Source organism: Bubalus kerabau, chromosome 21 (genome assembly GCF_029407905.1).
Source record: "Bubalus kerabau isolate K-KA32 ecotype Philippines breed swamp buffalo chromosome 21, PCC_UOA_SB_1v2, whole genome shotgun sequence".
Classification (NCBI taxonomy): Eukaryota; Metazoa; Chordata; class Mammalia; order Artiodactyla; family Bovidae; genus Bubalus; species Bubalus kerabau.
The window spans coordinates 39588994-39733172 of record NC_073644.1 but is presented as its reverse complement, the minus strand read 5'-3'; positions in this window follow the sequence as shown (position 1 = coordinate 39733172).

Below are 144179 nucleotides of genomic sequence, written 5' to 3'. Positions count from 1 at the left end.
ATACTGGAATGGATTGCCATGCCTTTCTCCAGGGGATCTTCCTAACCCAGGGATCGAATCCACACCTCTTGTGTATCCTACATTGGCAGGTGGGTTCTTTACCACTAGTGCCACCTGGGAAGCCCCAATAAGAGGCAGGAGACCAAGCGCAGACAAGGAGCACTTTGTCATGTGGGGATACTGATGAGCAAAGGAGCTTCTGAGAAAAGCTTTAGTAAGATATGCATCATTTGCAGGGACCTTAGAAAGGGTCTCTTGCTCATTAATGCATCTTTTTAAAGTATTTTTTTGACTATTGGAGTATAATTTGTTTACAATGTTGTGTTTCTGCCGTACAACCAAGTGAATCTGCTCTAAGTATACATAATCCCATCTCTCTTGAGCCTCCCTCCCCCCGCCCCACCATCTCATCCCTTTAGGACATCACAGCATGACTGCATCTTTGCTGCATGCTGTCTACTTCTTATAATGTTAAAAATTATTTCATTTGATATTGCATATTTCCTTAAGAGTATATGTTCCTGTAAACCCAGACTATTTTATGGAACTTTATAAATCTGTGTCAAATCGTAAGCTAAAGTCCTTTCAGCTTTTTGTATTCTGAGCTACCAATTTCTAATTTAGAATCTGTAAATAGTGGGAGGTAGGAGGGAGGTTCAAGAGGGAGGGACATATGTATACCTGTGGCTGATTTATATTTGGTGTATGATAGAAACCAACATGATATTGTAAAGCAAATATCCCCCAATTAAAAATAAATACATAAATAAAAAGAATCTGTAAATGCTTTTGACTCTTTTCTTCAGAGCTGTTTTTAGACCAGTGAATACCTTCTTTCAAGCAACAAGCAGCTCTTTCTAAATATCCAGTTACAATATTGCCGTGTCTTTACCATTGTTCAGATGGGTGATTGAGGCCATTGGGGTGGATGTCGGGGCTTGTAGCCCATCAGTTAACTGTGCTTTTGTTCCTCCTTCACAGACTTATTTCTTGGCAGAATTCTCTCAGAGGCACTTCTGTGGGGGCTATCTCAGCCATGGTACTCCTGGCACTGGCGTATGTCTTTGAACTTCAGACATTTGAAAGCAAGAAAGTCCTTGTGATGCTCAACCAGTAGCTCAGGAATTCTCTTCTGTACTTGTCCAAAAAATTGGAAACTTCTTTTTTTTTGATAGTTAGCTTCCTCAAATGTCAGGGAACATCATTGCTCTTCTTGATGCTTTGCACTTTACAATGTATTAAAAAAAAAAGCTTAAGATGTGAGTTCTTAGGTACTTGATGTATTATTCACAACAAATTCGTTTGAAGGTGCATCTAGCCTTTACTATGGGAACCACTTTTTCATGTTGCCTTTGTTTCAGTTCACTTGACGTCTGGGTCTTAGTCTAGGATTCATGGTGATGTGCTCATCCTGATGGGGAAAATGCCTTTTGAAACATTTTGCAAAAAAGCTGAAAGCTTGCTCTACTTTTCTTGTCATGATTGTTGCTATTCAGTCTCTCAGTCGTGTCTGACTCTTTGTGACCCTGTGGACTGTAGCCCACCAGGCTCCTCTGTCCATGGGATTTTCCAAACAAGAATACTGGAGTGGATTGCCATTTCCTGCTCCAGGAGACCTTCCCCACCCAGGGATCAAATCTGCATCTCCTGCCTCTCCTGCATTGCCCTAATCACCCTTCAAAGGCCCTGCCTCCAAATACCAAGGCACTAGGAATTAGGGCTTTAACATATGATCTTGGGAGCTGGGACACAAACATTCAATCCATAGCAACTAGAACCTAAAATGAAATGAAACAAAATGTGATGGAGTGAGCATGTGGAAAGTTTCAGAAAAAGTTGAATTGGAGATAGTAGGAGGATGGAGCACAGCCTTCATGGATGTCAGCATTGAAGGCTTATGGAGTCAGACTCAGTCTTCAAAATGTATTTTGTTATGACCCAGCCCAGAGCCAAGGCTTTCAACTTTGACTGTTATTTGCAGAACAATGTACCCAGAGCAGTACAATAACCGCCCCCCACCCCCCAAAAAAAAGCCTTCATGATAGCCCTGTGCACAAGAGCACAACCCCAGAATCACATTGGCAAACTGAAACCATCAGGCTGACGTCAAAAAGCTTGTCTGCAAGCCTGTTCCCAGTCACCAGGATCGTGACACTTGGTGAAGCCGCTAAGAACTGACTTCCTGCGTGATAAAGAAAAGCTGGTGGAGGCTGGTTCTTCAACAGTGTGCCTGCCACCCCTCAGAGCACAGCCTCCTTACAATAGCATGCATTCAAGATGAGACTCTACCCCGACTCTTTGCACCTCTTTAAGCTCATCCTCACCTCTTCCAAGGAGTTTATAAAAAATTGTGCCAACTGTCTGACATTTCATCACAGTCCACTGAATAAATAAATGCAGTTTTTTTTTCTCTCCAAAAAATACACTGAATAAATAAATGCAGTTTTTTTTTCTCCAAAAAATACTCATCGAGGTACCATATGAGAAATTTTATAGCTGAGTTTTGAGTTTATGCACAAAATTTCAGCGGCATAAACTTGGCAGTAGCAGAGTTCAATTTTTCCCCAGTGTGTGTGTGTGTATGTGTATTTGTGTGTGAGAGAGACACACGCAGAGGGAGAGAGACAGGCAGGCTTGAGGCCTGGGAAACAGTGTGCTTTGGCTTGCTAATGTGTGCCTTTATGGTGGAATTTTACTGAAGGACACAGAACGATCATGTGGAGAGGATTCTAACCTTGGTTTTGCCCCTTCCTATTTTGTGAACGTGGATAAGTCACTTGGGTGTTCTGATCTGGAATTTAGTTTCCTCATCTATAGGAGGCAGCATGGACTAGATGAGGTCTCAGCTTCCTCCCAACCCCAAGCTTTAGCATGCTATGACTGTACCACTCATGTCACAGTCTTTAGAACTAACATGAATTGTGGAGTCAGATTAACTTGGGTTTTGATCCCTGCCCTGTTCCTTTGCTATGTGCCACCTTTCTGATAGCCCATTTCTTCATCTTTAAAGCTGGAATTCTAGCATCCCTTCAATTCTAGCTTGGTTGAGAGACCTAAAATTTGTCAGGTGGGTAGCATGGTACCTGGTACAGAGCAGGTGTTCAATGTTGAAGGTTAAGATTACTGGTGTTTATGAGAAGATGACTGTTCTTCAAGTTTGGTGATGAGAATTAGGTGGAACGGGGCTTGAAGCATGTGGTTGAATAAGGATGTTGAACTGTCAGACCATCCTGGTAACTTTGGTTTGTGATGACATTAGCGTTTATAGTGCATTTGGAATTGGAGACCCTGGGTGTTTTATTTTGTCCTTCTTGATTCCTTAAGGAGGTGTTTCAAGCAGAGCCCTCTATCTGCTCTTGTCTTCCTCAACTGCCACAAAAATGAACTCAGTCACTGTGCTCATACAACCAATCCCAGAAGCCACCTAAATCTTATTTATTCACCTCTCTGAGCAGTCCATTTCTCCAACACCTGAGCTACAAGTTTTGGATGCCCTGTTGTTCTGTGATTTCAATCCTCTATGAATAAACCTAATTTTCATTTGTTGGGCTGTAACTGTGCCCGACCTGGTACTTTTATATTATACAATGTTTTGTATGCTTCTGCTGCTTCCATCAAGGCCTCAGGGGCTTTTGTTATTATGTTTCCCAGATGAAGAAACCAAGGCTTTAAAAGGTTGAGTAGCTTCCAAATGTTATTCGGCTTCAAAATAGGAAGAAATCCACAACTGTTTCTAAAATTTGGGTTGTTTCTCTGTGTGTGTGCTCAGTCATGCCCAACTCTTTGTGACCCCATGGACTGTAGCCCGCCAGGCTCCTCTGTCCAAGGGATTCTCCAGGTAAGAATACTGGAATGCATAGCCATTTCCTTCTCCAGGGGATTTTCCTGACCCAGGGATTGAGCCTGGGTCTCCTGCATTGCAGGCAGATTGTTTACCGTCTGAGCCACCAGGGAAGCCCCTGCTAAGATTAACTGTATCACAGAGAATCAACCATTCAAAAATTTCCATGTTTTAATGCTTAAATCATAAATTAAATTGAACTAAAGATAGATTTGTTTTTCAATATTTTGAGAATTTTTCAACTACCTCTGAGATATCTAAAGACACCCTGAATAGGCTGACTCCAAAATAGCTTAAACATTGCTGACTGGAACGTTTTGCCAAATCAACTCATTGTAGAGATGAAAGAACAAAATTTTAGGTATCATACAGTAAATCAGAGGCTGAATAAGGATTCCAATTTTGGATTCTGAGTTCCCCATCTGTTGCTTAATTCCCAAGCTACCTGAGTCCTAATTTTATGTGGAATCTGAACCTATATTTGGAATAAAAATATGAAAGAAAAAAAAGCATCATTTTAATGATGTCAGGGATTAAGACCTTAAGCATTTTTTTTAACCTCAAAAATGCTTTCAGTCAATTTTATACCTTCTTTGTCTGAAAATGTGGGTATTTTTCCACATTCAATTCCTCACTGTATAGCATGTATTTTTAATGCTAATCATATTTGTTATGGCTCTTCACAAATCTTAAAAAGCTTTACTTGAACAGTGAAGATATAATGAATCTGAAGTTTATGGGTACCATTTGAGCTGAGCATCCACATAAAATAGGCTATAATCATGACTATGACTAAATGCATCCAGGAAAAGAAAGATGGCAGATAGGACCTGAGCCACGTAGATTAATAGCAGAGAATGATCAGTATGGACCCTGGTCAGTAGCAGCAACAATAACCAATACAAACCTTCATAAAACCCCAGTGAACTGTGAAATATGGGCCTCTCCTTTTTGAGATATTTCTAAAATCTTTATTAGATTGAACACACATGCCTTCAAAATAGGAGTCTGCCCTTATACTGTATGCCACTGACTAAGGCCCAGTGGTTTATAAGCCAGAGTGAACATACCTCAAGCATGATGTATCAGTCTGGTTTTTATAGAAGGAAAAGCAGCCTGACAACCAAACCCTAAATCTCATTGGCTTAAAATAACATTGATTAATTTCTGGGTCATTGCTCTGCTCATCAGCTAGCGTGGTTCTGTCTCCAGTTGTGCACTGAGTTCAGGTCGGCTCCAAAGGTCTTTCGTTCTGAGGTTAGTGGCTACCTGAGGCTTGTGCTTCTTGTGGAGGCTGCCAGAAATTCAAAGGGAAAAACAGAAACGTGTGATGCTTGTAGCTGAGAGTTGCCTTTCACTCACATTCTCTCTATGAAAGCAAACACATGGCCAAGCCCCACTGCACCAGGGCACTGAAGCCTTTGCCATGGTGTACCCAACCGTGAACCATGAAGAGGGTATGGAGGGATGAGAAGGTGAGCAAATATTACAGTCCAGTGCATGTAGGGACTGAGTGTAAAGCTTTCTGAAGACACAAAGAAAGTGAAGCCACAAAGCTTATACCTGTGAATCAGTGGGCTTCCCATGTGGCACTAGTGGTAAAGAAACTGCCTGCTAATGCAGGAGATGTGAAAGACTCAGGTTCCATCCCTGGGCTGGGAAGATCCTGTGGAGGAGGGCATGGCTACCCGTTCAGTATTCCTGTCTGGAGAATCCCATGGACAGAGGAGCCTGGTGGGCTATAGTCCATGGGGTTGCAAAGAGTCAGACACGACTGAATGACTTAGCACGCACACATGTGCATCAGTACTATGTCTAGTGACGCTGGGATTTGGCTGTTGTTTGCTAAGTTCGCTGGAAGTCCCAGGGAAAGGGGGACAGGAAGGGAGAAGAAGGAATAGATATTCAACCAGAGAGTTCTCACTGGTGCAGGGACTTGCGTTCATGGCAGCAGAGATGATTGACTGAGGTCAGCCAGGTCAGACTGTTGGAGCCTTTCTGTGAGCCTGGTGTTGCTTTGCTCCTTAGCATCTGTGCTTCCTGGGTGCCTCAAGTTCATGGCACCAAGCCAGGTACTTTGGAGAAGAGAGGATGCAGTGGAGAAAATTAGGAGAGGATTTGAATAAATCCAGGTAAGAAAATGTGATGTCTGTTAAGGGGAAGTGATGAGGGAGTGGATGGAGTGAAGAGGCTGGATATCCAGGTGCTCAAGTTTCTGGGGAAGGACAGAAGTTGGAGAATACCTGTGTGTATGTGGTGGTGGTGGTTTAGTCGCTAAGTCGTGTCCCACTCTTGCAGTTCCATGGACTGCAGCCTACCAGACTCCTCTGTCCATGGGGATTCTGTGTGTATGTGAGGAAATATTTTTTCTTTACCCTCTGAATTCTCGGCTGAAGACCCTGATTAACAAGAGAAAAAAATACACACGGATTCAATATAAGTTTCATGTGACCTAGGAACCTTCATGAGGAACCAAAGAGGTGCTTAAGTCTGTTTTTGTGTGAGCTTTGATGAGGAGTTGTGGGAAAATGTGATGGGCTGAGAAAGAGTACAAGCCAAATGCAGTGAATGGGGGAGACAGTGAGGCCTGTTCATTGTGATAGCTCTTGGGGGTCCCTCTGTCTTTGAAGGTAAGGGCACTCCTTTCCCCCAGGAGTAGGGAGGACACTTCTCACTTGAGAATCTTGTGACCTGTCTTGGGAGATCAGAGAATCTTTCTGCATCTGTCATTTCTCAGATTCTTTCAACTCTAAACCTTTAGTATGCCAATGTGTCATATTTTGGGGTAGCTTGTCCTGAATCCTGTCACCTGTGATGAGAATGGAAGACAGTGGTGCCCGATTCAGTGACTCATTCATTTAGCAAATATTTGAGTATCTTCAGCGCCCTAAGTTAGGAGATATATTACATGTCAAGAATACAAAGGAGAAGGATCTAGTCCTTACCTTCAAGTCATTGAGAGACTGAAGGAGGAGTTGTACAGGTGAATAGACAATGGTCAAGAGATCTTTTTAAGTGAAAAATAATCGTAAACATCAAGTCCTTCAAGAGTCCACTAAAGATTATCTAATTCAGACCTGGGAAGTAAGGAAAGACTTCTAGAATCCACTCATTAAGCCAGGGTACAGAGAACTTAAGATGACAATATAGGCTTCAAAAGAAGAAAAATAAAAGTAATTGCAGAGGATCAAACTCTAGAAGTAGTGATACTGGGGACTTCCCTGGAGGTCCAAGACTCTGCACTTCCAATGCAGGGGACTGGGGTTTGATCCCTAGTTGGGGAACTGAGATCCCATAGGCCATGTGGTACGGCCAAAAAAGTAATGATGGACTGTACCCCACCAGGCTCCTCTGTCCATGGGGTTCTCCAGGCAAGAATACTGGAGTGGGTTGCCATTTCCTTCTCCAGGGGATCTTCCTGACCCAGGGATTGAACTTGAACCTGCATCTCTTAAGTAATAGTTGTTTATTTTTAACCACTAGCACCACCTGGGTAGTCCCCAAAATAAATAAAAATAAAAGAAGTAGTGATGTGAACAAATCTAAACTGGGGAAAGCGGAAGCAGAGAGAGCAGGACATAAAAGTTGAGGTACCGGGGTGGCGCCCAAGCCCTCTGCTCCTCAGGGGGCAGCTGTGAGTGGGGAGTTCCCTCCCCGTCGTGGATTGCTGATCTAGGGGTGAGGTTGATGGCAAAGTTGTGTTTCAGCTTCTCCGACCATTTGGTGTGGGTTGCTGTATCCTTCCCCCAGTATGTAGATGTCACATCCTGTGTTTCTTGATTTCCTTTCAGAGGAAATTGTTCCATAAGCATCTGGAGATTTGCTAGGTCCCTGGGAGGGGGTAAGTTCTTAAATTTACATCACTGTCTTGAACCAGAGCTCCTGTCACATTCCTTTAAAAGGTTTTTGTTTATGACTTTTAAAGTTCAGTAACTATCTCATTAAGGTATGGCCATGCCTCTTCAAGAACTTTGTATATGCTTGAAGGACAGGGAGTTAGTTGCGTATCACTTTTACCATTCTGGTTTAACATAACACTTAGGGATATTGAAATACACTGGAGATAAATGTAAGTGAATGGAACTAGTGAAATAGGTGAAAATGTGTTTTATCATAGCCCCATTTGGGAAAATGTGGAAGAGTGGAGGGAGCAGAGATTTCTAAAGCAGAAAGAATTAAAAAGAAAGTTGAAAGAGACATTCATTTTTATGGGTGATGAATGGTGAGAACTATGTGAATGGAACTAAATAAAATAAATGCAATCAATGTATACTATAGTAATATCAGTTCTAATGCATCATGCTTATTTGAGTAGTGAGTCAATATATGGACATCTCTTTACTGTTAAAGTTTTCAGGGATTAAAACATTAAACATCCCATAGACTTGAATGAAATTGTTTTCAGGGATAACATGAATGTAAAATAAATTTATGGAATACTTTCATTACAGTCCATGAGTATTGAGTTTTGTGGGACACAATCACAAAGATATTCCAAGGAAAATAAGGTCTTACAAACTAAGTGAAACAAATATAGAAAACACTAGTACTTTAAGTCAATATCAATCACTGTATTGAAAACTGAATTGATTGAGAACACATTAAACATATTAAAGAACTGGGCATTAATTAAATGCTGACGTGCCAGGAGGAATTAAAGATCTCATCAAATGATAACCTTTTCTTTTATCTTGAGACCTCTATAAGAGAAAAATGATTCTGAAGGCGATGGCACCCCACTCCAGTACTCTTGCCTGGAAAATCCCCTGGATGGAGGAGCCTGGTAGGCTGCAGTCCATGGGGTCGCAAAGAGTTGGACATGACTGAGCAACTTCACTTTCACTTTTCACTTTCATACATTGGAGAAGGAAATGGCAACCCACTCCAGTGTTCTTGCCTGGAGAATCTCAGGGACGGGGGAGCCTGGTGGGTTGCCGTCTAGGGGGTCGCACAGAGTCGGACATGACTGAAGCAACTTAGCAGCAGCATAGGTGCAAACAACGCCAAATTTCTTACCCACCTGTCCACCCATCCAATTTAATAAATAAACAACAAAACAAACAAATAACACGGTTGACATTTTCTGTTTTGTTTTGCCATTGAGTTTTAAACATAGGAACTTAGCAGATATTTAGTGAATAATTGAAGGAAGGAAATGACTACCCACTCCAGTATTCTTGCCTGGGAAGTTCCATGGACAGAGGAGCCTACGGTCCATGGGATCACAAAAGAGTCAGACATGACGTAGCAATTAAACAACAATAGCAATAAATAGGAAAAGGAGGTAGTTAAAAAATATATTGAAGAAAGAATGTATGAAATTAGGGTTTGATAGAGATAATCTGTCTTAAATTGGATAACTTTCCTACAAATTGAGAAGAAGAATTTCTCAGGAGAATTTTCAGACCTGTAATTTAAACCTCACCATATTAATATTTAACCATTTTCCTTCACATTTGGGTTGTTTTACTTCCCTCTGACGGTGAATTGTTATGACTTTAAGTTTCAAGTATTGTAAATATTGCAGTTTCAGTGCTTTTAAGTTCCGTAGCTACAAGTATGTTCTGAGTGCTTTTTCATTACGGTTTAAGTTTGTTGAGAATCTTCTAAATGCTTAATCATGGCTCAGGCAATTTAGGGGATTTGGGGGAAAAAATACATAATAAGTATGGATAAAGAGGAAGCATGGAATTTAAAATTTTAGGAATCAACAACTTAATGAAAGGGGACATTTAATCTCAGATGATTTTGGAGTGACTCTAGAATCTTTATATTTGAAGCAACAGATATTTTGGTTACAATATTGTGAACTGGGATGATCTGACAACATGGCCCAAGATTTTTAGGGTGTTTCATGTCACCAACTTATTTTGTAAGTGAGGAAACATAAGAGCCTTTTCAAAGTCACAGAACTATCAGTGTCAGGGATCTCAGTTCTCAGCTCAGTGCTCCATTTTTTTCCTTTTTTTTTTTTTTTTTTTTGCATAGTAGTAATGTCCTTTGTCCTGTGGCCACTGCTGAGTTTTCCAAATTTGCTGGCATATTGAGTGCAGCACTTTCATGGCATCATCTTTCAGGATTTGAAATAGCTCAACTGGAATTGTATCACCTCCACTAGCTTTGTTCATAGTGATGCTTTCTAAGGCCCACTTGACTTCACATTCCAGGATGTCTGGCTCTAGGTCAGTGATCAAATCATCGTGATTATCTGGGTCGTGAAGATCTTTTTTGTACAGTTCTTCTGTGTATTCTTGCCACCTCTTCTTAATATCTTCTGCTTCTGTTAGGTCCATACCATTTCTGCCCTTTATCGAGCCCATCTTTGCATGAAGTGTTCACTTGGTATCTCTAATTTTCTTGAAGATATCTCTAGTCCTTCCCGTTCTGTTGTTTTCCTCTATTTCTTTGCATAGATCGCTGAGGAAGGCTTTCTTATCTCTTCTTGCTATTCTTTGGAACTCTGCATTCAGATGCATATATCTTTCCTTTTCTCCTTTGCTTTTTGCTTCTCTTCTTTTCACAGCTATTTGTAAGGCCTCCCCAGACAGTGATTTTTGCTTTTTTGCATTTCTTTTCCATGGAGATAGTCTTGATCCCTGTCTCCTGTACAATGTCACGAACCTCATTCCATAGTTCATCAGGCACTCTATCAGATCTAGTCCCTTAAATCTATTTCTCACTTCCACTGTATAATCATAAGGGATTTGATTTAGGTCATACCTGAATTGTCTAGTGGTCTTCCCTACTTTCTTCAATTCAAGTCTGAGTTTGGTAATAAGGAGTTCATGGTCTGAGCCACAGTCACTGGTTTTAGAAAAGGCAGAGGAACCAGAGATCAAATTGCCGACATCTGCTGGATCATGGAAAAAACAAGAGAGTTCCAGAAAAACATCTATTTCTGCTTTATTGACTCTGCCAAAGCCTTTGACTGTGTGGATCACAATAAACTGTGGGAAATTCTGAAAGAGATGGGAATACCAGACCACCTGACCTGCCTCTTGAGAAACCTGTATGCAGGTCAGGAAGCAACAATTAGAACTGGACATGGAACAACAGACTGGTTCCAAATAGGAAAAGGAGTACGTCAAGGCTGTATATTGTCACCCTGCTTATTTAACTTATATGCAGAGTACATCATGAGAAACGCTGGGCTGGAGGAAGCACAAGCTGGAATCAAGATTGCCGGGAGAAATATCAATAACCTCAGATATGCAGATGACACCACCCTTATGGCAGAAAGTGAAGAGGAACTCTAAAGCCTCTTGATGAAAGTGAAAGAGGAGAGTGAAAAAGTTGGCTTAAAGCTCAACATTCAGAAAACGAAGATCATGGCCTCTGGTCCCATCACTTCATGGGAAATAGATGGGGAAACGGTGGAAACAGTGTCAGACTTTATTTTTTGGGGCTCCAAAATCAGTGCAGATGGTGTCTGCAGCCATGAAATTAAAAGACGCTTACTCCTTGGAAGGAAAGTTATGACCAACCTAGATAGCGTATTCAAAAGCAGAGACATTACTTTGCCAACAAAGGTCCATCTAGTCAAGGCTATGGTTTTTCCAGTAGTAATGTATGGATGTGAGAGTTGGACTGTGAAGAAAGCTGAGCACAGAAGAATCGATGCTTTTGAACTGTGGTGTTGGGGAAGACTCTTGAGAGTTCCTTGGACTTCAAGGAGATCCAACCAGTCCATTCTGAAGATCAGCCCTGGGATTTCTTTGGAAGGAATGATGCTAAAGCTGAAACTCCAGTACTTTGGCCACCTCATGCAAAGAGTTGACTCATTGGAAAAGACTCTGATGCTGGGAGGGATTGGGGGCAGGAGGACAAGGGGACGACAGAGGATGAGATGGCTGGATGGCATCACTGACTCGATGGACGTGAGTCTGAGTGAATCCTGGGAGTTGGTGATGGACAGGGAGGCCTGGCGTGCTGCGATTCATGGGGTCACAAAGAGTTGGACATGTTATATGCTGGACACATTGAGATGCCAACTCTAGACCTTGACTTTGTTGATTCCTGGTCTTCTGGCCTGATTTTCTAACTTGATCTACTGCCTGCAAATAGATCATTTTTCTATGGACTTCCCTGGTGGCTCAGGTGATAAAGCGTCTGTCTACGATGAGGGAGACCCGGGTTTGATCCCTGGGTTGGGAAGATCCCTTGGAGAAGGAAATGGCAATCCACTCCAGTACTATTGCCTGGAAAATCTCATGGACTCCAGTACTATTGCCTGGAAAATCCCATGGACAGAGGAGCTTGGTAGGCTACAGTCCATGGGGTCGCAAAGAGTCAGACACGACTGAGCGACTTCACGTTCACATTCTATAGTATATCATCTGCCAGTTGTGCTTATAACCATCCTAGTATCAGTAATGTAGAAATAGTTGTACTGTATTTATTTGAAATGAGGTTTAGTGAAAATTACTTAGGAAATATTGACAGTAAGGTGAAATAATGTATTTGGCTCATGTAAATGGATGAAACAAATTTCGATAGGATGGATTTGCAACCATTCATGTGTTAGACATGGTGTAAATAAAACATTTACCTGTTCAGGTTGAATTTTTCACTTTTTATCCAAAAGTTTTGTGTCATATAGAAGGAGTAAAAGAACATTGGATTAAATTCCAGCAATGACCGTGATTGTCAATTCTCATATCTCTAATCTAAATTCATCCTAGGAATCTGCCCACTTGCTGAGGCAGATTGCTTTTTAGTTTGTTTGTGATCAACTTTTATTACTTCAAAAGATGTCTGCATCCAAACTTCATAGATAGCAAGTTCCACATAAAATATATAAAACTATAGTTCTTTTTTTTTAAATTTTATTTTATTTTTAAACTTTACATAATTGTATTAGTTTTGCCAAATATCAAAATGAATCCGCCACAGGTATACATGTGTTCCCCATCCTGAACCCTCCTCCCTCCTCCCTAATGCTCTTTTGTAGCTTCTTGTTTCCTTTCAAAAAGGAAACAAGAAAACAGGTTGTTTTTTTTGTATTGAAGAAAAATCAACCATTAGATTTTCATATTCAAGAGAAGTTAAAAAGTTGCTAAAAGGTACTTCTAATTCTCTCTCACTCATTACTGTTTGGGGGTTACTGCAGTCTAAGATTTTATCTTCCCTCCAGTCTATTTTTTAGGCATCATAGTTCAGTATATTTATAATTACATGTTTTTCATGGCCTCTAATTTATTGCCTTTAAATGGAAGTGTAGCAAGTCTCCTATTAATAAACTGAACTGAACTGAATGTCCTTTGTCTTGGGACAATTAGTTGAGTGAGACAGCTGACAAGATATCTATTCACATTTATCAAATATTTTTGTGGGGGCTTATGTATAGTAAGTTACTTCCTATACGCTTGCCTTGTCTTTGTAAGAATCAAAGTAATGTTTGCCTTCTTAACAGTCTCTAGAACAATTATAAAGATAATGGAGAAATGGGTCTCCCAAAATGCTGAATTTCTCTTTTGCAAAATGAAGAGGTTGGTTGAATCAGATCAGATCAGATCAGATCAGTCGCTCAGTCGTGTCCGACTCTTTGCGACCCCACGAATCGCAGCACGCCAGGCCTCCCTGTCCATCACCAACTCCTGGAGTTCACTGAGACTCACGTCCGTCGAGTCAGTGATGCCATCCAGCCATCTCATCCTCTGTCGTCCCCTTGTCCTCCTGCCCCCAATCCCTCCCAGCATCAGTCTTTTCCAATGAGTCAACTCTTCGAATGAGGTGGCCAAAGTACTGGAGTTTCAGCTTTAGCATCATTCCTTCCAAAGAAATCCCAGGGCTGATCTCCTTCAGAATGGACTGGTTGGATCTCCTTGAAGTCCAAGGAACTCTCAAGAGTCTTCTCCAACACCACAGTTCAAGAATCAGATGACATCAAATGTTATTTCCAACTCTAAGAGAGATCCACAGTTACCAGATAAGGTGAGATTCCCCCCACCCCCAACTTATCTTTACTGACTCAGGTTTATCCTTTCAAACTCAGTGGAGTCAGCTTCCTCTTCTTGTTCCTATTGTGGGTACAGCTACTCACTACCGCATCATCACCTATGCATACCACTATTATTTTCTTTACTAATAAAATGATTATTTATTTTCTTAGTAAAAATATTATAATAAAATATTATTTTCTTTACTAAGTGTATCAGTTTTGTCAAATCAAAGAAAACCCTGAGATGCTCTCGGCTTCTGAGGATGCTGGTGATGATGAGCTAGCACTAAGGCACAAATCATCAGTGTTTGTGAGGCTCTGAATTATGTAGGTGCTTTTTAAGCATAGAACAATCTCTCTAACCCTAGAATTATTGCCATTTCATTCCTTGGCCAACATGGTTTCTGTTTAAAATCACTTACCACACTAATCAATTGCTTCTATCTGGAGATAAATGGAGAATCATAAAAAGAATGGAAACATGATCAAAGATAATAGAAGAAGAAAGGAAAGTGAACTCAGGATATGACTTAATATGAACTGAATCTGTAATCATCATTGCAATGAATTTCACAGTAATCATTTTCCATTAGAATGTTACTCACGTTCTATATACCTGCTACTGAGATATTCTTTTCTGTGGGCACAAATCACACATATTTATTCTTGAAACTGGTTAATGAAAAACCTGAATAGTGCATATTATAATCAGCTCTCTTAAAACACGTGCTTGTTTGACTTAATTGCATTTCAAGATATTATGTTAAAGATGTTTAGAAAATAACCAAAAACTGATGTCCAGTGGAGAAGGGAGTTGAAGGAATTCAAAGTGAAAATTATGACATTTTGAAAGTACTGTTTTCTAGAGTTCAAATAAAACAAAGAGGATAAAGCCAATGCATAAAATTTAAGATCGGATATAAATTGTAATGACTCGGCTCTTCACTGACTATAAAAGTAATTTATTAGAAGACAGATCAGACTGACCACAGAGGAAGGAAAAATTTCGAGACATCAGGTGGTAGTTGGACACCATGACCTTTACTGCCCCTTCCAACCCACAGATTCGGTAAATGGATGAAAACCAATAATGAGGAACGTGCTAATGACACCATAGTGCCCTCTGTTTTTAAAAAAATGAATACTTTAAATGTCAATACCTTATTTGTTTTCAATGCCTCTAACTTATATCATTAAAAATATCTGTGTTACCATTTCTCATTCATGCTCCTAATGATAGACTGTGACCTTTTTCTGGGAAAAGAAGTCAGAGTCTGTCTGAATTCTTGTTACAAAGAAGCAATGCAAATGAAAGCGGTTCCGAGTCCCCAGAAGCTGCTAAATGACACCCTCCAACTCTAACCTGCCTTCTCCAGAGGGTAATTAAATTGAGGAAGGGAAATATATCTGTGATTTATTTTTAGGAGACCAGGTTGGAGAAAATAAAATACATCTGACCTTTAAGGTTTTGGGTTTGTGGAGGAATTGTTAGTGCAGTTGGTTGTGACTTTAGATTTTCAGTATGTGGTGCGAGATTTCAATTCGTGACAGTGCAGTTCATTCTCATGGATTCTTAATAGCAAATTAGAGAAATGGAGTAGAAGCCATAGTGAATTGCAACAACAGTTTGCTACACTAAGCGCAGATTTTTTGACTCATTTATGAAGTGTCCTTAAAATTTTTAGTTATGTGTGCCTGTTGGCCAATAGCAGTAGGAAGCTGATCAGGATAGAGGGAGTCATGCCAAACTTGGAAAATGGGCAGAGGAGAGTGATCCTTATGTGAACTAGTTTCTACTACTTTAAAAAAAAATTGGAGTCTAATATGCTTTACCATGCTGTGTTAGTTTCTGCTGTACAATGAAGTGAAGCTCCCTCTTGGACATCCCTTGCTTCCACCCCCCCACCCCATCCCATCCCTCTAGGTTATCACAGAACACCGAGGTGAGCTCCCTGTGCTACACTGCAGCTTCCCACTGGCTATCTATTTTATACACGGTAGTGTATATGTGTCTGAGGAGGCAATGGCAACCCATTCCAGTACTCTTGCCTGGAAAATCCCATGGATGGAGGAGCCTGGTAGGCTGCAGTCCATGGGGTCTCGAAGAGTTGGACACAACTGAGTGACTTCACTTTCACTTTTCACTTTCCTGCATTGGAGAAGGAAAGAGCAACCCTCTCCAGTGTTTTTGCCTGGAGAATCCCAGGGATGGCGGAGCCTGGTGGGCTGCCGTCTATGGGGTCGCACAGAGTTGGACACGACTGAAGTGACTTAGCAGCAGCAGCAGTGTATATGTGTGGAGATAGGGCATACATTGGTCAGTCTTTCAGAAGAGTTTAAAATGTTTAATATAAGAACTTGACATTTTGGCAATTTCTCTTCTGTAGAGTGTAGATGGGAAAGTGTTTGGTCAAAATGCCAGCTTCATCTCATCAAATATAAAACCTGGATAATATTTGGTCTTAGATGTGTGGGAAGATACGATGTACATTTGGAAGCAAGTGTCCGTTTTACTAAATTCATTAAAATTTTTTCCTTTAGAAGTTTCCTAGGGGATATGAGGAGGGGACTAAGAACACAGGTGACTACAATTTAAGGAAACACTTAAGGATAGCAGCTTGCAGAACTCTCAAGTGTGGGTGAGTGCTTTGCAAGCTACAGGCTACGGACTCAAATATTGGCTTTGGGAAAGGGAGTTGTGCTTTTCTTTCCAGCAAGTCTAAAAATTTAGTTCAGGATAGATTTTAAAACTGAGCATTCTTCCTTTTGGGTTTAAGAATAACAGAACTCGGCATGTGGGATTCTTTTTGTGGGAAACCTGAGTCAATTATGTGTGGAAGAAAGAAGAATGCTAGGAAGACCTTAGTTTGTTAGTCTTGTTTTTTTTTTTTTTTTTTTAATAAATAGATAATGGGAATGAATGAGAATTAAAATTTAATATTTAGTTACAGTCAGCACCAGACTATCCAGCTTAGCAGTTTTGCACATTTCTGACTTGAGGTTTAAATCAAGAGGAAAGGATATATTGTAGAAGGTGGTGGCCCTGGGATGCTCCTGGTTTAATGTAAAGTGATCCTGATGGGGGAAAATTGAAATTGTCAGATTTGTGATAGATATATGAAAAAATATACAAAATCACCCATGTAAACAGTGAATAGTAGATTGGTACAATCTACTCTGTGGAAGGGTAAAAATGACAAATTTTCCATTTAGCTAGCTGAGAAACTACCTCTATCACATGAAATGATTTCTTCCTTTTCTTTCTCTTGAAATTTTTTTCACGCTGCATCTGTGTTCCCCTAAGTGTGAATGCCCAAATAAGCCACTTCTGTTGTTACTGCTGCCATTGTTTCTGCTCCAGCTCCTACAAGGAGTTACCACTTCCTGTGGAAGAAGTGTGAACTAACGAACACCTTGACATGAATTAAGTTCTCTGATTCTCGCAGATACCTGTGAAGTCAGTAGTTTCATTAACCTCCTTTCATAAGTGAGGAAACTAAAGCTTAGAAGGATTTGAGGCAGGCAGTTCAACTGCTTAGCCTACATCTTAATTGCTGATCTATAACATTTCAGATATTAATGACCCATTTGCCTGGAGGGTTTTAGAAGTTTAGAAGCCCTTCTCTCACCACCATTGCCAAGGACCTCTTTTCGTACGATGTTTCTTGGCTGGTTCATATTAAACATCATCTGACACCACTCAAATATAGTGATAATAGAAAGTTTTTTGAGGATTATAATCTTGTCAAAGTTGGTGGGTATTGGTCGGGACACTCAAGATGGGTCTTCTCTTGCTCTCTGTACATCCCCTGCTGGACCAGTGCCTGCTTCACCCATATCCTACTCACAGGACTGATCTTCCTATGTATACTTGCCCCAGGCTCCAGCTAGTGATTATTCTAACATTTGGTGGTGGTTTAGTTGCTAAATCATGTCCGACTTGTGACCCCATGGACTGTAGACCACCAGGCTCCTCTGTCCATTTGATTTCCCAGGCAAGAATGCTGGAGTAGGTTGCGATTTCCTTCTCCAGGGGTATAATTGACAAAATTGTAAGATGCTTAAAATATACAATGTGATGACTTTGTATTCATGTTTGTTATAAAAGGATTTCCACCATCAAGTTAACTAGATGTGCACCAACTTACTTACTTATTTATTTATTAAGAACATTTAGGTTCTACTCTCAGTAAATTTCAGCTTACAGTACCACGTTATCAACTATAGTCACCATGTTATATGTTAGATCCGTAGACCTTATTCACCTTACAGCTGAGAGTTTGTACCTTTTTGCTAACCTGTCACCCCTGCCCAATCCCCTGGAAATCACTTTTCTACTCTCTGTTTCTGTGAGTTCAACTTTAAAAAAAAATTTATTTCACATATGAGTGATATACCAGGGCTTCTCAAGTGGTCAGTTGTAAAGAACCCACCTGCCAATGCAGGAGACACAGAAGATGTGGGTTTGATCCCTGGATAGGGAAGGTTCCCTGGAGGAACAAATGGCAACCCACTCCAGTATTCTTGCCTGGAAGAATCCCATGGACAGAGGAGCCTGGTGGGCTACAGTCCACAGGGTCACAAAGTCAGTCAGTATTGTGCATACATGCACACATGCATAAGTGATGCCATTTGGCATTTGTCTTTTCTGGCTTATTTTTACTTAGCGCAATGCCCTTTGGGTTCATTCATGTTGTCAAAAATGACAGAATTTCCTTCTTTTTAAAGACCAAATAATATTTCATTGTGTACATACATACCACATCTTCTTTATCCATTCATCTGTTGATGGACACCTGGGTTGTTTCCATATCTTGGCAGTTGTGCATGATCCTGCAGTGACTGTGCGAGTGCAGATATCTTTTCAAGATAACCATTTGTTTCCTTTGGGTGTACACCCAGAGGCAGGATTGCTGGATTGTGGGGTAGTTCAGTTTGTAATTGCTTGAGGAAGCGCTGTACTGTTTTCCATACATACCAGCTTGCATTCTAGGGAGGTTAGTTTTATAACACAGGTCTGAAAGCGTTAGCCTGTGTTGGAGGTAGCTTCCCAGGGGAGGTGACACTGGCTGACTCTTGAGGAAGGAGTAGCAGGTTGCCAGGGCAACAGCACTGGGGACAGTGCAAGCCCGTTCCAGCACAAGATTCACACACATACAGCTTCTAAGGCTCGATGTGTTTGGAGAAATGACAACTGTTTCGTAATCAGTGTGTAAACTCTCCAAGGTGAGATAACATGTCAGAAGATGACGCTGGATGGTAGATAAAATTGGCTGACTCTCTGTTTCCTGCATCTGTATTTGGGGACTTTCTATCTACCTCCTTGGAGCTCTGCCCATCAACCTAAAGTTGTGCTGCTTGGTGAGAGAAGCCCTTTGTTTTAAGTGTAGGTGGACTTCATGCTTTCTTTCTTCAATAATCTTAGCCTCACAGCCCTTGAGATTTCTTGTACTGATCATGTACTTTCAGGAAATTCTGATGCAATAATAAAAAAAACGGTTGAAAATATGAAGCAATTTCTAGGTTAGGAATATTAACTTTTTTCAACTTAGGCTCAGTTTCTATAATTTTATGGTAGGTTAGAAAATGCCATTATTTTGATGATCAACACTAGTCATAAGCCCTGGGTTCAGATGGCTGGCTGTTTACTGCCAATGCTGTGCTGATACGCCCACTACCTTGGTGGATGCTAATACTACACCCTTTCAGACGCCAAGCCAGGCTGGCTTCCGAGAGTAGGATAATAGCTTACTTCACCCCTTGAACATGCTCGTGGAATATCATCCTGCCTTTGGAGGGCTGCATCCATCATGGAGCCTGTCAGATGGCTTGGCGTGCTTTGTGTTTCAGCTTTATGTGAACGGAAAGCATTGAAAGGTTTGGAGGGCAGATCCACAATGCCTAGTTTTGCTTTGTGCATTAAAATCCTACGCCAGTAGCTAAAATCTGTGTTCACCACCTTTATTTAATATGCAGCATTTTTATAAGGAATTATTCTTCTTGATAGTCACTTGTATTTATACAGTGTGATAGTGTACAAAATGTAATAGTTTACAAAGCATTTTACAAAATGCTTTGCTATGCATGAGTTTATCTTGATGACACATCAGTGAGACAGGACAATAGTTATTTTCTTCTTTTTACAGGAACTGAAACCAAGGCTTAGAGAAGTTGGGTTGTGACTGTTAGACCAGTGCTCTCTCGTTGAAATGTAGTGCAACCCACATATATAATTTTAAATATCCTAGTTGCCACAGCCAACAAAGTAAAAAGAAACAGGTGGAATTAATTTTAATAATATATATCATTTAACCCAATATGTCAAAATGTTATTGGTTCTGCATGTAGTTAATTTAAAAATTATTAATGAGATATTTAACATTCTAATTTTCTTAGTAAGCCTTCAAAACCCACTGTGTAATTTACAACTCAGCCTATACACATTTCAGGTACTTACTAGGAGAAGGCAATGGCACCCCACTCCAGTACTTTTGCCTAGAAAATCCCATGGATGGAGGAGCCTGGTAGGCTGCAGTCCATGGGGTCACTAGAGTCAGACACGACTGAGCGACTTCACTTTCACGCATTGGAGAAGGAAATGGCAACCCATTCCAGTGTTCTTGCCTGGAGAATCCCAGGGACAGGGAAGCCTGGTGGGCTGCCGTCTATGGGGTCGCACAGAGTCGGACACTACTGAAGCAACTTAGCAGCAGCAGCAGCAGCAGCAATCTGTGGTTAGTAGCTACCATGCCTCCATGCTCAGTCACTCAGTCTCTCAGCCATGTCTGACTCTTCGCAACCCCATGGACTGTAGCCTGCCAGGCTCCTCTGTCCATGAAATTTTCCAGACAAGAATACTGTAGCGGGCTACCATTTTCTCCTCCAGAGGATCTTCCTGACCCAGGGATCGAGCCAACATCTCTTGCATCTCCTGCATTGGCAGGCAGATTCTTTACCACTGGGCCACCTGGAAAGCCTGTGGCTACTGTAATGGGTGGTACTGACTCAACATTGTCCTGGAACCTTTTCTACTGCACATGACCCATTATTAGTTTGGGTAATGGAGTGGGGTTGTATTCTCAAGCATTATGATGAATCTAAACAACTTCATATACACACTCTTTTCTTATTTTCCCTGAGAACAACGCCATATATCTTTGCCACACTTGATTATTCACACAGATGTGGTCTGTGATCCCTGGAGGAGCATTCCCTAATAGAGGGACTGAGTGTGAACCCACAAATAATGAACAAGGAGCTCTGATCAACACTCATTCCTTCAGTGGCCAGTTAGCAATGAATTCAGTTTTATATCTCAGAAATGAAAGGGCATAACCAGTAATCTCAATTTTGTCTGAAAATGCTTATACAAATGCTTTTGCATGAGGAAAACTTTCTAAACGAAATTAGGAGTTTAAAGCTAATCTTTCTCTAGTATCTTTCTTTGCTTTGCCCCTATTTTCGGTCTGTGTAGGCCACAATTTCATTCCTATCTATTCTTTAGTGTGGGTGGAATAGGTGGGTGGAAATTTTTATTGACTAAATGAAAGATATGCTTTCATGAACTTCATCATCTGTTTTCCTGAAATAGCATCTCTACATTTTCCAGGTAGCTAAAAGGAAAAATCTCAGCCTCTCTAGACAGTTATTGCAGGATTTTATTTCCATAGTGGTTCAAAGGTCTAAAAATCTTCCCTCCATAGTGGCAAAGAGTACGTATACATGTATGTTTGATCCCAGGAGGCTCCAGTCTTTCCCATCAAAAAATAAAACCCAAACCAAAATAAAACAAACCAACAAAACCCGTATACTTTTGTTGAAAAAACCTTCCAGAAAAAGCATTTGGAACTTCCAAATAACATAAGAACCTGCTATTTTCCAGACTAAGCTATGAACTCTACCATCTCTGAGCCTTTATTATCTATCTACTACCTCTGAGCTCGTCCTTTGTGCTACCATCAACCATCTATCTGCTGAAACTGACCCATCAAGGCAAGCTTTTAATTTTTCATAAATCTCCAATTCCCCTAATTAGAATTAACATTTTTGTCTCCTGGTTCCCATAATACTTTTTCATTCTGTTATAAAAAATAATTCTATTGTCCTCTAAGTTCTATTAGGTTGAACCACATGGGATTGCTGTTTTTTGTAGATTAAAAAATGTTCACTTTCATATGCTTCAATTTATGTAATTAACTTACAGAATTCTGAAGATACACACACTCAGGTACATCTGTGAGGCTGACTCTGTCTTGGGTTGACTTCTGAATCTCTCACATCTTGGCCATAGTAACTCTTCAGCAGGGTTTGTGGAACTGGACTGAATGACATAAACATGGAATGCACGTTGGGGAAATAGAATCATAGACGCCAACTTTCCTCCCCAGATAACTGGCAGATTGCCTGTGTCTTGCAGGTTTGAATTTCAAAGACTTTGAGAGACTTCAACCTGGTGCTCTGATATGTTAATTTAAGTAGAGGATGTCAAGGGAATTTGAAGTAATCAAATTCCAGATTTTAGATAATGCTGATTTTAAGCAAGGAAGCTATTGTATTGCCAATGAATGAGGTGTGTGTGTGTGTGTGCACACACACACTATTTTAATTTGTTTTCCTTTTCAGTAGATATAATTTGAGGTAAAATATTTTATAAACTGATAGGAAGACAAAGTCTTCTTAGTGTCAAAACAATTGTTCTGATTGGTTTGGCAGACTAAGCTGACAATGAACAATTTTTTGTTTATTTATTTATATGCAATAAGGACACAATAAAGAAACCATGTATTATCTTTATGTCCTATTTTTATATTGAGATGAAATTATGATAAAACCAGGCAGCTTCAAAAATCAATAAACTATTCTTTGAATTTGTTAATTTTTCAGTGTAGCCCTGTTCAGTAGATGCAACTGGATATATGTGTTGCATGTATACGCCAAGAACAATTGCATTAGGGATTCAGAGGAAGAAGGAAGGAGCATCTTATGGACTTGGTGTATCTGACATGAATTTTTGATATGAAACAACCTAGTCAGTTGGAAATTCAAGGCCTCTGAATTCTTAATTAGACCTTGGTCTCAAACTGTGGCTGAACAGAATATAAGTCAAATTGTAGAAGATAAAGTTCAAACTTTGTCTTGGGCTACTATGGATTACCTTGTGTGGCGATGGAAAGAATATTGCATTAAATATAGTAAGCTGTCCAAATTTTCCTTTAGGAATTTCCTCCAGCTGCTGGAAGGCAGATACCTCTTAGATTTCAGAGGAAATAAGCCTTGCCCCAGGTCACGTCCCTTCCTGGAGAAGCCTGCAGCCTGTGAATGTCAAGGCAGGGGTACATGGACCTGGCTTTCTCATTCTCTCTCAGGACCAGGGTCATTCCAGCTTCAAAGTTCCCTGGTGGATCAGCTGAGTTGACTTTTTGCCTTTGTTGAGGACAACTCTATCTTCACCAAATTCTGCTTTGTTCCCTCTCTTCCCTTGATCCCAATAATTTTCCCAACAAATTTCTTGTATGTTTATCTCTGTCTTAGAGTCTGTTTTCAAGGAGCCCAATTTATGACAGTATCAAATTAGGAGAGAGGTAATTTGCAAATTGACTCTGAGCTCAGCCATGTGACTTGCTGCAGCCAATGGCTCATTAGCAAACATGACCCAAGTAGAGGGTTGATGAGTGCTTGTATAGTGGAGCCTGCCCTCTGGGAATTCTCCATCTTGGAAGCAAGGTGTGCTGAAAAGAAGCTTGGGCTAGAAGACTCAATGATGACAGGCTCCTGGAGGGAGGCCAAACTCCCAGTTGATTAAGCCTCCTGAGAGGCTTACTAAAGAGAGTAGAGGAACTGCTTATGTGAGCTCAGAATCAGGAGAATAATATATTGTTGGTGTAAGCCACTGAATTTGAGGTGGTTTATTACATAATGGGATACTGAATGACATCATCTCTGGGATCCTCCCCAATCTTTTGTTCTCCAGTTTGGATGTGAGAATTGGACTATAAAGAAAGCTGAGCGCAGAAGAATTGATGCTTTTGAACTGTGGTGTTGGAGAAGACTCTTGAGAGTCCCTTGGACTGCGAGGAGATACAACCAGTCAATCCTAAAGGAGATCAGTCCTTGGTGTTCATTGGAAGGACTGATGTTGAAGTGAAACTCCAGGAGTTTAGCCACCTGATGTGAAGAGCTGACTCATTTGAAAAGACCCTGATGCTGGGAAAGATTGAGGGCAGGAGGGGAAGGGGACAACAGAGGATGAGATGGTTGGATGGCATCACTGACTCAATGGACATCGGTTTGGGTGGACTCCGGGAGTTGGTGATGGACAGGGAAGCCTGGTGTGCTGTGGTTCATGGGGTTGCGCAAAGAGTCAGACACGACTGAGCGACTGAATTGAATTGAATTGAATAATTGTAAACAATGGGGGAAAACTTGAATAGAGGAGAAAGCATATGGCGACAAACCACCCTCTGAAATAATTCTTTCACTTTGGGGAAATGCACATTTAAGCTGTCTCTATTTCATGACCAAGTGACAAGTATATAAATACCCTCCACAAAAGGAACACCTCATCCATCCTTCAGTGCTGACTAATCCCATCTGTCTGGCAGGTTGTGTGGACACCCTGGCTCCAAGTCGAGATGAGAATGAAGATACCAAAATCTCCCTCAAATCTTCACATTTCTGAATCTGCAACAGATGTTAAATGTAATTTAATCAAAGTTGATTGATTCAGCACACTGTTTTCTCATCTATTAAATGAGGTTTCCACAGTGAGTTGGAGGGAAAAAAGGGAAAAGTTAAACAGAACATAAATCAATGTGTCCACTTGAGAACAAATTTGACTGGATTTTATATTTGTCTTATTTATTTTTGAAATAGCTTTTGTTTGTTCTTCCTTTTCAAGAAATTCTTGCTAACGAAAGGTTGGGTTTTTTTTTTTTTTTTTTTCTGTCCTTCTCAGTAGAGTTACATACCCATCAGTAAAAGGGAGACACAGATCTTGTGTTTGGTTTATTTTCTGTGTTGGCAAATTAACAGATCAGAGCAACAGCTTTGATTTTATCTTAGTCTTTTCCTTTCCTCCAACCCCTTTCCAAATGACCAAGAACCTTTTTTACCAACTCACTCCTGGGGTTGAGAGTGAAAAAGCATGGGATTCAGTGTGTGTGTGTATAGGGGATGGGGAACTTGAGGGGGCAGAGCTATTGTTATTCATTGTAAAACTAGCCAAACTTTGTACATTTCCAAAAGAAATATCTGATGGCAGATTCTTTGCCATCATATACATTTAAAGTCCAGTGGATCTGTGTCTAAGGGGAAAATGCTATTTTATTCTATTTAAATTTAATTTAATTTTAGTTTTGGCTATGCTGGGTCTTTGTTGATGCGCCAGCTTTTCTCTAGTTTCGGCCAGCAGGGGTTACTCTTTAGTTGTGGTGCTTCTCATTGCGGTGGCTTCTCTTGTGGAGCACAGCCTCCAGGGCTTCAGTAGTTGCAGCTGCTGGGTTCTAGAGCACAGGTTCAGTAGTCGTGGCGCACAGGCTTAGCTGTCCTATGGCATGTGGGATCTTCCTGGATCAGGGATCAAACCCATGCTGCCTGCATTGGAAGGCAGATTCTTTACCACTGAGCCACCAGGGAAGCCCCCGGAAAATGCTATTTTAAATTCAGTGCTCATACTAAAAGAATATTAAAAATAGCTTGAAAACAATAAAACGATGAATACTTATTGAATGCTAGTTGTTTTCCAGACTCTCCACTTTTATTAACTAATTTTTCTCACAAAGCTAAGAGGTAGATTCAGTTATTGTCCATATTAACAGTTGAGGAATGGGGCTATGGAGAAATCATGGAGCTGGCCCAAGGACGCTCTGGCAGAGTAAAAATGTCCACAGGTTCTTTGATACTCTCTCATTGAGAGGAGTCACCTCCCAGTGCACCTGTCTGCCTTGGCTAATAGAATATGCCAGAAGTGATGCTTTGCCAATGTTTGGGTCCAATCCTGAAGAGTTTGGCAATTTTCACTTCTTGTCTCTTGACAAACAGTGTTTGCTCTTGGAGTTCTGAGATACCTTGAGATCATGCTGGGAGGAGGCTGATGGGGGCCAAGTGAGAGGACCTCGTGTAGAAGGAGTGATGCTCAGTGACCCCCAGTTGTCACAGCTTAGCCCCCAGCTTTTCAGGTCACCCAGGTGGGGCCCCAGACATTGCATATACAGATAAGCACTTTCTGCTGTACTGTCAGAATTCCCGACACATGGATTCATGAGTGAAATGATGATTATTGTTTTAAGCCACAGAGCATTGGGGTGGTTTATTATGCAGCATAAGTAGAACATTCACATGGCTATTACATTTACAACACAAGTGGATTTGACCCAAGTGGCCTGGCTCCGGAGTGGTGTGTTTAACAAGTATTCTCTACCATATTTATGTTACCCAGACGCTCTGCCTTCTTAGTTCAAATAGCAGCTCTCCCACATCTATCGGGCTTCCCAGGTGGCACTAGTGGTAAAGAATCTGTTTGCCAATGCAGGAGATGTAAGAAACACCATTTTGATCCTTGGGTCAGGAAGATGCCCTGGAGGAGGAAATGGCACCTCACTCTAGTATTCTTGCCTGGAAAATCCCACGGACAGAATCCATGGGGTAGCAAAGAGTTGGATGTGACTGAGCAGCCGAGCACACACACTCCCACACCTGCAACACCTTGCATGGACTTTTCCTTTACTCTGGTCGATTTTCCTTCCAAGCCCTATAACCACCTGATGTGTTGTGTGTTGTGTGCGTGCTTGTTTACTGTCTATCTCCTTCCTCCCCACTTACATGGAGTATGCGTAGGATCATACACACGTGCTCAGCTTGAGCCATTCACAGCTGCACCTATAATAGTGTTGGGCATGAAGCAGAGATGCAGTAGTTTTGAATGATAGAAATGTTTCATTTTAAAGCTCGTGAAATGGGAAAGGCTTTTGCTCCAGTCATTTGAGTCCTTCTGTGTAGCTATCTTGGTTTACTCTTCAGGGAGAAGAAGAAAGGTCAGAGAGGGAGGATTCTGTGAATAAAATGGATGATATACTAACCTCATAAGACAATTACGCAAGTTTAACCAGAACAGGAAAAGCTGGAATGGCAGATGATAAAAAAGCAATTGTGACAAGCTGCATGTTATTGAAGGATATTTTTCCTGGCTGCAAATGTGATAGTGAAATCTGCAGGTAGGCAGAGAAGCACCATCTTATAGGGGCAAGCTAGTCCCTGGGGGTGGCTTCTTTGTGATCCGATACAACTTAGAAGAATGTGAGTAATGACTGGATGGCCTCCAAGAGTTACATTGGTTGAAATAACTAAATAGGTAAAAATAAATCAAGCAAAAAAATTCTTTTGTTGGTTACAGAAGACAGGTATATAGATCTTTCTGGGCTTCCCTGGTGGCTCAGTGGTAAAGAATCCTCCTGCCAACGCAGGAGATGAAGGTTTGATCCCTGGGTCAGCAAGATCCTCTGCAGGAGGAAATGGTGACCTGATCCAGTATTCTTACCTGGAAAAATTCCATGGACAGAGGAGCCTGGCGGGCTATAGTCTATGAGGTCACAAAGCACAGGGCATGACTTAGTGACTAAACAAAAAAAAATCTAGACCTTTCTAGGAACCCTAGAGCAAAGATTGACCCCTTCAGATTCTGGTGAAGTATTAAGGAAAATAAATCTATACGATAGTTAATACAGATAAAATACATGAATCTAATATAAATAAAATAAATCTAATATAATAGATCGCTATAGTACATAGTGAGTTGGAAGCATGACATAAAATGAGGCCCTGTTACAGGGCTGTTACAGCGTGACACCCAGAGAGATTTGGGAAGTGACTTAGAGGAAATGAACCGTTCAACAGGGAGATGGTGATGAGTTGGGAGATGCCTCCAAATAGAGCCTCTGTCAGCCGAGTGTTTGATGTCTGTTTTGTGTAACATTAGTCATTCTGACTTCCAGAAGAGAGACTTCAGCCTGCATGATGTAACAGATTTAAACGCTGTAAGGAATGGTACCGAGACTGAAGAGTGATGTCACTGAGCAGTGGTCAGCCTTTAAATCAATTGAGGGGGCGGAAGTTAGACCCAAACTAAATCTATGGAGGGGGGTAGGTGTGCTGTGGGGGTAACGTGGGGACTGCTCTCCAGATGGCGGGGCTGAGTATTAAGCTCCCTCAGGAAACTGAAACAATTCTCCATGGGCTCATAACTCACGTTTCATGATGTGAGTTTTAGAATTGTTTTCAAAAATTGGCACATAAAACTCAAGCTGTAACATGAGCCTAAAATAAAGAGAAGAATCACTTCCTCTAAACACAAATAGACAGTTCAGTGTTTCTGAGGAAAGGGAGGGTTAGTGCTATTCATGTGGGGAACCAATGTCAAAAGGTTATGGTTAGTTTTACTTAATGACTTAAGTTAATGTTTCAAAAAAATTACATAAGTTATGTCAGTTATGAAGTGTAGTTCCTAAGAAGCAGCATGTGTGTGACTGCTTCTGCAGTCTGGGTAGGCATTCTGTGTGTGTGTGCTCAGTCATATCTGACTCTCTGCGACCCTGTGGGCTGTAATCTGCCAGGCTCCTCTGTCCACGGAATTTTCCAGGCAAGAATACTGGAGTAGTGTGCCATTTCCTCCTCCAGGGGATCTTCCAGACTCAGGGATCAAACCCACGTCTCTTGTGCCTCCTGCGTTGGCAGATGGATTCTTTACCACTGTTCCACTGGCGAAATGTAAATGTCAGTGAATTGGGCCAAGTTTGGGGAATTGATTTACCACATGGCCACTTTAGGCATATTTGTTTATTTACAGCCATTAGAGTGTCTTAAAACCTTGATCGTCCTCCATTCATTTCAGCTTTTTTATTTAACCTCCCAGAGAGAAAGCAAATACTTCAAAAATGAAGGTAGGAAAATACTGACATAGTTGTCATGCAAATATTTCCATAAACCTTTTAATATATTAGTGACTTGTGCTGCTTTCTATTATTATACCAGGAGAAAACTGGCGTGCAATTGAAATCATTTCACTATCTTATATTTTATATTCCTTACAGATTAGTAGTTTGCTACTGTCCAAAAGACCCTGATGCTGGGAAAGACTGAGGGCAGGAGAAGGGGGTGACAGAGGATGAGATGGTTAGATAGCGTCACCGACTCAATGGACAGGAATTTGAGCAAACTCTGGGAAATGGTGAAGGACAGGGAAGCCTGGCATGCTGTAGTCTGCTGCTGCTGCTGCTGCTGCTAAGTCGCTTCAGTCGTGTCCGACTCTGTGCGACCCCATAGACGGCGGCCCACCAGGCTCCCCCGTCCCTGGGATTCTCCAGGCAAGAACACTGGAGTGGGTTGCCATTTCCTTCTCCAATGCAGGAAAGTGAAAAGTGAAAGTGAAATCACTCAGTCGTGCCCGACTCTTAGCGACCCCATGGACTGCAGCCTACCAGGCTCCTCCGTCCATGGGATTTTCCAGGCAAGAGTACTGGAGTGGGGTGCCATTGCCACAGTCTATGGGGTAGCAAAAAGTCAGACACAACTGAAGGACTGAACAACAACTGCTGTCCAAAAAGGAAACAAAATGTCTATTTAAAAAAGAAATTTGATTCATCTGTATTTCTATGATTAGCAATTACAGCTCAATTCATTGCAGATGCTATTCATTAGTCTATTAAATTCTATAGCTTTTTTGACTGAGTGATAATGATAGTCAACATTGTATGCTTCTAGGTGTTAGGCCAGAGAAGGCAATGGCACCCCACTCCAGTACTCTTGCCTGGCAAATCCCATGGATGGAGGAGCCTGGTAGGCTGCAGTCCTTGGGGTCGCTAAGAGTCGGGCACGACTGAGTGATTTCACTTTCACTTTTCACTTTCCTGCATTGGAGAAGGAAATGGCAACCCACTCCAGTGTTCTTGCCTGGAGAACCCCAGGGATGGGGGAGCCTGGTGGGCCGCCGTCTATGGGGTCGCACAGAGTCGGACACGACTGAAGTGACTTAGCAGCAGCAGCAGTAGCAGGTGTTAGGCATCTTTCATTGCTTTACTTGTATTCATTCATTTGATTCTGTATCAGCTTACTTGCATTTCACGGATGAGAAAATAGAGGCACAGAGCTATTGGGTAACTTGCCTGAAGTCAGGACTAGAAAGTGGCCGAGCTGGGACTGGAATAGAGGCAGTCTTACACCACAGTAAACACCAGGTTACACTGCTTCTCAGTCACTGCCTGGAAGGTGGCGATTGTGCATTTTGTCTCAGTCTTTTCACTGAATTAGTATAGCAATATTGAAGTAGTATCAGTTCATCTATTAAAAAGTGAAAATGTTTTCCTTCTGTTATGCTCTTGATGCAAGAAAACCAGGATGAAAATTTTGTGGCTGGTTTGGAAGGTGACTGTAAGAAATAATTTATGTTGGTTAATATGAAATCAGGGCTCTGTGTGTGTGTGTATTGGGGTGGTGGTGGGGGGGGAGGATGGTAGCCTGTCAGAAAGGAAGTGATTCAAAGGGATATTCTAGAGCATTGCAGTACAATTCATGGGTGCTCCTGGTGCTGTAATTAGTGTTATGGAAAAGTAAGTAGGTCTGTTTTAGAGACCATGTTGTTTTATAAAGTTGTAAGGAATATGGATAAAATAAAATGTGACTGTGATTTCAAAGATGGAGAGGTTGAGGAGTAGAATCTGCCTCAGGGTCAGGGTGTTCAGAGAAATCAGTGGCTGAGTCAATTTGAGAAACCAGAATTTAGAATTACATGCTATTAGTACTGGGGAGATGAGGAGATTACAGTACCTAATCATCTTATTTCACAGATGAGGAAAGGAGGCCAGGTGGTTTCATAAGCTTTCTTCCTTTTGTATGTATGCACCTCAGTATTTGTGTAACTATATATATCTTACCTTGTTCCCTGAAACCCACAAACACAACTACAGTACCTCAGGACTTCTATGATGATTTAGTTACTAAGTCATGTCCTACTATTGCAACTCCATGGACTGTTGCCCGCTGAGCTCCTCTGTCCATGGAATTCTGCAGGTAAGAATACTGGAGTGGGTTGCTATTTCCTTCTCCAGGGGATCTTCCTGACCCAGGAATCGAACCCAGGTCTCCTGCATTGCAGGCAGATTCTTTACTGACTGAACTACAAGAGAAGCCCCCAGAGCTTCTAACAGTGAGGAAATTACGGTTAAGAGGAAATAAAGGATGGAATGATTGGCTGTGAAGACAGGAGGAAGTTAGAATGCACAATGCCTGTTGTTGAGTTCCCAAACGCTGTTAGAGGACTACAGACGAGGCTCTCAGATTCCTAGCAGCCCACACTAAGAGGGAAACATGAGCTGTTGTGCCCGTGAGACATAATATCTATTTCTAAAAACACGTACAATTATTTGTGGTCCTGATCCCTGAGAAAATTTATTCTAAACGACCTCATAGCAAAAGATCTGTTAGTAAAATAAACAACTTCTTCCACAAGAAATAGGACAGGCTTCATAGGACTGTTTCTTTACTGTCACTCTGTGTAGGCTGTTGGCAGCACACATCAGTACAGCTTAGCAGGAGAATTATATGAGCTCCTGAAGCAATGCAGGCCAGGTGCGAGGGTGTTCTGTGGTCCTCTTAACTTAGGGATGGATCAGCTTTTATAGGAGTGAATAGACAACATATAATGCAGGCAAAGTTAGCCAGGCTTCCCAGGTGGCGCCGCGGTAAATAATCAGTCTGCCAGTGTAGGAGATGTGGATTTGATCTCTGAGTCGAGAAGATACCCTGGAGAAGGAAATGACAGCCTCCTCCAGTATTCTTGCCTGGAGAATTCCATAGATAGATGAGCCTGGTGGGCTCCAGTCTATGCAAAGACTCAGACACAATGGAGCACACATGTACAATTCAGGCAATTCTGTAAAATGCATTTCTCTCTCAACCAAGCTATTAACTGAAAATGTTGAGTAGCTGTGTTTGACAGTATCCTCTCAAATCAGTGTTTGGGGATACAGGTGGTCCGTGCTCTGGTTAAATGCAGACCCGCATACCCTTAAGCACTGGAGTTTTCTGAACAAGGGACAGCTCTCTTGTATTCTCCTTTGCCCGTATTTCCCCCAGTCTAATGATTATACTTTGTCTTTTTGATAGTGTGTTTTTCCTTGCAGAATTATGTAGGAGGCCATTTCAACTCCACAGAGTGATGGACTGAACAAGTACTGAGGAGTAAGCCAAGATTATCCCTAAAAATAATTTCTAGTTTATTCCAGCACATGAACAGATGGGTGACCAACGCCCCTAAAGCATGGCCACAAGAATTTTAGTTTGGAACAATTTCAAAGTGGGTGTTGACAAATGCTCACCATCGTCATAAAAATAAACCTCAGGCAGGGACCCACAGAACATCTTAACTCTAAGCAATGTGATTTCCTACAGAATCCTCCAAGATAAAGTGATTACAAGATAGTTCCCTGATGACTGAATGAGGAGTGACGAAATATAACCACATGTAGATACGTAAGGGTTTCCCAGGTGGTTCAGTGGTAAAAGAATCTGCTTGCCAATGCAGGAGATGTGGGTTCAATCCCCAGGTCGAGAAGATCCCCTGGAGAGGAACTGGCGATCCACTCCAGTATTTTTGCCTGGAGAATCCCTCCCCACAGAGGAGCCTGGTGGGCTATAGTCCATGGGGTCGCAAAGAGTTGGATGCAATGTAGCAACTGAGCATACATAGCTCCTTGGGAATGTACCTATGATGACTGTTAAGTCCTGGTGGCCTGAAGGTCCCAGATGCTTAAGTGCCTGTTGTCCTGGCGTGATTGTTCATCAGATCAGATCAGTCGCTTAGTCGTGTCCGACTCTTTGCGACCCCATGAATCGCAGCACGCCAGGCCTCCCTGTCCATCACCAACTCCCGGAGTTCACTCAGACTCAAGTCCATTGAGTCAGTGATGCCATCCAGCCATCTCATCCTCTGTCGTCCCCTTGTCCTCCTGCCCCCAATCCCTCCCAGCATCAGAGTCTTTTCCAATGAGTCAACTCTTTGCATGAGGTGGCCAAAGTACTGGAGTTTCAGCTTTAGCATCATTCCTTCCAAAGAAGTCCCAGGGCTGATCTCCTTCAGAATGGACTGGTTGGATCTCCTTGCAGTCCAAGGGACTCTCAAGAGTCTTCTCCAACACCAATGTTCAAAAGCATCAATTCTTCGGCGCTCAGCCTTCTTCACAGTCCAACTCTCACATCCATACATGACCACAGGAAAAATCATAGCCTTGACTAGACGAACCTTTGTTGGCAAAGTAATGTCTCTGCTTTTGAATATGCTACCTAGGTTGGTCATAACTTTCATTCCAAGGAATAAGCATCTTTTAATTTCATGGCTGCAGTCACCATTTGTAGTGATTTTGGAGCCCAGAAAAATAAAGTCTGACACTGTTTCCACTGTTTCCCCATCTATTTCCCATGAAGTGGTGGGACCGGATGCCATGATCTTCATTTTCTGAATGTTGAGCTTTAAGCCAACTTTTTCACTCTCCACTTTCACTTTCTTTTTTTTGAGTAACAATTTGTCATTTACTCTAAAGGAGTGACAATGTGAAACATACCATCAACATTCAAAGGGTAATCTACCCCAAGTATTAAAGAGAACATGAGAACATGGTACAATAATTTAAAATGCAATATTAAATACACAATACTTTGTGAGTTCCGAACTTCAATATCAACCATTTTAGAGACACCATTTTAAATTTATTTATTTATTCATTTTTGGCTTCTCTAGTTGTGATGAGCAGGAGCTTCTCTGTAGGTGTGGTGCATGAGCATCTCTTGTTGCAGAACACTGGCTCAGTAGTTGCAGTGCACAGGCTTAGCTGCCCAGAAGCATGTGGAATCTACCTGCATCAGAGACTGAACCCATGTCCTCTGCATTGTTGCTGCTGCTGCTGCTAAGTTGCTTCAGTCGTGTCCGACTCTGTGCGACCCCATGGACGGCAGCCCACCAGGGTCCACCATCCCTAGGATTCTCCAGGCAAGAACACTGGAGTGGGTTGCCATTTCCTTCTCCAATGCATGAAAGTGAAAAGTGAAAGTGAAGTCGCTCAGTTGTGTCCGACTCTTAGCGGCCCCATGGACTGCAGCCTACCAGGCTCCTCCATCCATGGGATTTTCCAGGCAAAAGTACTGGAGTGGGTTGCCATTGCCTTCTCTGTCCACTTTCACTTTCCTCAAGAGGCTTTTGAGATCCTCTTCACTTTCTGCCATAAGGGTGGTGTCATCTGCATATCTGAGGTTATTGATATTTCTCCTGGCAATCTTGATTCCAGCTTGTGTTTCTTCCAGTCTAGCATTTCTCATGATGTACTCTGCATAGAAGTTAAATAAACAGGGTGACAATATACAGCCTTGATGAACTCCTTTTCCTATTTGGAACCAGTCTGTTGTTCCACGTCCAGTTCTAACTGTTGCTTCCTGACCTGCATACAGATTTCTCAAGAGGCAGATCAGGTGGTCTGGTATTCCCATCTCTTTCAGAATTTTCCACAGTTTCTTGTGATCCACACAGTCAAAGGCTTTGGCAGAGTCAATAAAGCAGAAATAGATGTTTTTCTGGAACTCTCTTGCTTTTCCCATGATCCAGCAGATGTTGGCAATTTGATCTCTGGTTCCTCTGCCTTTTCTAAAACCAGCTTGAACATCAGGAAATTCATGGTTCACATATTGCTGAAGCCTGGCTTGGAGAATTTTGAGCATTACTTTACTAGCGTGTGAGATGAGTGCAATTGTGCAGTAGTGTGAGCATTCTTTGGCATTGCCTTTCTTTGGGATTGGAATGAAAACTGACCTTTTCCAGTCCTGTGGCCACTGCTGAATTTTCCAAATGTGCTTGCATATTGAGTGCAGCACTTTCACAGCATCATCTTTCAGGATTTGAAATAGCTCAACTGGAATTCCATCACCTCCACTAGCTTTGTTCATAGTGATTCTTTCTAAGGCCCACTTGACTTCACATTCCAGGATGTCTGGCTCTAGGTGAGTGATCACACCATGGTGATTATCTGGGTCATGAAGATCTTTTTTGTACAGTTCTTCTGTGTATTCTTGCCATCTCTTCTTAATATCTTCTGCTTCTGTTAGGTCCATACCATTTCTGTCCTTTATCGAGCTCATCTTTGCACGAAATGTGCCTTTGGCATCTCTGATTTTCTTGAAGAGATCCCTAGTCTTTCCCATTCTGTTGTTTTCCTCTATTTCTTTGCATTGATGGCTGAAGAAGGCTTTGTTATCTCTTCTTGCTAGTCTTTGGAACTCTGCATTCAGATGTTTGTATCTTTCCTTTTCTCCTTTGCTTTTTGCTTCTCTTCTTTTCACAGCTATTTGTAAGGCCTCCCCAGACAGCCATTTTGTTTTTTTTGCATTTCTTTTCCATGGGAATGGTCTTGATCCCTGTCTCCTGTACAGTGTCATGAACCTCATTCCATAGTTCATCAGGCACTCTATCTATCAGATCTAGGGCCTTAAATCTATTTCTCACTTCCACTGTATAATCATAAGGGATTTGATTTAGGTCATACCTGAATGGTCTAGTGGTTTTCCCTACTTTCTTCAATTTAAGTCTGAATTTGGCAATAAGGAGTTCATGGTCTGAGCCACAGTCAGCTCCTGGTCTTGTTTTTGCTGACTGTATAGAGCTTCTCCATCTTTGGCTGGAAAGAATATAATCAATCTGATTTTGGTGTTGACCATCTGGTGATGTCCATGTGTAGAGTCTTCTCTTGTGTTGTTGGAAGAGGGTGTTTGTTATGACCAGTGCATTTTTTGGGCAAAACTCTATTAGTCTTTGCCCTGCTTCATTCCGTATTCCAAGGCCAAATTTGCCTGTTACTCCAGGTGTTTCTTGACTTCCTACTTTTGCATTCCAGTCACCTATAATGAAAAGGATTGTTCATTGCACTTCCTTTATTGTCATAAGTGTACAGCTCCTCTGATACCTTTTGGAAACATTCCTAATTGTAGAAGATGTTTACTGAAAATGTTATGCTAATGTCAAGTATTTTTTCCGGAAATTTTGCTTTCTTGCTTCTGGTTCTGCCTCCTGCATTTGACATGAAGAAACAAATATGAACATTAAAAACATCTTAAAGAACGATCCAAATTTTAATTTTAACATGATGTTGAACATTTTAATGTGTGTGTTGCTCCAGTTTTAAACATTTAAGGCATTTCAATATTGTGCAGATCCACAGCCATTATAAAAGTCCTGGAATTGCCCACTTGTCTCTGAAGGTGGAATTAAACCCAATAAAAATTACTTCCATGGGAAGGCTTATATTGATAACTGTATGTTAATCCTCTAAATTTTAAGTAAGAGTATAACTTCTGGCATATGCACAACAGTGTCCTGGCTTGAATGATAAATTATATCATCACGCTACTCTTACCTGATTTTCTGGAGTCAATGTCAAGAACTTGATACTAGCTGTGACCATATGCTATTTTTATAATGGCCATTGGTAAACACCAATGTGCTACGCGTGCATGCTTATTCGCTTCAGTTGTGTCCAACTCTTTGTGACCCCATGGACTGCAGCTTACAAGGTTCTTCTGTCCGTGAGATTCTCCTGCCAAGAATACTGGAGTGAGTTGCCATTTCTTCCTCCAGGGGATCTTCCCAACCTGGTGATTGAACCCACATTTCCTGCATCTCCTGCATTGCTGGAGGCATCTTTTCCGCTAAGCCACTGGGGAAGCCAGTAATGTGCAATGCCTTTTATCAAATACTAATCTGAGAAAATTGAGGTTCCCAATTTATTAATGAGGCTTGGCATACATTTGAAATAACCACCAAGTCCCTGAACTTGTAGACAGAAGAGGTGGTTCTTTAAAACAGTAAATGGATTATGTCCTCAGTACTGCTAGATTGCATAAATACATGGGGGAAAATTTGAGCCTGTAGCTTGGAGTGTTCCTTGAACAATTATGAAGGGGAGAAATCTTCCAGGAGCTTTGTATAGACTGAACTTCTAGGAAATAATCTGTTATACAGTGTGAGAAAGTAGTGTCCTGATAAAATTATAGAGTTGGCTGGGGTTCATAAAATCTGGAGCAGTTGACCTTGGTTTGTCCAGCTGGGACAAGTATGCAGCTTAAGGATCAACCTGAATCTGACTTTCCATGACCTCTTTCACCAAATTTACACTCAGGTAACTTGTTTAAGCCCTATTGTTGTATCTAGGGGCCAGAGTCTGGCCCTTCCACAATGATTTATTTATCTAAGTTCTTTCAAGGCACAGGGCTTTAAAATTATAGACGCAGGTCCTGACTTCAAGCATTGTGGCTGCTTCTTTGTCCAGATGTTGATCTAAGTGTAATTGTGGATGGAGTGAAATGTGAAGCAATGCACTTGAGTTGAATTCTTCCCGCTCATGGAGAAACAACTTGTAATCACATTTTCAAAGATCTTCGAACTTCTCTAACCTCAAGTAGAACTGATCATCCCTCCTTTGTGTACTTGCTGACTCTTCTCTGTATATCTATTATCTGTATCTCCCATTCAAGTATTTGTTTATGTATCCATTGCCCATCAATTTTGAATTCTGCAGTAGCAAGGGCACTGCCTTTTTTAACCTGTGCACAGTGTCTGTCTTGAATACAGGGAAAATGTGTTTTATCCACTTAACTAACTATTTTTTAGGGCTTCCCTGGTGACTCAGGCGGTAAAGAATCCATCTGCAGGGCAGAAGATCTGGGTTCAATCCCTGGCTTGGGAAGATCCCCTGGAGAAGGGAATGGCAATCCACTCCAGTTTTTTGCCTGGGAAATCCCATGGACAGAGGAGCCTGGTAGGCTATAGTCCATAGGGTTGCAAAGAGTTGGACATGACTGAGCAACTAAGCAAGTGCACAATTTTTAACTAGAAAACTTTCAAAAAGAAAAATCCAGAAATGATAAGACAGACATTGGCTACTTATTTATATTTACTAAATATTAATTTTTCATATTTGCTTTTGGTAGTTTTGCAACTTTATTTTCAGTATTTTCAGTATTTATCTGTATTGACACATGTAGATGGAGTTCATTCATATTGATTGCTATATTCTATTATGTCCATCCACCATGGCTCATTTATTCCTTTACTGATAGACATATTAGGGTTGTTTTAAAACTTTCCCAATTATGAACCATACGGCAGTCAACATCTTGGTACAAATCTTGCTGAGTACATATGTAAGTGTTTCTAGGATATATTAATATAAAAGGGAATTGCTGGATTTTTACGACTAATCATATTATTATTTCTCCAATAGGGTGTACAATTTACACCACCACAAGCTGTGTGTAGCCATTCCTGTTTTTCCATCTCACCTATTCTTGGTGTTGTAAGGCTAAAGTTTTGTCAGTGTGACAGGTGTGAAAGAGCTCTTTGATAACCAGTGAAATTGGAAATCTTTTCATTTTCTTATTATACATTCATGCTTCCTTCTCTGTGAATTGCCTATTAGTGACCTTTGTCCATTTTTCTATTGAGTTCTATGTATGTGTCTACTTATATATTCCCGATCCAAATCTATTGTCAGTTACATGAGTTGGAAACACATTTCCCAGTCTGCAGTTTGTATTTTAGCTTTAATAGCTATTTTGTCAGATAGATTTTAATGTAGCTAAATTTCTCAGTGTTTTTCTTTATTTTGTGGGACTTTTCTGATTTCAGATGTTCTTTGCCACTTCAGACATAGAGACTCTGCGGATTGTCTTCCATAATTTTTTGTTTTGCTTTTCATACTGGTGCCTTTAATTAATCTGGAGCTAATTGTCAGCGTGGAATGAAGTAAGGATCTAGTTTAATTTTTTCCCATATGGATAGCATTTTTTTCTTCACAATGCCATTCTCCTTTCACTGATTTGAAAGCCACATGTCATACATCAAGTTTCCATTTAATATAGTTCTGATTTTCAGCTCTTGACTCAGTCCTATTGGCTTATTTATAGATCTATCACCAGAGCCTCTTTGTTTTTCAATAACTTTAACATTTTACTGTGAAATGCTATTTGGTAAGGCAAGTTTCCTTATCTTCTTTATTAATAAAATTATATTGACTATTCTTGGCATTTTATCTTTAATATGTATTTCAAGATTATCCTTTCAAAATTGATAAAAAGCACCACCGTGGTCTGGCTAGGGATTACAGTGATTTTATTATTTAATTCTGGTGGAATTAATATATAGAATCTCCATACCTTTTATGACCTTGGTATATTTATCCATTTATTTATTAATTTAGTTTTTTTACCTTTAATAAAATTTTATAATATTTTTGTGTTCCATGTATTTTTTGTAGAATTTATTTGTAATTGTCTTACAATATTTGTTAATAGTGTGTGGGAATTTTTAAAATTATATTTTTTAATTATATGTCTCTAATATACAACAATTCTGTTTATTTTGATATACTGACTTTTTAGATGGAATTCACATGGCATAAGATCAAACATTTTAAAGTGTACTTCCACAATGTTGTGCAATCATCACCTTTATTAAGTTCTAAAACATCTTCATCACCCCAAAAGAAAACCCCCTACCCATTAAGAAATCACCATCCATTTTCCCACCACTCCACACCCCAGCAATCACCTGTCTGTTTTCTGTCTCTATGGGTTTACCTATTCTGGATATTTCATATAAATAGAGTCATATAATATGTCACTTTGGCTTATGCTGCTTTCACTTAGCATATTTTTAGGTTTGTCCATGTTGTAGCATGTATTAGGACTGTATTTCTTTTTATGGCTGGATAATATTTCTTTTTTATATATGCCACATTTTGCTTGTCCACTTATCCCCTGAGGGACTTTTGGCATGTTTGTATCTTTTGGGTATCACGAATAGTGATGCTATGAATATTTGCATACAAGTATTTTTTTGAGATCTGTTTTCAGTACTTTTAAGTACATACCAAGGAGTGGAGTTCTGGATCATATGGGAATTCTATGTCTGACTTTTTGAGAAACTACCACCCTACAGTGATCACACTATTGTACATTTCCAACAACAATGTATGCGGCTTCCAGGTTTTTTTTTTTAACGTTCTGAAGAACACTTGTTAGTTTCCATTAAAAAAAATATCCATTCCATCTAGTGGATGTAAAATGATATCTCATTGTGGTTTTGATTTGCATTACCCTACTAACAACGGAGAAGGCAATGGCACCCCACTCCAGTACTCTTGCCTGGAAAATCCCATGGACGGAGGAGCCTGGTGAGCTGCAGTCCATGGGGTCGCAAAGAGTCGGACACGACTGAGCAACTTCACTTTCACTTTTCACTCTCCTGCATTGGAGAAGGAAATGGCAACCCACTCCAGTGTTCTTGCCTGGAGAATCCCAGAGATGGGGGAGCCTGGTGGGCTGCCATCTACGGGGTCGCACAGAGTCGGACACGGCTGACGCAACTTAGCAGCAGCAGCAGCAACCCTACTAACAAATGATGTTAAGCATCTTTTCATGTACTTGGCCATACCAAGTACATGAAATGTTTGTTTAAGTTCTGTGCCCAGTTTTCATTTGGGTTGTTTGTCTTGATATATTCTGGACACTAGACCCTAATCAGATATATGATTTGAAAATATTTTCTCCCATTATCTAGGTTTTCTTTTCACTTTGCTAACAGTGTCCTTTGATGCACAAAACTTTTAAATTTTGATAAAGTACAGTTTACTGAATTTTTAGATTGTTTCTTGCACTTTTGATGTCATAGCTAAGAATCTATTGTCAAATCCAAGGTCATAAAGATTTACCCTAAATTTTTTTCTAAGAGGTTTATACTTTTAGCTCCTCTATGTAGGTCTTTCTTTAGGTATAGGTTTATTAAATGTATTCTACAGATAACTTGAAGTGCTTTATCAATATGATTCTTTTTAAGTAGTATGTGATGTTCAACCACTCTATTTAGTTTTAATTAAAAATATTTTTTCTTAAATCTATACACTTTTTTCATATGCTTCTTTAATTATAGTTTTGATTTTATAATGTTTTTATTTTAAACATAATTATTTTAGTGTTTTCCAGATTAGCATATGATGTCAAATCCTTGACTGTACTAATCCTGTTGTTTGTTGTATCTGCTAAATCTCTCTCACAGTAAACCATTCTCTTGAATAGTTTATGCATTGTGAATTTTCCAACTGAATATAAATTAGCCTAGGACTTATACATTTTTCAGTGACAGAGAAAGAACTTTACTTTGAGAGAAGGCCTGAGTTTATGCACTTGCTGTGTGACCTCAGATAATTCATTTAAACTTTTTAATTGCTGAATTTTTAAAAATCTCCAAATTGAGGTTTAATAACACCTGCAAATGGGTATTCCTGGGAAGACGAAGTGAGATAATTCCAGGAAAATGCTTGCTGAGTTGCAGAGTTCTGTATAAAATAAGTATATTGTGTTCAGGACAAGCCATATTAGTAAGATGCTTATTTTTCAGTAATGCTAATGCATGTCAGTGACTATTTGACTAAACTGGAAAACTTTTGAGGATGGGTTATGGTTTATTTATGTTTGTATCCCCCATATAGCACAGAGCTTGGGACACAGAAGAAGCTCAGTCATGATTGCTAAATAAATAGCCATAGAGATATTTTACCTTAATCTCCTTTATGACCAGTACCACAGATTTATGTGAAAACAAGGTGGTAAGCTTAAGAACAAAGCTTTTTTGTGTGTGAAAATAACTGATGTCTGAGTATTGAAGTTCTGCCTTTTCCCTCATTAACACCAGAATCTAACCTCTTCAATTAATGGGATCAGACACAAATTTATATGTGTGTGAAGCTACATCGTTCTTTTTTGTGCAGTGAGTTTCCTAATTTAAGAGCCAAATAACCAGTAGAGAAAAATATCAGTTTTATGTTATCAGCGGGGTTGGCAGTCAACATGTTTCACTTTTTCCATGGCCTAAATTGTTCTTCTATAGTAAATTTGGTCATTGGGTAGTGAATTACTAACCTTTTTAGGCTACAGGATGGAATAAATGTACAAAAAGAACATCTAAAAATTCAAAGAGCTATCGATTCTTTGTAATGCGTGTCAAGGTTGTACGTTGTCACCTGGTTTATTTAACTTCTATGCAGAGTACATCACGCGTATGTACTGGATGACTGGACTGGATGACTCACAAGCTGGAATTAAGATTGCCAGGAAAAATGTCCACAACCTCAGATATGAAGATAATACAGCCCTAATGGCAGAAATCGAAGGGGAACTAAAGAGCCTATTGATGAAGGTGAAAGAGGAGAGTGAAAAAGCTGTCTTAAAACTCAACATTTAAAAAAAACCAAGATCTTGGCATCCAGTTCCATCACTTCATGACAAATAGATGGGAAAAAATGGAAACAGTGAAGACTTTATTTTCCTGGGCTCCAAAATCACTGTGGATGGTGACTGTAGCCATGAAATTAAACACTTGCTCCTTGGAAGAAAAGCTGTGACATAGTGTGTGCTTCAGTTGTGCCCAACTCTTTGTGACCCTATGGACTGTAGCCCACCAGACAAACCTACACAGCCTATTAAAAAGCAGAGACTTCACTTTGCCAACAGAGATGTGTATAGGCAAAGCTACAGCTTTTCTAGTAGTCGTATGGATGTGAGAGTTGGACCATAAAGAAGGCTGAGTGCCAAAGAATTGATGCTTTTGAACTGTGGTGCTGGAGAACACTCTTGAGAGTCTCTTGGACTGCAAGGAGATCAAACCAGTCAATCCTAAAGGAAATCAGTCCTGAATATTCATTGGAAGGACTGATGCTGAAGATGAAGCTCCAGTTCTTTGGCCACCTGGTGGGAAGAGCCAACTCACTGGAAAAGACCCTGATGCTGGGGAAGATTGAGGGCAGGAAGAAAAAGGGATGACAGAGGATGAGATGGTTGGATGGCATCATCAACTCAATAGACATGAGTTTGAGTGAACTCCGGGAGATGGTGAAGGACAGGGAAGGCTGGTGTCCTGCAGTCCATGGGGTCGCAAAGAATCAGACACGACTGAGTGACCAAACAACAACAATAGATATTGAGACGACATTATCGGTTTTTGAGCCAGTGAAGTAGATGTAGTCTATAATAGCTTTGCCATTCTGTACAGAATGACTTGGAATTGAGTAGCAAGCTAGAGCAGGAGAGATTGGCAGGGAGAATTAAGAAGTAGGTACCAGAAAGGGAGGAAGAAAATGCAGATTAAAGAATTCAACCTCTGAACAAGGGAAAGGATGATGCCTGCTGCTGAAATGGTGGAGGAATGGACAAGAAGGTGAGAGAGTCTGAAAGGGTGCCTGCCATCCATCCTGAATGAGGAGAGAAAGGAAGGCTAGACGGGCTGCTGAGAGAAAATAAAGGAGTCCACGTGGCTAGGGAGTGCTGAAGGAGAGAAAGGGGAAAGGGAGGGGACGGTCAGACTATTCATTTCAGATGTGGTGTGGCTCTGGAGAGTTCCCGTTGTGATTTTGAATGGCTATGTGATACTGAGGTAAAGCAAAAGAAAATGTAACTGGAAATAGAGGTCGAAGAATTGAGGTCAGAGTGTTGGGAATGTCATCCAGCATGTTGCTCAGTCGTGTCCGACTCTTCGTGACCATATGGACTGTAACTTGCTGGACTCTTCTGTCCATGGATTCTCCAGGCAAGAACACTGGAGTGGGTTGCCATTTCCTCCTCCGGGGCATCTTCCCAGGTCTCCTATGTTTCAGGCAGATTCTTTACCTTCTGAGCTACCTTTAGTCTTTTTTTGTTTAATGTCATGGTAATGTGGTAATGTGTCTGTTCTTTCAAAAATAACCTAACTCCCTTCTCTTGGGCCCAAAGTGAAAGTTACATTTGCTTAAAATTTTAGCACAAAGTAAGCAGAAAGTGTTAGTAGCTCAGGCTTCCCTGGTGGCTCAGCTGGTAAAGCATCTGCCTGCAATGCGGGAGACCCGGGTTCAATTCCTGGGTCGGGAAGATCCCCTGGAGAAGGAAATGGCAATCCACTCCAGCACTCTTGCCTGGAAAATCCCATGGATGGAGGAGCCTGATAGGCTACAGTCCATGGGGTCGCAAAGAGTCGGACACGACTGAGCGACTTCACTTTCATGTCCAACTCTTTGCGACCCAATGGACTGTAGCCCACCAGGCTCCTCTGTCCATGGGGTTCTCCTGGCAAGAATACTGGAGTGGGTTGTCATTCCCTTCTCCAGGGGATCTTCCCGACACAGGGGTGGAATCAAGTCTCCTGCATTGTAGTCAGATTCTTTACCATCTGAGCCAACAGGGAAGCCCCAAAGTAACCAGAAAATCAAGGCAAAATAACACTATTCTATTCAGAGCACTTGTAGAGAAAGGACATTAACTTTTTAAACTATGAGATCACACACTAGATAGCTGAGCGCATAATTAAAGGCATGGTGAACCCTCAGCTAAAGTTCTCAAGTTCATTCTACGAGTTCCTTTGTATTATAATTGTAAGGATATTTTGTTTCAGTGCAGGAGACAGCCATTATAGTTATCTAAATATGGTAAAATGTAGATTCCTTAACTTGTCATATATACAAATATACACACTCCATTTAACTCAAGAGCAATGTCAGAGTTTAGAAAATGATCTTCAGGAATGATTAGAAAATAGTCTCTGGGATACATAAGAACATGTCCAAATAATCCTCAGAGTAATTCAGTGAACATTCTGCTGTTGAGAACATTTTCTCACAAGCTGTTCTTTTATTGCTTAAAATAAGGAAATTACATGGAAAAGATGAATTGCAATACTTAAGGCAAGAGAAAATTTACCTTATCCATCATTACACCACCCTGCAAGAGGACTGGAATTCCAGATACTTTGGAATAATGGCCAGGAAATGCAGGGCATGTTCAGTGGACATTTGGAGGATGAGAGCAAAAGTTCAGCTTGAGAAGAACAGGTGGGTGAGGGATTAGGCTGGAGAAGTATGTGGGGTAGGTGATGATGACTTTATATTTCTTATATAGACTTACAAGGACCAGGAGGTGTAACTGATGGATACTAGGCAGAGGAGCAGAATTACCAGAATATAGCTTAGAAAGACTATTTAGTAGCTTTGTGGAAGGTGGCTGGAGAGAGAAAGACTATGAAAAAGACCCATCAAGATGTAACTTTGTAAAGCAATTGTCCTCCAATTAAAAATGAATGTGAAAACAAAAAGATGTAGTAACTGAGGGTAGAAATGATGGAGGCATGAATGAAGCAAGGATGGGAGATGGTCAGACATTGGAAAGAGGTTTGGTAGCTAAACCAAATGATATAGAAAGAGGAGTCCAGTAGGATTCCAAGGATGACCTTACCTCTGCTCTAAGGACCAGAGACCCAGGTCAACTGCAAGGGAGGTTTGATCCCCGAGTCTTTTTTATTATCTTTTTAAACCCCCTCTTCTTGTACAGAACCCTGAATATAATGTCCTCATGATTTTCATATTTTTTTCCAGCAATTAGCTCATTTCTTTTCTTTCCCCTAAGCCTACAAATACCATAGACATTCCCACTCATCCTGTGTAAACTTTGTGAGACCTAGAGGCCAATTCTTTCTTGACGATGTGGTAAGAGGTTTCTAATTTTGCTGAAATTTTATGGGCAATGAAATTTTTATTTTATTTTGTAACATCCCTGGAATAATATAAAAGTACTTATTCTATACATTTTACTGAGATTGAAAACATGTAGAAAAGGATAATAATAACAATAAACCTTTTTTTAAATAGGGTTTTAAGTATACTGACTTGGTCTTGAGTTGTCACATCAATCCTATAAAATTGGATTTTGACAAGACTATGACAAACCCCATTGCACAAATGAGAAAACTGAGGCAAAGAGAGGTTATGTAAATTATCCAAGGTCACACAGGTGGCAAGTAGCAATTTGCCTAAGGTGAGTTCACAGGTGGCAGAGCCAAAGTATAAACCCAGGCTGTGTGACTATAGGTCACCTCTCTACACTATGTCATCTCTCGATACTGGTAGCATGATGTAATAGCTAGAGAGGGTACATTTCTTATGCTAGAGAAATGCCATGATGTTTATTATCTACTAGTCAGAGATCAGAATAGCACTTCTGAGTCTGGGCATTTGGAGATTGGTAATGTTATACCTGTCATCACCAGCAAGGGGGAGGGAGGCGATTCTTATGGTTGCCTTTAATCATCCTTGTTTACTGCCTCCATTCTTCTAAGGTTGCTGGTGAAAAGTGAAAATGTTAGTCACTCAGTTGTGTCCAACTCTTTGCGACCCCATGGGCTGTGGTACGCCGGGCTCCTCTATCCATGGCATTCTCCAATCAAGAATATTAGAATTAGGGAATTAGCCATTCCCTTCCCCAGAGGATCTTCCTGACCCAGGGATCAAACCTGGGTCTCCTGCATTGCAGGCAGATTCTTTACCATCTGAGCCACTGGGGTCCAATTTCAGGTAAAGTTACCCACGATTGTTGACAATGATAAACAAATGGGAGGATCTGATGGTATAAACTTGTCAAGTTCAGTTCAGTTGCTCAGTCTTGTCCAACTCTTTGTGACCTCATGGACTGCAGCATGCCAGGCCTCCTTGTCCATCACCAACTCCTGGAGTTTACTCAAACTCATGTCCATTGAGTCGATGATGCCATCTAACCATCTCATCCTCTGTTGTCCCCTTCTCCTCCAACTTTCAATCTTTCTGAGCATCAGGGTCTTTTCAAATGAGTCAGTTCTTCATATCAGGTGGCTAAAGTATTGGAGTTTCAGCTTCAACATCAGTCCTTCCAATGAATATTCAGGACTGATTTCCTTTAGGGTGGACTGGTTAGATCTCCTTGCAGTCCAAGGGACTTTCAAGAGTCTTCTCCAACACCTCAGTTCAAAAGCATCAATTCTTCAGCACTCAGCTTTCTTTATAGTCCAACTCTCACATCCATACATGACTACTGGAAAACCCATAGCCTTGACTAGAAGACCTTTGTTGGCAAAGTAATGTCTCTGCTTTTTATTATGTTGTCTAGGCTGGTGATAACTTTTCTTCCAAGGAGTACGCGTCTTCTAACTTGTCGAAGATGGTGGTTAATATGCAGAGGTTCTCTATCTATCTATATCTATCTATCTATCCATTATTTATCTTCTAACCATCCATCCAACCTTCCCTGTGTCCCTATATATTCCCTGGCTTCTATATGCCATATGCTTTTTTTGACTCTATTTTTTTTTTAAGAGTGACTCTTTCACATAATTAATTTTTAAAGGCTTGTAATACCAGTACTTTATAGATGAAGAAACTGAATCTAATAAAGAGTTGGATTCAGGTTCTCAAGCCTGAAGCCAAGGTTTATAGTCAAATTTATCTAATCCCAAAGTAATATATCCTTTTCCCCTACCACATAATTCCTATGCTAAGTTTTTAAAATTTGCGACTAGATATTCTACTTATTAAACTAGATTATTGCTGGTTCAAGGTTTTTTTCAGATCATCCCTTTAATGATCTCTTCAGGATATATGCAAGTTAATATTTATCTTTTCCAATACTGGTAATGGGAACTTTAAGTAAAACATTAATGGTCTATATAACTGATACACTAAGAAGAAAATCTATTCAGTACAGGCAAGGAAAGGCATTTACAAACTTTGCAGGAGATGCTAAAGATGAATCGTACTTCTGTTTCAGATGGATTATATAGTCACATGCTCTTTCTCTTATTCTTATTCTGTGAGAGTTTCGAGAAAAGGGATGCAGATGAGATTGGAGTAGCAATGCCTATTTTTCCATATACAGCATAATTACCATGTTAAAATAATTTTAATGATAACATGCTTACTGTACAATCAATTAAGGCTCCATTTTTCAGTAACATCCTAGTTAAAGAGTGCCCAGCTTCTTTAGGTAGTAGGAATGAATGACCTAGGCAAGGTGTCTCACCTTTTATTCTTATACATTTACTTTATGTATCACTCAGAATGTCTGGTTAGTGTGACAGTGAAAATTATTGCAAGATCGTCTTGATAAATAGATGCAGAAGAGTTAAAATATTTTAGGACACAATTTTTTTCTTTAAGTTTATTTTTTTTTCAGGCTGATGATCAAAATAATTTTGCCCACCATAACTAAGCAGTTAGTATTGTCTTCATTCATGGCATCTCTAAGTATAAATTATCTTACTAAAAACAGAAAACAGTATAAAATGAATGAACACAGTTATAATATGCATCATACATAATAGGAGCAAAATGAACAGCTAGCTTAATCCCTACCACATTGCTTCCATAGATCTTAGCTGGGCAGACTATGAGGTTTTAGAAGAGTACTCTTTCAAGGATTTCCACCTGTTTTGGGCTAAAAATCAGGGTTTTCATAAACAATGTTTTTAATTTTCTTTCTTTCCTTTTGGAGAGGATGGAGGACGAATTTCCTAAAAGTTCCATTCAGAATTTATTAAGCACCTACTCTTTAATAATAAAGGAATTTTATGTCATTAATAGCTATGACCTTTAAATTTTGTTCCAGAGGATGGCATTTACTGAAATTAGATTGTAAATTTCAAATGTGTAAACACATCTGAGCTGGGACTTTTATACAACTGTATTTCTGTTCCGCTTGCTTACTGGTATTTACATCTGCAAACTCCTGTTAATTGGTTAATGTTTGTAAAGTCCCCTTGAGATGAAAAGCTAATGATCACAATACCATAGGAGGGTGTGGGTGGCTGCCCTGACAGCTTGCTGAGGTGTCTGCTGGAGGCGTGACTGCAAGGGCATGCCTGTGGGCTCTCGGGTAATGAGGAACCCCAAAGAGTTCTTTATCCCTGTTCCCCAAAGACCTTTCCTTTCAATGCTCCTGGTTTGCCAAGTCAGTCTTTGGGTAGAGTAAAACTCATCGCTCCTGCAAGGTATAAGAAGAGAAAGATTCTTCAAAGATTTTTACCCAATTACCACTAGAGTTTGCTCTAATGCAGTTGGACAGCATCTGCTATTTCATTACAAAAGAAGCCATAATAGTAATAGAAAAACATGAAAAGTTAAAAAATATGTTGCTTTTAGAAATTAAGGGCCTGTGTTTTATTATTTTATCTTTATTTTCTGCACTTTAAAGGGACTCACATTTTTATTTATATTCAGGTAATGAATTGTGAAGTGAAGTGAACGTTGTTCAGTTGTGTCCGACTCTTTGCGACCCCATGGACTATATAGTCCACGGAATTCTCCAGGCCAGAATACTGGAGTGGGTAGCCTTTCCCTTCCCCAGGGGATCTTTCTAACCCAGGGGTTGAACCCAGGTCTCCCTCATTATAGGTGGATTCTTGACCCGCTGAGCCACGAGGGAAGCCCTTGTAGGATTGTATTTTTAATAAGTAGACTAAGAAAAATATAATTGTGAACTGATAAAAATTTCCAGCATTTCTAAAACCTATATTCAAAGGGAAAAGAGTTTTTAAAAAAACGTTTTTTATTTAGCTAAAGTAGTTACTGAATTTTCTTTCAGTGCATGAGGATGATATTTAGAGTTTCAAAGAATAGCATGATTCTCATGCTGGAGATTTTTTTTAAACACTACGTATGTGTGTGTGCGCGCTTGTGTGCGCTCAGTTGTGTCTGATTCTTTACAACCCCAGGGACTGTAGCCCACCAGGCTCCTCTGTCCCTGGGATTCTTCAGGCAAGAATACTGGAGTGGGTTGCCATTTCCTCCTCCAGGAGATCTTCCCAATCCAGGGATGGAACCCATGTCTCCTGCATCTCCTGCATTGGCAGGCAGATTCTTTACTTCTTTACCACTTGAGCCACCTGGGAAGCCCAAATACTACATATTCAATAACACTATCATTTAGTATTATTAAATACTACGTATTCAATAACTTCCATTTAACATTAAATATTACATATTCAATAGCATTATCATTTAATATTATTAAATACTGCATATTCAATAATATTACATGATAATATTGATTTTCTTTTTGTTGGTTTATGTGCGTGCTTTGTGTAAGATCTATATCTAGTGTTTCCTGGACCTCTTCTAATCTTTCCTGTTAGCATTTCATAGTCACAGCACTAGTTCACCTGACTGCATCACAGCTCCCCTGGGGGCTCCCTCCTGGGGAGCGTACAGTCAGTCCTGTGAGGGAAGTGGTGTCCAGGAGGACCCACATCATTGCCAGATTCCCCTCTGGAGACACAAGATTTTCCGCTATTAATCTTTAATCAGCTGGTGATCACTATACTCCATAGAGAGTTTCAGAAGTGACAAAGCAGACACAGTTTGCATAGCACACAAATTGATCCCTTAGCAAGGAGCTACCTTGATTTTTGCCCAGAACTATACATTTTCACACCTGTTGCTGATTTGTTTCAAAGCTCTGCCATACTTATCAAGGTCAACTTTTAAGTTCTCACAGGTTTTAAAACCCTGGTGGCTCAGACAGTAAAGCGTCTGCCTACAATGCGGGAGACCCGGGTTCAATCCCTGGGTCGGGAAGATCTCCTGGAGAAGGAGATGGCAACCCACTCTAGTATTCTTGCCTGGAAAATCCCATGGACAGAGAAGCCTGGTGGGCTACAGTCCATGGGGTCGCAAAGAGTTGGACACGACTGAGCGACTTCACTTTCATAGTAATCAGAACTACAGAAACAGTACAAAGACATTTTTAACATTAAGTTTTTCATAATCAAGCAAAATTAGAGAAAGTTGAATGCTCCAAAATGTAGACTAGCAAGACAAATAAATGCACAACCATTTAATGTGCATAATTGTGTGACCATGATGAAACATGCTTGTGCTATTGTATTATGTAAACAATACGCAGACCATAAAAGTGATAATAAAATATATTCTCAACCATGTAAAAGAGCCACAGAAATTGAATAGAAGGAAATAAAGCAAAACACTGAGTGATCATGTTCTTCTTAATGGTTTTCATCATGAGCAAGTGTTTTTCTTTTTCCCTCACTTTCTTTTTATTTATTTATTCCTTTAAAAATTAATTTATTTTGATTGGAAACTAATTACTTTACAATATTGTGGTGGCTTTTTGCCATACATTGACATGAATCAGTCATGGGTGTACATGTGTTCCCCCCAACCCAAACCCCGCTCCTGTCTCCCTGCCCACCCCATCCCTCTGGGTTGTCCCAGTGCACCGGCTTTGAGTGTCCTGTTTGATGCTTCAAACTTGACTGGTCATCCATTTCACATGTGGTAATATACATGTTTCAATGCTATTCTCTTAAATCATCCCACCCCTGCCTTCTCCCACAAAGTCCAAAAGTCTGTTCTCTACATCTGTGTCTCTTTTGCTGTCTTGCATATAGGGTCATCATTACCATCTTTCTAAATTCAATATGCTGTAAATTACATATTCCATAATATACTGTATTGGTGTTTTTCTTTCTGACTTGCTTCACTCTGTATAATAGGCTCCAGTTTCATCCACCTCACTAGAACTGACTCAAATGAATTCTTTTAACTAGTTGAATAATATTCCATTGTGTATATGTACCACAACTTTCTTATCCATTTGTCTGGTGATGGATATCTAGGTTCCTTCCTTGTCCTAGCTATTGTAAACAGTGCTGCAATGAACATTCGAGTACACATGTCTCTTTCAATTTTGGTTTCCTCGGTGTGTATGCCCAGCAGTGGGATTGCTGGGTCATATGACAGTCCTATTTCCAGTTTTTTAAGGAATCTCCACACTGTTCTCTGTAGTGGCTGTACTAGTTTTTATTCCCACCAACAGTGTAAGAGGGTTCCCTTTTCTCCACACCCTCTCCAGCTTTTATTGTTTGTAGACTTTTTGATAGCAGCCATTCTGACTGGTGTGAGATGGTACCTCATTGCTTCACTTTCTTTTTAAAATGATTATTCAAAACATACCAAAATATAGAGAATGACATACAATAACAGGCATTTTTGTATCTGCATGAGATATTGGATGTTAACTTTTTGTCTCATTTGCTTAGATATTTTCAGTTAATTTTTGAGATAAAGCATTTGATTTCTTTTCCTAGAGGCAATCACACTTCAGAGGTTTATGCTATTTATATTTTTTCTATGGTTGTAATCATCTAGAAATAGCACATAGTATTATGTATATTTTAAGCTTATGTGTAACAATAGTTGTATACATATCATTCTGCTCAACCAATACTTTTAAGATTTATTCATGATGATGTATGTAGAGTCAGCTTGTTTTAAAATGCTATATAAGATCCCACTGTATTGATACACAATAATTTATCTATTTACTCTCCCAGTAATTCTCTAAGTAGCATATCATCTAAAATTGTTTTCAATTTTTTGCCCTTATGAAATCCTGCAATTAATATTCTTAAAACTCTTCTTGTACGCAGACTGTCTCTAGGATAAACCTAGATGTGGCATCACTGGCTTGAAGATATCTATGTCTTTCATTTTACCAAATTATCCTCCAGTTTATACTCCCAACAACTAAATACCCAATTCCTATTTCTCTATATTCTTGTTAACACTTGATATTAGACTTTTAAATATTTGCCAAATGGATAAATATTTTAAAAATCTTTTAAGGGTCTTTATTTGCTTTTCCCTGTTTTTGTTGTTTAGTTGTGAAGTCGTGTCTGACTCTGATCCCATGGACTGTAGCCCTCCAGGCTCCTCTGTTAATGGGATTTCCCAGGCAAGAACACTGGAGTGGGTTGCCGTTTCTTTCTCCAGGGGACCTTCCCAACCCAGGGATTGAACCTGAGTCTCCTTCACGGGCAGGCAGATTTTTTACCACTAAGCCACCTGGAAGCCCCTTTGCCCTGCTTATTAGAGTTTAATATTTACTTTGGTGTGAATTGTCTCCTTGCCCATTACTCTGTTAGGTCATTTGTTCTTGTCCTGTTGGTTGTTCAACTTCATGATATCATTGAGATACCAATTCTTTGTCATTTATATGCATTGCACATGGATTTTTTCAGTCTGTAGATTGTCTCTGTATTTTAAGAGTTTCTTTTGGTGAACAGAGCTTTAGATTTTGGTGCAGTGGAATATATTAACATTTTCTTTAAAAGCTAATATCTTTTGTGTCTTGTTTAAAACATATTTCACTGTACAATCAGTATATTCTTTTACAATAATTTATTTTTTCATGCTGTGATGTAAAAATCTAAATTTATTTATCCCTTGTGTAGCTAATCATTATCCTGACATGATTTATTAGGTGGTCCATTGCTTCCGGAGAAGGCAATGGTACCCCACTCCAGTACTCTTTCCTGGAAAATCCCATGGATGGAGGAGCCTGGTGCACTGCAGTCCATGGGGTCGCTAAGAGTCGGACACGACTGAGTGACTTCACTTTCACTTTTCACTTTCATGCATTGGAGAAGGAAATGGCAACCCACTCCAGTGTTCTTGCCTGGAGAATCCCAGGGACGGGGGAGCCTGGTGGGCTGCCATCTATGGGGTCGCATAGAGTCGGACACGACTGAAGCAACTTAGCAGCAGCAGCAGCAGCAGCCATTGCTTCCACACTATGCAAAGCTGCCTCTATCTTAAGTAACTTTTCAAATATGAGTGGGGTGTCTATATATTAATCTTGTTGTTTTTCAGTCACCAAGTTGTGTCCAACTCATTGCGACTCCATGGACTGCAGCACGTCAGCCTCCTCTGTCCCTCACCATCTCCTGGAGTTTGCCAGAGTTCAAGTCCATTGACTCTGTGATGCCATCCAACCATCTCATATTCATCTTATTTGGTTACATTTTCACCTACATTTCTGTGTGGTATATCTGACTGAGTAAATTTGAGGGCAATGCTAGCACAGGACACAGAGAAGCTTAAGTCATTGGATAACGGGGAAATCCTGCAAGAAAATGGAGGACCTAGTGAAGCTCAGGGACAGATTGTTCTAGGGAGTGATTAGCATCTCTGAGGACCTCTGGGGGCCTTCCTGACCTGTTTGCCCTCAGTAACGCAGCCTAAGAATGAGGGCTGGTGGCTGGACAGAGTGGCATTTGCTGAACTGGCTTCTGGAGATCACCCAGTCCTAGATCAACAGTCTTTGGTGGGGCAGGATTCCAGCAGAAGAGGAAGTGATGGTGTGGCCACTTCACCCATACTTCCACTGAATGGGGGATGCCATCCTGTGTCTTACAAACACTTTCAAAACTGATCAAAATCAGTGACAGCACCTCCGAATGTGACTCTTGTTGAATGCATCTCACATTCAAAAGTGCCTACTGTGTTCTGCTGTGAGAGAGGGGGATCGTTAGGTCTCTGCAGAGGTCTGCTTAATAGACAAGACGGGTGAACACAGGCAGTGTTAACACAATGGGAGGCCTGCTGTAACAGTGGTATGAACAGATGCCATGGGAGCAAAAGTGAAGGAATAAAAAATCAGTTGATTCAGATGAGGGGAGTGAAGCAGTAGGGAAGCCATCCCAGAGGCTGCCATGAAGGAGGACTAAGATGTGGAGAGAAGAGTGAGACCGCCTTCTGCAGGTGATTCAGACCCCCATTCAGTAACCCACTGGAACTGAAGTCCAGGGTGTAGAGGAGGTGAGGCTGGACTTGAATTGTGAGAGACCTGGTGTACAATATTTACCTTCACTTGTTTCATAGATGTTTCCTCCTCTAAAGTTACAGAGATTGACCTTTTTCCCCCCCACTTGATCTTATTTTAAATTTACTTTTTATTTTAAATTATACTATCTAAGGTAATTCTAAGGTATACCTATCTAAGGTAATAATATCTAAGGTAATTCAGATAACTTAGGATGTTAATAATCAAGACCCACACTCCATAAATGCATAGAAGAGATGCAGGATATTGGTCCAGTTTCTGCTCTTAGAAAAGTAAAGGAAAAGGCAATTCTATTTTTAATTTTCAAAGGAAACTATAATGTTTTCTAGGGCTTCCCTGGTGGCTTAGCAGTAAAGAATCGCCCTGCAATGCAAGAGAACCCAGGTTTGATCCCTGGGTTGGGAAGATCCCCTGGAGGAGGGCATGGCAACCCATTCCAGTATTTTCTGGGAGAATTCCACGGACAGAGGAGCCTAGAGGGCTAGTCCATGGGGTCACAAAGAGTCGGACATGACTGAGTGACTAAGCAGCAGCAGCAGCATAATGTTTCCATGGTGTCTCACCAACTTACATTCTCACCAGTAGTCACAGAGGTTCTCTTTCCTCCACATCCTCACGAACTCTTGTTGTCTCTTGTCTTTTTGATGCAGTCATTCTGACAGGTGTGAGGTGATATCTCATTATGGTTTTGATTTTCATTTTCCTGATGATTAGCCATGTTGAGCATCTTCTCATATGCCTGTTGGCCATATGCATAGCTTCTTTGGAGAAATATCTATTTGGTTCCTCTGTCTATTTTAAATCATATTATTTGAATTTTGTTATTGAGTTGTATGAGTGCATATTTTGCATATATTTAAATATTAATCCCTTTTCAATGATAAAGAAAATGACGTTATATGTCAACTCAGTAGCTGCTTACATTTGGATTATATTTTGATTCCTTTTAAAGTCCTTGCCATATACCTAATTTTCTTTGATAGTTGACTTAGCCAGTGAAATAAGAATCAACCTAATTGATTTGCTCTAATGTAATTATAGGGAGAAATAAGAGATTTTGAAATTCTATTGCATAAAAATAACTCAGAATATTATTTTTAGTTGACTGTTATAAAAATATAATACTAGGATCTTTATCCCTAAATGAGGTAGAGATAGAATCAGCAAGACTCTACAGTTCTACTATGACAATTTCACATCACACACTATTTATGCTACCTGTGATTTTCTGAAAGAGATGCTAATAAGACTTGCAAAGTAGTGTCTTAGCATTTTACTCAAAAACAATGATTTCATTCCTCACCTTTATTTATAATCATTGCAAAGTTATTAAAAGGAACAAGATGGGAAGCTTTCACTAAATGGGTGAAGCTTATTAGAATACTTTCTAGACTGTATGATGTGAGAGGAAGAAACTGTGAAGAATGGGGCTGAAATCTTTAATATCATGTATAATTATGTGTATACTAGACCCCCAGATCACAGGAGAATATGTGCTATTCTGGTTTTAGTTTTAATTAAAAAATCAGTAAATATGACAATTAATTGCCATGCTAGTCAGTTTTAGTTATTGTTCTTTTTTTTTATTTAATTTTATTTTTTAACTTAATATTGTATTGGTTTTGCCATATATCAGAATGAATCCACCACAGGTATACATGTGTTCCCCATCCTGAACCCTCCTCCCTCCTCCCTCCCCATACCATCCCTCTGGGTCGTCCCAGTGCACCAGCCCCAAGCATCCAGTATTGTGCATCGAACCTGGACTGGAGACTTGTTTCATATATAATATTATACATGTTTCAATGCCATTCTCCCAAATCATCCCACCCTCTCCCTCTCCCACAGAGTCTAAAAGACTGTTCTATACATCAGTGTCTCTTTTGATGTCTCGTATTGGAGAAGGCAATGGCACCCCACTCCAGTACTCTTGCCTGGAAAATCCCATGGACGGAGGAGCCTGGTAGGCTGCAGTCCATGGGGTCGCTTGGAGTCGGACATGACTGAGCGACTTCACTTTCACTTTACAGGGTTATTGTTACCATTTTTCTAAATTTCATATATATGCGTTAGTATACTGTATTGGTGTTTTTCTTTCTGGCTTACTTCACTCTGTATAATAGGCTCCACTTTATATCTATATCTATATCCATTTATTTACCTACCTAGATATTTTAGTCCTACTGGGCATTGAATCAAAATACAGCAAAACATAGTATCTAGTTTCTTTGGTCATTGCCTTCTCTACTTTTGCTTGCCTGGTGTGGGTACCTATGTCTTCTTTAATGTGGGTCACCTCTGGTTTGAATTTTTGAGCCAGAAATGCCCTCAAAAATCTGATTGTCTGTGGTAGTTCTGAAAATGTGAATAAATGGGGATTAACTTCATGCCACCTATGCAATCAGATCTCCTGAAGATTTGAAACTAAATTGCAGAAGTGGGTGAATAATGTATGAATATAATGTGATGTTTTACTCATGTTTCTTTGTCTTCAATACTTAGGTACCTGAATGTTTGTGAAGTAAGGCAAATTCTGAAAAATATTAATACTCTTTCTAAGGCTATTTTTGGCACACTTGTAGGTTTAAAACCATTCAGTACATTTAGGAGGAAGACATTACAATTATTTTGTTGATTGGTTGAAGCGTTACAAAAGATGTTATACTAGATCAATTTGAAATTGAAAATTGGAAGGAAATACTATTATGGGATGGTTCTAGGCTTTGAGAAATGAGCAGAAAGACTCCATGTCTCACATGAAGTTATTTCATTAAGTTGGCCTTTAGGTATTAACCAAATTTTAGAAGTAGAGCCAGAAAGATATACATATATTTTTAAAGTATAGGGTAAGAATGATGACTTGCAGGAAAAGCAAAGCAAAACAAAACAAAAACCCAAATAAATAAAAAACAAACAAATACAACAAATTAGGAGAGGAAATTATTACTTGAAAAGATTAAATATAACATAGCTGGCTTATGTTACAGTAGTTTCAATGTCAGGTACAAAAGAAAACATGTGCTGTGCTGGTCTTAGTTGTGTTTGACTCTTTGCGACCCCATGGACTGCAGCCCACGAGGCTGCTGTGTCCATGGGGATTCTACAGGCAAGAATACTAGAGTGGATTGCCATGCCCTCCTCCAGGGACTCTTCCCAATCCATGGATCCAACCTGGGTCTCCCACATTGCGGGTGGATTCTTTACCGATTGAGCCACCATGGAAGCCCAAGAACACTGAGGTGGGTAGCCTATTCCTTCTCCAGGGGATCCCGGCCCAGGAATCAAACTGGGGTCTCCTGCATTGCAGGTGGAGTCTTTACCAGCTGAGCTACTAGGGAAACCCTGAAAGAACACATATTTAGTTGTTGATTTCAAAACAGGAACCACAAAATTTAGAAGTGGAATTTCTTAAAATGTTTTCATTCACTCAGCAAACATGTATTAAAGGTGACTCTTTATTCAGGCACTAGGTAAGGCAGTTCCTGCCCTGAGGAGCTCCTAGAAGAGGGTAGGAGGTGTCAGGAGGTGTGTCGGAGACCCGTGGATCCTTCCAGGGTGAAGGATGTAGTAGTGGGTAGATGAAGGGGGACATTCAACTTGAACTTCTGCAATTACTAAGAGAGTTCATTATATTTGGGATCTTTTGAAGTAAGACCCCCTCAAAAAAGAGCATAAATAGGACTTCTACTTCTTATTTGTATAGTTCAGAACTTGGAACTCTTTGACATCTGTGCCATGCATGGCATTCAAAAATACCTGCATAGGCTAGGGTCTTCGATGCTCAGTTGCTTAGTCATGTCCGACTCTTTGTGACCCCATGGACTGTTGCTCTCGAGGCTCCTCTGTCCATGGAATTTTCCAGGTAATGGAGTGGGTTGCCATTTCCTTCCCCAGGAGATCTTCCCAACCCAGAGATTGAACCCAGGGGTCGAACCCACGTCTCTTGGGTCTCCTGCATTGGCAAGCAGATTTTTACCACTGCACCACTTGGGAAGCCCTTGGGTCAGAGTATTAATACCATCTTCAAAAGGTTGCTGTTCCTTGTTTTTCTTATTGATTGAACTTTGATGTCATTCAGTCATGCACACATAAGTTCAGAACCTTTCCTAGGCTCCTCTCACAGATACTTCTTGATGTCCTTGTCTTACTTCTTACAGGTTTTCCAGTCTTTCACAGTCTTAATTAGGCTTATCGATTGATACTTGATATACAAGAAGCAGAAAATGAGTCCAATTTATATCATGCATCCTTTTGGGACTCCTGACGTTTAATTTTGTTTTAACCAATGTGTGTTTATGAGCTGTGATTTCCTCCTTAAAGTTAGAAATAATTGGACAATAGTCGTAATATCTGTGGGCTTCCCAGGTTGTTTCGTGGGTAAAGAATCCACCTGCAATGCAGGAGACTCAGGAGATGTAGGTTCGATCTCTGGGATGGGAAGACTCCCCAGAGAAGTGCATGGAAACTCACTCCAGTATTCTTGCCTGGAAAATCCCATGGATAGAGGAGCCTGGCGAGCTATAGTCAATAGGGTCACAAAGAGCTGGACATGAGTGAAGTGACTGAGCATGACTGTGCTGAATATTTGTAAATTATATTCATGCAAATTTTAGAATTTTAGAAGCAGACAGAAGAAATACTTAATATTAAGTTGTTATAATATTTCTCTTTGCTGATTGCTATAGTTAGTAACTTTTAATAATAATAAATGATTTGTAATTTTTCCATTAAAATAAGTTTAAAAATTACCTAATAAATTTGCCAAAATACTTTCCCAATCAGAATTCATAAGGATGGATACTACTAAAATAAATTCTCAAAATAGTGGTATCTTTTTTTTTTTACTTTCTTTCATCTTTTATTATAACTTTTTATTGTTAAATTATGCTTAAAGCTAGCAATTGTTTGTAAGTCAAACATCTTAAAGATTCTCTTCTTTAGAAGTAAGTTAAAGTAGAAAGTTGTTCCCAGGTTTAAAAATGTACTTTTTTTGGGTCTAGAGTTCCAGTTTGTTTTCACTTTTTGTATTTGTAAGTTGCTTTTTTGAATTTCAAGATCATCCTTCATGAACACACATTTAGAATATTTTAATGAATTATTATGCTGCAAATCTAGAATTCAGGATAACTGGATGAATCGTTTTGACCTGACCTAATTTAGATGGCTCACTGTCACTCATTGCATACATTTTAATAAGTTTTGGTTAATAATCTCAATCATAAAAAATCATTTTTATATTATTCCTGTTGACAGGAAAAATATCTGATAGAATTAATAAGATTTCTTGCTTATTATAGATCCAGCTCAACTCTTTGAGGAACAATAAAATTGACAAATCTCTCTTGTAAGCATAAATCCTCATGGGTTTTATTATATGAATTTTAAACTGTAGATTTTAAATGGCAGTTTTAGTCCTTTAACATTAAAGATAATCTCATAAAAATAAAGGTAGGAAGACTTCATTTCTCATAAGAGAAGTGAAATAAGATGATGAATAGAAGCAAAAATGTAAATTATAAATAAATCTTAGCATACTAAATATGAGTAGTTTCCCATATTTTACAATGACCTTAATTATGTATTTTTCTCTCAAATTGTATCCTCTTTCAATATAAACTCACTGAAACAGTGACAATGAAACCTTGAGGCTTCCTTAGTTGTTTGAAGGAAGTACTTTTTTCCCCCCAGAGCTAGTATGAATTTAGTGTTGCCAAAACTTGTGAAAGGCAACTTGATTCAGTCAAATCTGTATACATGTGATGTTATGTGGGAGGAAAAGTAACAGTTAAGGACTTGTTTCTTTGAATTACAGTAGACAATTTTATGAGGGAGAAGGTGAGGGAAAAATCAATCACACATTTGTATTATAGAAACAAACTGAATTTTTAAACAGTAGATGTTTCTTAACAAATTTAAATAGAAGACTATGTTTTCTAGCTCATTTTGTGTAATGTTTTCAGATCTCATAGAGGAAAAGAAGTGTTGGAAAAATTTAGTCACTCATTCTACAAATATTTATATATAACCAATCACTTTTCTAGTGGCTGGAGACATACAATACAGAAAATAGGTAAGATTTTCTGCCCACATAGAGTGTGCACAATACTTACACTGTTAGCCCACTGAATGAGATGAGAACAAGACTTAAACCTGCATATGTGTGTATTTTTCATGCTGTGTGTACATGTGTATTTATAAATGAGACATATAGTTTTTAAAGAATTAAAAGCATAAAAAAGGAGGGGATGTTTGTGTTTGCCTAAATCCATATGCTGGGCTTCCCAGGTGGTGCTAGTGGTAGAGAAACCACTTGCCAATGCAGGAGACATAAGAGACACAAGGGTTCAATCCCTGGGTCAGAAAAATCCCCTGGAGGAGGGCATGACAACCCATGTCAGTGTTCTTGCCTAGAGAATCCCATGGACAGAGGAGCCTGGCAGGCTACAGTCCATAGTCACTAAAGTGACTTAGTGTGCACATCCACCCAAATCCATATGCAGAAGCTCTAACTCCCAAATAGCCTTTGGGAGGTAGTTGTGTTTAGATCCTGTATCGGAACAACCAAGCTGTCAGCAGATTGTATCTGCTACACACACCTCATCTTACACACTACCAATATGTCCTGCTGGCTTCCAAACTAGTGTTCAGGGCCTTGGGCATGTGCCAACTGGTGTTGGGATGTCACTGGCTATACTTGTAGAAGCTAAACCCTGTCTGAATGTTTCTTATAACCAGAGTTATCAGATAAATGAACATTTATCCTTGCGTTACTCAATGATTTGAAAGGTGATTTTATGTGAAGGTAGGACCTGACCCAGACTGTTTGTGACTTGAAGCTCTGGGGCAAACTATTTGTAAAACTTCTCTTCAAAAGGAAAGGGATCCAAATTTCATCAGAACTCTTCAGATACCAGCACCAGGAAGACTGACCATCCCTTCCAACACACTGTGAATATCTGGGAGGACTAAGGTAACACTGCAAACACTTTAACAGTGTATATGTCAAATCCCGTTAAAACAGATTTCTATATGACACATTTTAAAGCCCCAAGTGATGGTCCAAATATTTCAAAAATATTCAACCCAACAGAAAATTTGGACAGACTCCAAATTTGCTGTTTCAAGATTTGACCTGTGGTGGGCTCTGGGCCTAATGTTGGCTTATTTGTCAGAGATTAATGTTTATCTGTGGACTTGCCAAACATTCTTTTTATGAAGGAAAGTTACAGTATTAATTTTTGAAGAGATCCTTTTTTTTAGTCTCCAGTTTTGTTTTTGTTTTTTTTTTTTAAATTTTATTTTATTTTTAAACTTTACATAACTGTATTGGATTTGCCAAATATCAAAATGAATCCGCCACAGGTATACATGTGTTCCCCATCTTGAACCCTCCTCCCTCCTCCCTCCCCATTCCATCCCTCTGGGTCGTCCCAGTGCACCAGCCCCAAGTATCCAGTAGATCTATATCTGCAAATGAATTTCTGACTAAGTTTCAACTCATGAATTTCTTTGCTATACCAGTCAGTGTGGTTAAAAATTTTTTTTTAGATATTCTAAATAACTCCCTATCACAGATAGTATAGGTATCTGGATTTATGTACTAAAATTAAGATTGGTGTAGATTTCTTAAAATCATGGTCATACATTTTTCTAGAGGTTTCCCCCAGGAAATGAGTTAGCCAGCACTTTGATCTTGAACTTCCCCATCTCCAGAACCTTGAGAAGTAAATTTGTATTTTTTTACACTACCCAGTCTGTGGTATTTTGTTCTAGCAGCATAAATGGACTAAGAAAGGGAGCGGAAAATTTGTGGAGGTCTGGGAAGACTTGTCTTTGGTGATGAGAGCAATAACTTAGGCAGGTTGATAAGAAGTTCAAGCCTAAGCCCCATTTAAGGAGAAGGTAAACACCTTTCTTTTCACGTTCTTTTGCCTTAGACACACAGGCCTCATAGGCAGCAGTATCTCTTGTTCAAGGATATGCTTTTTCAAGCTCAGAATGTATGTTAGGGAGAAGGTCTGGGTAAAACTGGTTAACCAGTTCCTTCTGACTAATCTCATGCTGATGTCATCCCAGGATGAATGTTACAGGAAAGGATCTGGGCAAAATTTTCACAGCCTCGAGGTATTTTTTTTTTTCTATTTTAAGCTGCTACCAGAAAAGTATATAATGCTCTGCTTAAACTAGTGAGGTGGGGTCTTTCTACCCTCTTCTGATGTCTATGTTAGAAGTTTTTTCTGTCACTATCACTTTAATAAAATTTCTACTACACAAAGCTCTGAGTGACTGAGACTGTCTTTGGTCCCGGAGTTAAATCTTCTTCAGAGACCTTGAATCCACCAGAACACTGTAAGCTTTCATCTATCATCCTGGTGGCTTGTCTGGGATCCCAAGACAAGGTGTAAGCTGTCATCATGGAGGCTAAGCTATAATGCTATCAGTGACTTCAGAAGTGCAGTTTCATTGGAATGATGGTAGCCAATGCTTGATTAGTGAATGGGTTCAAGAGAGAAAGAAGGGAGAAGTTGGAGGCTGCGAGTTTAGGTAACTCTTTTGAGGATTTTTTTTTCTAGTAAAGGGCATATGAAGGGGTTGGCTTCTGCTTGGAGCATGCAGAATTTACCTCTGAAAAAGAAGGGCAAGCAGAGTATATAGGCACTGACACTGGGAGATGTGATGATGGGAACTTGTGGAGGTTCTTTTGTGATTTGCTTTTACTTTTGAGCCATTCCCAGTCAAGCACTGGCCACCATTATTCCAATAAAATTGGGAAAAGCTGCACTTTTCAAGTCACCAGTGACACCTTGTTGCAAATCCAGTGGTGAATTTCTATAGGATTTTCTTTCTTCTGCTGCTGCTGCTAAGTCACATCAGTCATGTCCGGCTTTGTGCGACCCCATAGACAGCAGCCCACCAGGCTCCCCTGTCCCTGGGATTCTCCAGGCAACAATACTGGAGTGGGTTGCCATTTCCCTCTCCAGTGCATGAAAGTGAAAAGTGAAAGTGAAGTCGCTCAGTCGTGTCTGATTCTTCATGACCCCATGGACTGTAGCCTCCTCCGTCCATGGGATTTCCCAGGCAAGAGTACTGGAGTGGGGTGCCATTGCCTTCTCTGTTTATTTCTTCTAAGACTACATAAAAAGGTAGGATACCCTTATACACATTTGAAAACACTGCAGGCAGCCAATAGTAAGATAGAGAAAGTCACAAGAGAGTATTATCCCCAGGATTAATCTTTGTTCTACTGAAACTCACCTCATCCTCTCACCCAGTCTTTAATAAACTTGAATCTCTTCATTTGTATTGGTTCAGCTTGGTTTCCTTTAGGTAGCACACCAGCAACCTCTCCTAAAAGTTATATACCCAGAGGCAAGATTACTAGGGTTTTGAATGTAGATAACACGATTTCTTTCTGATTGCTATCCATAAATATTCAGTCATGCTAATTTCAAAGTCTTTAGATCCATACAAATATTGGTTAAATTCTGAATCTGTCACCTACTTGCTTTGTGACCTTTGGCAAATTGCTAACATTGTCTGAGCCTCAATTTCATCTCCTGAAAGTGTTTTTTTGTGTGAATAGGATTGTCTTGGGGATTAAGTATGATATTTATGTTAAGTATGTTAGCAATTATTATTTTGTTATGGTCATTTTTAATAAAGGCTCTTATGATGATGGTATTATGCTAATGGGAATGAATGATGTAAATATTGTAACTTATGGTTCGCCTCTCATTCTGGGTTTACTGGAGAATTAACATCCTCAGCCCCTTGGAGTTAAGCATGTCCATGGTTTACTTTTGGTTAATGAAATATTGAAGAGCTGGTGTGTGACTCCGCATTATTTTCCCATCTCTCTCTCCTTCATTGGTTATTGTAGAATCATTTATTGATAAAGGTGGGCCCTTTAGAGGACTGCAGTCCTGGAGAGTTTAAGCCATTAAGATTTTGGTATTATTACCAAAGTATAATTGTCTTACTGTGACTGATTCACAAATTCAGTGAAGGAAAAATTGGTATTGTAGGTGATCATTTCTTTGATGAGTATACCTGCAAGGAAAGTTAGACTCTCAGCAGGACCAGAGCAAAAAGCTCTAGAGATGAGCAGAGTGGTTGAAACATAATACAAGGGCTATGGTGACCATGGGTTTTTTTTGGCTGATCTGCCTCTGAGTGGCATAGACATAGATGTAGGTCAGGCAGAGCAACTGTCCCAGTTTTATCCGGAGCACTATCCAGTCCCTGGGGGTATGAAGAAGAGGTTCAGCACCCAGTAAGGACCAGCCTTCAAGATTTAATTACCTATAGAAAACTGTTGTCGCTCAGTCATGTCCAACTCTTTGCGACCCCATGGACTGTAGCCCGCCAGGCTCCTCTGCCATGGGATTCTCAGGCAAGAATACTGGAGTGGGTTGCCATTTCCTTCTCCGACCTATAGAATAGAATTTAACAAATAAGTTCATCCCTAGGGAGTGAACCAGAATGCATATTAGAAAAATAAGGTAGAAAACCAGCTCTTGAGCTCAATAAGTGTATATAGTAAGTGTGGGGCAGAGGGGCAAAGTTTGATGGAATGGAAATAGGAGAAATGCTGAATTCTTATCATTTGGAATAAGATACTAAAAATGTTGCATGTGTTTTAAAAACTTGAGACTCAAACTGCTGGGAGCCGGCGAGAGACATTCCACTCGTGACAAAGGTCATGAGGAAGGGGGCTCGGCATACGCAAAGGCGGGATCGAGCCTCGGGAGTGCCCCCGGATATTCTCGAGCATCTACCCCCCAAAAACCAGAGTCTGCCTACTTTATTGCTTTGTGCTCTCACCTCTGGCTTTACTGGGGGCTGTCCCCCACCACCATCTCTCTCTCTCTGTCAAAGAGTTAACTTACAGCTTCAATTAATAAAGTTCCTGGGCAATTAGGAGTGTTTAAATCCAAACCCCTCAGATGGCTCTCTAACTCGCCTGACAAGTTTACCCGGACACCTACAGCTATGCATACGATTGTTTACAGTCTCCCAGCCTCCAGAGGCACGGGAAGCTTAAGATATTCAAATAGCTTAGAGCCTCTCAGAGAATTAGAAACTGTCAGAATAAAGCTAGTAAAAGATTTCATTGATGAGCCAATGTTTGTTGCCAAGTTTTCACATCCCTTGAATTGTATCCTTGAATGTGCATTAATTAATATAGTTGGTATGTAGAAAAAATAAGTAGTGGCCTGGTGTTAGTAACTTTAGACCCTTAAGGTAGTAAATTCTTTCCTTTGTAAACCCATTACACATCCACCCTATAGGAACGTAATCTTATCTTCGGAGGATGGCGCCAAACCTTAAAATAATTACTCTTAGAGAAAATAAGTCTTTGTTGATAAGTCCTTGTCAAGAGTCATAAAATGTTAATAGGCCTCTGGCCAGAAGATGATGTAAATCACCTAAACCATTTGTATACGATAAATCTGCAGGAAAGAAACCCTGGTTTTTGATAAGCATCAAAGACTGCTGATTTTGCATCCCCTATTGTCCTCTATGTGTAACTTAGGGTATAAAAGCCCCTGTTGAAAATAAAGCTATGGGCCTTGCTCACCAACGCTTGGTCTCCCCATGTCATTCTTCCCTTTCACTTCTAGCTGAGTGTCCATCTGGAGCGTGGATGTCCTCTGCGACCATTTATTTGCCTGGGCTTCTAAGACCCACTCGAGAAGGTGTCTAAGGTGGGGCACCTTCCGCTATTCGAGAGGGCGCCTGCGGCCTCCGTGGTCAGAGCTAACCTGGTGTCACGGGTTATATTGATTTTCCGCGTAAACCAAGCCACTCAACTTCTTTTCTCCACTGAATTTTCCTACTGAGCTATCCTCATTCTATTCCTCTTTATTATATCTAATTAACATTTGAATAGGCCGCCTAGCCGTCTCTCCTTCGAAGACCCTGGATCAGCCGGGGCTGGACCCCGGCATCAAACTATCAGACAAATGAAGCCCAAAGTCCCAGAGGAAGAAGCCATACAATTAAATAATCAAAAATTAAATCTGGTATAGTTTTCACTTCTGAAATTTCACTAGAACTTAATAAAATTTAAGTAATTTAAAAATACTGTAATACAGTAATTAAACATGAAATTGTATAGCTGGCAAGAAGGAAACTGAACCCTGCCAAGAAGTGATCAGATCACAAAAACTATTAATTTTGTATTACAGTTATGCAGAAAGTTTGAAAGAAAAGAGTCCTTAGGGATTTTTACTTGTCTGTTAGGAAGAATAAATTGATGGATGGAGTCATGCCATTTGAAGATTTAGTGAGCTGTAGCAAGAATATTACGTCAATAATGCCTACCTGCTAGGTGGGAAGGCCAGCCATCTTCAAATTTCTTGTAAGTAGCTCCAGGTCTTGTTACCATGTGGGGCTTACTGCTTGTTTTTATTTTCTGCTTTGGTTCTCTATGGCCAAATAAAATATCGATTTTTATGACATTTGCTAAAGAAATTTTTACTGTTTCTACTGCCCCTTGGTGTAAAGGCTGATGTTTTCCATGGGCCAGTGTTGGTAGAGTGAGTTTATAGCAGCTGCACAGAAGAGATAAATCCCCAAATATGAGAACTGAAATGAGACACAAGTTTATTTCTCTCTTTCATTAAAGAAGTCTAAGACTGGTACTGTGGCTTCACGGCCAACAGGATTCTAGCTTTCCTCTGGGGCTAAGTGCCATCATTTTAGTTGGCCTCCATCTGCAAGGCCTTTTCATTGCAGGCCATGAACAGGAGGAAATGCAGAAAGACGCACCAAAAATATGCTTCTCCCATCAGCTTCCATGAAAGAGCTTTCCAAGAGGCTGCATACAGCATTTCTGCTCGCATTTCATTGGCGTAGACTTAGCCACATGACTCTGCCTAGCAACAAGGTGAGCTAGTAATTCCAGGCAGCAGGGAGCTCCCTCTACTGCTCTGCTAAGAAAGTCAGAGGATGGAGGTCAGAAGGTAAGTAGCTATCTGACTTGCACAAATGCTTCTGGGGATTTACGACTTCCACGTACAACTCAGGTTTTTTTTTTCCTAAATAAAAAAGTATTTTTCATTAAAAATATGTAGATTCATTGGACAGCTCATGGAACACACAGTGACATGAAAAAAAAAGTATTATCTATTCTCTCTAGTTGCATAGTCCAGAAATAACACTACTGACATTGGTATATATCCTTTTGGAATTTCACATATATTATGCACTTATATATTTATATATATATAAACTAATAAATATATTTATATGTTGTAGGTTGTCAGTCAGTCAGTCAGTCAGTTCAGTCACTCAGTCGTGTCCGCCTCTTTGAGACCCCATGGACTGCAGCACACCAGGCCTCCCTGTCCATCACCAACTCCTAGAGTTTACCCAAACTCATGTCCATTGAGTTGGTGATGCCATCCAACCATCTCATCCTCTGTCATCCCCTTCTTCTCCCACTTTCAATCTTTCCCAGCATCAGGGTCCTTTCAAATGAGTCATTTCTTTGCATCAGGTGGCCAAAGTTTTGGAGTTTCAGCTTTTGCATCAGTCCTTCCAATGAATTTTCAGGACTGACTTCCTTCAGAATGGACTGGTTGGATCTCCTTGCAGTCCAAGGGACTCTCAGGAGTTTGCTCCAACACCAGAGTTCAAAAGCATCAATTCTTCGGCACTCAGCTTTCTTTATAGTCCAACTCTCACTCCATACACGACTACTGAAAAAACCATAGTGTTGACTAGACGGACCTTTGTTGTCAAAGTAATATCTCTGCTTTTTAATATGCTATCTAGGTTGGTCATGACTTTTCTTCCAAGGAGCAAGCATCTTTTAATTTCATGGCTGCAGTCACCATCTGCTGTGGTTTTGGAGCCCCCCAAAATAAGGCCTTTCTACTGTTTCCCCATCTATTTGCCATGAAACGATGGGACTAGATGTCATGATCTTAGTTTTCTGAATGTTGTGTTTTAAGCCAACTTTTTCACTCTCCTCTTTCACTTTCATCAAGAGGCTCTTTAGTTCTTCTTCACTTTCTGTCATAAGGGTGGTGTCATCTGTGTATCTGAGATTATTAATATTTCTCCCGGCAATCTTGATTCCAGCTTGTGCTTCATCCAGTCTGATATTTGGCACGATGTTCTCTGCATATAAGTTAAATAAGCAGGGTGACAATATACAGCCTTGACGTACTCCTTTTCCTATTTGGAACCAGTCTGTTGTTCCATGTCCAGTTCTAACTGTTGCTTCCTGACCTGCATACAGATTTCTCAAGAGGCAGCTTAGGTGGTCTGCTATTCCCATCTCTTTAAGAATATTCCACAGTTTGTTGTGATCCATACAGTCAAGGACTTTCCCAGTGGCTCAGATGGTAAAGTGTCTGCCTACAATGTAGGAGACCCAGGTTTGATCCCTGGGTCGGGAAGATCCTCTAGAGAAGGAAATGGCAACCCACTCCAGCTACTCCTGCCTGGAAAATCCCATGGACAGAGGTATCCCTTAGGCTACAGTCCATGGGGTTGCAAAGAGTTGGACATGACTGAGTGACTTCACTTTCACTCACACTGTCAAAGGCTTTAGCGTAGTCAATAAAGTAGAAGTAGATGTTTTTCCGGAAATCTCTCGCTTTTTCAGTGATCAAATGGATGCTGGCAATTTGATCTCTGGTTCCTCTGACTTTTCTAAATTCAACTTTAACATCTGAAAATTCATGGTTCACATACTGTTGAAGCCTGGCTTGGAGAATTTTGAGCATTACTTTGCTAGTGTGTGAGATGAGTGCAATTGTGTGGTAGTTTGAACATTCTTTGGCATTGCCTTTCTTTGAGATTGGAATGAAAATTGGCCTTTTCCAGTCCTGTGGCCACTGCTGAGTTTTCCAAATGTGCCGGCATATTGAGTGCAGCACTTTCACAGCATCATCTTCCAGGATTTGAAATAGCTTCACTGGAATTCCATCACTTCTACTAGCTTTGTTCGTAGTGATGCTTCCTAAGGCCCACTTGATTTGGCATTCCAGGATGTCTGGCTCTAGGTGAGTGATCACACTGTCATGATTATCTAGGTCATGAAGATCTTTTTGTACAGTTTTTCTGTGTATTCTTGCCACCTCTTCTTAATAACTTCTGCTTCTGTTAGGTCCATATCATTTCTGTCCTTTATTGTGCCCATCTTTGGTTGAAATTTTCCCTTGATATCTCTAATTATCTTGAAGAGATCGCTAGTCTTTCCCATTCTATTCTTTTCTTCTATTTCTTTGCGTTGGTCACTGGGGAAGGCTTTCTTATCTCTCCTTGCTATTCTTTGAAACTCTGCATTCAAATGGGTGTATCTTTCCTTTTCTCCTTTGCCTTTTACTTCTCTTCTTTTCACAGCTATTTGTAAGGCCTCCTCAGACAACCATTTTGTCTTTTTGCACTTCTTTTTCTTGGGGATGGTCTTGATCCCTGCCTCCTGTACAATAGCACAAACCTCCATCGATAGTTCTTCAGGCACTCTGTCTATCAGATCTAATCCCTGGAATCTGTTTGTCACTTCCACTGTATAATCGTAAGGATTTGATTTAAGTCATACCTGAATGGTCTTCTTCAATTTAAGTCTGAATTTGTCAATAAGGAGTTCATGATCTGAGCCACAGTCAGCTCCCAGTCTTGTTTTTGCTGACTGTATAGAGCTTTTCCATCTTTGGCTGCAAAGAATATAACCAATCTAATTTTGGTATTGACCATCTTGTGATGTCCATGTGTAGAGTCTTCTGTTGTGTTGTTGGAGGAGGGTATTTTCTTTGACCAGTGAGTTCTCTTGGCAAAACTCTGTTAGCTTTTGCCCTGCTTCATTTTGTACTTCAAGGCCAAATTTGCCTGTTACTCCAGGTGTTTCTTGACTTCCTACTTTTGCATTCCAGTCCCCTATAATGAAAAGGACATCTTTTTTGGATGTTAGTTCTAGAAGGTCTTGTAGGTCTTCATAGAACCATTCAAATCAGCTTCTTCAGCATTACTAGTCAGGGCATAGACTTGGATTACTGTGATACTGAATGGTTTGCCTTGGAAATGAACAGAGATCATTCTATCATTTTTGAGATTGCATCCAAGTACTGCATTTCAGATTCTTTTGTTGATTATGATGGCTACTCCATTTCTTCTAAGAGGTTCTTGCCCACAGTAGTAGATATAATGGTCATCTGAGTTAAATTCACCCATTCCAGTCTACTTTAGTTCGCTAATTCCTAAAATGTCGATGTTCACTCTTGCCGTCTCCTGTTTGACCACTTCCAATTTACCTTGATTCATGAACCTAATATTCCAGGTCATAGATGTATACAAATACATATGAGATATATGTTTAATTTGGACTGTACTATAATATTATTTTATATATATTTTATTTATATTAACACTTCCTTGTATCAATAATATTTTTGGAAACTGTATTTAAAAATTTTATTGCTCTGTAGTATTCCATCATAGCAAAGATTTACCTTGACTAATTTAAATGATACCCATAAATAAATATGTTATACCTAAGTTTTCAATGTTATATTTTATATGATGATGAACACTGTGTTTTGTTTGAGCTCATTTTGTATTAATTCCTTAGTCTAATTGTCAGTAAAAGAGCTATTTGGTCAAAGGTTTTATTTTGATGATTCAATATTATGCGTTTTACTTAAATATTTATATTTAGAAAATTTTACAATTGAGGAAATTTGGTAAAACTAAATTTAAGACAAAATATAAATTAGGATATACCTTGTGAAAATAAATGAGTTTATGCGAGCAATTTTTAAAGGCTACGTTAGAGTATTGGTGTTTCTATCAATGTTTGTCTTAACAACACCACCACTACCACCCCCCACACACAGAAAAAAGGGTGACCAGCAAGAGACACTTCTAGCATCACTGCCTTTCAAAACATGTGTATTCAGTCCTGAATTCTGTCTTCCTAATGTTCCTTTTTGATGTTAGCATTGAATCAGACATTTTCTCTCTTGCCTATGAAAGGAATTTTGAGAGTATTTATGTATATGCACAAGAGTGGGGAGGGTTCGTTGGGTGGAAGATTTGAATGCATTCATGAGTCTTTGATTCCACTGACCTAACTGGGAATGCTGGCTTATCAGTAATGTAAAAAAGAGTTGGGATACAAGTGTATGACTGCGCAGGGGAAAAAAACTCATTTCCCGGGCATTGTTCTTAACATGTGAGGAGACAACAGTTTTCTGTCTTGAATTCAGACCTATAGGTTCCATTAGCTTCTTGTTAATTAAGCGGAGAATTGCAAAGACCAGAACACTTCATTTATAAACAATTCAGACTCTCTCTTAAGATACTTGAAAGCAAGGTCAAACTTAGAAAAAGCAGATATTTCATAGTAGTGTGCTTAAATAGTCTTTGGTGTATCTTATACACTTTCCTAATTAACAACTTGGAAAAAATTAATCACCCAGGGACCTTCAGAATAGTTTAACTTTTCATAGAAGGACTGAAGCCTTGAAGATCTTCCCCAAAACAGAATCTGAATTTGTATATACTTTATTTATTTGGCTGTACTGGGTCTTAGTTGCAGCCTGCAAGATCCTCAGTTGAGGTTCCCTAACCAGGGATTGAACTTGGACCCCCTGCATTGGGAGTCAGTCACTGGGTCACCAGGGAAGTCCCTGAACATGTATATTTGAATAGTGAGTGTTTGAGAATTTTTTTGAATGTGGTTGTTAGTATGGAAAAAGGAAGAATATTGACATAGTCAATAATTACGATTAGAGATCTGCATTTGGGAGGAAATCTTTAAAATTTGTTTAGTATTTCACTTTGCATGATTTCATCCCAACTGAGCAATTTAACAAATCTCACTTTTGAAAAGTTAAGAATCATTTTCATAGTTTAGAATACAGGAACTTTACTCCAGGAATCATCTCTTAATTTTTTTTCAGACTTTGGAAGAAGTACTTTACAGCAAAAGGTTCACTTCAGCCATTTGTATCTAAAGATATACGGCACATTTTTTTCCTTCAGGCACTACTGAGAGAGACGTCCTATTAATTGAATACGTATTATGGATCACGTCCTTCATGTGTGTTGCTTCTTATTTTCACAGAAAATATGCAAAGCAGGAGTTATTACTCCTTTATAAATGAGCAATCTGAGTTTCAGAGAGGGGGGTCATTTGTGTCAGGTCCCACAGCTACCAAGTGTCATAAGGAAGACTGGAACTTAGGTCATGTGGGACGAAGGTACTGCCATGTGGGCCTAGGGTAGGCACTGACTCTGGGATGGAACAGATAAAAGGTGCAATGGCATTGAATGACTGTGAAAGTGGACATGAAGCATTCAAAAGTGATACTTCAAAGTATTACCTTGGTTAAGTTTGTTTTTTATTATTAAAAACCAAAATCCAGTAAAAAGGGAGAAGGTTCGGAATCAAATATTAGTCAACCCACACATTATTATGATGGAGAAGAACACCCAGCATCTTGGCCTTTTGGAAATTTTATTCTCTTGAGCACTTATCCTAATTTGATCTAGTTGTAAAATAGAGGGGGACTTCTTTTGAGTTAACTAATGAAATAAGTGGGTGGTTTTCTTCCCAGGGTCTCATTACTCTTCAAAGTTTACAGCAGTGTCAGCAGCATAAACAGCATCAACTTAACAAATACAGAGGCTCCCAGTGTATCGGGTGGTAAGTAGATAGGAACTTAGACAATTTAGGAAGGAATACGTTAATCGAGGAGGGAGTATAAACAGCATCACATTTTCACATAGACTATTTATTCATTTGCAATGCTCAAATGCTAATTGGATCTCCACTGTGCAAGGCAGTATTTAAGGAGTCTGATACGTTTAGCCTTTGAGAGACAGCATAGCTTAGTGCTTAAGGTATCTAAGCAAGAATTCTTGAGAGCAAATCCTAAAATTCTGAACAAACCATTTACCAGATGTGTGTTCTTTATGGATAGTTTATTGCCTCTGTGCCTCAGTCTTCTTATCTTTATAGTGAAGTTAATAACAGCAAGGTCCTAACAGGCTTCTTATGAGGAGTCCATGTATGACTATTTGTAAAGCCTTTAGAACACTTTTCTTGGAGAAGGGAATGGCTGTCCATTCCAGGATTCTTGCCTGGAAAATCCCATGGACAGACGAGCGTGGTGGGCTACAGTCCATGGGGTCACAAAGAGTTGAACACGACTGAGCGACTGAACATATACAAAATCAAGTTTTATTATTATTATTTCGACCATACTGAGTGGTGTGTGGGATCTTAGTGCCCCGGTCAGTGGTCAAACCTAAAGCCCCTGCCTTTGGAGCTCAGAGTCTTAACCACTGGACCACCAGCGAAGTCTCTATGACCCCTCAAACTTTAAATCGAATGTATACAAGCAGACCTTGGAGATATCATAGGTTTGGTTCCAGAGCACTGCAACAAATGAATATCACTAAAGTGAAGTCCCACAAATTTTTTTGTTTTCATACAAAAGTTATGTTTACACTATAGTAATTTATAGAGTGGGCAATAGTGTTGTATCTTAAAAAAATAATGTACATACCTTAAATAAAAAATACTTTATCAGTAAAAATGCTAATCATCAGCTGAGCCTTTGGTGAGTTGTAGTAGTAACATCAAAAATCCCCAACAAATTTAATAATAATGAAAAAGTCTGAAATATTATGAGAATAACTAAAATATGGCGTAGAGATATGAAATGAGCAAATGCTATTAGAAAAAAGGCATTGACAGGCTTTTCTGATGCAACAGTACTTTCTTGGGCCAAAGCCAACTCTGGGTCTTTTGCTGTCCATGGAATTCTCCAGGCCAGAATACTGGAGTGGGTTGTCTTTCTCTTCTCCAGGAGATCTTCCCAACCCAGGGATCGAACCCAGGTCTCCTGCATTGCAGGTGGATTCTTTACCAGCTGAGCCATGAGAGAAGCCCAAGAATACTGGAGTGGGTAGCCTATCCCTTCTCCAGCAGATCTTCCTGACCCAGGAATTGAACCGGGGTCTCCTGCATTGCATGCGGATTCTTGACCAACTGAGCTATCAGGGAAGCCCTGTCCAAACCTTTGGTTTGTAAAAAAAAAAAAAAAAAATTGCAATATTTGCATAGAACAAGAAAGTAAAACACAGTAAAATGAGGTATGTCATGTCTATAATAAGATAACATTTTCAGATAGTTAAAGGCTCAGAAAGCTTACCTACTGTACTTCCTAAGGAGCTTGTTTATGGTAATGATAACCCTGTATGCGAGACAGCAAAAGAGACACAGATGTATAGAACAGTCTTTTGGACTCTGTGGGAGAGGGCGAGGGTGGGATGATTTGGGAGAATGGCATTGAAACATGTAAATTATCATATGTGAAACGAATTGCCAGTCCAGGTTCGATGCATGATATAGGGTGCTTGGGGCTGGTGCACTGAGATGACCCAGAGGGATGGGATGGGGAGGGATGTGGCAGGTGGGTTCAGGATGGGGAATATATGTACACCCGTGGCAGATTCATATCAATGTATGGCAAAACCAATACAATATTGTAAAATAAAAAAAAATAATAATAATAATAAAAAATAAAGGAATGTGCTAAGTCGCTTCAGTCATGTCCGATTCTTTCAGACCCTATGGACTGTAGCCCACTAGGCTCCTTTGTACATGGGATTCTCCAGGCAAGAATACTGGAGTGGGTTGCCATGCCCTCCTCCAGGGAATCTTTCTGACCCAGAGATCGAACCTGGGTCTCTTATGTCTCCTGCATTGGCAGGCAGGTTCTTGACCACTAGTGCCACCTGGAAAGCCCTATTTAAAGATGGAAAGTGAAAGTGTTAGTGGCTCAGTTGTGTCCTACTCTTTGCGATTCCATGGACTGTAGCCCATCAGGCTCCTCTGTCTGTGGGATTCTCCAGGCAACAATACTGGAGTGGGTAGCCATTCCCTTTTCCAGGGGATCTTCCCAAACCAGAGATCAAACCTAAGTCTCCCGCATTGTAGACGGATTCTTTACCATCTGAGCCACCAGGGAAGCCCTTATTGGACAAGAACAAAATGGGGAGCAAATCAAAAATGAACAACACGTGGCAGCCAGGAAACAGTGGATCTCCCTCAGGAGGGAATTGAAGCACAGTCCTGTGTAGACAGCTGGACTGGGGCCCTGAGAGCCATCAGTTCAGGCTGAGAAAGAAGATGGAGGACCAGAAGGGAGGACACTAAGAACAAGAGTTTAGGGAAGTTTGGTAATGCACTTGAGAGACTGGATGTGTTAGGAAAAGCCATATAAGGCAAAATAAAAGACGATAAGGAAAAACTTGGAAAACATACTCAGTTCTCTGTGGTCTTTTCTTGTCCATCCATCCTCTCTTGGTTATGTCGTCAGTTCCCTCTGGTACAGTCCCTAAAGTAAAGCTCTCCAGCTCTTCACTTCTGTGTGCTAGGAGTGGGCTGCGGGTGTGCTGTGCATATTTACATTTGCTAGGCCTAGAAGAGTTACGGTGCCCCTCATTCAGACTGAGATGGGCCAGCGTCACTGTACAGCACCTGCGGTCGCCGCCGACAGCCCGAGAGGTAAAAAGAAACACAGCTGATGGATGGTGAAGAGAAATGCCAGTTAACAGGGTGACAAACTGGCTCATGTTTTGTTCAGGAAGGAACGGCTTTTCTGACCCACACCAGGCCACTGCTTTCATTGCAAAGGGCAGAGTCTGTCATTCCCAATGAATGGAGTCATTGTTTTAGACGTGTGTTTTCCCTTGAGTTGTATCTAGACCCGATACCACGCCTCATGCCTCCAGCACACACTTCAGCTCTCATTCTGTGATCTTCGTAGCTTCATGTATTTGTTTAAAATTGTCATTTGATTAAATTTTCATTAAGCTAAAAATTTTGGACTATGTGTATGCCATAGGGCTTCCCTGATAGCTCAGTTGGTAAAGAATTGGTCTGCAATGCAGGAGACCGTGGTTTAATTCCTGGGTTGGGAAAATCTGCTGCAGAAGGGATGGCCTATCCACTCCAGTAATCTTGGGTTTCCCTTGTGGCTTAGCTGCTAAAGAATCTGCCTGCAATGCAGGAAACCTGAGTGCGATCCCTGGGTTGGGAAGAAGATCCCTTGGAGAAGGGAAAGGCTACCCACTCCAGTATTCTGGCCTGCAGAATTCCACGGACTACAGTCTATGGAGTCACAAAGAGTCGGACATGACTGAGTGGCTTTCACATGTGTATGCCAGTAGAGTTGGGCTTTAAATAATGATAAAGTATTTCTTCGCCCTCTTCATAAATAGAAAGTTTCAAATAATACATTCAATGTTGGGTGCCAAAAGTGGTGCTTTCCACATGGGAACATCTTAAGGTCTAATAATGACTCATCCATCAGATAATCAATTATATATAACCTACTTGAAGTCAAGAAAGTTCAGGGAAGATGGTTAAATATGCATAATTTGGGAATTTTTATTAGTATTTTCTTCATCATTGTCCCCTAAGTTATTTTGTCCGGTTTCCTTCTCTACATCTTAAACTTCCAAAGAAAAATGATATAATAATTATTATGAATTATAAAAGCTCTGACTTGAGAGGGCTATTTTAAATCAGAAAGAAAAGGTTCAGGTGACTAGTTCATGAAGTATCAGTTAATTTATTCATTTCTCCCTTTAAAGGATTTGATTCACTTCTACTTGGTGCAGCCTAATAATTTGGAATTATCTTTAAAGAATTGAGGCGAGATTAATGTTTCAAATCTAAGTGAAAATTAGTGAGAAACATTTTCTCTGAGAGAAGGAACTCTCATATTACCTGATAGCCTCATGTTACTAGAGAAACCTGATAACTGGCATAGTGATAATCTTTTTTACTGAATGATTTTTCATTAACAGGAACAACACTAATAAAAACAAAGAAATAAATGCCATATGGAAATTGAAGGCACAGAAGAACAAACACACTGTTAACTTTGTCCAAAAGAAAATCAATTTTAGTGATATGTTAAGGTCAGTGGCCTGTCAGTCACAAAAGGATGAGGGGTCATATTTAGTCATCACTTAGCCTGGTAGCTCAGATGGTAAAGAATTCGCCTGCAATGCAGGAGACCTGGGTTTGATCCCTGGGTCGCGAAGATCCCCTGGAGAAGGGAATGTCTACCTACTCTAGTATTCTTCCCTGAAGAATGCTATGGACAGAGGAGCTTGGTGGACTACAGTCCATGGGGTCACAAAGAGATGGACATGACTGAGCAATGAAAACACTTTAGCCAGAGACAGAAAGAGTAGATTGTTCCATGTATTTCTTTTTTGAAATGTTATTTTTCTATGAAAGGAGCTTTCTTATTCAGATGACAATTCTGCACATGTATAACATGGTGTTTTTACACCTTCTGCAAATAATCTTCTTAAATGCAATTAATGTGACAGAGACCCAATTAGAAACAAATGAAGTGAAGCAAAGGTCAGAATCTACAGGACCTAGGATACATGGTTGATGAGGAAACAGAAGAGATTTGGAGGGATGACTTATGGCTTTTATAAGCACCAATTTAGTTTTTGCACTCAAAGAGAGAAAAATAGACAAGATAAATCACAAACTTTTGGGACTGACATGACCCACATCTATCTAATCTACTATTAATCTGGCTTGTCTGTACTCTCACTTCAACAGTAGTTCCATTAAATTGCATTTTAAGAGTCAGGTGGTCACTGTTTTCTGGTATAAGTCTATGGTCTGAAACCTATCAGATTGCCATCGATTGAAACTTGGCCTTACATTTACAGGAATCAAGAATTGATTGTCCTGGAAAATTCTAGGGACAGAGGAGTCTGGTGGGCTTTAGACCATGGGGTCACAAAGAGTCAGACACAATTGAGCATGCATACACACACTGTGTATTTATATACATAGATACATTCATATATATACATAGATACATTCATATATATACATATATATGTATATATATGAGGATTTACACTCAGGCATGTGTGTGTGTAACCTACAAAACTTCAAAAAAACAAAAACAAAACTTACCTGGAATCAGCAGTTTAATGTTTAAAATATTACATCAATCAGCTTATATCCTAAAATTATTACCATTAAATACTAAGATTTCTCTAAAGTAGAGCAGTGATATTTTATGGCATTTCATTGCAATTCACTGGAGAAGGAAATGGCAACCCACTCCAGTATTCTTGCCTGGAGGATCCCAGGGACGGGGGAACCTGGTGGATTGCCGTCTATGGGGTCGCACAGAGTCGGACACGACTGAAGCGACTTAGCAGCAGTAGCAACAGGTTTGTTTTTTTTCTTTTATCAAAATAGTATTGAAGTAAAAATATTAGTGCTAGAAGTGATTTTTAAAAATTCAAATCAATCTCCTAGTCATTTCATATTTCATGAAGTTAGAACTTTTGGAATAAAATAGATGACTGTTTAATTTTTGCAGTTATAGTTTCTTCCTTCTGTTATTCATTAATCCCTTTTTTGGCTTTAAATAGAGCTTTTTAAACATTAGCACATCAGATACTGTTGACTGCCTAACTAGTATCCAATTCTGTCTTTCTTTCTGACACGCAAATATTGATTTTCTCAAACATTATCTCCTCAGAGAGGTGCCCTATATCTGGATCATGTGCCCACATGCTCACTTGCTGAGTCGTATCCGACTCTTTGTGACCCCGAGGACTGTATCCCTCCAGGTCCCTCTGTCCATGGGATTCTCCAAGCAAGAATACTTCAGTGGGTTGCCATTTGCTTCTCCAGGGGGTCTCTGGATCATAAATAACCTTTACTAGTCTAGCAATGATTATCCTGTTTGCCATTGGTTGGTTTTGGACAGATTTAGACTCTAGTTTTAGACAATGAAATAAGAAGGGATGTCTTCTTGGAGCTTACTAGGAAAGATTTTCTTATGGGATCTAGGAAATATGCCCAGGTGAATAATAAAGTACATTCCCATGATGATAGCTGTGTAGGGGGCTCAGAAAACAATTGGTATAAATTTGAGCAAGAGATGGAGGTCCATAGGGAGGAAACTAAGAAAAAACGCTTGAAGGAATTTGGTAATGTCCTTGAAAGATTGATTGTATTAAGGCAAACAACAGAATTAAAAAGAAGGCAATCTGGAAGGACTTGAAAATTTTTTCCATGTTTAAGGGCCTCAAGGGCATCGCTGGGAATTCTTCTGAATCGCTTCCTTCCTGATTATGTTGTCAGTTTCTATGTCAGCCATTCACTGAAATAAACTTCTCTGGCTTCTCACCATTTTAACTGTTCTTTTGTACTCTGAGACACTAGAGGAAGTGATCTTGTTTTCCTATTCCTGGATGTGGTCTGGCTGTGAGGTCAGGAGTAGTGTGACCATCTTGGTAGTTTCCTGAAGTCTAAATCACTGCTGGGGAGATGGCAGAGGAAAGAGAGCTGTAGGGAAGCTGTTCCCTGCCCTGCTCTTCTTGTAGGTTCATTGTCATGTGATATAAATAGTCCTCTTATCATTTATTCCAATTTGAATCTAGGCTTTCTGATACTTGTGGCTAATAGATCCATTCACAAAAATGAAAATCTCATTGAATCTTCAGTCTGTGTTAAGGTGCCCTCTGGGTAGGATAAATAAAGGCATAAAGACAATTATTTAGGCATGCATCCCATCCACTTTATCCCTGTTTCCCAAAGCCTTTGGGTTGGTTGGAAATAGGGATCCTTTCTCTGTTACAATAGCATTTCCCTAGCTCCTTCTTTCAAATGTATTTGTCATATCTGCTCAGGCCTCAGTTCCTGGATCTCTTATTTTTATAATCTACTGCTATTCTCCAGAACTTTACACACTGACAATGTCTAAATTTACATTTCCAGCCTGGAGCTCTTGCCTGAACTCCGGACTCCTGTCTCCTAGAATCAGCAGATCTCCTGACATCTTCACTTGGGCTTCTAATAGGCAGCTCAAATATAGTACGTTTCAAACCAAACCTTCTCCTCCTGCCCTCAATCTTTCCCAATATCAGTGTCTTTTCCAGTGAGTTGATGCTTCACATCAGGGGAAGGGGGTGGCAGAGGATGAGATGGTTGGATGGCATCACCGACTCAATGGACATGAGTTTGAGCAAACTCTGGGAGATAGTGAAGGATAGGGAAGCCTGGTGTGCTGCAGTCTACGTGATTACAGAGAGTCAGACATGACTAAGTGACTAATGCTTTCAATTTCAAAAATAAATATTAGAAGAAAGGATCTAGGACATAGAAAGAGTTCTCAGAGAATTTGAGAGTGTGTAAGTTGGGTTCTCATTAAAGATCCAAAATGAGATTCAAGTTTCATGGAAATATTCCAGGTGTTTATAAATCAGTTAACGTTCCATGGGCTTCCATTCAGCATTACTTCTTTATGTTGTTGTGCTTAGTCGATCAGTTGTGTCCAACTCTTTGTGATTCCATGGACCGTAGCCCACCAGGCTCCCCTGTCCATGGGGATTCTCCAGGAAACAATACTAGAGTGGGTTGCCATGCCCTTCTCCAGAGAATCTTCCCAACCCAGGGATCAAACCCAGGTTTTCCTCACTGCAGGTGGATTCTTTACTGTCTAGTCACCAGGGAAGTTGCACATAAACTTGACAAAATGTTTTCTCCTTGGTGTCACACACAGAGTCCCAGAACTGGTCTGGGGAAAGATTTCTTCCTGACCACATTGTCTATGGCTAAAACTGTGACAAGACCACCACCACACCAGGCAGTTGGCTCATTAGGACTAAACTGTGAGGCACCCAGACTGCAGGAGGGCAGAGTGCATTCCCCATACTCTCTCTGGGAGAGGGGCTTGCCTACTCCATGAATCCTATCTTTACAGATGAGCTGGCCTCCTCCAAGCTTCTTGGATTCTGATATAAAGACTCATCTTTCAGGATTTGAAATAGCTCAACTGGAATTCCATCACCTCCACTAGCTTTGTTCATAGTGATGCTTTCTAAGGCCCCCTTGACTTCACATTCCAGGATGTCTGGCTCTAGGTGAGTGATCACACCATCCTGATTACCTTGGTCATGAAGATCTTTTTTGTACAGTTGTTCTGTGTATTCTTGCCAACTCTTCTTAATATCTTCTGCTCTGTTAGGTCCACACCATTTCTGTCCTGTATTGAACCCATCTTTGCATGAAATGTTCCCTTGGTATCTCTAATTCTCTTGAAGAGATCTCTAGTCTTTCCCATTTGGTTGTTTTCCTCTATTTCTTTGCATTGATCGCTGAGGAAGGCTTTCTTATCTCTTCTTGCTATTCTTTGGAACTCTGCATTCAGATGCGTATATCTTTCCTTTTCTCCTTTGCTTTTCACTTCTCTTCTTTACACAGCTATTTGTAAGGCCTCCCCAGACAGCCATTTTGCTTTTTTGCATTTCTTTTTCTTGGGGATGGTCTTGCTCCCTATCTCCTGTGCAATGGCACAAACCTCCGTCCATAGTTCTTCAGGCACTCTGTCTATCAGATCTAATCCCTTGAATCTATTTGTCACTTCCACTGTATAATCGTAAGGGATTTGATTTATGTCATACTTGAATGGTCTAATGGTTTCCCCTACTTTCTTCAATTTAAGTCTGAATTTGTCAATAAGGAGTTCATGATCTGAGCCGCAGTTAGCTCCCGGTCTTGTTTTTGCTGACTGTATAGAGCTTCTCCATCTTTGGCTGCAAAGAATATAACCAATCTGATTTTGGTATTGACCATCTGGTGATGTCCATGTGTAGAGTCTTCTCTTGTATTATTGGAGGAGGATGTTTTCTATGACTAGTGTGTTCTCTTGGCAAAACTCTGTTAGCTTTTGCCCTGCTTCATTCTGTACTCCAAGGCCAAATTTGCCTGTTACTCCAGGTGTTTCTTGACTTCTTCCTTTTGCATTCCAGTCCCCTATAATGAAAAGAACATCTATTTTGGGTGTTAGTTCTAGAAGGTCTTGTAGGTCAACTTCAGCTTCTTCAGCATTATTGGTTGGGGCATAGACTTGGATTACCATGATATTGAATGATTTGCCTTAGAAACAAACAGAGATCATTCTGTCTTTTTTTTTTTAACTTTACAATATTGTATTGGTTTTGCCATATATCAAAATGAATCTGCCACAGGTATACATGTGTTCCCCATCCTGAACCCTCCTCCCTCCTCCCTCCCCATACCACCCCTCTGGGTCGTCCCAGTGCACCAGCCCCAAGCATCCAGTATCGTGCATCAAATCTGGACTGGCGGCTCGTGTCGTATATGATATTATACATATTTCAATGCCATTCTCCCAAATCATCCCACCCTCTCCCTCTCCCACAGAGTCCAAAAGACTGTTCTATACATCAGTGTCTCTTTTGCTGTCTCGTATACAGGTGTATTGTTACCATCTTTCTAAATTCCATATATATGCGTTAGTATTCTGTATTGGTGTTTTTCTTTCTGGCTTACTTCACTCTGTATAATAGGCTCCAGTTTCATCCACCTCATTAGAACTGATTCAAATGTATTCTTTTTAATGGCTGAGTAATACTCCATTGTGTATATGTACCACAGCTTTCTTATCCATTCGTCTGCTGATGGAAATCTAGGTTGCTTCCAGGTCCAGGCTATTATAAACAGTGCTGCGATGAACATTGGGGTACACGTGTCTCTTTCCCTTCTGGTTTCCTCAGTGTGTATGCCCAGCAGTGGGATTGCTGGATCATAAGGCAGTTCTATTTCCAGTTTTTTAAGGAATCTCCACACTGTTCTCCATAGTGGCTGTACTAGTTTGCATTCCCACCAACAGTGTAAGAGGGTGCCCTTTTCTCCACACCCTCTCCAGCATTTATTGCTTGTAGACTATTGGACTGCAGCCATTCTGACTGGCGTGAAATGGTACCTCATAGTGGTTTTGATTTGCATTTCTCTGATAATGAGTGATGTTGAGCATCTTTTCATGTGTTTGTTAACCATCTGTATGTCTTCTTTGGAGAAATGTTTATTTAGTTCTTTGGCCCATTTTTTGATTGGGTCATTTATTTTTCTGGAGTTGAGCTGCAGGAGTTGCTTGTATATTTTTGAGATTAGTTGTTTGTCAGTTGCTTCATTTGCTATTATTTTCTCCCATTCTGAAGGCTGTCTTTTCACCTTGCTTATAGTTTCCTTTGTTGTGCAGAAGCTTTTAAGTTTAATTAGGTCCCATTTGTTTATTTTTGCTTTTATTTCCAATATTCTGGAGGTGGGTCATAGAGGATCCTGCTGTGATGTATGTTGAAGAGTGTTTTGCCTATGTTCTTCTCTAGGAGTTTTATAGTTTCTGGTCTTACATTTATATCTTTAATCCATTTTGAGTTTATTTTTGTGTATGGTGTTAGAAAGTGCTCTAGTTTCATTCTTTTACAAGTGGTTGACCAGTTTTCCCAGCACCACTTGTTAAAGAGATTGTCTTTTCTCCATTGTATATTCTTGCCTCCTTTGTCAAAGATAAGGTGTCCATATGTGTGTGGATTTATCTCTGGGCTTTCTATTTTGTTCCATTGATCTATATTTCTGTCTTTGTGCCAGTACCATACTGTCTTGATGACTGTGGCTTTGTAGTAGAGCCTGAAGTCAGGTAGGTTGATTCCTCCAGTTCCATTCTTCTTTCTCAAGATAGCTTTGGCTATTCGAGGTTTTTTGTATTTCCATACAAATTGTGAAATTATTTATTCTAGCTCTGTGAAGAATACCGTTGGTAGCTTGATAGGGATTGCATTGAATCTATAGATTGCTTTGGGTAGTATACTCATTTTCACTATATTGATTCTTCCAATCCATGAACAGGGTATATTTCTCCATATATTAGTGTCCTCTTTGATTTCTTTCACCAGTGTTTTATAGTTTTCTATATATATGTCTTTAGTTTCTTTAGGTAGATATATTCCTAAGTATTTTATTCTTTTCATTGCAATGGTGAATGGAATTGTTTCCTTAATTTCTCTTTCTGTTTTCTCATTATTAGTGTATAGGAATGCAAGGGATTTCTGTGTGTTGATTTTATATCCTGAAACTTTACTATATTCATTGATTAGTTCTAGTAATTTTCTGGTGGAGTCTTTAGGGTTTTCTATGTAGAGGATCATGTCATCTGCAAACAGTGAGAGTTTTACTTCTTCTTTTCCAATTTGGATTCCTTTTATTTCTTTTTCTGCTCTGATTGCTGTGGCCAAAACTTCCAAAACTATGTTGAATAGTAATGGTGAAAGTGGGCACCCTTGTCTTGTTCCTGACTTTAGAGGAAATGCTTTCAATTTTTCACCATTGAGGATAATGTTTGCTGTGGGTTTGTCATATATAGCTTTTATTATGTTGAGGTATGTTCCTTCTATTCCTGCTATCTGGAGAGTTTTTACCATAAATGGATGTTGAATTTTGTCAAAGGCTTTCTCTGCATCTATTGAGATAATCATATGGTTTTTATTTTTCAATTTGTTATGTGGTGTATTACATTGATTGATTTGCGGATATTGAAGAATCCTTGCATCCCTGGGATAAAGCCCACTTGGTCATGGTGTATGATCTTTTTAATGTGTTGTTGGATTCTGATTGCTAGAATTTTGTTAAGGATTTTTGCATCTATGTTCATCAGTGATATTGGCCTGTAGTTTTCTTTTTTTGTGACATCTTTGTCAGGTTTTGGTGTTAGGGTGATGGTGGCCTCATAGAATGAGTTTGGAAATTTACCTTCCTCTGCAATTTTCTGGAAGAGTTTGAGTAGGATAGGTGTTAGCTCTTCTCTAAATTTTTGGTAGAATTCAGCTGTGAAGCCGTCTGGACCTGGGCTTATGTTTGCTGGAAGATTTCTGATTACAGTTTCTATTTCTGTGCTTGTGATGGGTCTGTTAAGATTTTCTATTTCTTCCTGGTCCAGTTCTGAAAAGTTGTACTTTTCTAAGAATTTGTACTTTTCTTCCACGTTGTCCATTTTATTGGCATATAATGGCTGATAGTAGTCTCTTATGATCCTTTGTATTTGTGTGTTGTCTGTTGTGATCTCTCCATTTTCATTTCTAATTTTATTGATTTGATTTTTCTCCCTTTGTTTCTTGATGAGTCTTGCTAATGGTTTGTCAATTTTATTTATCCTTTCAAAGAACCAGCTTTTGGCTTTGTTGATTTTTGCTATGGCCTCTTTTGTTTCTTTTGCACTTATTTCTGCCCTAATTTGTAAGATTTCTTTCCTTCTACTAACCCTAGGGTTCTTCATTTCTTCCTTTTCTAGTTGCTTTAGATGTAGAGTTAGATTATTTATTTGACTTTTTTCTTGTTTCTTGAGGTATGCCTGTGTTGCTATGAACTTTCCCCTTAGGACTGCTTTTACAGTGTTCCACAGGTTTTGGGTTGTTGTGTTTTCATTTTCACTCATTTCTATGCAAATTTTGATTTCTTTTTTGATTTCTTCTGTGATTTGTTGGTTATTCAGCAGCGTGTTGTTCAGCCTCCATATGTTGGAATTTTTAATAGTTTTTCTCTTGTAATTGAGATCTAATCTTACTGCACTGTGGTCAGAAAAGATGCTTGGAATGATTTCTATTTTTCTGAATTTACCAAGGCTAGATTTATGGCCCAGGATGTGATCTATCCTGGTGAAGGTTCTGTGTGCACTTGAGAAAAAGGTGAAATTCATTGTTTTGGGATGAAATGGCCTATAGATATCAATTAGGTCTAACTGGTCTATTGTATCATTTAAAGTTTGTGTTTCGTTGTTAATTTTCTGTTTAGTTGATCTATCCATAGGTGTGAGTGGGGTATAAAGTCTCCCACTATTATTGTGTTATTGTTAATTTCTCCTTTCATGCTTGTTAGTATTTGTCTTACATATTGCCGTGCTCCTATGTTGGGTGCATATATATTTATAATTGTTATATCTTCTTCTTGGATTGATCCTTTGATCATTATGTAGTGACCTTCTTTGTCTCTTTTCACAGCCTTTGTGAAAGTCTAAAGTCTATTTTATCTGATATGAGTATTGCTACTCCTGCTTTCTTTTGGTCCCTATTTGCATGGAAAATCTTTTTCCAGCCCTTCACTTTCAGTCTGTATGTGTCCCCTGTTTTGGGGTGGGTCTCTTGTGGACAACATATGTAGGGGTCTTGTTTTTGTATCCATTCAGCCAGTGTTTGTCTTTGGTTGGGGCATTCAACCCATTTATGTTTAAGGTAATTATTAATAAGTATGATCCCGTTGCCATTTACTTTATTGTTTTGGGTTTGAATTTATACACACTTTTTGTTTTTCCTGTCTAGAGAATATCCTTTAGTATTTGTTGGAGAGCTGGTTTGGTGGTGCTGAATTCTCTCAGCTTTTGCTTGTCTGTAAAGCTTTTGATTTCTCCTTCATATTTGAATGATCCTTGCTGGGTACAATAATCTGGGCTGTAGGTTATTTTCTTTTATCACTTTCAGTATGTCTTGCCATTCCCTCCTGGCTTGAAGAGTTTCTATTGAAAGATCAGCTGTTATCCTTATGGGAATTCCCTTGTGTGTTATTTGTTGTTTTTCCCTTGCTGCTTTTAATATTTGTTCTTTGTGTTTGATCTTTGTTAATTTGATTAATATGTGTCTTGGGGTGTTTCGCCATGGGTTTATCCTGTTTGGGACTCTCTGGGTTTCTTGGACTTGAGTGATTATTTCCTTCCCCATTTTAGGGAAGTTTTCAACTATTATCTGCTCAAGTATTTTCTCATGGTCTTTCTTTTTGTCTTCTTCTTCTGGGACCCCTATGATTTGAATGTTGTAGTGTTTAATGTTGTCCTGGAGGTCTCTGAGATTGTCCTCATTTCTTTTAATTCGTTTTTCTTTTTTCCTCTCTGATTCATTTATTTCTATCATTCTATCTTCTAATTCACTAATCCTATTTTCTGCCTCTGTTATTCTACTATTTGTTGCCTCCAGAGTGTTTTTGATCTCATTTATTGCATTATTCATTATATATTGACTCTTTTTTATTTCTTCTGGGTCCTTGTTAAACTTTTCTTGCATCTTCTCAATCCTTGTCTCCAAGCTATTTATCTGTGATTCCATTTTGATTTCAAGATTTTGGATCAATTTCACTATCATTATTCAGAATTCTTTATCAGGTAGATTCCCTATCTCTTCCTCTTTTGTTTGGTTTGGTGGGCATTTATCCTGTTCCTTTACCTGCTGGGTATTCCTCTGTCTCTTCATCTTATTTAAATTGCTGAGTTTGGGGTGTCCTTTCTGTATTCTGGCAGTTTTTGGAGTTCTCTTTATTGTGGCGTTTCCTCACTGTGTGTGGGTTTGTACAGGTGGTTTGTCAAGGTTTCTTGGTTGGGGAAGCTTGTGTTGGTGTTCTGGTAGGGGGAGCTGGATTTCTTCTCTCTGGAGTGCAATGAGTGTCCAGTAATGAGTTATGAGATGTCTATGGTTTTGCGGTGACTTTGAGCAGCCTGTATATTGGAGCTCAGGGCTGTGTTCCTTTGTTGCTGGAGAATTTGCTTGGTATGTCTTGCCCTGGAACTTGTTGGCCCTTGTGTGGTGCTTGATTTCAGTGTAGGTATGGAGGCATTTGATGAGCTCCTGCCGATTAATGTTCCCTGGAGTCAGGGTTTGGACTTGAACCTCCTGCTTCCAGTTATCAGTCTTATTTTTACAGTAGTCTCAAAACTTCTCCTTCTATACAGCACCATTGATAAAACATCTAGGTTAAAGATGAAAAGTTTCTCTACTGTGAGGGTCACCCAGACAGGTTCACAGCGTTACATGGAGAAGAGAAGAGGGTGGAGGGAGTTAGAGGTGACCTGAATGAGATGAGGTGGAATCAATAGAGGAGAGAGTGGGCTAACCAGTAATCACTTCCTTATGTGCACTCCACATTTGGACCGCTCAGAGATGTTCACGGAGCTATACAGAGAAGAGAAGAGGGAGGAAGGAGACAGAGGTGGCCAGGGGGATAAAACGAGGGAATGAAAAGGAGAGAGACAGATGCAGCCCATAGTCAGTTCCCTAAGTGTTCTCCACCGTCTGGAACACACAGAAATTCACAGAGTTGGGTAGAGTAGAGAGGGGTTAGGGAGGAGACACAGGCGACCTGGTGGAGAAAAAGGAGAGTCGAAGGGGGAGAGAGCAGTCAAGCCAGTAATCTCGCTCCCTAGTGAAAAATGGGTACTGAAGATTGGGTTCTTAAAGGTACAAAATTGGTAACAAATACCTAAAAGCAAAAATTAAAAATCTAGAGTAGAGTTTGGAATTTCAAAAATACAATGTTAAAGAAAAGAAGAAGGAAAAGAAAGAGACAAAAAGAAAAAGAAAGAAAAAAAAATAAAGTCACAAAAATTATAAAGAAAATATAGGTACAAAATTGATAAGAAATACCAAAAAGCAAAAGCTAAAAATCTAGAGTAGAGTTTGAAATTTCAAAAGTACAATGTTAAAGAAAAGAAGAAGAAGAAGAAAAAAAGAGAAAAACAAAAACAAAAACAAACAAAGTCACAAAAATTATAAAGAAGATATAGGTACAAAATTGATAAGAAATACCAAAAAGCATAAATTAAAAATCTAGAGTAGAGTTTGGAATTTCAGGAATACAATGTTAAAGAAAAGATGAAGTGAAAGAAAGAGAGAAAAAAAAAGTCACAAAAGTTATAAAAAAAAATATAGGTACAAAATTGATAACAAATACCAAAAAGCTAAAATTAAAAATCTAGAGCAGAGTTTTGAATTTCAAAAATACAATGTTAAAGAAAAGAATAAAAAAAGAAAGAAAGAGAAAAAGAAGAAGGAAAAAAGAAACAAGGTCACAAAATTGTAAAAAAAATATATATGAAGTTAGCTTTTTTAAAAAACTAGGGTCTTTTTTTTTTGCAAAGTAATAGTAGGTTATAAAAGTGAAAATTAAAGGAGTAATAGAGGACTTAAAATTTTTTAAAAAATTAAAAAAAAAAGAAAGAAAGAATGATTGTAGAAATAGTAAAAATATATATAGGACTTTCTCTGATGTTGTTGTGGGTATTGTGGGTTCAGCTCATTTTCGACTAGTTCCTTGTTCTGGCTTATATTTCTCAAGATCTATAGGCCCCTTCCTATGTAGTTGGTACTAACCACCGGGTTTTAATCTATTGCCTGTCGCTTCCAAGGCAGTTTCCTCTATTATAGCTTCTTCCGTTTGCTGGTCTCTTCAGTGTCTGATTTCCACCCTGATACAAAGGGGGCGGTGGTGGACACCTTTTGGTTTTTTTTTTAAGGCTCACTTGTTCAGTCGTGCTGTGGGGAGGGAGGGACACTGCAAATAAATAACACTGGCGTGTGCTCGCAGTGCCTCAGCCACACTGGGCCTGCCCCCGCTCACACTGCTCAGGCTCTAGGTTGCTCCGCCAGGAACCATCCACGGCTGGCTCTGGGCTGCTTGCACCTCCCAGGTCCAAGCCGCTCAGGTTCAGGCACTCCAGTAGTCCTTAGAGGTGCAGACTCAGTTGGGCCTGCGTTTTGCGCCCTTCCCAGGTCCGAGCAGCTCAGGTGATGAGGTGTTTGGCGAGCGCGGTTGCTATGACTTATCACCTCCTCGCCGCTCGGTTATCTGGGTGTACAACTGGTGCACCTTCTCAGGCGGATGTTGACTGTCCAGAACCCAAGAAGTTTTAGTTAGCAAAGAAGCCTGCTTACGGTTTTATAGATAATGTCTCTCTGGGGCTGCGATTGCCCCCTTCCGGCTCTGGCTGCCAGTCACTGGAGAGGGACGGTCTGCCGCCGGCTATCTCTGTACAGTCCTTTGTTTCGTGCACAGGCCTGGCGGTGTCTTAGGTTGGGGCTGGCTTTTCGTGTAGTAGATATCCCACAGTCTGGTTTCCTAGCCCAAATTATTTCGCTCAGGTAGCACTCGGGGTATTCAGGCCAGATCCTTGCCATGCAGCCCGCGCCGCACCTCCCTGCCCAGCCCCTGCTTGCTAATGGCAGATGCAGGTGTCTGTGCTGCTTCTCCGCTGGGGGAGTTACCGTAGGGCTCGTAATCTGTGGGTTTTAATTGTTTATTTATTTTTCCTCCCTGTTATGTTGCCCTCTGTGCGTCCAAGGCTCGGCACAGACTCGGCAGTGAGAATGTTTCCTGGTGTTTGGAAACTTCTCTCTTTTTAAGACTCCCTTCCCGGGACGGAGCTCCGTCCCTCCCTCTTTTGTCTCTTTTTTTGTCTTTTATATTTTTTCCTACCTCCTTTCAAAGACAATGGGTTGCTTTTCTGGGTGCCTGATGTCCTCTGCTGGCATTCAGAAGTTGTTTTGTGGAATTTACTCGGTGTTTAAATGTTCTTTTGATGAATTTGTGGGGGAGAAAGTGTTCTCCCTGTCCTATTCCTCTGCCATCTTAGCTCCTCCCCCCATTCTGTCTTTTTTGAGATTGCACCCAAGGACTTCACTTTGGACTCTTTTGTTGACTATGAGGGTTACTCTATTTCTTCTAAGGGATTCTTGCTCACAGTAGTAGATATAATGGTCAGCTGAGTTAAATTCACCATTCCAGTGCATTTTAATTCACTGATTCCTAAAATGTCGATGTTCACCCTTGCCTTGCCATCTGCTCTTTGACCGCTTCCAATTTGCCTTGATTCATGGACCTAACATTCCAGGTTCATATGCAATATTTCTGTTTTTCAGCATCGGACTTTACTTCCATCACCTGTCACATCCACAAATGGGTGTTACTTTTGCTTTTGCTTTTGCTTCGTCTTTGCATTCTTTCTGGAGTTATTTCTCCACTCTTCTCCAGTAGCATATTGGACACCTACTGACCTGGGGAGTTCACGTTTCAGTGTCATATCTTTTTGCCTTTTCATACTGTTCATGGGGTTCTCAAGGCAAGAATAATGAAGTGGTTTGCCATTGCCTGCTCCAGTAGACCACATTTTGCCATATATTGATATGAATCAGCCACAGATGTACATGGGTCCCCCATCCCCAAACCCCCTCCTGTCTCCCTCCCCATCCCATCCCTCTGGGTGGTCCTAGTGCACCAGATTTGAGTGCCCTGTTTCATGCATTGAGCTTGGACTGGTCATCTACTTCACATATGGTAATATGCATGTTTCAATGCTATTCCCTCAAACCATCCTACCCTTGCCTTATCCCACAGAGTCCAAAAGTCTGTTCTTTACATCTGTATCTTTTGCTGTCTTGCATACAGAGTCCTTGTTACCATCTTTCTAAATTCCATATTTTTGCATCAATATACTGTATTGGTATTTTTCTTTCTGACTTACTTCACTCTGTATAATAGGCTCCAGTTTCATCCACCTTATTAGAACTGACTCAAATGTGTTCTTTTTAATGACTGAGTGTTATTCCATTGTGTATATGTACCACAACTTTCTTAGCCATTTGTCTGCTGATGAACATGTAGTTTGCTTCCATGTCCTAGCTACTGTAAACAGTGCTGCAATGAACATTGGGATATACGTGTCTCTTTCAGTTCTGGTTTCCTTGGTGTGTATAAGGTAAGCCCAGTCAAGCTAAACTTGGGCTTATTATCTGAGACCTCGATGGTAAAGAATCTACCTGCAATGCAGGAGACCTGGGGTTGATCCTTGGGTTGGGAAGATCCCCTGGAGAAGGGAATGGCTACTCACTCCAGTACTCTTGCCTGGGAAATCCCAAGGACAGAGAAGCCTGGCAGGCTACGTCCAAGGAGTCACAAAGAGTCAGACATGACTGAGCAACTTTCATACACACACACACACACACACACAAACACACTCTAAACAGTGTACTCAGTCACTCAGTCCTGTTTGACTCTTTGTGACTCCATGGACTGTAGCCCACCAGGTTCCTCTGTCCATGGAATTCTCCAGGCAATAATACTGGAGTGGCCTGCCATTCCCTTCTCCAGCGGATCTTCCTTATCCAGATATCAAATGTGTATCCCTTGTGTCTCCCTCATTGGCAGGAGGATTCTTTACTACTAACGCCACCTAGGGAGCCCACTCTCTAAACAGAATGGTTCTAAAGTCATGTCTTTACATTTAAAAGATTTTTTTTTTTTTAGCAAATAGTCTTCCTTTGCCTAATTAAAGATCAGCCGATGTGTCTCCTAAGAACTCTCACTGAGGTGTTACAAAATTCATTAAAAATTGTTAAAGTTAGATCTTCAAAGGAAAACATCTCCTGTAGCTTATGGTGTGGGAGGCTGTTTATGTGGCTTATGCAGTAGGCATTCAGTAATGTTTTGTTGTGGAGAAGGAAATGGCAACCCACTCCAGTATTCTTGCCTGGAGAATCCCAGGGACGGGGGAGCCGTCTATGGGGTTGCACAGAGTCGGGCATGACTGAAGTGACTTAGCAGCAGCAGCAGCAGCAGTGTTTTGTTGACAGAAGTGATTGATTTGGATATTATGATTATATGCAATTCATGACATGATAGCATCGTTCCAATAATTCAAATCAATTGCTGCAAAGTGTGAATTTCCTCCTACTCTTCAGGAGAACTTTGGCCTGTGGTGCCACTGGATCACTGGATTGTATTAGAATCAGGAGATTATCTTCTGGGTAAAAGGAGGGTCTTTGTAGAACAAATGGAGAGAGAATCCTTGCCTGCTTAGACCGTGTTTTTTCTTCACAAAGGATGGCCAAATACTACATGTTCTGATTGATGAAGGCAAATTAAAAAGTATGTATATACTTTGTGCTCAGTCACTCAGTGATGTGACCCCCATGGACTGTAGCCCACCAAGCTCCTCTGTCCTTGGGATTCTCCAGGCAAGAATACTAGAGTGGGTTGCCATGCCCCCCTCCAGGGGATCTTCCCCACCAAGGTATTGAACCTATGTCTCCTGCATTGGCAGGCAGATTCTTTACCACTGAGTCACCTGGGAAGCCCTTGTGTATACTTTATAGATAGATAAATTGATGGCATAATAATATTTTAAATTTTGTCAATTCTTGAGTCTGCCAATCCTTTCAATTTTGCAGTTTGGCTAGAATATACTTTGAATTTCTTAACTGTAAAGAGTCTGATATTTTAGGATATTTAGAGACAGAAACAATTTAAAAAGTTTTGCAAACCTTATAGTTCCTGTTAAATGTAATATCCTTTCCACTGCCATTGTAGATATTACACTAAAGCTTCTAGCCTTCTTAATGCTTGATATGGGCCCCAGGGCTGACATTGCTTTTTTATGGATTAAAAGGCACATAATAGAGGGGTTCTGTTCATCCCCTAGAATAAAACCTCTGTGAAGACTATTGAGATACTTTTAAGACAAAATACAGGGGATATTCCCCCAGGCAAGGTTGTGTACCAATAAGGAAACCTACTTATATCTTTCATTTGCCTTATTTGGAATACAAAAAGAAGTCACTTCCAAATATGTTTATATGGACTGTGTCTCAAAAGACCAAGCCAGTAGGATTCTTAAATATAATTTAAGTAGGTATTATGTATATGAACCGTGAACTTCCTGATGTTCAAGCTGGTTTTAGAAAAGGCAGAGGAACCAGAGATCAAATTGCCAACATCTGCTGGATCACAGAAAAAGCAAGAGAGTTCCAGAAAAACATCTATTTCTGCTTTATTGACTATGCCAAAGCCTTTGACTGTGTGGATCACAATAAACTGTGGAAAATTCTTCAAGAGATGGGAATACCAGATCACCTGATCTGCCTCTTGAGAAAGTTGTATGCAGGTCAGGAAGCAACAGAACTGGACATGGAACAACAGACTGGTTCCAAATAGGAAAAGGAGTTTGTCAAGGCTGTATATTGGCACCCTGTTTATTTAACTTATATGCAGAGTACATCATGAGAAACGCTGGACTGGAAGAAACACAAGCTGGAATCAAGATTGCCGGGAGAAATCTCAATAACCTCAGATATGCAGATGACACCACCCTTATGGCAGAAAGTGAAGAGGAACTCAAAAGCCTCTTGATGAAAGTGAAAGTGGAGAGTGAAAAAGTTGGCTTAAAGCTCAACATTCAGAAAACGAAGATCATGGCATCTGGTCCCACCACTTCATGGGAAATAGATGGGGAAACAGTGGAAACAGTGTCAGATTTTATTTTTCTGGGCTCCAAAATCACTGCAGATGGTGACTGCAGCCATGAAATTAAAAGACGCTTACTCCTTGGAAGGAAAGTTATGACCAACCTGGATAGCATATTCAAAAGCAGAGACATTCCTTTGCCAACAAAGGTTCGTCTAGTCAAGGCTATGGTTTTTCCTGTGGTCATGTATGGATGTGAGAGTTGGACTGTGAAGAAGGCTGAGTGCCGAAGAATTGCTGCTTTTGAACTGTGGTGTTGGAGAAGACTCTTGAGAGTCCCTTGGACTGCAAGGAGATCCAACCAGTCCATTCTGAAGGAGATCAGCCCTGGGATTTCTTTGGACGGAATGATGCTAAAGCTGAAACTCCAGTACTTTGGCCACCTCATGCAAAGAGCTGACTCATTGGAAAAGACTCTGATGCTGGGAGGGATTGTGGGCAGGAGGAGAAGGGGACGACAGAGGATGAGATGGCTGGATGGCATCACTGACTCGATGGACATGAGTCTGAGTGAACTCCGAGAGTTGGTGATGGACAGGGAGGCCTGGCGTGCTGCGATTCATGGGGTCACAAAGAGTCGGACACGACTGAGTGACTGATCTGATCTGATGTATATGATGATGAATTTTTCTCAGTGTAAAGATTGATCTTGACCTCACTTAAGAACAGTGATAAAAACCTATGAGTTTCATTTGTTCCTGTGATAAGAAAAAGGCAAATAAAGTAAGAAAGGGCAATCCAGTTAGTAGGATAAAATAGGGGATAAGAAAAATTCTGATTAATAAAATTCAACATGAAATGAAATTTTTAGAGGAAGAATATAATTAAATGGACAGAAGTCAGACAGATAAGCACTAGGACGTAGTGTTGTGAAGACAGATTATATTCCTTTAGGTCACCAGAGTATCCTTGACAATTCAATAGATATTTATAAAAGGCTAGAATGATATTAGAAAATAAATTCAAAATAGGATAAAAGGAAAATATTAAATGTAGTACCTTTATGTAAATATATCTCAGCCTCTTTTCCAAACCCATCCAAGGAATATTCTTAGACATTTTTTTTTTTCTATTTATCTCTACTCCCTGTGAAATCTTAAAATCATAGGTAAATGCATTTTGTTCATGTACTGTGACCCTTTGCAGGGCCACAAACTGCTGTAATAGCTCAGATATCTTTGCTTCCACCAAACCAATTTTGCCCCATTTGGGAAGATAATGATTCAGTTTTAGAGTGAATACGGTTTGAAAGTCATGTAAGCCCTGAATCTGTTTCTGAGCATATGGGGAGGTTACTCCATCTGTCTAGATCCCTGGATAATAATATCTACCTCTGAAGCTTATTGTCAGTTTAAGTTTATTGTCACTGACATTTTATAAATCATAGTCTCTTACACATAGTAGTGTTTTCAAGATGTGATGAAAATCTTTAGCAGATAGGCCAATCAATAGTTTTCTCTAAAGGATCAATGGTATTCCCCTGAGAAAACCCCTAAAGCATATATTTTAATATTCATGAGCTGAAGAGCAAAGCCAAAACCTTTGTCTTCCTGCCTTTTGCCATAATCTCTAACCAGTGTAAATTGATATATGATGTGGTCCATAGTGAAATATTTGCAAAACGCCTTGCTTTAACAAATGCACTGGACTTACTATGTAGCTCAGATTGACGCTGAGAGATTGTGTCCAATCTGGTTGAATCACTTACCACTCCATACAGCAAAGGCAGTACTCCACACACTTCTTCAGAATCCCCAGTGCTCCATGGACCAAACTGGAAAACCATTACTTTATACAATCCTTTCTAGTCTTCAAATTTAAGCATTGATTCACAGACAGTTTTTGTGTTGAGTTGAATTTCTATTTGCTTTAATGTTCCTACAGTTTAATGTGGCTGGTACTTTTGAAAATAAATTAGAAATCAAAGTAGTTGATGTAATTTATGAACACAGAAATTAACCTATTGGACTATTTTTTGGGGGTCATGGATTAAGTTAAAAGAAGAGTGAAGAACTGAATTGTAGTCAGACTTTTACTTTCCCTAGTTGCTTAGTTAAGAGAAGCTTCACAGCCTAGCAGCCACTATAACTATTGAACCCAGTAGTATAGGAAAGCTTGGGCTCCAAGCTAGGAAATATTATTTCAATGATATTTTCCAATGAAAAATTTGCAACATTCATGATTAATTTTTCCATGTGAAAATTGCAGGACTATGTAGTGGAATAGATTTTGAAGTTGAAGCTGCTGGCAGTGGGATAGACATGTACTACTATGTATGTGCTCTCTTACCACGAATTTTCCATTTCTTACTATATGTTTTGTGTGTGTTTTGTATAGATTTGTGTGTGAAACTCCTATACGATGAGTGCTATACAGGAAAGCATTTTTATCAAGATACGTGGTGGAAAACAATCTTGATCACCAGTGATAAAATTATGCCATGGTCTTAACTGTGTGCACTAGTAGGTCAGTCATGTCTGACTCTTTGCAACCCCATGGACTGTAGCCCGCCAGGCTCCTCTGTCCATGGAATTCTCCAGGCAAGAATGCTGGAGGGAGTAGCCATTTCCTTCTCCAGGGGATCTTCCTGACCCAGGAATTGAACCCACATCTCTTGCATTTCAGGCAGATCCATCTGAGCCACCACGGAAGCCCTGAGGCTGTTCTAAGTAGAAGCATGAACCCATCAGGACTGCCCCTGCGGTGAACCGACATCTCTAGCATTTCAGGCAGATCCATCTGAGCCACCAGGGAAGCCCTGAGGCTGTTCTAAGTAGAAGCATGAACCAGTCAGGACTGCCCCGGCGGTCCAGTAGTTGACTTCACCTTCCAGTACAGAGGGTATGGGTTCAATGCTTGGCTGGGGAGCTACGATCCCACATGCCTCAGGGCCAAAGAAAAACAAAACATAAAACAGAGGCAATATTGTAACAAATTCAATAGACTTTAAAAACAGTCTACATAAAAAAAAAATCTTAAAAAAAAATTATGAAGCAATGCATTACTGTCTTTCTCTTGGAACAAAGTTTGTTTTTGGCAATTAACAGTTTCTATCCAGTTTCCAATTTGTGAAACACAACTTCTTGAATTCCATAGAGCTTTCCCCTTTTTTGCTTTTTATGCTCAGAGTCTATGTGCATTCCTTAAGTGTGTTGAGGTCTTTATAATCTGAAAAGCTCAGAAAAGCTTTATTTTAACATCAACAGGATGAAGAATTATCTCCATTGTTACAAAATTGACAGCTTCTGTTCACAAGAATCATTATAAGAAGGTAGGCCCCAGGACTTGTAGGGGAAATAGACATTTTTCCTTGGACATCAAAAGTAGATAGACTGGCAAAAAACCCCAACTCTGTTTCTCTTTACTTTCTGTTGAATAGAAAATGTGGTGTGTGTGTGCTTTTTAAGATGCTGATGAGAAACTCCTCTTGCAAGCTAGGAGCTTTCTGTAAATCAAGTTGCCAGGAAGGGGCAGATTCTAGCAACTTGACATTCAGGTAGACTGAACACTAAAATAATCTAAAATTAGCATGGACATCTGGACCTTTTTTCTGACCTATCGCTCAGGAAATGCTCAGAGCTTTATACATCTTAAATAGAAGATTTTAAATAAATATGTTGATGGTGAAACAGAGGATCAAGATCTAGGTGATAATGATGCTATGGCTCTAAATAGACTGGAAGTAAACTGAGACAGATGTTCTCAGGGTGGGAGAGGGGGCTGCTAATTACTATTCTAGGCATATGGTGTATGATCAGTTGGTAGAATACTTTTCCAATATTGCCTGTGACATTGTAAATCCAGATTCCTAAACAAGAATGAGAAATAGAGAAACAGATAGTTTTTTTTTTTTTTTTTTTTACAAGAAGAAGCTTTTCCAAGAGAATATCTTAAAATTCAAGAAAAAATGTAAATTTCCACATTAGCTTGAATGGAGGCACAAGTTCCATTCAGTGGGTACATTAGGTTGATGACCTTTTATCCAGAATGAATTTAAAAGTGGAAGAAAAGATGCCTTTCCCCAACTGTCCCTGCTTTTTTTTCACATTGGCACTTCAGGCTATGCTTTGCAAATTCTCCAGGCTTATTTTTTTTTTAATTGAAACTGGGCCTATAGAGGTAGAAATTCCAGACACTGAAGAACACCATTGAAACAACGAAGCCCTGGGAAACAGCCAGTTTCCTACACGGATCTGAGTTGCTGGGGCATGAGTTTGAGCATGTGCCAAAATGGAAACCTGCAGGAGACACACAGCTGCTGTCTGGTGGGCTGGGACAGGAGGACGCTGAGAGGGCAGAGGAAACGACATACGGACCTAGCGCAACACAACTCAGAACCAAACGAAACAGGGAAATAAGAGCTTCTCACAGCACAGCAAGGTGTGCACCCCCGACACAAGCCAAGTAGTGTTTGGGGATCTCAGCTTCATTCAGAATAAAGGACCAGGTTCTTTATAACTTCATCTTGAGGACAAGTTGTTGATAAATTAGTACATAATAGACCCATGCTGCTGCTGCTAAGTCGCTTCAGTCGTGTCTGACTCTGTGCGACCCCATAGACGGCAGCCCACCAGGCTCCCCCGTCCCTGGGATTCTCCAGGCAAGAACACTGGAGTGGGTTGCCACCCATAGCAAGGAGAAGCTATGATGTTTGGTGACCATCCAGTGTGAAAAAGTGAAAGTGAAAATCGCTCAGTCATGTCTGACTCTTTGCGACCCCATAGACTATGCAGTCCAAAGAATTCTCTAGGCCAGAATACTGGAGTTGGTAGCTGTTCCCTTTTCTAGGGGATCTTCCCAATCCAGGGATCGAACCCAGGTCTCCTGCCCTACAGGCGGATTCTTTATCAGCTGAGCTACCACGGAAGCCCAGGATTACTGGAGTGGTTGGCCTCTCCCTTCTCCAGCAGATCTTTCTGACCCAGGAACAGAACTGGGATCTCCTGCATTGCAGGCAGACTCTTTACTAGCTGAGCTGGCAGGGAAGCCATACCTTCTGACAATTTTAGAGATATTCATTTCTAGAGTCTTTAAGAGATTCATATATATTGAAATAAAATGTAAACTTGTAGCAAGTTGCATTTATTGTTGAACTAGTGCAGGAAACATGGATCAGAGCATCAGACTAGAAGACACAAACTGGCATTTGTTTTTTGTTTTTTTCTATTACCTTGCATGTGGGCTTGGGGCAATCACATTGCCCCATGAAGTTGAAAACTTAGGTTTGTCAGTCTCTGCTCTAACACTTGAAACATATTATTTCATGTAATTTTTGCAAATGACTATGTGATAGTTGTCGATATTATAATCTCTGTTTTATAAATGAGGAAATTGAGACTCAGAGAGATTGAACAACTGGCTCAACTTCACTTAGCCACAGGTAGCAGAACCGGTATTTGATCATTTGACTTCAAAAGTCCATGAATAACCATCCTGTACTGTCCCATTCATGCCTTCCCTGAGCTTCAGTTTATTCACCTGTTAAATGGAAAGCCAACCTATATAATTTCTAAACAGCTTCTTTCAACTCCTTATTCTGATGCTTAAATCTCTTCCAACTTCCTCTGCACTACCCCACAATAGCCCTTACGGTATTTCAAATCCTGGAAATGACCACCATCCGCATTCTTTTTAACTGGAGACACTCTCATTTTCTTGATATTCTTTCTTGTGCCAGATTGTGAGTGCGTGCTTAGTCGCTTCAGTCGTGTCTGACTCTTTGTGACCCCATGGACCATGGCCTGCCAGGCTCCTCTGTCCATGGGATTCTCCAGGCAAGAATACTGGAGTGGGTTGCCATTCGTGCCAGATTACATACCGCTTATTGTAATTCACGTGACCAACCTCCCCATCTCCAAGGAGGTCACAATGAAAGTAGTACAAATAGTGTCAGGGCAGATCCTGGGAGCAAGTTGGGTTCCCTTGAGGCTCTGAACAGTGATGCATCAATCCAGCAGGTCCTCCAGAGGCCAGACCTGGGAGATGGGTGTCACCTGCCACTGCCTGATTTGCAGCCAGGATATTTGCAATGAAACTAAAATATTTAAAGAGCAGGTAATTCAGATACAATGAGCTGAAGACAAGAAAAGAATTATATGTTAAAGCAGTAAATTTAGACATCAGGAAAATGTATTAAAAATCTAGAAAAAGTATTGGATTTACAGTTTTTCCAACTTACATTAGCTGCCTTCAAAGCAGAAATCTCCTGAACAACAGTTTGACTCAATGCCATTTTTGCTGTGTAGATTTTACTTAGGGTGTCTGGACAGTGTCATTTGCACAGTTAATATATGATTATGCTAATAAATGTTGACTTGGGAAATCTCTTATGTGCATTTCAAATTACCAATGGTCCTGAAAACATATAGTGCTATGTAATTTCCTGATATTAGAATTGAAACATACAGATGTGTTGGCTATAAAATTTGCCTGGGAATAATGAACACAAATAATTGGAAAATAAGTTTCCTTGATTATTACACTAGATTCTCAATTGAAGGTTGACTTTACAAATGACTTTATAATGGTCTTTACTAATCAGGTAAGATTTACTGAGAAGTGGTAACAGATAGTCCAGTTTATAATCTGAAATGCTATCCAATAGAAACCTCTGTGATGAAATAAATGTATCTACTAGATATGTGATATATGATATATGATAGCACTTGATATGTGATCACTGTGACCAAGGAATATAATTTTAAATTTATTTGATTTTAATTAATCTAAATGTAAGCAGCCACCTTTAAATAGTTTGAAGTGAACAGTGAAGTTGCTCAGTCGTGTCTGACTCTTTGCGATCCCATGGACTATAGCCTACCAGGCTCCTCCATCCATGGAATTTTCCAGGCAAGAGTACTGGAGTGGAATAGAAGAGTGCTGGAGTACAAGAGTACTGCCATTTCCTTCTCGAGGGGATCTTCCCGACCCAGGTTTGAATCTTCTATAAATGTTCCCAATAATTTTCATGGAATATCATCTTTGTTATCACAGACCCCAGACCTCCCCTCCCCAAATCTTTGTAAACATTAGAAATATTGGTGTTATTCTGCTCAGTCCTCCATCCTTTCAGTCACTTATTCAAACCCTGTGACAGAAAACATGGTCCTAGGACAGCATCAGTGAACACGATGAAGCCTCTGCCTTCATAAGGTTCAGTCAGGTGGGACAGTCAGTAACATAAACAGAGCCACGAGATGATACAGAGGTTCCCGAATATGGCAAGAGTATTGGTCTAGATGTATTAGTGATGTGAAATGGTAAGAGACATCTCACAAACACTGTGAGTACATGTGTAAAGAAACAAATTCCCAGTGCCTCCAGAATCCCAACCATTGATAATACCAAAGGGCTTTTTAAAATGTTGCCTTATTTCTCTTAGCCTAAATTATGAGTTCTAATAAATGTGGAGTTTTAATTTTTTTTACTAGATTCTAATACAAAAATTTTTTAAATATAAGTATTTGTAAGCAATAACTGAGGGAGTGTGCATCTTCTAGCTTCCCATTCAACTAATACTGCCTGTGGCCTCAGACCTCTGTGAGCCTGACTCCCCTTTGGTTAGAAAGAGAAAAAGAAAGTGAAAGAAAGTGAAAGTGTTAGTCCCTCAGTCATTTCCAGCTCTTTGTGACCCCATGGACTGTAGCCCACCAGGCTCCTCTGTCTTTGGGATTCTCCAGGCAAGAACACTGGAGTGGGTTGCCATTCCCTTCTCCAGGGGATATTCCCAAACCAGGGATTGAACCCCGGTCTCCTACACCATGGGCAGATTCTTTACCGCTGAGTCAACAGGGAAGGGCAGGATAAGAAAAGGTGGATGATAACTTACAAAGCAAGATGATTGAAAAATCTGCAGCTTCAGGATGCTGGTGCTCATAAATTCTTGTAGGGATTTTCCAAAAGCTTCCCCCGACACTAAGGGAAGGTTGCCATCATGCAGAACCATAGTTCTGTGTTTTTCCTGGCTTCTGAAATGTAGACATTTCCCATGGCCAAAGTAGACTCAGCCAGTCACCATGCCTGTGGTTCCCACAGCTTGTGTACCACCATCTCTTAACAGCAGCTCATTTAGATCCACCCCCAAGGAGATATAATACCCCTACCTTGCCGCATTGCAGACAGAACAACCCTGAGTACACCCTGTCTTCTTGGTGTTCAGGAGAGGCCCTCGTACATCATAACTGTCATATACAGAAAGAAGAGAAGGCAGAAATGGGCTTCTTCAAGGTCACCTGCTTGCAAATAGTGTAAGAACTGGAATATTCAGCCACAGTGCCATCATTCTCTACCTGAAGAGCTCAAAATGTGGAAAGTGTGAGAACAGAGGTGGAAGAGGACTGTTAGCTTCAGGGAAATGAAAAGCTTCATAGGTTAGTGGGTGAGAGCTTGGCCACAGAAGCCACACTGCCTGAGTTCAGAATCCTGGCTTTTCCTACTTAATAGCCCAGGGACCTCTGACAAATTATTTATTCTTTCTGAGCCTCAGCATCCTCATCTGTCAAATGGGGAGAACCTTACATTGTAGAGTTGCTGTGAAACTGTAGTGCTTGAGAAAATGTAAAAGTTTAATAAATATTAGCTATTTTCTAGATTTCCTAAATAAAGCCAGCCATCCATATCTGTGGGCTCCATATCCATGGATTCAACCAGCCTTGGATGGATAACATTTGGGAAACAAAACTCCAGAAAGTTTCAAAAGCAAAACTTGGATTTGCTGCACACCAGTAGCTATCTACATATCATTTACATTGTATTTACAACTATTTCCATAGCATTTACATTGTATTAGGTATTTAAGTAATCTAGAGATGAGTCAAATTATATAGGAGGATGTGTATAGCTTATATGCAAATACTACACCATTTTATATAAAGGACTTGAGTACCCATGGTTTTTATTATCTACAGGGTCTTGGAACCAATCTCCCTCAGATACCAGGAGATGACAGCATCTGATATTTTCAAGAGTACTATTATTAGTACTGAATAGTACTGAAATAGATTACAATTCTCAAAAAAAAAGTTCTGAGTTCTACATAACACAAGCAGTTGAAACATGAAAAGTTCTGTCAACCAACTATTTTAACCACATGCTTCTTCCAGAGAACAGATGGACTTTCTAAGACCAACTTGAAGGTGAATAAATAGACTCACTATTTCGGCATGAGGTAATTGGTCTTGAACACAAAAGGGCTTTATGCTCCTTTTTCATTTAAGGATTGTTCTTCATGTGATCCATGGAGTAACCTTTGCAGTAAAATGATGAATTGCTGTCTCAACTTGAAGACAATACCAGTTCAGAAATAGACTTGTGATGAGCATCTTTCTAAACTCTGCACTGTCTAGTACAGTAGCCAGCTTCCCTGGTAGCTCAGATGGTAAAGTGTCTGCCTGCAAAGTGGGAGACCTGGGTTTGAATCTTCTGTTACTGACTGTCCCACCTGACTGAACCTTATGAAGGCAGAAGCTTCATCGTGTTCACTGATGCTGTCCTAGGACCATGTTTTCTGTCACAGGGTTTGAATAAGTGACTGAAAGGATGGAGGACTGAGCAGAATAACACCAATATTTCTAATGTTTACAAAGATTTGGGGAGGGGAGGTCTGGGGTCTGTGATAACAAAGATGATATTCCATGAAAATTATTGGGAACATTTATAGAAGAGTATGTTTACATGGGAACTATCAGACTATTTAAAGGGATGAAACTAATATCCCCCACTGCCTCCTTTGCTTTCATTGGTCTGATTAAATGACCAGGTTTTTGCATCCTGTAGTACTCTTTATAATGCCAAGTGTGTCATAAACATAAAAATTTGTGCATAACTGTCGTAGTGGTAACCTGTAGATACTATTGGATAGTCTTTTGGAGAATAGATACTCTTGTATCCTGCTAAAATCACAGCCTGATTTTTCCTTTTCAAATCCTTTTTACCTTTTTTTTCTTGTTCTGCTGCATAGTGTAGAAACATCAGTCAGTGTGTGACTGCAAACTCAGTCACTCAGTCATGTCTGACTCTTTGGGACCCCATGGACTGTAGCCCACCAGCCTCCTCTGTTCATGAGATTCTGTAGGCAAAAAATACTGGTGTGGGTTGCCATTTCCTATTCCAGGGTATCTTCCCCACCTAGGGATCGAACTGGTGTCTACTGTGTCTCTGGGATTGGCAAGTGTGTTCTTTACCACTGTGCCACCTGAGAAGCCCTCAGTCAGTACACATTGAAAATAAACAGTGATGGGATGAATTCTTTGTTGGTTCTTCATTATATTGGAAATGTTTCCAGCGTCTCTGTTTTTGATAGTGTTTGCTGGGGGTTTGTTATGCTAAGGAGGTTTCCTTCTATTCTTAATTTATTAGATTTGTTTAAGATCATGAATTGCCATCAAATTTTATAGGATGCATTTCTTGGATCTCTGGAGATAATAATTGATTTTTTAATCTGAAATTGGTTATTGTGGTGATATTCATTAGTTGATTTTCTTATGTTAAAATAACTTTGCATTTCTAGATAAACTTAAGGTATTTGTGGTCTATTGGATATTTTTTACACATTGCTAGTTTCTGTTTGATAATAATTATGGTATGCTTTGGCACATTAATTTCTAAAAGTAAGTTTTGAAAATTAATTTATAAGAAAAATTTCTAGCTTTTTCTTTCTTATTGATTTCTAACTTCACTGTATTGTGATGGTTCCTATCACTAATTTATTGAGGCTTGTTTTCTGGCCTGGCAATTGGTAAGTTTTGAACCCCATAAACAGTATGAAGAGACAAAAAGATAGGACACTGAAAGATGAACTCCCCAGGTAGGTAGATGCCCAATATGCTACTGGACATCAGTGGAGAAATAACTCCAAAAAGAATGAAGAGGTGGAGCCAAAGCAAAAATAACCAGTTGTGGATGTGACTGGCGATGGAAGCAAGGTCCGATGCTTTAAGGAGCAATATTGCATAAGAACCTGAAATGTTACGGCCATGAATCAGGGTAAATTGGAAGTGATCAAACAGGAGATGGCAAGAGTGAATGTCGACATTTTAGGAATCAGCGAACTAAAATGGACTGAAATGGGTGAATTTAACTCAGATGACCATTATATCTACTATCGTGGGCAAGAATCCCTTAGAAGAAATGGAGTATCCATCATAGTCAACAAAAGAATCTGAAATGCAGTCCTTGGATGCAATCTCAAAAATGACAGAATGATCTCTGTTCACCTCCAAGGCAAACCATTCGATATCACAGTAATCCAAGTCTATGCCCCGACCAGTAATGCTGAAGAAGTTGAAGTTGAATGGTTCTAAGAAGACCTACAAGACCTTCTAGAATCAATACCCCTAAAAGGTGTCTTTTTCTTTATAGGGGACTGGAATGCAAAAGTAAGAAGTCAAGAAACACCTGGAGTAATAGGAAAATTTGGCCTTGGAGTACAGAATGAAGCAGGGCAAAGGCTAATAAAGTTCTGCCAAGAGAATGCACTGGTCATAGCAAACACCCTCTTCCAACAATACAAGAGAAGACTCTACCCATGGACATCACCAGATGGTCAACACTGAAATCAGACTGATTATATTCTTTGCAGCCAAAGATGGAAAAGCTCTATACAGTCAGCAAAAGCAAGACTGGGAGCTAACTGTGGCTCAGATAATGAACTCCTTATTGCCAAATTCAGACTTAAATTGAAGAAAGTAGGGAAAACCACCAGACTATTCAGGTATGACCTAAATCAAATCCCTTATAATTATACAGTGGAAGTGAGAAATAGATTTAAGGGACTAGATCTGATAGATAGAGTGCCTAAAGAACTATGGACAGAGGTTTGTGCCATTGTACAGGAGACAGGGAGCAAGACCATCCCCAAGAAAAGGAAATGCAAAAAAGCAAAATGGCTGTCTGAGGAGGCCTTACAAATAGCTGTGAAAAGAAGAGAAGTGAAAAGCAAAGGAGAAAAGGAAAGATATACCCATTTGAATGCAGAATTCCAAAGAATAGCAAGGAGAGAAAAGAAAGCCTTCTCCAGTGATCAGTGCAAAGAAATAAAGTAAAACAATAGAATGGGAAAGACTAGAGCTCTCCTCAAGGAAATTAGAGATACCAATGGAACATTTCATGCAAAGATGGGCTCAATAAAGGGCAGAAATGGTATGGACCTAACAGAAGCAGAAGATATTAAGGAGAGGTGGCAAGAATACACAGAAAAGATCTTCATGATGCAGATAATCACGATGGTGTGATCACTCACCTAGAGCCAGCCATCCTGGAATGTGAAGTCAAGTGGGCCTTAGGAAGCATCACAGGAACAAAGCTAGTGGAGGTGATGGAATTCCAGTTGAGCTATTTCAAATCCTAGAAGATGATGCTGGAAAAGTGCTACACTCAACATGCCAGCAAACTTGGAAAACTCAGCAGTGGCCACAGGAATGGAAAGGTCAGTTTTCATTCCAATCCCCAGGAAAGGCAATGCCAAAGAATGCTCAAACTACTGCACAATTGCACTCATCTCACATGCTAGCAAAGTAATGCTCAAAATTCTCCAAGCCAGGCTTCAACAATACGTGAACCATGAACTTCCAGATGTTCAAGCTGGTTTTAGAAAAGGCAGAGGAACCGGAGATCAAATTGCCAACATCTGCTGGATCATCAAAAAAGCAAGAGAGTTCCAGGAAAACATCTATATCTGCTTTATTGACTCCACCAAAGCCTTTGACTGTGTGGATCTCAACGAACTGTGGAAAATTCTGAAACAGATGGGAATACCAGACCACCTGACCTGCCTCTTGAGAAATCTGTATGCAGGTCAGGAAGCAACAGTTAGAACTGGACATGGAGCAACAGACTGGTTCCAAATAGGAAAAGGAGTGCATCAAGGCTGTATATTGTCACCCTGCTTATTTAACTTACATGCAGAGTACATCATGAGAAACACTGGGCTGGATAAAGAACAAGCTAGAATCAAGATTGCCAGGAGAAATATCAATAACCTCAGATATGCAGATGACACCACCCTTCTGGCAGAAAGTGAAGAAGAACTAAAGAGCTTCTTGATGAAAGTGAAAGAGGAGAGTGAAAAAGCTGGCTTAAAGCTCAACATTCAGAAAACAAAGATGGCATCCGGTCCCATCACTTTCTGGCAAATAGGTGGAGAAACAGTGAAACAGTGGCAGACTTTATTTTTGGGGGCTCCAACTTACTGCAGATGGTGACTGTAGCCATGAAATTAAAAGACGGTTACTCCTTGGAAGAAAAGTTATGACCAACCTAGACAGCATATTAAAAAGACATTACTTTGCCCTCAAAGGTCCATCTAGTCAAGGCTGTGGTTTTACCAGTAGTCATGTATGTATGTGAGAGTTGGACTACTGAAGAATTGATGCTTTTGGACTGTGGTGTTGGAGAAGACTCTTGAGAGTCCCTTGGACTGTAAGGAGATCAAACCAGTCCATCCTAAAGGAAATCAGTCCTGAATGTTCATTGGAAGGACTGATGTTGAAGCTGAAACTCCAATACTTTGGCCACCTGATGTGAAGAGCTGGCTATTTGAAAAGACCCTGATGCTGGGAAAGATTGAATGCAGGAGGAGAAGGGGATAACAGAGGATGAGATGGTCAGATGGCATCACTGACTCAATGGACATGAGTTTGAGTAAACTCCAGGAGTTGGTGATGGACAGGGAGGCCTGGCGTGCTGCAGTCCATGGGGTTGCAAAGAGTCAGACACGACTGAGCGACTGAACTGAACTGAACTGAACTGAATAAATAATTGATGTGTACTTAGAAAAGAATTGTAGTCTCTAATTGTTGGGTGTAATTTACTCTACGTTTCTTAGAGTAACATTAGAATAACACTGCCCCTTGCTCATAATTGTTAGTTTATAGTGTTCAACTGTTACAGATTTACTACTAATTTTTGTCAGCCTAATCTATTAATTCCTGAGACATGTCTAACTTTTTCCATAATGACATTGGAATTTGTTTCTTTCTTGCCGAGCTTTCAGCTTTAAATGATATATTTTGTGGTTTAATATGAATGATATAATTTGAGTTTTCATTATTAAATGCATAAATGAATTAAACCTTAAGCAGTTATTTTTCAGATTCAGTAATACCTTATATTACTTATATAAACATAAAATCTGTTTTATGCAATGCAATACCAGGTTCTTTCGGTTTGAAACTGGTACACATATTTTTAACCTTTTATATACAAACTTTCTGTGTCTATATGTATGTGTTTAATAGGGTCTTTTGTAAATGGCTGATAGCTAGAGTTTTTTAAAATTTGGTGAGCACATCTTTGTTTTTTAACAGAAAATTTTATCTCTTTTATAATTCAGTCCAGTTGAGTTCAGTTGCTCAATTGTGACTCCACGGACTGCAGCTTGCAAGGCTTTCCTGTCCTTCACCAACTCTCGGGGCTTGCTCAAACTCATGTCCATCAAGTCGGTGATGCCATCCAACCATCCTCATCCTCTGTCGTCCCCTTCTTCTCCTGCCTTCAATCTTTCCCAGCATCAAGATCATTTCCAATGAATTGGTTCTTTGCATCAGATGGCCAAAAATTATTGGAGCTTCAACTTCAGCATCAGTTTTTCCAATGAATATTCAGGACTGATTTCCATTAGGATTGACTGGCTTGATCTCCTTGCAGTCCAAGGGACTCTCAAGAGTCTTCTCCAACACTACAATTCAAAAGCATCAATTCTTTGGTGTTCAGCCTTCTTGATGGTCCAACTCTCACATCTATACATGACTACTGGAAAAACCAAAGCTTTCACTAGATGGACCTTTGTTGGCAAAGTGATCTCTCTGCTTTTTAATATGCTGTCTAAGGTCATAGCTTTTCTTCCAAGGAGCAAGCGTCTTTTAATTTCATGGCTGTGGTCACCATCTGCAGTGATTTTGGAGCCCAAGAAAATAAAGTCTGTCACTATTTCCATTGTTTCCCCATCTATTTGCCATGAAGTAATGAGACCGAATGCTATGATCTTAGTTTTCTGAATGTTGAGTTTTAAGCCAGCTTTTTCACTCTCCACTTTCACTTTTCATCGAGAGGCTCTTCAGTTTCTCTTTGCCTTCTGCCATAAGGGTGTCATGTGTCATAATTACTATTGACATATTTGGATCTTACGGTACATCTTTAATGCTTCTTTTCTATTATTTTTACCTGTTTTGATTTTTCATGTTTTAGTTCCTTTGTTGTCTTCATTTGGTTTTTTTTTTTTTTAATTTTATTTTATTTTTAAACTTTACATAATTGTATTAGTTTTGCCAAATATCAAAATGAATCCACCACAGGTATGTTTTAATTGCTTTTTACAAAACTTGTTTCATTTATTTATTGTTCTCATAGAGTCTTCATTATTGTACTTAACTGTTGTGGAAATTATATTCTATTTTTTAAAAAAAATGACTGTCCTAGATATATATATATATATATATATATATTATATATGTGTGTATATATATATATATTTTTTTTTTTTTTTTTTTTTAGGCAATGTATGAAGTTGATTATTACCTTTGTCCACTATTTGAAATATACTGGGACCTTAAAATGCTTTAACTCTAATTACAACTTCCCAAATAAATTAAAATCTACTTTTGGCTAGTGTTTTTACCTATTCTATGTTTTAATGCCATATATTGGATATTATTATTATTATTTTAAAAACAATGGTTTATAGATTTACCAAAACAACTCCCCACCATTTCTTATTTGCATCTCAAGCTCTGTTAGTTTTCTTTTGAGCGAAGCAGAACTTAAAATTTTCTTCAGTGAGAGTTTATAGTAAACTTTCAGTTTTTTTTTAGCTGGGAACAGAATTTGATAATTATGCTTCAAATAGAGCTTTGCTTGTTAAAAATTATAGATTAATACTTATTTTTTTCTATGCACATTAAAGAATCTTCCACTGCTTCTGTTCTATTATAGCTTTCAATCTAATTATATATAACACTTGCATATAGTATTTTATAGTTTCATCAAAAATACGTGATGACTAATTATATAAAGATTATATATGTACTTGTTATTTAAGACAACAAGTGAGTTTATGGGATCAGTAAAGCTACTTTATTCCTTTAATTATTGCCTTGTTTTGATTTTTTTATCAGTATCTTTTGGTTCTCTGATTAGACAGATGTTAGACCTTCTCATTCCATCCTAACCGCTTTTCTGTTTTCTGTGTTTTATATCTTTGAGCTGCTTTCAGGATAGCATCTTTGTACATATGTTCAAGTTTGCTAAATTTTTCTTCAGCTGTATCTAATTTTCTCTTCAATATGTCAACCAAGTTTAAATTTTATTTTATTTTTCATTTAATAATACATTTCATTTATTTCACTTCTTACCATTTTGCCTATATGCTCCTGCCATTTAAACTATATACTTGTCCTTTGCTCATAACTTTAAGAAATGCTTTATTTATTGAAATATGAAAACTGCTGATTTCATATTCTCTTTCTGATCAATTTCAACATCTGAAATATTTGCTAGTATCTTGTTTTTCCTGGCTGTCACTAATCTCACCTTATTTCTTCACCCATCTCATGGGTTTTCATTATGAGTTTGTAGTCCTTAGAACTTCAGCAGTGGTAATTCTTTGAAGGCTGGATATGATTACATTCCTCTGGGGAACATTTTTGTGGCTTCTGCTAGTTACCTGATATCATTGCCAATTTGGGACCACTTGAAAATCTTTGTGGACAGCATAGATAGCATGAATCCAGGGGGACAATGCAGAGTTTTAGAGCAAAATTTTGCTTACAAATTATCAGGGAGCCACCTGATGAGAACAAGCTGGCTCATTGGAAAAAACTCTGATGCTGGGAAAGACTGAAGGCAGAAGGAGAAGAGGGCGACAGAGGAAGAGATGGTTGGATGGCATCACTGATTTACTGGACATGAACTTGGGCAAACTCCAGGAGATGGTAAGGGACAGAGAAGCCTGGCATGCTGCAGTCCATGGAGTCACGAAGAGTCGAACATGACTTGGTGACTGAACAACAACAATTAGAGAAGCAGGCTTACTTGCTGCTAATCCTTTAGTTTGGTAGATTTACTCCTGTTCACCTTCCAAAATCTCAATTTTATGGGAGGATCTTCTTTTAGACCCTTCACTTTGGATAGTCCTTGACTTTGTTCCCTGTTTCCTGTGGTCTGTACTACTGTCAAAACAGAAACTGAAATTATCATGGTGAAGCAGATGCTTCCTGGAAAAAGCTGGCTTCAGGCCTTTTTAAATTTCCCAGGTGTCTTCTTTTTCTGTTTTCAGCTTCTGGATAGTCTTTGCTTTCTTGCTTTCACAGCAAGATTAAAACATTAAAATACGTTTTCAATACATTATTAAGCACACAAGTTATTTTTAAAATTCGGGTATATAGGCTGTTTGTCCCTGGAATTGAAATTTCTTTTCTGAAGTCTCTGACATTAGATACCACTCTGAGGTTCCATGAGAGGGTGAAGACAAAACACTAACTTACTGGCTGATATTCTTGAAAATCAATTCAGTAGGGTTATAGATTTTTATTTAATTGGAGCCAAAATATTCTCATGGAGGACATTTTAAGATTGCAGAAGTGTGATGCTGACATTAAGAAGAAAATCACAGTTTCAAGACAAATTGCTTAATCTGATTTGTGGAACTACACCCTTTGTAGTGCTTTTAATTTTTATTTTATTTTATTTTATTTATTTTTATTTTATTTTATTTTTAAACTTTACATAATTGTATTAGTTTTGCCAAATATCAAAATGAATCCGCCACAGGTATAATATGAAAAATTATTTGAGTTAAAATTCATTTCAATACACATTTATTTATGGGTCACCAGAAAGATTTAACATGCAGTTTTCAGCCATGACTAAGCTTATATATCAACTACGCTGTACTTTCACATGAGACTATGGCCCCCAAGTTCACCCCACACATTTCCAAACTCGAAGCTGTAGCATTGTTTTGATACTATGGTTGTTGCTGTGGAGATTGCTGTTCTTTTTTTCCAAACTAAACAGTGAATTTTGAATGGGGTAGGGAAACAAGCAGCAGGTGCCTATGAGCTTCAAATATAAAAGATTTTCTTTCTGTAGAGAGACTATCGCTACTACCTCATTACCATGAGTCAAATGTGAATGTTTGTGTCTACCAAGGGAAATCTCTCTTGTCCTTGTTTACTCTCCTTAGGTTAATTATTTTCATACAGAGAATCTACAATACATTTTCTCTGGCAGCTCCAGGGGCCAGACCCAACTGCAGAGAGAAATATTCCCAGAAAACCGGTAACACTTTGGGAGGTTTTCTAGCTCTTTCATAATATCAGTGTTAGGACATTTTCTATGCTGACACTTTGTTTTTCTATTGTGATAGCCATAGAAATATTCATTAACCTGCAAATTTACATGTAGCACTGTTTGAGGTAACATTATTGTTATAGTATTATGAATGCCTAGCCCTCAAATCTGTTTTGAAACTGGTAGGATAAAATTTTAAGTGGATATGCATGATTTCTATGGAAATACAATTGTTGTTTCATGGTAATGTTAAATAATGAAAGATTTTTCTAACTGGAAATGCATGCTAAGTCACTTCAGTCGTGTCTGACTCTTTGAGACCCTATGGACTGTAGCTCACCAGGCTCTTCTGGCCATAGGATTCTTCAGGCAAGAATACTGGAGTGGGTTGCCACTTCCTTCTCTACGAGATCTTCCCAACCCAGAGACTGAACTCGGTCTATTATGTCTCCTGCATCGGCGAGTGGATTCTTTACCATTAGAGCCAACTGGAAATAGTAACTCCTTTGATTCCATGACTCAATTCCAAGACTTCCATTTTCTTTGGGGGAATGGAGAATCTATGGAGTGAGAAAATGTGTGGAAATACCACTGGAGTATAAAATACACTGTAGTGTAGAGAATCTGGGTTCTAATTCTGACTCAGCAGTGTCTTGATGGTATGATGTTGAATAAATCAGTTTATCTCTCTAAAAGTAGGTTTCTTAGCTATAAAAATGGGGTAAATGTGGTGATTAAGAGCAAGACTTTGAGGGAGGTAAATGTAGATTTGACTATCCAATCTACTCTTAGAGAACTGTGTAAGTATGAACAAGTTGGTTAGCCTCAGCAGGACTTGATATTCTCATCCATAAAACATAGTGTCTGGATTAACACTTGAAATCAAAAGGGATTTTTTTTTTTCTGTGCGAATACAAATCCATTTGAACCTCATCATTCTTCCTCCTAGATATTAGGCTTCCAGTGTCTCAAAGTAGAGATGTTACCAAAAAATGGAGAAAAAGAGAGAAAAGAGTCCATTCAGAGTGGTCCTTGAATTTAAAATATATCTCAAAGAAAATTTTCTGAGCCAATGACTCTTGTTTCTGTATAGTCACCCATTTCCTGGCTTGGAAAAAAATAGAGGCAAGTTGGAGAGGAAGACTTTTAAGTGGACACTTTGTCAGTGTCCCAGGGAGGAGGACGTGGCTCTCACCCCATCCTGGGGAAGGCTGGAGAGAATGAGAGCACACAGACTTAGGTTTATTGATCTAAGATCAGAGCCACCTTCTGAGTGACCGCCTGGACAGTGGGCTCCTCCACATAGGAAAAACCCAGTAAGCGATAACTTTCCTATCAAGTCATACCTTTGCTGAAGTCAGAGATCATGTCTTGCCTATTCACTCAATAAATAGTTACAGAACGCCTACTTGTCTATCACTGGCATAGAACAAGGAAGAGAGCAGCCAGGGTCCCTGCTCAAATGGAATCTACACTGTAAGTTCTTTACCTTTATGTTTTTTATATTTTTTATATTCTTCCCAGCAATGCTGGTTCATATTAAGAAGACATACTAGATAAATATTTGTTGTTAGTCACTCAGTCGTGCCAACTCTTTGCGACTCCTTGGAATGTAGCCCACATGGCTTCTCTGTCCATGGACTTCTCCAGGCAAGAATGCTGGAATGGGTTACCATTTCCTTCTCCAGGGGATCTTCCCGACCGAGGGATCAAACCTGGGTCTCCCTGCATTGCAGGCAGATTCTTTACTGTCTGAACCACCAGAGAAGCCCAAATATTTGTTGAATGAATGATAAATGAATGTACTTCTCTTGTACCCAGATAGACTACGTCTGGAGACCTTCTCTTCTAGGCTAATAGAAAGTGGAAGGACTCTATTTACATGAAGGTTAATCCAAGACATAGCATGAAAAGCTTGGAAAGGAATTAAATTCTATTTCCTGTTTTACTTCTACCTTCTAAATTGACTGTCTACTCCTCATTGGCACAGTCTATGAATAGACATTCTACTTGACTTTTTATGAATGACCAATCCTTACACCATGGGAGACTTCTGGCTATAAATAAAGACTGACTTCAAAATTACATCAGCGATTCAAGGATCTTATGGTGTATGAAAAAATAGATTAAAGTAATTATCATCGACCTGCCATTTTAAACTGTAAGAAAAATGGCCACACTGTCATTTTTGATAAATAATGCTGGTGCAAGAGAATGTGCATGTTTTAATTTTATCCTTTGGAGTTGCAAACCCACATGCATTAAAAAGAGGTCCAGGATGATATAACAGGCTTGTTTGTCAGGGGAAAAAATCATTACCATCTCTTAATAAAAATACTGATGGCTATTTATAAGTAACCTCCCTTCTTAAGTAACAGGTCTGTGGCTTCAATATAGGGTTATTGTACCACATTGTCTTTTTAGACAGAAAACAGTATTAAAAAGAGTACCAAGATACAGGTTTAAGATACATAGGAGATGATGTCTTCTCACAATAAATAGTCCTCATACTGGGAAATGCCCCAAGCAAACTTTTAGGACCTTAATGCATTCTTGATCAAGACTGAAATAGCTTCTGTTTTGAACTATGCATCAGTTTTATTATTGACATTAATTTTTTGCCTGAAATGAACTTTGAGGCATTATCTAGTCTGTTCTTCTACTTCTGTAAAGGATCACAGTCACCACTTTGGTACCAGGAAATTAATTCTGCTTTTAAAGCATCTGAGAGAAAGATTTTTACAACTTTCCAAGTCTATAAGATGCTGGACTGGGTAAATCACTGGGCGGATCATTCCATCTTCATCCTGGGGGTGGCGGGTCGGCAGGATGGCGAAGCAGCAAACCTCCGGGTTGGCAGGTGCACCTCCCTCCAGAACGGGGAGATGAGCTGCCCTTACTTAGGTCTTGTCCTATTTTTGTGTAACATCTCTAGACATGACACCACTCTTGGCTTATTGGATGTGCTAGTAGATCTTAATAATAAATACAACTTCTTCAGCACTCTCCTTCCAGAACGATGGTTGACATTGAATAATGTTGTTGGCTGGATTTTCTGGAAAACAGCCTCTGAGGTTCTGAGATTTGCATTCAGGAAGCTGATTTGAGAGTTTGTTTATTGGAGTTAATACCTGTGAGAGATTGGGAAAGCATAATTGGGCAGAAGGAGAAAGTGGACTGAGATGCAGCTGCAATCAATCTGTGATTCTACAGGCTGCTCTGGAGCTGGCCTGGGTCTTCAGCCATGTCCTGAGTGCAGACCAGGGGTATCAGCCTTTGAATCTATACATGGATCAGTTACTGGATGCCAGCTGCTCCTGGAAAGGACGCAGGTGTTGGGAAAGGCAGCTTCCTTCCCAATGTGGCAAACCCACCCCAGGATACTTGCCCGGAGAATCCTATGGACTGAGGAGTCTGGTGGGCTACGGCGCATGCGGTCCCAAAAGAGTCGGACATGACTTAGCGACTAAGCAACAATGAACATCTGATTTGCTGCACATTTTGTTGAGGTTTTTAATAAAAATTTACTCAGCTAATTAAAGGTGGCTTGGGAACAATGGCAGCAGCCAGGACCTGTGAGCCCTGAAGAAAGGCATTTTTCTTTCAGGTGCCCATAATAATGCAGAACCTAGAACTGCTCACAAAGTATAAGCCAGTGCAAAAACTCCATTGTGCATTGGTTTATTATGAGTAGCTCAAGTGAAGATTTGTAACTATGGAAACCAAAATACAAAAATAATTAGTGGGCTTTTTTAAAAGAAAATAACTCAGGAATTATTCATACTAACTTTAGGTGATTTACAACACATAGTCTAACTGACCAGGACAGAGTACGACTTTCTGTAGTCTCTGATGAAAGGTTACTCTAACGGAATCACCATACATTTCTGTTAATCAACAATACATGTCCAGGTCTTAATAAGCACAGTCAATAGAAAAATGGAATAGCATGGATAAATGAAATAAAAGCACATCTTCACACATCATTCAAATTCCCTTACCTCTTGCTCATTCTTCCTACCCTCAAAAAAAAAAAAAAAAAAGAATGTATGCAAACCCCCAAAGCTTTTGCCTTCTCCACAAACCAATTCTAGACTGGCTGATTTAAGTTTCTCAAGTTATTCCTAAGTGTTTTCAGTCAAGATTTAAGCAGGTAATGAACCAAAGTATCATTTAGAAAGAAAAGAAGCCAAAGATGAGGAAAGGGGCCCAAAAGAGGGTCTTACAGTGTCCTTGGGGAGTGTGACAGGCAGCTTCTGGAATGGCTCCCACTGATTCCCACCTCTTAGGATCCACATCTCTGTGTAACGCCCCTCTCCTTGGATGTGATTTGGGTCGGCGCTGACTGACACCTTAATCTCAGCCCTGAAAGAAACCCTGAAGCAGGGAACTCAGGTAAGCGGTGCCCCAGTACATAACCTGCATATAATAGGATCATAAATGCATGTCACTTCAAGTAAGTTACATAGCAATGTGTAGTGAACACAGATCTCTTAAAATTACTCTCGTCAACATACTCCCCCCAACCCTCTATCACAGTCACTTGGCACTGCTCCCTAGGTTTTGAAACATTTGACCATATTAGGAGATCTTGATGTCATCACGTCTCCCGTTCCTGTCCTCTGTCCACTTGAAAGCCAGTGGCTCATCTTTACACCCCAAAAGTAAGAACTTAAATAATTGAGAATTTATGGTAGAAGAAGGTCCCCACATTTGTGGATTGATTTTGTGTTTTAAAAGTTCTGGGTATGTGGCACTCTTGTTTACTTACCCCCCATGGATTGTTCTAGGTGCATGGCGTGCCTACTTGTTGTTGTTTAGTCACTCAGTCGTGTCCGACTCTTCGTGATCCCATGGACTGTAGACTGCTAGGCTCCTCTGTCCATGAGATTTCCTGGAGCGGGTTGCCATTTCCTACTTGAGGGGATCTTCCCGACCCAGCAATTGAACCCAGGTCTCCTGCATTGACAGGTGGATCCTTTGCCCCTTAGCCGCCAGGAAAGCCCCCGTTATGCCTACATACTCACTAACAAATACAACAAAGGAATAGTAACTTCATAATTGTGGAACTAGGAGAGGTGGTGGAATAGACCAGTAAGAAGTGGGGAAATGGGAAAAGGACTGGGAAATGATAAAAATTGGGAGTTTTGGAGTTTGGAGACTCAGGATTCCCACAGACGGTGTGCTATGTGTAGAGTCTATAATTGAGGGGATATTATCTAACTTCCCAGGCCCTCTGTTGTCCTCATTTACATGAACAGGGAAGCAATCAAGTAATGTTGATTGCCCAGCGCTAGGGGGACCCACAGTTTGCAGTGTTTGCTTTTCTTTCTTGTAGTGATGCAATGTGCTCAGTTGTGTCTGACTCTGCGACCCCATGGACTGTAGCCAGCCAGGCTCTTCTGTCCAGGGAATTCTCCAGGCAAGAATACTGGTGTGGGTTGCCATTTCCTCTTCCAGGGTGATCGTTCCTACCTGCATCTCCTGCATTGGCAGGTGAATTCTTTACCGCTGAGCCACCAGGAAAGCCCCATAGTGATGTAGGGCAAGCATGACAGTAAGAGAAGCTGTCTCTTCATCAGCTGACATTCTTTCCTTTAGCAGTCTCATACCTTCTTCTTCTTTTTTTTTTTAATGTGGATTCTGAAGCTTGCTTCTCACATCTCAAGCCAACATGATCTAGTAGTTAATGGATTTTGCATACATTGGAATCTCCAATGGCTAGAAAATATAAACCATATTTGATTTTAGGAAGACAACTGTGTTCATCCCCTTAGCACATAAAATTGATATAATCTTCATCAGTTTTTTTGTCTGTATTTGGCACCTCCCTCACCTGCTGCATCATTGCTTCTTGGCTTAGGAAATGCAGACATATAGAAAAGCTAATGTAGTCTGGTCTGATTTGGATATGCTGAACGCTAAAGCTGTCTGTCAAGAACAGAACTCTGATTAAGTGCAAGCAAGCTTTAATGTATTCAGGAGGGAACAGGGCTTAGCTTGGATAAAGGAGTGTTCTCCTAGTTATGTCTTGCTATTACCATGCCAGCCCTAGTCTTTATGAGTAGATTTGAAAATTGGGCTCTTTTGAGTAAAACATTGCTCAACCCTATCCTCCAGTGACATTCAGCATGTAAGTGGTTTGGGGATGTATTTTAGATTTTTCATCAGACCTCTCTTTTCTATCAGCAGGTAAATCCTCTTACAAAATGGAACAAGCTGAATAGCAATAACACAACCAGGGTTCTGAGTCAATCCCTTCTAGTTAATATGGGCAACTGCTTTGCTGCAGAGATCATGAATTCATCCAAAGATCTTTGCATCTTTAAGGGCATCTACTCCCAAACTATGGGCTCATTAGTCTTCCTTGACGGAGAAGGCAATGGCAACCCACTCCAGTACTCTTGCCTGGAGAATCCCAGGTTCGGCAGAGCCTGGTGGGCTGCTGTCTGTGGGGTTGCACAGAGTCAGACACGACTGAGGCGACTTAGCAGCAGCAGCAGCAGCAGTCTTCCTTGAGAGAGACTCCTTTGTCCTTGAACTTGTATGAAGATTCCCTCAGAGCTAGTTCCTTGGGGCTAGGGTTTGCTGGTACCAATCCTTCCTTTTAGTTTCTGGTTTTGTGGACGTTTGTTTGCAGAGACATGATGTTCAGCTGCCCTCATCTCCTTCACCCGAATGATCCCACCAGGTCCCTTTTGCCCTTTGCTCCCATCCCTGCCCACTGCCAGGCCCTGTCCTGGCCTGCCTTCCACCTACGGGGCAAAGCTGCTCAGTAATGGATAGTAAGACCTTTTCATTAACCAGTCAGTCAACTCCAGTTCAGCAGGGATCAAGCACTTACTGTATGTCTTCAAACCAAATGGTTTATTTGCCTTTTATAAATATGGTATCTATTTTCAACTTTCTCATTTGGTCTGTAAACTTCTTTCTGTCACGTCTTATTCATGTTTGTATCTCTCAGGGTGCCCACCACGATGCTGTGATTGCATAGTGCTTAATATATGCACTTCTTGAATGAGAAGGAAAAGAAATTGGTGTTAATAGGATACTGTGCATTAGTATTTTTACATATGCTCTTTATTCAGTGCTAAAAAATTTATCCAAGGCCAGGAAGCTGGTATGTAACAGAGTAGAGATCAGACCCCAGGGCTGTCTAACTAAAGCCTTTATGCTTTCTTTGATAGCATGCTACCTCACCACTATGGATTCACTGCTGTGCTCATGCAAGATTCTTCTTTCTGTGATTTTTTTTTTTAATCATTGAACCCTGTATGGACATTGCTGATTATGGGGCAATGGCAGTCTGAAGTGCTTCCCGGGTGGCACTAGTGGTAAAGAAACCACCTGCCAATGCAAGAGATGTAGGAGACGGAGGTTCAATCCCTGGATCAGGAAGATCCTCTGGAGGAGGAAATGGCAACCCACTCTAGTATTCTTGCCTGAAAAATTCCATGGTCAGAGGAGCCTTGGGGGTTACAGTACATAGGGTCGCAAATAGTAGGACACGACTGAAGCAATTTAGCAGTCTGAAGAAAATTGCTGAAAGATTAAAAAGTAGATTTGTGAAAATTCAATTGGTAAAACAACACATGGGTTGTATTTTAAGTCACCGTTTGGTATCCTCTCAGTCTGTGATCCCTTGTTCACTTCATAAAGTATCCTTTGCCAAATTTTGGAAATAATACTGACAATATGTGCATGTAAATAAGATGTAAGATATAATGAGGCATCTGAGTAGAAGAATTTTGAGCATTTAGACAGATTCTCATCATTTTATTTTACATTCTCATGTAAAATAGTAGCATTTAAAATCTTATTACCCTTTTAGGAAAATCCAATAAAAATAACCATTTTCCCTACTACAAGTGTTAACTTTTTATGAGGAATGCTGCTTCAATAAAAATGATACATACTCAAAAATGACAGAAACATTGCTAAATAGTTAAAATTGGAGTCACTGAATGGAAATGAATTCAAAATGAAAATTTAAAATAGAAAGTAAATAACATTTAAAAAATGTTTTATAAATTACAAAAGCATTTCAGTTTCCAGAAAGTTACCAATGCATTAACATTGTCTAAAATGTGTAGAAAAAAATTAAAATTCATGAAGGCATTGCTAAATGAGTGGAGCATGCATAACTGTTGAAGAACAAATTATAAATTAAAAAACTGTTTGGAAAGTAAAAAAAGTGCACAAAAATTAAAAAAAAAAAAACAGAGAAACATTTTTTGGGAAAAAAAACATGAAAAATGTTTAAAATTATAAACAAAATTTGGAGACCATTTTATGGTGCTTGAAATTTACCAAACATAAAAAAAAAAAATCACTGACTGTAAATTTTCATTTTAAATCTACCAGTTGTTTGGAACAGTTGGGGTATGTGGTTTTGTTCTTTTTAGTTAGAATTTTTTCAGGAAGAAATGTTAGGCAGTCATTAAAAATTACGGTTTTAAAGACCGTATAACACCATGAAAAATGCTCATGGCTGAATGTTAAGTGAAAAATAAAAAGATAATTTGTATATATAGTAGAATCACAACTAGATTTTAAAAGTGGTTGCTTAACTGAAAGACTAGCAGAAAATATGCCAGCCTAAAAGCAATTCTGTTATGTTGTTAGTACTAGGGGGTCTTTTCCAACTTTTTAAAACATTATATTTTTTGGAGTATAGTTGATTTATAATGTTGTGTTAACTTTTGCTGTACAGCAAAGTGAATTAATTATACATATGTACCTATCCATTCTTTTAGATTCTATTCCCATATAGGTCATTACAGAGTTTTGAGTAGAGTTCCTTGTGCTATACAATAGGTCCTTACTAGTCATCTATTTTATATTACAGTAGTGTGAATATGTCAATCCAATCTCCCAATTTATCTGTCCCTCAATTTCCCCCTTGGTAACCATTGGTTTGTTTTCTACATCTGTGTCTCTATTTCTGTTTTGTAAATAGTTTCGTTTGTATAATTTTTTTTTAATTTTATTTTATTTTTAAACTTTACAAAATTATATTAGTTTTGCCAAATATCAAAATGAACCCACCACAGGTATACTCGTGTGTATAATTTTTTTTAGATGCCACATATAAGTGACATCGTTTAATATTTGTCTTTCTCTGACTTACTTCACTCAGTATGACCATCTCTAGGTCCATCCATGTTGCTGCAAATGACATTATTTCATTCCTTTTTGTGGCTGAGTAACTTTCCATTGTATACATGTACCACATTTTCTTTGAGATTATGGAGAACTCCTTTCTAACTTCCCAGAAACTTTATCTTCAAGGTGAACTCATCTAAATTCTGAGGATCTGGTACTGCGGTTCAGGTTGGAGTGACCCCTCTCTAGCTTTGTTCCAAGTAGTCTACTATTTTTTCTTTTATTTGCTTAAACTCCATTTCATGGTAATTATGTTGGCATTAAATTGTTCCTTCAAAACTTCTTACTAGGAATTTCTGTCTTCTGTGTTTTGTGCTTTTGGTTGCAATAGATAGACCTGGTTTTTGAACCTTGTCTCTACTCTCAGACATAACTTACGTGACCAGTTGTTTCAATTCTAGAAGGTTATTTCAATAGCTCCATGCTTTTTGTACCAACTCATTTTCTTTTTAAAGAGTCTTTCAATATTCCTCACATCTTCTTCAGTAGCACTTTACTTACAGACTAGGAATCACAGAGAAGAGAAGAAGTCATGGCGACTTTTATCCAGTAACTGAATAAATTCCATTTGCAAACCGTGATTTTCCTTTGTAACTCCCTAACAGCATATGACTTCCATTGATAAAACTATATTTGAAAAATTATGATTGTTTTTACTGATGAGTGTTATAAAATGAATATTTTAGAATAAAAGCTCAATTGTTCAATCTAATTTAAGCTGTATGGATTAAAATAAAGGTTATTAAGAGATGCAGTGACGATATACCTCTGGCTCATTAATTTTAAGATGAATGGAGTCCTGGGTATTTGTTTTTTGTATCTTTTATTTATTTGCTGAGACTTTCTATTTCAACATTTAATTTGAAAGAGTTCATGATTTTTCATTCAAGCTTTTAATAAAAACCATCTTAAAGTCTGTTTTAAGATAGACAAAGATAATTGACAAATTGATAAATGACAAAGATAATTCCATTATCTGTGTCATCTTGGTGTTGGAATCTGCTAATTGTCTCTTCCCATAGAAATTTCCATGGTTCTTTGTATGCTGAGTAATTGTGGATTATATCCTTGAATATTGAATTGAGAGAGTTTGGTCTTGTTTAAATTCTGCAGGGAAGAAAGTATTTTTTATTGCTAGAAACGTTGTGAGGGTCAGAACTTATGTTCCAATTTGTCTTCTATGGGCTTTGGTTCCAAGGCCAGTTCAATCATTGACCCGGTGGGTCGTTTAGCCCTTAGATCTCTTCACAGAGTCCTTGGTTTGCTAGTTAGGGTTAGAGCCTTGTACATGAGGCTCTGAGATGTGCCCTGGAGCTCATAGATGCTTTATGGGCTTGCTTTCAGGAAGTCTTTCCTCTTTGCTCTCTTCTCAGCATTTTCTGGCTGCCTGAGTCTTTCCTTTTCAGGATTGTGGCCCAAATCCTGGAGCTCTAGTTCCTCCACTTTGCTGAACGCTTTTGTGTTTGGTGAACCTCTGTGCCCAACCATGGAAGAACAGAGAATGAATAACAGTAACAGGGTATCTTGGGACCTCAAGTCCTCCAGTTGGAGAGGAAGGCCCCCTCCCTCACAGAGTCGACCTCTGCTAGTCCCCTTACTGATCGCTGCTACCACCACAGGAGGGTTGCCTGGTTGGGGGTGGGGAGAGGGATGAACTATGAAAGAATGGAAAAAAGAGAGGGATAAAAGGGTGATATATTTGTTCTCTCTGAGTTTTAGGAGTCCCCCATTTTGTTCTTCAAGCCAGAACTAAGAGTCCCCTTTGTGACATGGTGCTTACTTCTGTCTTATCTAGGCTGACTGATATTGGAGGAAAAAATCATAGGTTCATTGTTTAATGGTACATCAAATTCTTGTGTTTTATCCCAGTGTGCCTGTTGCAGTTAACTTTTCAGAGACGCCGCTCTGTGATTTCTATCTGGTTTTATGATTGTATCAGGTGTGAGAGATGGAAGGAGCATGCTTCCTCCATCTTCTCTGCTACTGGATCTGATCTTGGCTCTTAAAGTTTTCACCCAGAAAGATACATGTTACTTCTGTTCACATTTTATTGGACAGACGAAGTCAAATGGCCACACCTGTTTTCAAAGAGGAAAGGAAATGCAACCCTCCTTGGAAAAGACCCTGATGCTGGGAAAGATTGAAGGCAAGAGGAGAAGGAGATGACAGAGGATGAGATGGTTGGATGCTATCACCGACTCAATGGACATGAGTTTGAGCAAACTCTGGGAGTTGGTGATGGACAGGGAAGCCTGGTGTGATGCAGTCCATGGAGTCGCAAAGAGTCGGACATGACTGAGTGACTGAACTGGAAGTATCTTCCTTGAAGGAGAATCAGAAGTATTTGGTTAAGGAGCACTCATGACTCCACAGTGCAGTAGTTAATGGAAGTCTAGGATGAGCTTCATCTTAAACCAAACCTAGGCACCAGTCTAAGCGAACTGCACCAGCCTAGAGGAACAGAGACCTATGTTGAGGTTTCTATACCATCGAGATGTATGGCTATCTTGGTGAGACTATATGTATTTTAATCTAGTTATAAGAAGAGCCAGTGATGCTGTTCTCCACTCATATAATCTTGAACTCATGTGTGGGTACAAGGTAAAGATATAATAATGTGTTTTTAAAAATTCAAAGATGGTATCAATAGAGAAAATATGTATATGACTGAATATTAATTAGAAATAAGTATAATTGACATGAGAAACCAGAGTTTAGTTTAAAAAACCATTGAACTTGGAATTATATATAGATCTGTTGTTTCATTGGAAAAGACCCTGATGCTGGGAAAGATTGAAGGCAAAAGGAGAAGAGGATGGCAGAAAATGAGATGGTTAGATATCATCGCTGACTCGTGGGTATGAATTTGAGCAAACTCCGGGAGATAGTGAAGGAGAGGGAATCTTGGTGTGCTGCAGTCCATGATCGCAGAGAGTCAGACACTACTTAGTAACCGAACAACGAGATCTGTTGGTACTTTGTTAAATTGGTCACTATTACAGTCTCATAAAAATTGATTCCAGAAACCACTGTATGAGTCTCCGAGACAGCTTATTCATGTTTCATCTCAATCTTTACCTATCCCACTAAGATTCATTAACTTTCTCCATCTTTTCTCTGAAATAATTTATTTGCTCCCGCAAAAGCAGAACTTTTATGGTATTTGACTTCAGGCACAGAGTTCAGTTGCAGAGTTCTGCACCACTGGAAATCAACTTAAAAAGTTGTTATATAATCTCTCAACAGCCCAGAGAAGGTGTGGGGCAGGGACTCAGATCTAATTTCCAAGTAATGCAAAGGAAATATGTAATTTGACAAGTAATTCTCAGTGAACTTATAGTAACATGACTCACAACACGAAAATCGCTGGATAAAATATGCTGAATGGGAAATGATTCAGTGAAAATATTATTCAGAACAAGCAATTACTGAGTGGAGGTATTACCCACAGCAGACAATTACTCAGTGAAAATATTACAGGGAGCAGGCAAATATTCAATCAAACCTTTGACAAGGAGAGCAATTATTCAATAAACAATCATATAATTGTACCCAATGGAGCATGCTTGCCACATAGCATACAAATCACTTGCAGACTCTCAGGATGGTGTTCTGACTGTCGAAAATGTGGGTAATTTATGGTTCTCATTTGTCATTGTTGAGATAATTTCATTTCCATTTTTCTTTCAAGTAAACAGCATTGAAACTGTGTACAACTCTTCTAAAAACCAATTTTTCAAATAATCCTACTGTAGATTTTTTTCATCTCCTCTCATATCATTTCCTTCCTTGTACTTTACCCCCTGTTCCCTTATTTTCAATTTTTCTAGTTGCTTCTTCCTCAACCTGACTGCTTTCTTCTTTCTCTTAATATATTTTAAAGATAAGCCTGAATATTAAAAAGCCCTTGTTTATTATTCAATCTTCTCTCAGTAAATCATTCATGAGTGTGTTTTCCAAGAAGAAAACATCACCAGCGGTTATGGACTGTATGTTGATAAATTATAGATATAATTTGTAGTGCTAGACTCAGTGAGACTGCAACTGTACCTTCACAAAATTTATAGGCTGAAATGGCAACAGCAAGTTCATCAATAAATACACATTTCAACCAGTGTCACTAATGACTGCTTACTCCCTGTCAGTCACTGTGCCAAGAGGTACATATGACACTCTCGTTCTCAAGAATTGTGTGGACCTGTGGTAGAGACTGACCCATGAACCAAAAACATCAACAGAGTAGGTAATTCCTGAGAGATTTACAAAAGGAGGCAGAGGAGCAAAGAGATGAGTCCAAGAAAGGCTACCTTGGGGTACTGCAACCTGAACCAAGTGAAACAAACACAGATGTTTAGGCAGGTAAAAACAAGGGGGAGAGGAGTCGGTGGCCTCACCCCATGCTTGGTGCCTGTGGGTGATTCCAGGCAGTTTGGTGTCGCCCATGTGACATGGCATGGGGTCAGTGGTGGGAAAGGAGGCCGGAAAAATGGGCACATAGGCAGAGCGGCTCTACACATTAATAGTCCTCCTGCACTTGTATTTAAAGGGCTTTTGGTGCATATCGTTTTGCTTGTCCTTGTTTTCTAGTCTAGAGGAGGATTGAGTGTAGAGGATGATACTCATCACCACTTAGTCTCAGAGGGGACTGAAGAGTAGTAAATACTCAGGAAGGAAAGTGCTTGCTTCAACAAATAAAGAAAAAAATTTAAGAATGTGAATAACACTGAACACGTGTAGAAGAGGATGGAAACATAAGACCACGGGAGCTTAGAGAACTGAGGACAAAGGAAGATGAGAGAAAAACAAGTTCAGGGTCCCCTTCAGGGGGAAATGTGGTCAGCAAGCACTATGGTAAACCTGTGATGTACTAGGCACCCCCATATTTTCTTAAGGTCCAACAGAAGTGGCTACCATCAAACCTACTTGATGATACAGTTGAAGGGGGCTCTATTGGTGGTCACTGTTTTTGGCATCTAGTGTTCATTTACCCTCTCCTGGTAGCTGCATCTCCAGGGCCCTGCTAGGGCACCGACTCTCCTCCAGGCTCATCCATGTGGCCTGGGCAGCACTGCCTCCCATCTCCAGGTCTGGGGTCTTCTGACAATCAAGGTTTCTGCTCTTCTGTGGTCTCAGTGACTTCTGTTCCCTGTGGGAAACATACAACTGCATTAACGACCACAGGAAACTCTCACTTCTGGATTGAGCTGAGTGATGGAGTGAGGCTGCATGTGCTGAGCTGTCTTTCTACACTAGGGTGGCTAGACTGAGACAAAAGCCAACATGGGCTTCCGTGTACAACTGGAGCACGTGGGTGTGTGGTATATTTTAATGCCTTAACTAAATCTTTAGGAAGCATCTCTCTGTTCCTTGAGCTTTTCAGACTATGCCAGCCAATATGATTTTCATTTTCCTGCCTTGGTTTGAGTTGGATTTTGTGTCTTTAAAAGCCAGAACAGTCTTAATGTACTGTTAATGTACTTAAGGTACTTAATGTACTTAAGGACTGAGTATTTGAAATAGTTTGTTAGATGGCTGCTATGTTCTTTGTTTGTTGTTGTTTAGTCAATAAGTGGTGTCTGACTCTTTGGGACCCCATGGACTGTAGCCCGCCAGGCTCCTCTGTCCATAGGATTTCCCAGACAAGGATGCTGGAGTGGGTTGCCATTTCCTTTTCCAGAGGATCTTCCTGACTCAGAGACTGAACCTGAGTCTCCTGCACTGGCAGGTGAATTCTTTACCACTGAGCCACTAGGGAAGCCTACATACTAAACTGACTAAAATAAGTAAAGGAATAGACTCAACTATCAATAATGGCAGTTCCATATCTATGAATGGCCCCTTATAGCTGCAAAATCTTTTTGCATATACCATCTTGCTTAATCTTTATCATAAATACTGAGGTAGTGAAAGGTTGTTGTTGAATCACGCAAAGACACCGGGTTTCTTGGCCCCCGGAGGAGAAGAGTTCAATCCGGGGTCAGAGACGAGGCTTGATTGCTCAGAGCTTTTGTGTAATAAAGTTTTATTAAAGCATAAAGGAGATAGAGAAAGCTTCTGACATAGGCATCAGAAGGGGGCAGAAGAATACCCCCCTGCTGCTGCTGCTGCTAAGTCGCTTCAGTTATGTCTGACTCTGCGCGACCCCATAGACGGCAGCCCATGAGGCTACCCCGTCCCTGAGATTCTCCAGGCAAGAACACTGGAGTGGGTTGCCATTTCCTTCTCCAATGCATGAAGGTGAAAAGTGAAAGTGAAGTCGCTCAGTCGTGTCCGACTCTTAGGGACCCCATGTACTACAGCCCACCAGGCCCTCCGTCCATGGGATTTTCCAGGCAAGAGTACTGGAGTGGGGTGCCATTGCCTTCTCCAAATGAAAGAAAGGAATGTCTTAAAATTCAGAATGGCACCAGGCCCCTCACCCATAAGATGCATTTTGGGATAATCTTGGCACCAAATGGTTTATCCTGGGCCATAAAATGATTAACTTGAATCTTGAAGAAGGGCAGACTACCATACAAATAGTTTCATTTACATAGATTAGGGAAACAATATCTGAGTATAACATACTGGTTTGTCAAGTAGGTTCTGAGCCAAGAGGCAGAACCGACTTGAAGACAGAGTTTAGAGTTTGGGGGTACATTAGCATGTCTTAAGACAAACATTTCCATAAGAAAAAGGCATTGGTTAACTTCAGGTGAAACCAGGTGTCATTATGGCAATACAGTATTTTAAGAGAAACCTCCTTTTAAATTTGTATAAAGAAGGAAAAAAAATATGGCTAGTTTGTTTCCTCCTGTCACTTAAGAGATAAAAATGTCTGATACTTGCAGGCTATTTCCTCCCTTTGGAGACCCCTGGCCTTCCTGCCTGTTACCCTCTCAATAGATACTACTTATATCTTTTATTTTTAAGGAATCAAGTGTTTCCAGGGTTATACAAAGTGTAAGTGTCCTGGACAAGGAACTCAAGCCTTCTGACTCCAGTTTGAAGGCTTTTGCCAAGATACTTCTACATTTTTAACTATTACCAGGTACACTTCAAAGACTCACAGTATATTTTCTATTTTTGTAGATTTTAAGAGATGGGCAATAAGCAGTATGTCCTTTCAGGTTTCTTATTTATAAATGTGAAATTTAGAAATTAATGATAGAGTGATAGAAAAAAGAAGATTGCTTTGAAATGCTTCATGTTTTCTCTAAAGTAAAATTCTCAAAAGCTGTCATTTTAAAAGTGACTGTTGTCAACCTCAGGTAAAAGATAGTTTACTAGAAATAGGGAATTCCTTTAGTTAATTTCAAATTTACTTCTTGGTCTCACATCTCAAATAAGTGTATCATAAGCCTTATTTTCTAGGTCACAGATGTCATGTCTTTCGGATGTTGTAATTTATTTTCATTTTTGAAATTTGAGTCTCTTTAATTGTCTTTTTATTAATAGAAAGAAAACATCAGAAATTAAAAAAAATACATCCTGTGGTGGATTCATTTTGATATTTGGCAAAACCAATACAATACTGTAAAGTTTAAAATAAAATTAAAAAAAATTAAAAAAATTAAAAAAAAATTAAAAAATACATCCTTTTAGTGGAATTGCTGAAGAAGTGTTTGGAATTTTTACTTTTATTGTTGATTTTTAAACATTGAGATATAACTGACATATAACATTGTATTAGTTTCATGGCTACAACACAATGATTTGATATTTGTGTACCTTGCAAAATGATTGCTACAATAAACCTACTTGCCTCTGGTGTCCATATATAATTACAATTTTTTTATTGTGATGAAAACTTTTAAGATCCACTTTTTTAGAAAATTTCAAATATGCAATACAGTGTCACTAACTATAGTCATCGTTCTGTACCTTACATCCTTAGGACATATTTATTTTATACCTAGAAGTTAATATATTTAAGATCTCTTTTTTCTATTGCAGTGTGTGACTTTTCAGTTTCATATGTTTTTGATAGTTTGGCTTATCAGGGAATTGTCACTCTCGTGAGCTCTATTTGCTGCTCATAGATTCGATTTTCTTCCAGGGAGATCTGGCTGGAGTCATGGCAAAGCTCCACAAGGCTGTTCAGGATCCTCCCACAGTTGGTTCAAATTCTGGGTCTGTTTTTGTTAAATTTGAAATCTTGGAGAAGTCGTGCATGAGACTTTGCAGTTAAAAAAATTAAATAAATCTTTCTCTTTTGAATAAAGGTGCAATTGCTACACATTACTCTACATTATTTAATCATACCCTTAGGGACTAGAGAGAGGCTCCTTGAAGCATCGCTTCTGTCTTATGTCGGGAAATTAATAGCAGAATAAAATGCCCCTGCAGAAACAGAATAAGAAGGACCTCTTTGCTCACTTGAGCTTTATCTAAGTGTACCAAATTACAGCATATATTAGTTCATCTTGAACTTTAGCAGCACCCTTTGTGAAATTTTTGATAGTGTTTGTTCACCCTTTGCCTTGCCAGTTAGTTACGCATTTCTGTGTCCCCTCTCTTCTGAATTAATTGTGACCTTGTTGAAGGCATGGACAACACTTTCAAAAATATTATTGTCCTATACGTCCCTTAAGAATACATAGACCAATCCATCGTATGAGGAGATGCTCAGTGTATGTCTGTTGACTGTCTTGAAAGTAGATATGTACCATGTTGGTCCAAAGCATTGCATTTACAATTTGTTTCAAAAAGAAGTGATACAGATTCAATTCAGATGAGATGATGGTGAAGCAGGTAAACTCATATTGCTAGGGAAAATAAAAGATAATGTGTACATTTTGTTCTCTCCTTTACAGTAGTATGGCTCTTTGTAAATAATTCAGCTCTTATTTTGAGTGAAATGAAGATCTTTCAGGATCCAAAAAAATATTTAAACTTTCTGGCCTTACCACTATACTAGTGAAAACTTTATTCTAAGGAAGTAATTTCTCAACAGAAAATGCCATTTACTTATTCAATAAACAGTAATCAAGTATCTTCTCTATGCCAGGCACTGATGTAGACATTTGACAAACATCACTGAACAAAATGGAGTTTGTTTAAAAAATATTTTTTGATGTAGAGCATTTTTTAAATATTTATTAAAAAATATTTAAATGTTTAAAAAATATTTATTTTATTATTTTTGGCTATGTTGGGTACTATTTTCAATGTCTCTATTGAATTTGTTACAGTAATATTTCTGTTTTATGTTTTGGTTTTTGGCTGTGAGGCATGTGGGATTTTAACTCCCTGACTGGGGATCTATCCTGTACCCGCTGTGTTGGAAGTGTTGTTGTTAAGTCATGTCTGACTCTTTGTAACCCATGGACTATAGCCCTCCAGGCTCCTCTGTCCATAGAATTCTCCAGGCAAGAATACTGGAGTGGGTAGCCATTCCCTCTTCCAGGGGATCTTCCTTACCCAGGTCTCCGGCATTACAGGTGAATTCTTTTCCATGTGAGCCCCCAGGGAAGCCCTGCATTGGAAGGTGAAGGCTTAACCACTGGATCACCAGGGAAGTCCTGGAACTTATTTTATAAAAGAGAATGACAGACGAATAATAAATATAGTAATTATAAATGATTAAATTATATAGGATATTAGATTCTTAAGAATGCTTTGGGGAAAAAAAGAACAGAGGAAGGAGTAGAAATATGGAATTAAGGGTTAAATTTTTAAATGGGGCTTTAGGGTAGATCTTATTGAGAAAGGCATATATGAGCATTGAAGAAAGAGAGTTGAAAGATGATGATCTGTGGGGATGATCAAGCAGCAAGCGCAATAGTCCTAAGATAGGAAAGTGCTTAGCAGGTTCTAGAAAAAGCCGAGAGGTCAGCAGTTGGAGGCAGTGGAGTGAACAAAGAAGAGAATAGCGGAAGATAAAGTTTGACAGAAATGGGAGACCTGATCACGTAGGGCTGTATTGTGAGAAATTTGTGTCTTGTATTAATTGATATGAGGATCCATTGCAAGGTTCTGAGAAAAAAAACATGGCAGGATCTAACAGACATTCAAAAGGGATCTCTCTTGGGGACTTTCCTGGTGGTCTAGTGGTTGAGACTCCACACTCCCAGTGCAGAGGGCCTGGGTTTGATCCCTGGTCAGGGAACTGGATACTGCATGCTGCAATCAAGAGTTCGCATGCTACAACCGAAAGCTCCTGCGTGCCATAAGCAAGAGTGAAGATCCCACGTGTCACAGGTAAGACCTGGTGCAGCCAAATAAGTAAATATAAATAAATGTAAAAAATCAACCAATCAATCAAAAGGATCACTCTTGTGGCTATATTGAGAATAGCCCATAAGGAGGAAAGGACTGGAGTCAGGTCACCAGTTAGGAAAAGAAGTGGGCTGAGTAATGACTCCCTGAAAGACCCTAATATCTGAAACCAGTGAGTATTGCCTTGTATGGAAAAAAATTACTACAGGTGTTAGACTAAGGATCTTGTCCTAGGGAGAATGTCCAGGTTATTTTGGTGGGGCCTTTAAATACAACCACATTTATTCTTCTTGTCTTGACCACAGACAAGAAAAAGTCCATGTGATAGAAGCAGAGTCAGAGAAAAATGTTACAACACTGGTGTTGAAGGGAGGAAGAGGCCCTGAGCCAAGGAACACAAAGGGTGAAGCTCTAGCTGCTGGAAATGGCAAAGAAATGGGCTCTTGCCTGCAGCCTCTGTAGAGAGGATGGCCGTGCCATCATATTTTGGACATATGACCTCCAGAACTATAGGAGAATACACTCTTGTTCTAAACCACCATATTTGTGGTAACTTGTTACAGTAGCCTGTAACAACTGATGTAGGAACTATTGATGTATCCAGGAAGGAGATGATGGTAGTCATGTAAGGAGGATACAGTGGAGATGGTAAAAAGAACTGCATTTTTAAGTAGTTGTCTAAGCAACGGAAATGATTTTGCACCAGCTGAGATGAAAAAGTTGCATGTTGAGAAAGTTTTCCGAGTGGCAAACAGGAGTTCTATTTTGGACACACTGGGTTGGAGATTTTTTTTAGATATAAATGGAGACTTGACTAGGCAGTTGGGTATAAAAGCATGGAGTTTGGAATTCAGATCTTTGGCTGGTGGTGCAAATCTGCAAGCTATTGACACATGTTTGGCATTGAAAGCCATGATGAGAAGAGTTCATCAAGGGAGTAGATGTAAACAGAAAAGAGAAAAGAACTGAAGACTGATCCTTTGGGAACTCTACCTGACAGGTTTGAGGGAATCTGTGCATGAAAGTAACCATTGGAAGAATATTTATACAAATATGTAAATAATTTTAATTCCGACAATAGGGAACTGCCTATGTCGACCTGGGTACATCAATTCAGTGGAGTTACCTCTTCACTGAAAACAATGATTATGATGACAGTGGGAGTAATTAGGATGAATTGTTAAGTGACATAAAGGAAAACTCAAAATACATAAATATTATCATTGTGACACTGAACCTGAAAAGGCATTGTGTACAATTAAAATAATTGCATTAATTTTTGGTTTCTTACACTGAGAAGGTTTCAAGTTATGTTTTTAAATAATTATATAATGCACGAACTCTCCTATGAGATAACATTGAATCATTTCATGGTCTTTGTTTAGCAGTAACACAACAGAAAGCACTTTGAAAAGAATTTAGTGAAACATTTCAAAATCACGTTCCTTTAGATTTACAGTCACTTAAAAACCATTTTGAAACATCGTACATATAGCACTGTTATTTTAAATACCAAAGATTTTTGTAGATGAAGCAGTAGAGAGCATGGTAAGTCATATTAAGAAACACAATTCAGTGGAGGAAATTTGAAGATCTAATTGGCTTTATTGAAAGATATAAGAGAACCAAGTGGTTCTCCAGCACAGGCCAACAGAGCTGATGACTAGAAATATGTGTCTAACATTCGTAGACCTGAGAGCTTGGGTTGCCAGCGGCAGAGATGACATTCAGCACATTCTAGGCCTTGGCCAGGGGCCGGTGCTCGAAGAGAGGTGGCTGTTGCTGCCTGAACTTCTATCTCTGAAATTGCTTCTGCTGCTGCTGCTGCTGCTGCTAAGTCACTTCAGTTGTGTCTGACTCTGTGTGACCCCATAGATGGCAGCCCACCAGGCTCCCCCGTTCCTGGGATTCTCCAGGCAAGAACACTGGAGTGGGTTGCCATTGCCTTCTCCAATGCAGGAAAATGAAAAGTGAAAGTGAAGTTGCTCAGTCGTGTCCGACTCTTAGTGACCTCATGGACTGCAGCCTACCAGGCTCCTCCGTCCATGGGATTTTCCAGGCAAAAGTACTGGAGTGGGTTGCCATTCTAGCAGGCAATAAAGTGTTCAAAAGATGCAGAAGGTGGACCTCAAAAACCATCCAGCAAAAGCCAAGAGAATCCTGAGAATAAACAGTGAATAATCTTTTTTCCTACAACATTATGTTCTGCATAGAAGAGTCGTAATAAATATAGTTTCCAATTTCATATGAAATGTTTTAATGATAAATCTATACTGAAGTTTCAGATAAACTTTACAATAACTCTCATTTAGAAACATAAGAGTTCATTTTATACTCATAACGATTCTATCGGGTAGATAATAATACCCTGGGTTTACAGAAACAAAACAAAACAAAACAAAACCCAGAGGCCTAAGGAGATTAACTACTTGCTCAAGTTTGAGAGGCTCCACATTTCAACCCAAGTCTGTCTGCTTTCTTCATTTTGAGGGAGTTTTCAAATTAGGCTCTAAATCCTACTGTCTATGCTGATGAGCCAACACACTTGAGTTTTTCAACTAATTTAAAAAGTAAATGATTGCTTACATTTCTTTCACGGAGCAAAACTTTTGGCCACCTTAAGGCTTCAGCGAGTTTGAGTGCTCAGTGGCATTTGTGAAGCTCCTTAGGCTGCTGTACTCAGGTGAGGAGATGACTAGACCATTTGACAAATGTGATATCAGAACTTAGCACCCGGCAGAAATGAACCTTCACCATGGCAGGGCAATTTAAATATTATGTAGGTGTTCTTGTGGGTTGTAAGCACTTTATTACCGACACCGAAATACTAACTTCCATATATGCCATGTAATGGCATAAAGCTTGCAGGGTGGTTGAAATGGAGCCTCCTCCATTGCTAACAAATCAAATGTAATGAGGAAAAATGGAGAAAATGAAAATGGAAATTACTTCCCCTGCAGTGAGCTTAGAAACGGAAAGTTTTCTTACTCCCTTATTTCTTTCTTAAACTTAATTTCACAGTGGTTTTGCTCTGTGTTAACAAAATACTCTTCTCTTCAAATGTGATGGTTCCCATTAAAAATGCTATTAGATACCAGATTACTCTCCATTATAGTTACAGTGCCAAGAACTAAAAAATCAGATCTCATGTATTTGACTTCATTCTCATTTTTTTCATTTTTATGTGCCTCATTGTATCAGGTAAGATGTTTTTAGCTACAAATAAGAGGAAACCAAATACAAACTGGCTTAAATTGTATGGAAACGTGATTGGAAGGACTCCACTGAGAGGATAGGTTTCAAGTATTTTTTGATAAGCATTTCAGTTCCATTTTCCTACTGTAGTTTATCAATTACTTTCCCCATGTGACAGCTTTACCCTCTTGGTAGCAAAGTGTCCCTACCTTATGTACTTGTTTTTGTTCTTTAGCCGCTAAGTCAATGGACATGAATTTGAGCAAACTTTAGGAGATAGTGAAGGACAGAGGAGGTTGGTGTGCTACAGCCCATGGATCAAAAGAGTCAGGACAAAAGCCATGCGTGGCCTCATGATTTTGAATAAGTAAATGGAACCTAAGTTGGGTTGCTTGGTTCCCATATTCAGGATGACAAATTAGAGAGCAGATGGTCAAATAACAAAAGGAGATGGTACAAGTGAAAAATTGCTTTAGTCATGGAGAAAGACTGGTTTCTTGAGCAGTTAGACACACAGCATCTCTGGGCTTTGGGTTTTGAAATATTTATCTCATTTTCCACATCCAATCCAGGGGAATTATTCATTCTTTCTTTTTTAAAGTGTTTATTTATTTGTCTGCCTGGGGTCTTAGTTGAGGCATGTGGGATCTCCAATCTTCATTGTATTGTAACAGGATCTTTAGTTGTAGTGTGTGGATTCTTAGATGCGGCATGTGGGATCTAGTTTCCTGACTAGGGATTGAACCCCAGCCCCCTGCATTGGGAGCATGGAATCTTAGCCACTGGACCACCAGGGAAGTCCCCCAAGGGCACTGTTCTTTTACCACTGTATTCCCTCCCTGCTGCTGCTGTTGCTGCTAAGTCGCTTTAGTCGTGTTCAACTCTGTGCAACCCCATAGATGGCAACCCACCAGGTTCCCCCGTCCCTGGGATTCTCCAGGCAAGAACACTGGAGTGGGTTGCCATTTCCTTCTCCAATGCAGGAAAATGAAAAGTGAAAGTGAAGTTGCTCAGTCGTGTCCGGCTCTTAGTGACCCCATGGACTGCAGCCTACCAGGCTCCTCTGCCCATGGGATTTTCCAGGCAAGAGTACTGGAGTGGGGTGCCATTGCCTTCTCCAAGGATCTACTCTTCTTGCTGGTAGGTTAACACCTGCTGCGAAGGTGGATGTGCAGGTGAACAGGCAGAGGACCCCTGTGGAGTAGGCTTCCTCCAAGAGCTTCCTTTCATCACTGGTTAAGCCACTATGGCAACTCCAAATGGGATGGTGCGCTTTAACAGGTGACACAGGTTGCCACCGCTGACATTCTTCAAGTTCTTAATCACCTCCTGTTTTTCTTTCTCTTTGTGCTTCAGGTATTCCTTGCTTAAACTTTTGCATATCATTTCTTCTACATTTTCACAGTTCATCTTAGTGGGACAAAAAACTAAGCAGGAATAATTGGGAATAACTTCTGTCACCAGTGCTACCAAGTGGTCAGGATCCATCTTTTTCAGAGTATCGGAATACTTATGATTAAGGAGGCGTGAAAAAGTCATGCCATTCTCAGCTCTGCTGTCAACTTCATATACTGTGTCATTTATTTTCAGATATTCTTTTAATTCAACTGGTCTCAGCTGACTGGTGTAATATTCTGCTTGCAGGAACTTTTGTAGGTCTTCAACATTGTTTAACGTTGCACTCATACCAATAATTTGAGTCGTTTTGCTGGTGTAGAGGATTTTTGCCAGAGTCATTTCCAGTATAGCCCCACGGGTTCCTTCACCAATCATGTGCAACTCATCTACAACAACCAGACCCAGACTGCTAATTCTTCCAGTTTCAATCAAGGAGTTCACCAGACTATGTCCTTTTTCAGTAGTGGCAATATATAATGATTTCTTTTCCCTTCTTTTAATTGGAGGAAATTTTCCTTTGCTTCCAGCGTATTCCACAACAAAGAAACCCAGTTCTATACCAAAACTTGACAAACCTGAAATCTTTTCTTGAACAATTGCCACATATGGTAGGATCATTAAAACATCTCTTCGCCGGCATAGTAGTTCTTGTAGCATTAAAATCTCAGCCACTAGAGTTTTTCTACCTTGATTTAAATGGCCCTCTGAACAGGAAGGACCTGTTTCTGTTCCTTTCAGTTGTTTGGCCCGGGGTGCCTGAGTGGTGCTGACTCATTTGTTTCATCTCCCAGCTTGTGGTAACCACAACCCCAACAAATCAATCCAATGGCCTCCCTCTATGGTTGACACGAATACTTTATGACATACGTTGTTATTTTTCTTCCATTTCATACTCTGTTCAAGCAGTCCAGTCCCTCCAAAATGTTATTACAAAAGCTGGTTTCAGAAACTCCTGATATTTGTAGTTCTATTTCATTAGTAAGTTAACCGTCTTGATCAATTTACTCTAAACACACCAACACAGTTCTTACTAGGAAGCTGGAGGAGGTGGCAGTTAAAAGTAAGACCTTGAAGTATGAATGAGAATGAACCAGCTGGTTCTAAATATGCAAGCAAACATCATGTTGCTGAAGCTGCCACAATAAGAGAAGAGAGTAAAGGCATTTTGCATTTTCCTTCCTGTGGCTCTGAGTTTAATGGGCTCTTGCATTGCAAGTAGTTGGTGGGTGGACGTGTTTTACTTTTGTATATTTTTATTCTTTCACTTGTGAGCTTTAAAGTTATCTCCCAAAAAGGCAATAGAATTTTTTTCCAACTTATTATTGAATATTGCACTCTTGTCTCCATTCTTAAAGCTCAATGCATTAGCAGATGATAACTTAGGATCCATATAAGAATATAGTCACAAGGAAGCATCCTTTTGGAGTTCATTCTGCATGCCAAGGTAATTTACAATAAAATGAGGGGAAAAATAAAATATAATGAGCAGAAATTTCTTTCCATACCAGTCATGTAGAGATTGGTACCAGCCTTCAGGTTCTCATCTGAGTGGAAGATGGGGGTAGAGGGTCTATACTTGATAGCTAGAAATCTCAAGTCTTATCTGGGATAAACCAGGCTGGTGATGCTATCAGAACCAGATGGTTTCCACAGTTAGGTTAGCTTGTCCTGCAGACAGAATCATTTTAGAACAAATTAGGTCTTTCAGTGTAAAGTCAGAAATTTAAGATTGAGCAGGAAGAAATTGAGAATTCAAGCCACATAGAAGAAATGCTAATTTTCCTTTTGCAGAATTCATAGAGTGATTTAAGATCAAAAGAAAACATTAAATTAAAATTACTATATATAATTGGATTTCAGCAAGTTGCTCTAATAAAAATAACACAAACAGACCTGGGTTTTAGTTCTGACTTTGCCTCTAGCTGTTTATGTGTAACCGTTGGAAATGTTATTTAACTTTCTATATTTCTCATCTGTAGAATAATATGAGAATAAAATATTAGGTCTTTTAGGCTTAAAAAATACAAATAAACACTGGAAACCCCCATGAAGAGTAAAAGTGAACGTGTTAGTCATTTAGTCCTGTCTAACTCTCTGAGACCCCCATGGACTGTAGCCCACCAGGGTTCTCTGTCCATGGAATTCTCCAGGCAAGAATATTGGAGTGGGTTGCCATTCCCTTCTCCGCAGGATCTTCCTGACCCAGGCATCATACCCAGGTCTCCCTCACTGCAGACAGATTCTTTACTGTTTGATCCAATGCTGTAAGGGCTATCACCCATATCTCTCCCACTCACATCTGTTCTGTATCTAAGAAGATGCCTCAATAAAACCGAAAAAGATGAATCATACTCCAGGATTCTATTAAATATCTCCCACACTCCCACCAAATAGATAATAAAGAGAAAACATGGAAATAATAACCAAAGAGACTGGGTAAGGAGGACGAAGAGCAGAAGCCCAGGAATGATTAAATGACAAGTTCCTGCAAGAGAGCTCACAACTGAAACAGAGTCAACAACAACTGGAATAGTGTCAGAGTTCAAAGATATGTCATAGTTCTTTGAATCTAAGACATTTTAATGTTGTGGTATTTGGTGACATCTTACAATCAATTTCCACAGAAGTTTGCTAGTCAGAGAGAGGAGTGTGTTCCCATATAATTGTCATTACCTTCGCATGCCACTTTAACTGTGCAAAGTCCTGATTAAATATCAGTTGGATTATCTTCACTGTTAGAATATATATGGTTGAATTTTAAATTAAATTTTATCTTTATTTAAAAAAAATTCAAAATTATACCGAGACCACATTAAAATTAAAAATTAATGCATTCCCAGAAAACTTTTTGTCACACACCAGGAAAATCAATGGAAAGTCATAGATATTGTAAAATTTCTTATAGAATTTTCAAAGGTGGAAGTTGATGATTTGTTCATAATACAGAAGGATTATTAGACAGATTCATAACACTTACCTGTAAAATTTCAAACTGCCTCTTCATAGTACCTGGTGTTTTATTTCCAGAAATTAAGAATAAACAACAGCAGCAACAACAAAACCAACTATGAGATTTAACCAAATGGTAAATACAAGTGAAACTCTAATCATTTATATATGCTTAAGAATTTTGCTGTCAGTTCAAAATGAGATGAAGAGGTAAAGATATGCACATAAGTTATAATGTTTTTCTGTCTCCATGATGCTACATGTAATCGTGGCCTATCAAAATAACTTTGATTAGTGGACTCAGTATCAGGAAATCTTGGATTCAAAATCTGATTGATTTCCATCCAGCTGCTTCACTCAGATGGAAAGAAAGAAATGAAACGAAAGGTTGGTGAAAGCTGTCTTACACCAATGCCTCTTTTCTCCTCTACCTTCAAGTGCATTATATTCTTCAAATAAGAATAAGAAAAAAAAGACATAAAATTAATTTAGTTTATCTGTAATATAGTCTATGCTGACATGTAAACACCCCCAAATATTTGAGAAAGAGTTAGTCAATTATCAAATGTTTTATTTTGACAGTGTCAAGTAACGTCAAGAGAATGAGAAAGACAAGCCAAAGACTGGAAGACAATATTTGCAAAAGACATATGTTATAACAGACTGTTATGTAATGTATACAAAAAACTCTTAAAATTCAGCGAAAATTAGGAAAATGAACAACCTGACTAAAAATGAGCGAAAGACCAAAACAGTCACCTCACCAGTGAAGATATACAGATGGCAAAAAAGCGTGACAAGATGGTCCACATCATATGCCTTTAGGGAAATACAAATTAAACCAATGAGATGCTACTACACACCTATTAGAATGGCCAAAATGAAGAATACTGACACCACCAAGTGCTGGTAAGAATGCGGAACACTAGGAACCCTCATTTATTGCTGGTGGGGATACAAAATGGTATAGCCATGTTGAAAGACAATTTGGAAGCTTTGAGTAAAACCAATCATATTCTTAACAAACTATTCAGCATATTTCTTGGTATTTATCCAAATGAGTTGAAACTTAATCCACACAAAAACCTGTACACAAATGTTTATAATTGCTTTATTCATAATCAAGCAAACTTTGAATGTCTTTCAGTAGATGAATGGATAGATAAACTGGTCTCTCCAAGAAATGGAATATTATTCAGCACTAAAAAAAAAAGAAAATTATCAATGCATGAAAAGACATGGAGGAAATTTAAATACATATCACTAAGTGAAATAAGCCAATCTGAAAAGGATAAATACTGTGTGATTCCAACTATAAGACATTCTGAAAAAGGCAAAACTATGGGGACAGTGAAAAGATCAGTGGTTTCCAGGAATTTGGGGGAGGAAATGTGGGTGAATAATATGGAGCACAGAATATTTTTGGGGGGAAGTGAAACTTCTGTATGAGTCTATGATGGCAAATACATGTGATTATACATTTGTCAAAACCCATAGAATGTACAATACAAAAGGGAATTCTGAGCTAAACTGTGGATTTTGGCTGATTACATTGTGTTAATGTAGGGGGGTGATGTTGGTAATGGGGAAAGATATGCTTGTGTGGAAGCAGAAGGTGTACAGGTAATGGCTGTACCTCCCTCTCAATTTCGCTGTGAACCTAAACCTGCTCTAAAAAGTAAAGCTTATTGAATAAGGTTTATTAAAACAAAATATATAATAGATAAGAACCTACTGTATAGCACAGGGAACTCTATTCAGTGTGTGTAATGACCTATATGGGAAAGGAGTCTCGAAGAGAGTGCCTATTTATGTGTGTGTGGCTGATTCACTTTACAGCAGAAATTAACACAACATTGTAAAGCAACTATACTCAAATATAAAATTAATTAAAAAGCAAAATGAGATGAAAACAAAAAAAAATCAAATAACCAGATATTTGAACTACATTATATAAAATAGTTGAATGGTTAGCAGAAATTTTATTCTGAATGTTTTTGTGCAGTGCCCTGGAAGCCTGTTCCTGAGGTTCCCGCCTCACTGCAGGACTTGTTTCTGTGTGTGAGTTTTCGAGCCCGTGGACTGCTCTTTGGACTCCTGCTGGCAGTATTCAGCGCACTGTAACCTTTAAAGTTATCACGGGGAAAAACTGAGAGCAGAAGGAGAAGGGGCGACAGAGGATGAGTTGGTTGGCTGGCATCACCAACTCAATGGACATGAGTCTGAGCAAACTTCAGGAGATGGTGAGGGCAGGGAAGCCTGGCGTGCTGCAGTCCATGGGCTTGCAAAGAGTCGGACATGACTTAGCGACTGAACAACAACAATTATGATCGATGAGTGAAACAGTAGCTGCTGTTTGTTTCTCTCTTTCTATGCCCTAATATTTGTATACAAAATAAGGAAGAACATTATATTTTTTACCAGGTGGTATAAGAATTCCTCATAGTGAGAAAATCACCCTTGTTAGGAAGATGACTTGATCATTTAAGACAGCATGGCTGTGTGCTAGCATCAAAGCTTTTTTTGTTTTGGTTGCACTGGGTCTTGGTTGCTGTGCACAGGCTTTCTCTAGTTATGGCAAGCATGGGCTTCTCATTGTGGTGGCTCTTCTTGTTGCAAAGCTTTTCACGTTGCAAAGCATGGACTCAGTAGTTTCAGCATCTGGGCTCAGGCTTTGTTGCCTGGTGGCATGTGGAATCTTTCTGAAACAGGGATCCAACTCATGTCTCCAGTGGTCAAGGCAGATTCTTAACTACTGGACCACCAGGGAAATCTGGGATCAAAGCTTTTGTGAAGGGCTTAAAAGAGTTGAGGTGGAAGGAGGGTGTGTGGTATTTGATGGGTTCCTACCCACAGCAATGAGTTCCCTAGTGGCTCAGAGGGTAAAGTGTCTGCCTGCAATGCAGAAGACCCAGGTTCAATTCCTGGGTCAGGAAGATCCCCTGGAGAAGGAAATGGCAACCCACCCCGGTATTCTTGCCTGTAAAATCCCATGGATGGAGAAGCCTGGCAGTGGCAGGCTTATAGTCTATGGGGTTGCAAAGAGTTGGACACAACTGAGCGACTTCATTTTCCTTCTTTACCCACAGCAATGTGTGTGAATAAATGGTAAAATTACTAAATCTTTAAAATGTTTTATCTAAGTTTATTTGGTAGAGAACTGTGAAGATTTGGTTCCCTGTGGAAGTTGACATGGGAAAAATTGAAATAGCCCACATACATGGAAGCTGGAGAGAGATGATGAGAAAGTAAGTGCTGGGAACTTTGCAGAGAGTGTGTACAGATGCAGTATATCTGTGGTATTGAAATTTCATGGGCTATGATTAGAGGAGAATAATTCACAAGCTGTGTAATTGGGGGCTCACTGTAAGCAGAGCTTAACTAATAACTGAGTTATGTGAAAGGATGCATATAAGTGATCATTTACACATTTTGTATATGTGCATTCATGTTTGTGTGTTTATGTGTGTATTTTAATATAAACTCAGTAATTCCTAGGATTCTTGAAAACCAAGTATAATATGTGCTTGCACACTAAGTCGCTTAAATCGTGTCCAACTCTTAGCGACCCTCTGGACTGTAGCCAGCCAGGTTCTTCTGTTCATGGGGATTCTCCAGGCAAGAATCCTGGAGTGAGTTGCCATGCCCTCTTCCAGGGCATCTTCTCAACCCAGGGATCGAACCCCTGTCTCCTGAGTCACCTGCATTGCAGGCAGATTCTTTACATCTGAGCCACCAGGGAAGCCCAAGTATAATACACGCATAGCCTGAAATATGAGACCCTCTTTAAGAGGAAAAAAAATGATAGATACTTTACTGGTTAACCTTGACAGAAAGTGTTGAATATCCTCTAGTTTTTGGATTACTTAGTATTGAAACATTTGGAACAATTATTTCAAATGAGAAAAAACTGTACTTTGGTCAAGCATGCCAGGTAATTAGTTATCTGAGACTTTTTAGTAGTTCACATTAATACTTTTGAAAGCTGGTTCTGGAAGCATGAATTTTGCCTTTCGTGATCTGGAGAAAATTCATTTTTCCATCACCCAAGAGAAGAGAAAAAAAATTATACAGATTGAGTTGGAATTCATGGTTCCGATTTGATCCAGTTAGGCAGGCAGATGAAGCCACAAAACTGCAAAGATACTTTTGGAAGCTAAGAGTGGGTTTATACTGTTTATTTTTTGTATTCAAAACATTTGTGGCTACTCTTGGCCCTCAGTCTTCTATATGTATTTCAACATAAATTTTCATATTCCACAAACAACATTTCTGTATGTTGATTAGAGTTACATTAACCCAGAGAGCTGAAGAATGATTTCTATAGTTTCAAGTAGTGAAAGCAAAAATGATTTCTTGAAATGTAACAATTGTTATTTAGCACTAACATAGGTATACTTTTTTTCTTAATATTTATGCATTTATTTGACTGTACCAGGTCTTAGCTGCAGTACATGGAATCTTCAATCTCTGTTGCAGCATGTGAGATCTATTTCCCCATCCGGGGATTGATCCAGGGCCCTCTGCATTGGGAGCGAGGTGTCTTAGCCATTGGACAACCAGGGAAGTCCCTAGTTATACTTTCTATTGTTGAAAAAACTCACAGGTGTTGCTAACTCACTCTGAATATAAACTATGGAAAGATTGTTACATTTTATTAGTGGTAGTTTTTTTTCCCTGTTCATGGGCAAACCTGAATTCAAACCATGGTCAAC